Here is a 144,179-nt window from a genome sequence, read left to right as displayed (position 1 = left end):
GGACCTACGAAGTGTAAGAAGAGAACTGATTTCCACAAATTGCCCTTTGACCTATACAAGTTGCTGTGAATGTATGTCTACACACACACACACACACACACACACACACACACACACGTAAATAAATATAACAATTAAAAAAGAATAATGAACTCATTGGAAGAGAATAACTAAGCTCTGATTTCCACAGTTGTTACTGAAGGTGGGTCCCATGAAAAGGCCATTGTTTTTACAGGATTCCCTGCTACCACCCTAGAGGGCTTATTTATTTTATGGTAGGAAATGAATGATGTTCAGTGATTTCTTAACTCAGCTGTGAGGTTCCAGTGCAGTGCCTTGGGCACCCAGCCCACTATGTATACAGGAAGAGGCTCCCAAGTGGCTGACTCAGTTTTGGAACAATATATATCCTCCTGGAATACTTCCTGTCACAGAACTTCACTGAGCTCCTGAGGTAATTGAGTAAACAACTTTGGTTCAGGTGAGAAAAAAAGTCCAGATGAAGCAATGAGGGTGAGTATTTGGGCGGACAGGAAGGCTTTCTGGGGTCTTGTGTTAGGACTGGGATATCTGAACAAGAGACAAAAGGCAGCATTGGAGAGAAATTGAGAAAAAAAGAACCTGGGCAGGGATGCTTTGGGTCCATTTGAGGAACACAGGGGTGAGCAGTTTTCTTGAAGTAGATGATGCCTTTTGGAAGAAGCACTGCTGGTAAACAGTGCTAGAAATTTGGAGTACAAAAGGCAGGCAGAAAGATTCAGATTTTTAAATAGGAAGAAACAGCATGTTGGAACTAGAAATCTCAGCTCAAAAGGTGCCCCTGTGGCCACTGATTCCACCGTGTTGCCTTTGTAAATGGAGGGACCTTAACTGCTGGAGGGAGCTTCTTGGTACTGCCTTCAACTTTGTAGTCCCTACATCTTTTAAGTGTAAGCAATGGCAGTAGTAGGATTAAACAATTTGACTAGCTTCACTTCTTTGAAGTGAGTTCAAGGCTAGAATGGGCTACATAGTGAGTTCCAGGCCTGCCTGGATTATAGAATAAGACCCTACCTCAACTGAAAGAAAATAAAAGCTTATGTTTCCTCCATACCATTGCTCCAAGACTCCTATCAGTTGCCTGCTATTACACTTGAAGGTGCTAAGACTAATATGACACAAAATATGTTAGATACAAACCTCCTTATTCACAGTTACAAGCTATTTCTTTAAATCCATTTTGACTTTCTTACTTTGGCAAGCTGAGTTGGACAGTGAAGATACGTTATACTGTTGTTGTCCTTCCTTTTAGTCTTAAACTTGGACTCCTTTCCCCAGATCTTGCCATTGCACTGATTCATTCTCTTACGCGGACTTTGCTACTGACATAGAAGACACAGTAGAGAGCTGAGTAGGGAAAGGGAAAACATGGGCTCTGTTGGTGGTTCTTGTCTCCATTCAATTAGAAGTCTTGTGTTTCACATGTCCTAACCTTGATTTTTTTTATCAGAAAGCCTTTGTAAAGTCTATCTAGAATAGAGGGGTCATGCGAGGCTTTGTAGCCCCCCTTTCAACCTGCTATTTCTTCTCGTTAAAACCCTACTTTTAATAACAAACCATCTAAGCTGTGCAGGGATAGTGCATGCCTCTAATCCCAGCACTTGTGAAGCAGAGGCAGGTGGATCTCTGAGTTCCAGGCCAGCCTGGTCTACAGAGTGAGTTCCAGGACAGCCAGGGCTACACAGAGAAACCCTGTCTCAGAAAATAAAATAAGAGCAAGGCTTCTGGTGAAATGCAAGTACAGCTGTTCCCATGGAAGTAGATGAGCCTGCAGCTGGATCCCTCAGACCAGGAGGTGAGTGCACATTAGGAAAGTCCTGCCTGAACTTTGGTGTATATACTTCTCCAAATTTCCCCCAAAGCTTTAGCTAGAGCATCTAGGGCACATACAAGGTACACTTTAACACTCTCTGAGAGTGAGACTTCCATGATTATTGGAACCTTTGATGTAGCCAGGGAAGACATCAGGGCAACTTCCAAACTAAATTGACCTCAAACCCAGGTTACTCAAAAAGTCATAACAAAATATCCCCCAAAACTTGTTAACCTCAAGGACTGACCAGCTCCATTGCCTATTCATGCTTTTCTGAATAAACTTTCAATAAACTGAGTTCATGAAAGCAACAACAAAGGGCTGAATAAGCTCTGCCAAGGCAGCCCCAGGGTTTGTTCCAGCAAAAGCATAGTTCTCTCTACTCTCCTGTTTCAATAGGTCATTTGAGCAAACTGAAGTCCTTCCCTTCCTTCTCTTCCTTCCCAGCATGGCTGGCTGTGTTCAGTTCAGTCTAAACCAAAGGTATCTGAGGTCTAGCAGCTGCCAGCAGGACATATTCATGGAGGCCTCCAATGGGGCTACTGTTGAGAACTCTTGTTTCCCTTCTCAGTTCATCTGGAGTTTTAGACTTATGACTATTAGATGAAAGGGTTGAAAGGCTTAACAAACCATTAGCCACACCTAATACTCCAGCTAGCAATGACCAATAGATTCAAGAGTTTATCTCTTGTCCAGCATTTAAACATTTTCTTGACTCAACTAAGTCTACTAGCTTGAAATAGTAGCTGCCATTTGGCTGATTGCTCTTTGAATTTAAGTAATGTTTCCCATTACTCCTAAGATCTGTTGGCTTTCTTTATTTCTTTGATTGATTGGTGTGTGTGTGTGTGTGTGTGTGTGTGTGTGTGTGTGTGTGTGTGTACATGGAGATAGAGCAACTTGAGTAGGTTCAAGTCTGTGCCTGCACAAGAAGGCCAGATGTCAATAATGGTGTCTTCCTTTATCTCTTGATACTTTGTGTTTTGAGATAGGGTCTTTCAATGAATCCAGAGCTCGCCAAATTGGCTAGGATGGCTGGTGAGCAAGTTCTAGAGAACATCCTGTCTCCACCATCCCAGCTCCAGAATTATAGGCATCTTTCCTGCCAATCTTTTTATATGAGTGCTGGGGATCTGAACTCAGGTCCTCATGATTGTTTCTCAAGCCATTTACTGGTTGAACCACCTCCCCAGCCCCTACCCTTAAGAATCTCGTTAGCATAACCCAAATAAAAGTATCATATTCTTTTAATGTGTGCACTTCTATTTGTATGACTTTTTACATTTAAATTTTTTGTTTTACATACGAACCACAATTTGTATGACTTTTATAACACGTAATACATAGAGCTAACTCCTCCAAAAAATCTAGTGCTTTGTGCAAAAGTAGTACTTTATGATTTTGTTTGCAGGCATCTTGTATGCTAAAAGTGCTGTTCTGCTTCTCTATGAATTAGCCCACTCGCTCATCCACAAGTCTATGGGCCCTGAAGCTTAGGAGTGATAGTTGGCTTGCTCAGAGGAATGCTGGTAGAAAGTGGTAAAGCTGAGTTTTGGACCTAGGCATTGTACTGTGGAGTCTGCATACTTCACAATTGAAGTGGCTGGTACCAAAACAAAATACAATCATTAAAGCAGCATACACTCTAACATGCACATTTCTAGTCAAGGAAACAATGTCCTTAGAATGAAATCACACTTTACTATTGGGTTGTCTAGATTTGTAATACCATTTACCAACCATAAACTACACATCTTCCCCTAATACGTTAGAAGAAAGTGGATAGATGGGAAAAAAAGCTTTTTGTTGTTGTTTCCTTGTATTTTCTGCTAAACTTCAAATTTGGTTAGGAGAAAACTGACCATCAGGAGTGTAATTGTGATTACTATAGAATATCAGGAAATTTGCCACTTGTATAGTGAGCCTCTCTCCAAATAGCATTCAAAGCACATCTTTCTTCCATCCAAATGTAGATCTCTGTACAACTAAGGGCAAGGGCTCTTTAGTTCCCTTTCCCTTGTATTTTAAAAGCCTCCCCACTTTCCCATCCAGAGCGTTTGAAATGTGGCTTTATCCTCCTCTGCTTCCTGCCTGCCTGTCTCTGCCTCGGAAATACTGGTGTAGGCATCACTTCTAGCGAGGGTGGGAGCCTTGCTCCCTTCCTCTAAGAAGGGATCCTCACAATAACAAGCAGCTTGAGTAGGCAAATCCAAAACACTATGCTCCCAGTCGTCTCCATCATGATTCCCTTGGTATTTCTCTTCATTTGCCCAATTTTGATACAATTCCAGGGCGAGCACCTCACTGCCCTGGGGTTGCTCCCCTCTGGTATCAGGGCTCCTTTTTGCTTCTGTCTCAGATTGGCCAATTTTCATAGCAGGAGCCTCCTTCAGTGAGATCTGAAAGGGAGCTCTTACTGAGAAGGACCCCTCCTCTGTGCCCTCAGACCAGGGAGAAAAACTGTTTCGCTCTTTCTCACTCTCTAGTGGAGGCCAGCGTTCCCACTGTAGAGATATGTCCTCACTTGGCATCTGGACTGGGGCTGCTGCTGCTTGGAATGGTGCCCATGCTTGTAGCTCCAGAGGCCAGGTGTGGTCCAGGCCATTGTCCTGCTTTCCTTGCCACCCTTTATTTTTGTTCTTGTTCATCTTTCTCTTCGTGTTGCCCTCAGGGTCCTCCTCCTCCCATGAAGCCTGCCACAGAGGTGCAGGTGAGCCTAGGATGTCAGCCTGTGTGCCCTTAGACAAAATGAGAGCAGACACATTGCCCTTGATCCCATCATTGGCAGCAGGCAAAGAATCTTGGAACTTGGTTTGCCCCAGATCTGGGCTTACAAAAGAAGCCCATGCCTGAACTGTCACAGGCCATGGGCTAGACTCAATCTTTTGGTTCTTCTTTGCTTTCTTTTTACAATGAAGTCTCTTCTTTGCTTTTCTTTCCTTCCTGTCTGCCACAGAGATCGCTTCTAGAGAAGGCTGAACTGGACTTGTTTCAGGCAGCAAAGTGCCAGCTGGTTCCTGCCAGAACTGAGCACAAACCACTGCCTTCTCCTCCTGCCCTTTTCTTCCTTGCTCCTTGCTGGAAAAAGCCCCCATACCAGAAGCGTGACAAGGAAATGTGCTTGGAGAAGATGCTTGAGTCTCTAGTGTCACTGGCGAAGAAAGATACACCTTCTTACTTTTCTTTCTATTCCTCCTTTTGCCATAGATTTTTTCCTCTCCACTACCCCCACCATTTGTATCGGGTAGAACTTCAGGAGTTACATTTGTGCATGGGCCTGGGACCCCTGCACTCAGACAAGGGCTAAAACTGATTATTTCCCTTGTCTCCTCAGTCTTCTTTTGATGAGCAGTTTTCTGTTCCAGTTTTACCCCATGGCATGCAGTGGACAGAGCATCTTCAAGAGGGAGAGTCTGAATTGGAGGCGCCACCCCTACAGAGGCTGCAGCCACAGGATCTGGATCTATGTCACTTGCCTGGGTGGTTAGAGCCTCCATGAGAGTTAAAATATCTTCATCCATATTTCTCCTCAAAGCTTGCTGCAGCTCTCGATTCTGTGGTAAGTGAAGTGTTTACTTGGAGCAGAAAGGCCAGAAGGCAATCAAACAGGGAAAGGTAAATCCAGCTCAAGGTTGACAAAAAGTATCAAGCTCAAATTTGATGAGCAAACTGACGGTTAGGCTCCCCAAGGCTACCTGAAATGAGTTAGGGAAAGGCAGACTAGAGAGGTTGTAAACAGAGACACCAGCAGCCGGCTCTGAGGCAGCACTAGATGCTCCACGTAGTCTTCTTCAAAATGCTCTACTTCAACTGCACTGAGTCAACTGGAAACCTTAGATGCCTTTAGAATTGAGTGCCCTGAAGAGCAGCACGATTTCAGTTTTTATCAGCATTTAGTATCAGTGCTGTCTTCTTTGAAACAAGCTGGCAACTCTGAAACATAAGACCAACCACAAAAAAATTAGAAAATGATTCCACTTTCTATCAGGGATACATAACTCTATGGTTAGGAGAAATACTGGAGTACTGTTAGTACCTTTTGATGCTTCAAATGTCTGCCTCCAGAGACCAAATTGTAGATAGGAACACTATGGGTGAGTCTACACAAATCAGAGGAGAAAAAAATGTGTCATCACAATGAGCCTCAGGGGCCAGCAAGTTGGTTCAGTGACTAAGCCTAATGACCTGTTTGCTCCCTGGAACCCTCATTGTGGGAGGAGAGAACTGAATCCCTGAAGTTGTTCTTGACTCCAGCACACACACACACACACACACACACACTGAAAGCAATAAGCTTCAGCGAGTGTCCTTGGATTCCAATCTGAATGGTCTCTTACATATCCTAAAAATGCACTGTCTGTCTTCTCAAGTTCTCTCTGGTCACTGGTGTGTGTGCTGGTGACTTGGAGTCTTCATATAAATCTAAAACACATGAGCTCCGTCACTTGACAAGGCTTTGTTTAGTTTCTGTTAGCATGTAGGTGTCCTTTGCTGATGTCTGGTTCCTCTAAAGCTGAAATGCTTCAATTAGGTGAGGGGATCATTCATCATATGCTCTCATATGTAGACCTAGCAAAAACACTTCCTATGACCTCCTAATGCTCCCATTCTTACATATAATCAGTAGACTTTGAAATGGGCCATTTACATACATCTTTTCCTCCTGAGAACACAGTTTTAATGACCTTTGGGTCAAAAAAATGAGGAAAGAATGAATCAAGAAGTGATCAAACTCTCTTTATCTAGAAATGACTGACACATTGTTCAATGAGGCTACCATGTTTTCCCGGACCTTGCATTAACCAAGTTAGTGGAAAAAAGAAAAGTTGATGTGTCTTATTACATGAAACCTGTTGCTTAAAATAGATTTAAAATTTAGAGCAAGTGTTGTAGCCATATCTCTATGAATATGATAACCTCAGTGAACACAAGAAGGTTTTGTGCACCATTGTTTGACACCACAAATGGCCTACGGCAACTTTTGTGTAGATAAAATTGCGGCCATTCCTGTTTCAAGCGCTTCCAATGTAAGATTGTAAAAAGAAAACTTACATAGAGAAAATAACATGCACCAATTATTTAGCAAGTTTTATACTTTTCAAACATCTTCTCTGATGCCATGTCTGTCCTTTACCACGACTTTATGAGTATATTAAAGAAGACAAAGTGCTAAGCTTATGACGTGTCATAGACTCTCAAAGTCAGAGGTTATCACTGGATGAAAACCAGATTGCTAACTGCCAGAGGCCACAGACAGCCAAATTTACTTGGTTCAGTGCAGTACAGTCCAACTTCTTACCCTCATACTGAGAATTTGTTTATTTCTCAGTGATACATTTATGTCAACCAACTACACGAAAGCAAGCCTCAGTCCAGTTTTCTCTCTCTAGTGCCTTCCACATCTGCATTTGAAATCTTGTGTATATCTTCATGAGGCACTTTCCACCCTGCACTGCATGTGGAAGATGATTTTCTCCCCTGACTTCCCCTTTGTTTGGGCAGACTCATTCATTCGGCAAATGTTTACTGATGCTGCCGTATGCCAAGCATGAGGCTAGGTGCATGAGAGCATGTAATCAATTTTCAAGGCATGTAATTATAATCACATTCAATTTGGGGTTCTATGAAATGAGTACCTGGATCCAAATTTTCCAGGCTTTCAAATCTCTAGTTCTATCGGTACTCTCTTCTCTTGGTTGGCTGACAGGGATTTAACTAGAGTAGCTTTCAGGAACCAATCCAAGTTACCATTTCTCTTAATTATTGAGGCTTGCACCCTCTTTGCCACCCTATTCTGACAATCAACCTCTATGTACCACCCTCGGGCACTATGGCATCACACATTCTTTTCCAACTTTTTGGTAATAAGTAGAGTGTTTGATTCTCATTTGTGTGTTAGATGAAAGTTCAACTTGTACGTGCTGTCCTGTAGGATTTTTTTAATGTTCCCCCCTTTCACTGTCAGGAAACAGTGAGTGAATAGATGCAATGGACAGAGTTTTTTGAGGGGAAATGATTTAAAATCATGCCCTGAGCTAGATTGGGACTGACTCAGGTGAAACAGCCATACTAGTTGGGATTCTTTTATCGCAAGTAAGAAAGAAAAAACAAAAAACATCGAAAACAGCTTTAACAAAACCGAGACAGAAACATTTCATATGAGGCTAGAGTGCAAATTACTTCAACAGCAGTCATGACAGCTACTTCTGAGTTGGCTTTAATATTTGTGCTCTCACTAGTGATACTTGGCATTTTCAGTCTCACAATACCCAAGCAAACAGGGGAATTCACTTCTTTTGTGGAGGAACTGAATGTCCCTAAGTTAAGACTTGCTCTTACTAATTTGCCTGTTATGAGTCATGTGCTTATCACTGAACAATTTGTACAGTCCTGTGGCTGAATGGATGGAATAGATAACCCTGGGTCTCTTCAAACTCAAGAGGGAGTCTGGAAAACAAGTTTGAAAGTACATGATTAGAAATCTTTGAGAGGACTGGAAAGGTGAAGGAGGAAAAACATACAAAAGCCCCAGAGTGATCCCTGCATGAGAATGGAGGCACCGATGATGTTTTTAAAAATAATTATATGGAAATTCCATTTGCATAATGTAATGTTGACTCTGAAATGTGTGTGTTGTTGTTGTTGTTGTTTTTGTTTGTACTTTGAGATAGGATCTCATGGTGTATCCCAAACTGGCCTCAAACTTACAATGCTTCTGCCTGAAATACCCAAATCCTAGGGTTAGAGTCATTTACCCTCATTCCTGGCTTTATGGGATTTTTGCCTTTTTTTATAATCATAGTTGTAAATCAATCACCACTCCCAAATTCAAACATATTCTCATCATTCTAAAAGTAACACTATCTCTAAGCATTCACTCCCCTTTCTCTGCCCTCGGTTAACTACCAGTCTAATTTCTATTGACATAGACTTGCCCATTGCGATCATTTCATATTGGAGTCAAAGATGACATTTGGTATCTGGCTCCTTTGTCATATGCACTAGCTTCAAGACTCACTCCTGCTGTAGAATATAGCACTACTTCGTTCCCTTTAATAGCCATTAAGTACTGCAGTGAGTATGGATGGATATATCACATAGTATTTACCATTCAGCAGTCAATAGACATTTGAATTGCCCTACTTTTTGGTTATTGTAAATGATGATGCCACCCACATTTGTGGACAGGTTTTAAGACAGGTTATTTAATTCTCTTGGCTATAACACCTAAGGAAGGTATTGGATTACATTGTGCTAAACTGAGTACTACCTATAAAGTGTTCCTCAAGGCAGAACTATGCTATATTCCCATCAGCAGTGGACAGGGGCTCCAGTTCATTCATATTTTTGTCAGTACCCCTTACTATATCTTTGATTAATGCCATCTTAGTGGGTGTGAAGTGATGGCTATTGTAGTTCTTTTTGTTTATTTGGGGTGTGAGAAGTATTAAACCTAGGTCCTTGTGCATGATAGGTAGGTGATCTACTCCTGAGTTTGAGCCCAGGTCCTTTTTGTGTATAATTTTATTTTGAGACAGTCTCACTAAATTGTGCACATTGGTCCTCAGCTTTCTCTATACTTCATATGGCTTTGACTTTGCAAAACTCCCATCTCAGCCTTCTAAGTAACTAGGGTTATGGTCCTGCACTACCAGGCCTAACTTCTCATTATAGTTGTGACTGACATTTCCTTGGTGACTATTGACGTGGAATATCTTTCATGTGTTTATTAGCTACATCTGTTTGTTTTTAGGAAAATGTCTATCCAAATCCTTTTTTTTTTCAGTGCTGGGAATTAAATCTGTCCTATTTACATCTTAGGCTCTACCATGCTTTGATATCAAGTTTAAGAAATCTCTGCCAAGTTCTTAATCTCAATGATCTTCCACTATTTTTCTAAAATCCTTATAAATTTACATTTTAAATTTAAGCTTACTCATACTTAAATAAGACGTTGGACTTCAACTGGGACTTTTTTTCATTATCTAGTACCCTGACGTCATTTATTGAAAAAAATACAGTATTTTTCATTTATTGAATTACTTCTATTCCACAGGCAAACGTACGTTGGGCATATTTTGGGGGGTACGCTGCTCTGTTCTATCACTCTTTTTGTTCATTCCTTTACTAATACTATACAGTCTTTGTGAGCTTTTTGCTTCTTTTGTCATTTTTGTTGAGATAGTCTCTCACATTCAGCAAATAGACTGGCCTAGAAATCTCAACTGTCTTTCTTCAACCTCTCAAGCATTGGGATGATATATGAATGCCACTATATCTGGAAAATCTTATATATTAATTTTAACTATTTATTTTATGTATATGGGTGTTTTGACTGCATGTGCATCTGTGCCTAAAGCCGATAGAGGCCACAAAAGAATGTCACATCCTATGACAGTGGAGGTGCAGTTGCTTGTGACCCATCATGTGAGTGCTAGGAATCAAATTATGCTCTTCTGAGAGAGTAGCAAACGCTCTCAGCTGTTGAACATTAGCACCCAGTATTTATTCTATATATCAAGATTATACAACCAAATTCATAGCAACAGATATTCTGGAGTCTGTATTTCTGGCAGACTTTGCAAGGCAAGTTTTCTCCATTAGAAGTTAATTCTGGTGGGTTGATACTTAGAATATTAATTGCTACTTCTGTAATAAATGATAAAGGCTCTCAGCACTCCAGCACCAAATCCTACACATGCATGATTACTGTAGTATGGCAAGATGAAAAATGATGCCTCGTAGATGTTTACACCATTACCTGGGAGCGTGTTGCTTAACATGGTGAAGAAGACTTTGCAGATGTGAATAAGTTAAATACCTTGAGATGGAAAGATTGTCTTGGATTATCCAAGAGGAATGACAGTCAGTCAGAGAGAAGACATTTAGTGATGGAATAGGAGATGAGGGTGATGACACTGGAGGCACAAGCCGAGGAACACAGCTGTCTGAAAAAGACAAGGAACTGGATCCTTCCCAAGAGCCTCTCCAAAGGGAATATAGCTTTGCTAACACCTTTAGCTGAGTGACACTGGCTTAAGACTTCTGGCCTTCTGAACTGTGGTTGTTGTCTAAAATCATTAATTATGATCATTTGTCCCAGAAGTAATAAGAAGTCAATAATACATATAAGTATCCAATAAACTTTGCAATTAGATTCATTTTTTTCAAAATTATTTTACCTATTCCAAGTCTTCTTTTCATATAATTTTAGGCTAGCCATGTTTATATTACTTACACATGTATCTACAAAAAATGCCTTGTTTGGTAAACAAAAAATCACAAACAAACAAACAAAAAACTCAGGGTCTTACCTGTGCAAATACTTGTGTTAAGCTACCCCCTGTGCTCCTGATTCCTTGTTGATAAGGCCACAGTTTATGTCTTTTTCTTTACTTTTAGAAATGGAGTTCTTATCATCCAACTTAATTAGGTACAAATTGACTGAAGTTCAGGCTCATCACTTTTCATACATTAAGATGTAGTTAGTGGAAGAACAGGCTAGATAGTATTGTAAAATGTTATCATCTCTAAAATAACTGAACACATTATGTAAGTATTTGAAGTCCTAGCTTTAAGGAGATAGGACATAGAAGTGCATTTAAAACAATGTCTATCTTTCACTATATTGCATTGTTTATATTGCAGTACAATAATACTATAATTTACTTAATTGTGTGAAAAGGACAATTGCATATTGCTTTTTTTCTAGACAAGTAGCTTAAATAATAGACCATTTTTGTCTACATCAGAAACCTAGCAACCCTAGAACTACACTAGGGAGAGCCATGTCTACTGGAGCAGTGCAGGTTATCTGGGAAGTTTCCAGAACTTTCATTCAATAGGTATTTATGATCCAAGGACAGGACATTTTGACCAATGGGTAGCACATTCATAAAGAGTAACAATATGCAATAAATAAAGATTGGCATTAGAATTATCTCTATTGGGCCTATGAATGGGTTCCCCAGCAGGTTTGGCTAGTTCATTCACGGAAGTATTGAGCTATAGCCAAAACACTTGTAAGGGTATGTGTGTTAGATAGTGAATAAAACAGATTGAAATTTAAGCAGACATGAAATAGGAGGAGGGCAGGGATTATGGATAAACTCTACCAGTTCTACTGTAACAAGAAAGACTATCAAAACCATGGCAGTTGACTGTAGTTTTGAAACTCTATGAACTTTAGAGACAAAGGAAATTAATTTTGTCGTTTATAGGTTCCTTTTGATCTTGAGAGTGTTGTGATCATTCTGTAAATTTTAAGAAGTCAACAGATTATCAGTTGTAATTCTTTAATTCCTTTACGTAGTTGAAAATTTCATAAATATAAATGTCATACGTGCGAATGAGCTCATTTCTTTGATATAAAACACCACTGTTAAGTTCATATAGTGACAGATGTGAACTTGACATAGCCTCTCTACATGTTTTGCGGTTGAACTGAAATGGGAAAAGAAATATTTCCTACTTAGTACATAAAATACCTTCACCTTAAGATGGAAAAGTTTAAGGAGGACTGAGGAAAAGTTTGCCTGTGCAGAGGTTTTGACTTTTGAACCATTAATGCAGCGAAGGAAGCCCTGAATCACCTGCATCATAACCTGAAATGGACATTAGCAATCCCTCAAGCCAAAAAAGGTTTGCAGCGAAGAACTGACCAACAGTTTCACTAGCTCATACTGGTCCTGTGGTAATCAGGAAAAAAAACTTATTCTGCCAGCTAGTTTAGTTTTGTTTTATATCATTTAAATTAATATGGCCATGACTTGCCTGCTGTTCCAAGATTTTCTACAGAAACTCTCTCATACCCGAACACTAAGTTAGTCAGCTTTCTATTGTGATGATAATGTACCTGAGAAAATCAGAGGCATCAGTCCATTGTGGTTCAGTTGCTCTGGTTCTGTAAAGACAGAAGATCATGTAAAGAGTGTGCTATGACAATGCCGGTCGCCTCATGGTCACCAATGGGGATTGGGTGAGCAGGAATAAAATACCCCTCTCAGAGTAGGTCCTGAACGACCTACTTGTTCCAAGCTAGCCTATCTAATAAAGTTTCTACCATTTCCCAATACCCCTTTAAAGTCCAAATTCATTGATGATTAGACCCCTCATTATCCAGTATTCCCTGGAGACCCAACCCCTGAATTCCTTCGCTGGGAACCAAGCTTCTATGTGTGAGCTTTTGGACTATGTTTTCGAACCAAACTATAGCACTATCTTATTAATATTCTAGTGACTTAGATGAATTCTAAGAGATTCATTCTTCTGAAGTAAAGACACAAATCTAATGTTTTTCACTCTAGAGTATGCAGACGCAGAGGGACTGCCTCCCATAGACTATTTTGGAACCATGGGTGGCATCAGGGCAGGGGTCATCCAACAGAGTAGGACTCAGGAAAGGTGAGAAATCAGACACTAAAGTCAACACAGAGAATAGATCAGAAGTCTAAGGGGCAAGACAAAGTGAGAATCTCTTAAATGAAAAGATAGGAAAGGATCCCTCATCAAGAATGAGATAGGATTTGGAGAGCAGGGACCATGGGTTTCATTTTATCATCTGCAAATCAGTTGGATTGATCAGTTATGAGTTCAGCTGTTTCCTCCCAAAAATATGTTGAAGTCCCAGGACCTTGATCAGCACCTCAAAAGGTGACCTTATATTGGGGGAAAAACCTCACTGCAGATGTGATTAATAAAGATGAGATAGTAGTAGAGTGGAATAGCCCCAGAGATGAGCAAGAGCACTCTGTAAAAATGAAAACTGAGATTGGTTTCCTGCAGATACAAGCAAAGAAATGCCCGGGGCTACCTGAAGCTGGAAGATGAAAGAACTGACCATTCCTTTGAAGAAGAGTGTGGTGCTTTTGGATATTTAACCTCTAGAACTGTTCATGTAAGCCCTCTTGTCATGTGAACCTTCCTTTGCTATGGATGTCTTCAGAAATGAACAATCAAATCTATGCTCTCTGTCCACACTAACATTGCTGCTAGATATTGAGGTTTCAACAACATCAGACAGAGATGAAACAGTGAAATATAGATAAGTACTTCAGTGGAATGGGTGTTGATCTAAGTTGTCAACGCTTGCCTTGGAAAAAGCCACAGTTTGATTCATAATTGACACTTCATTTCTGATTCATGTGGAAAAATTAGTTCCTCTGGTCCAAGAAACTGTTCTGGCAGATAAGACACTGCTCCAGATTCCACTAAGTTAATGCCTTTCAAAGTGCACGTTTGATCCAAAGGGGCCTCAAAACTCCTATTTGCAGGAGATTTAAAAAAAAGAAACAACCCATATGTCTCAGGCCGAAGTAAAACAGGGAGCAAGCAGAGAGAAAACAGTGGCAGCTAGAAAGAGGAAACCAGGAGATGTAAGAGAATAGTCTTCTTGTTCTTAGAAACATTATGTAATTCCCCAAAAGAACAAATTCAGTGTCTGAAATAAGATACAACATAGAATGCATATGGATATAAATAGAAAAAATAGATGAAGACTTCTTTTATTCTGGTTCATAACACTAGTTAATAATTATAATTATTGAGTTATTGTGAGACACAACCTGTCAAGTTTTCTGAATACCTCTGCATACTTTTAATGTGTATACCAAGAATGCAAAGCCCTCTATCTGTAGCTGGACCTTTTCTCAGAGATTTGGTAGGAAGCATATAATCAGGGCTGGAGAGGTGGCTAGGTGGTTAATAGCACTTGTTGCTCTTGCAGAGGACTCAGGTTTGGCTCTGTCTGTCTTAGTTAGGGTTTAGATTGTTGAAACGAAACACTATGACCAAAAAGTGAGTTGGGAAAGGAAGTGTTTATTTGGCTTTCACTTCCACATTGCTGTTTATCACCAAAGGAAATCAGCATAAGGACTCAAACAGGGATGGAATCTGGAGGCAGGAGCTGATGCAGAGGCCCTGGAGGGGTGCTGCTTACTAGCTTGTTTCATATGGTTTACTCAGCCTGCTTCTTATAGAAGGCAGGACCATCAGCTCAGGGATGGCACTACACACAATGGACTGGACCCTCACCAACTGATCATTAATTTTAAAAAATGTCTTACAGCTCATGGGGGCATTTCCTCAACTGAATCTTATAGTGATATATTGTTTATGATTTATTAAAACCACTGGAGATCAAACTAGCAAAGCAGCCATGCTAGTTAGCTACAGAAGCGAGATGGTGGTGGTACACATCTTTAATCCCAGGATTTAACATTAAGAGGTAGACAGATCTCTGAGTCCAAGCAGTCTCAGTCAGCCTGAGGAGCAGTGAAGTAGGGAGCAGTTTAAGGATTTGGTCTGAGCTGAGGTAGAGTAAGAGCTAGTGTCTGGCTGCTTTGCTTTTCTGATCTTCAGCTTGAAGCTTGAATACCAAAATCTCTTTCTGTGTCTTTTATTTTTCATGTTATAGAACTCCTTCCTCTGATGACACTAGCTCGTGCCAAGTTGACACACAAATCCAGCTAGTACAACTGACCCCATTTCAACTTGACACATGACACACTCTTAAGTCACAACCCTTCCTTATTTATCCCCAAGAGCTTACATTAAAATCATAAATAATTTTAAAAGTTCCACAGTCTTTACAGTTGGATCTTACAGAGCCATTTTCACAATTGAGGCTCCTTCCTCACTGATGACTCTAGCTTGTGTCAAGTTGACATTAAAGCCAGCTAGTAGAGGCTGCTAGCACCCACGTGGCAGCACACAGCCATCCACAAACTTCAGCTCCAGGAACTCCAACACATACAATAATAATAAATAAATCTTTTTTTAAAATAATGTACCTTGAAACAGTAGGCATCATGTCTTTCTAGAAAAATAACTGGATTACACACTATCCACTGTGTAGGCTGTACATTTCCCAAGTTCTGTGTTCTTTGATCTGTTTCAAAATCATCAAATGTTCAATATCTAGTTGGGTTCCTGTGTATCATTTGTGTGGACTTGAGGGCAAGGAGAGCCAATGCAAAATGCTGAAGCTTTACTAATGACTGTGCTCAAAGTAAAATCCTTTACTCCTGAAACAGTAGCCTCATGTTTTCTGCTACCATCCATGATTTTGCAATGAGTTAGTGAGCTTTCATGTGCATAAAAATCCCAGATGCTGAAAATAAAAACTCATTGGTATCTATTCTGACAAACATAGAAACAGAGAATAATAATTTAAAATAAAAAACAATACTATTTATCAAGAACTTTTGATGTGCCAGGCATGGTTTTATGTACTTTTTACAGTTTATCTCACTCAATATCCACAAACTTTTCTTCCTTCCTTCCATCTGTCTTTCTTTGTTTTTCCTTTTTTGTTTTGTTTTGTTTTTGTTTGTGAGACAGGGTCCAACTGTGTCATTCTAGTTGGCTTGGAGCTCAATATGTAGACCAGGCTGGCCTTAAACTCCCAGAGATCCATGTGCCTCTGCTTCCTGAGTGCTGGGATTAAAGATGTGTACCATCATGCCCACATACTTTTACTAAGAAGCTAAATGGATTTCCAAAAGTCACATACTCTCAAGGTGACCATTATCATTACTCTTAGTCACTGTTGTCACTGTTCTATTGCTGAGAAGAGACACTATAACTATAGCAATTCTTATAAAGGAAAGCATTTAATTGCAGGCTTGCTTAAGCTTTCAGAGACTTAGTCCATTATCATCATGGCAGAGCATGTAGACACGGCAAACATAGTGTTAGAGAAGTAGTTAAGATCTACATCCTGGCCGGGCAGTGGTGGCGCACGCCTTTAATCCCAGCACTCGGGAGGCAGAGGCAGGCAGATCTCTGTGAGTTCGAGGCCGGGCTGGACCGACAGCCTCCAAAACAATACAGAGAAACCCTGTCTCGTAAAAAACCAAAAAAAAAAATCTACATCTTGATCTTCAGGCAAGGAGATGGGGAAGGAGGGAGGCATGGAGGGAGGGAGGACCTGGCATGGCCTTTTGAAACCTCAAAGCACACCCACAGTGAAACACTTCAAAAAGGTCACACCTCATAAATCTTCTAATGCTATCAAAGCATTCCACTCCCTGGTGACTAAGCATTCAAGTATATGAGCCTGTAGGGACCGTTCTTATTCAAACCAACACATCCCACTCCCATTCCCCATAGGCTTATAGACATATCAGAAAGCAAAAGTACATTCAGTCCAGCTTCAAAAGTCCCATAGGCTATGACAATCTCAGCATTGTTTAAAAGACCAAAATCTCTTCTGAGATATCTCTTAATTGTAAGCCCCTGTAAAATCAAAATCAAAAGGAAGGGCACATACTTCCAATGTACAATGGTACAGAATATACATTACCACTAAAAAAGGAAGGGAAGGGAACATATTGAGGAAATATGGATCAAAGCAAGACCAAAATACATCAGCACAAACTTCAAATTCTGTATCTTCATGTCTAGTGTCTAAGTGCTCTTCAGATCCACAACTCCTTCCAGATTTGTTGACTGCAACGCACTTCTTTCCCTTGAACTGGTTCCACATCCAGTCTGCAGCTTTCATGGGCAGATATCCCATGGCTCTGGCATGGCTCTGGCATCTCCACTATCTCTGGGTCACCCAGGCAACCTATCCTTCACAGCTTCACACAGGCCTCTCTGGCCTCTGCAGGACACCACTGATACACCTGGTCTCAGTTAGTTTTCTTAGCCATGGAGGGAGATTCCATAACCCCTTTCTTCTCTCCTTGACTCTAAAGCCAGAATCACATGACAGACTGAGACTGCCAAGTTCTGCTGCTTAGTGGGGCTAGAACTTGGCACTTTTGATCAAATACATTTTTACCAGTTTTCTGTTTTCCATGATTTCCTTTACTGCTTTAGCTTTTCTTTAATTCCTTTTCATAAGCTGGAAGCTTAACTGGGTGAAGGTCACCACTCTATTCCATTTAGCCTCAGGCTTTTCCTAAAACTTTAACTCCTTGAGTGCTTGAATTATCTTAATTCCTTTACTCCTCAAACTATACACTTTATATTTTTCCTTGCTCAATGTGGTCCTTTTCATTGTAGATATGCATAAGAGTGACCACTAGTAACTTCATCACCAAGTCAATACTAGGCTGTTTTGAAATCCCCCCCAACTCAGCCATTAATCCAAAACTCTTCAATATAGTCTTAGGCAGAATTTTTGGACACAAGAAGAAAGAAGTCACATTCTTTGCCAAAACATCATAAGAATGGTTCCTAGGCTACTTAATAATAATAATATTCTTCCCTCTGAAACTTCTTGAGGTGGGTCTCCAAAGTTTAAATCACCCTCAGTACTGTCTTCCATGCTTCTACTAGGATGGCCCATTAAGGTCTGGTTAAAGTGTCCAACCACTTTTGTAATCCAAAGTTCTAAATTCTTCCACATTCCTTCAACAAACAGCATGATCAGGCCTGCCACAATATTCTAGTCCCAACTTCTGTCTTAGTGTTCTATTGCTGTAAAGAGATACCATGGCCACCGAAACCCTTAGAAAGCATTTAATTGGGGGATTGCTTAACATTTCGGAGATTTAGGTCATTGTCATCATGGCAGAGAACATGGCATCAGGCTTGGCAGGCATAGTGCTAGAGAAGCATTTGAGAGCCACATCCTGTTCCACATGTATAAAGAGAGAGACTGGGCCTGGCACGGGCTTTTGAAACCCCAAAGCCTAACCCCAGTGATACACTTCCTTCAACAAGGCAACACCTCCTAAACCTTCTAATCCTATCAGAGTTCCACTCCCTGGTGACCAAACATTCAACTACATGTACCTATGGGGATCATCTTACTCAAACCAACGTAGTTACTATTCTTTCTTTCTTGAAAAATCCTCCATCATCCTTTGCTTATACCTTCTTATTGTCTTTCCTTATTCTTACTTTCAAAAAGACCACCATTTTTAAAATGTGAAATGAAGGAAATAAAAAGAAATGAAAAATGTAAAACCTACTGAATGCTCCAAACTATTTCACATCTCATTTTTCCTCCCAGCATAGGAGTTAATAATCTAAACGCTAGAGCCAGCCTCTACTCACTGGCTGGGTGACCTTAGAGAAAATGACTTAATCTCTCATTATCTCAAATTCTATTTTTGTAAAATCAGCTTTGATAATAACAGATTGTTATGAGGCTCAAGTGGGTTAATAAAATGTACAGAATTTACAACAGTGCTAAACATGCAGTAATCGTTCAATAAGTATTAGCTATTAATCTCATGTTTCTGAAAGCAGAATAACTCTAAAACTGGGCTTCCTGTCATATAATTTTGCATTTGATGGTGATTGTACCAATAATCTTCAGTCTCTTTATCATCATCTTCAGTTGAATGCATATCATTCAAAAAGTAGATGCTGGGCTTATAACAGAAGAATATGATTAATTTTTAATAGAAGAATCTACCCTATCAGGTACATACCATTGCTAGGTGTAACGAATAATCCAAAGAAAATTTAAGCACTGCCATGACCAGTAAAAGAATTACAGTATACCAGAGGAGATTAAATTAGTAAATAAAGCATTAATTTTTTATTCTTTATTTTTCAACCAACTATTAATAACCTCGAAAGGAGGAGAGCTTATGAGACCACATGCTGACCTAACCACAAAACAAGGTTATGTCATCTGACAACTCCAGCTAATACCAAACAAACTTAACTAGCAAAATTAGCTTATTGAGATCTCTTCCCATTTTTTCCACCATCCTGTGCCTCTGAGCAGACACTAACCTCCGCATGGTACAACATAAATAAAACGCACATCTTAACACAGCTACTTTTCTTGGCAACTAAAGTTTGGCAAAGCATAGCTCCTTTCAGTCTTCTATATCCTCTGTCATCACAGTTTCGCATTAACTCTGGGCTTGGGAAACCCGGTTTCTCTCTATTTAGTTTCCATATCATCAAGTGACCTGTTTATCCCCAACTCATGGACTGAGTGTAAAGAAATGCAGGTCTCTCTATAGATCACGAGTTAGTATCAGTGTATTGTTAGTTTCAGAGAAGGGTGAAAGTACTTTAAGTACTTAAGCACACAACTGAAGTTTTATATGGTAGAAGTAAGAGTCAGGTCTTACTGCACTGGCAACATTTTCTTAGGAAGAGGAGGAAAGGTTGAAAACTATATTTGCTCAACACTTTCTGCTTTGTACAATTCTTTTCCATAGACCCGTCCTGTTTTATGGCGAACCTTTGGGAGACTAACAAAGGAATTCTTATTGTATCCCATAAGTGGATCCTGATAGAGTGGCTTAGATCCAGTAAGCAGAAGTCATTAACCCTTCCATCTCCCCAAAAATCTCTCCCTGAAAGAGTTTACACGTGTTAATCATGGCTTTCATGCAAGCATATAAAGAATGAACAGGGTGTTAAAATTTATGTTTAGGGGCTAAGGATATATAGCTCACTGATAGAGACTCACCTGAGTGAGACTCTGAATTCAATGCCCAGCAATATAAATTGCAAGAGATTATATTTAATTCAGTGTTAAGGAGAGAACCAACAAGATGTCATAGCCAGTTCACAGGAGTAGTTTACAATGCTTATGTGTATATGGAGGATAGATAGGAAGGTTGAAATGAATTTGCAAATGGGAAGGAAAGTATCAGTATCTTTCTCCATGGTGAGGGAGAAGAAAGTCAGTTGAGATCCCAGAAGACTGTATTCTTCAACTTAGAGAGTTTGTAAAGTTGCTTAAATGAGATGAGAAACTGGAATTCGATAGCGTGGAAGTATCTACTCTGATCAGCTCCTGTTTATTCTTTCTCCCAGTCTCTTTCAACAAATTATGCTCTTTACCATATTATGATGCAACAAGAAGGCCTCCCCATGGTGGGCCCTTTGATCTTTGACTTCCCATCCTCCACAGCCATTTGTTTGTAGTTTACCCAGAATGCTTGTCTGTGGTATTTTCTTACAGCTTCACATAGAAATGAAGAGACTTAAGCACTGAGACACAGATATAGCCCCTGTACAAATGGTGAGATAGCAAATAGTACAAGACCATAGCTTTAAAGGTGGGAGTCAGAGAGAGCTGGAAACATCCCTTGGGTTCCCACACTATTCTGGAGCTCCTTGTGATCAGTTCTGTGTAATCAAGTCATTCAGCAAGGTCTGCTCTAAGCCAGGGTAATTTTGAGTTTAAGAAAGATCAAATATGAGGGTTTCAAAGTTGTTAAATATCAGATGGTGGCACGTACGTTCCAGCCGGAGCAATTTCATCAACCACAAACCCAGAAATTTAAATCCCTATTTGTTTACACTTATAACTAACACAGGTTTTAGAATAAAGCAGGAGTTGTGATGAATTTTTTTTAGATCAACGTGCATACATTTTTCCTTACTCACAGAAACTAGGGGTCCTGTGTGAGCAGACAAATCATTTTATTGAGGTCTTGATGGAGAGCTTACTCAGTCACACATTTATGAATGTCACATGTACATACAAATACAGGAATATGTGGCCTGTCCTTTAAACTATAATTACTTACATGATGTGATGCACATAGTAATTCCTAAAACATGCCTTCTTTGGATGCACCCACCTATGTGATGGGATCTGAGAGATGATCTAAAGCCTTCCTGCTTCCAGATGCCCCTGTCGTGTTCTCTTCTTTCTGATACCCGAACATTCATACTGCTGCTCTTGGGAAAGAACTCTAAAATGTTGTTAAAATGCAACAGACTCTTTGAAAGAGGACTAACGAGAGTGGGATAGAAGGTCTAGAATGCAGAGATAATAGGCTTGATGCCCTGTAGGAAGTTCAGGAAAGCCCTAGAAATGCCATGGGAGGGAAAGCCACTGAAAAGTAGGATCAGGACCAAGAAGGTCAGGAAAGGAAGCTTACAGGAAGAAAAAGTTGACTGTTGCACAAATTTGTGCTGGCCTTATGGCAATATGGAGCGATACAAACACATTAAGAATTACCCTGAGCAGAACTCTGTGGCACACATCTGTAGTCCATACTACTTGGAAGGTTGAGGCAGGAGGACAACTTGAGCCCAGAAGTTAAAGGCAAGTCAGGGCAAAAGAACAAGAGACTGTGTCAAAAAATACATACATACAGTGTAGAAGAACTGAGGCTCAAAGCACCAAGTCACCTATTGTATCTGCTTGAAGAGTACGGTTAAGCACTGACATTCTGGAACCAGCGCTCCAAATCAGGTGTTACCTGTGGCAAAACCGGTTTATCACCCAAGATTGAGAATGTAAATGCAAATAACCAAGAGAGCCATCTTTAATGCCATTTGAATGTTTATCATCTTCAGGATCAAAGTAGTCATTAAATTCCTCTTGGTGCACTGGGCTGGAGCAAATGAGCAGGCTTTGCCCACATGCCATTTATAATCTCATGATGGAAGTGGAGAAGGCAAAGGCAGGACTGAAAAAATGGATAACTTATGTTAATTTAGCAAGTTACATTTTTTCATTGAGTACAAACAAGAAGGAAAGTGCATTTACTAAAGAGTTGAGGGAAGAATCTAGAATGCGCAGTTGGTGCCCCTTTTTAGACCGTATCTGGTGGTAACAGATTAAAATAAAACTATTTAAGTAATGGGGAGGATTTGATAGACTCAACTTTTTTTTTTCAAGACAGGGTTTCTCTATTGTTTTGGAGGCTGTCCTGGAACTAGCTCTTGTAGACCAGGCTGGCCTCGAACTCACAGAGATCCGCCTGCCTCTGCCTCCCAAATGCTGGGATTAAAGGCGTGTGCCACCAACTCCCGGCGATAGACTCAACTTTTAGCAGAATATTCAGAGGTGGTATTTAAATGACTGGAAAAAGGATTCATTTTAGGCCAACCTTCATTCCATTTATACCACAGATACTCAGAAATTCTGATCATGTGTTAATTAAACATAATTAATGTATCTAGAATAACTTTTTTTAAAAACAGAAAGTCCTAATTAATTTTATGAGACCAACATGTATACGCATTTCTTATTGGCAGAAACTGGGGCCACTAGAAGAGCAGAGAAGACATTTTATTAAAGTCCTAATGAAGGGTTTGTACTGACATGCACTTACGAAAGTTCCATTTACATCCAAATGTGTCAATATGCGGCTCACCCTTTAAAATATAATTATATATGTATGGGAGGTAATATACAAGTAGTAATGCATAGACCTGGCTTGCCACATAAGCAGCCACCTACATGGTGTCCCCCAGATTTTGTGGAGAGAGCATATAGGAGAGATACACTATCTCTGTGTCCTTGTCCCTCTTTCATGCCCTAATCAGATAGAGAGACATCTGAGTAATGGGTTTGAGAGGAAGTAGAGCGCGCTGCTCTGCCCTGCCATTTGTAGATGTTTTTACTGTGGTCTGTTCTTTGCTTGTGGGACAGGCCTAAGCTTGTTCCCAAGGAGAGTGAGACTTCTTAATTTAAGGGTGAGGCAAGGTATCAAAAAGAGTTGAGGTCATACCTGTCAGCAGTGTCCTCCAGCCCTGATTTGTAACCGATTTTCACTGCCTTATGTCATTCTGGGATCCATGTCTCGCGTGCCTTCAAATTAGAAAGAGGAAAAGATGTGGTACTGAGTGTTCTCTTAAACTCAGCAGAGTAATGAGGAGAACCACCAGAAGTGGAGAGAGCTGATAAGAGGGACAGGCAGAAAATTGATACTGAAGAACCCCAACAGTTAGCCCCCAATAGTTGGAAAATTACTAAGCATGACATGAGCAGCTACACTTAAACATCTTCCCCTGGTGGTCCTCAAGGACTTGAAAATATTTCCCAGACCTCAGTCCTCAAGGACTTGGGAACATTCCCCAGACCTCAAGGTTCCAAGTCGGTCACAAAGTTCAGGCAGGGCACAGAAGTTGCCTAAGACAGATAACGAGCCAGCCAGCCAGACAACCACAAGCGTATGTGATTCATGAAGGTCTGGCACCAACTTCCAAACTCCCCTTGAACCCCCACCACCCCGTTTGCGGTTGTAGGCTTTAAAAACTTGCTGTAATTTCTTCTCAGGGTTCACTCCTTCCCAAGGCTGCTGAACCCCGGCACGCCGGCTTAATAAAAATCCTCTTGCATTTTGCAACGAACTTTTGCTCCCTGGTGGTCTTTGGGGTGAGGGTCCTGAGAGAAAGACTGAAGGGTCTTTCAATATCTATGGATAATATCATCCAATATTATCATATTAGTGTCTATCCATCCCTTTAGGATATATTTATTTTCTAAAATTGAACTATAATGTTCATTGCACATATATGTATATATATAGACAGATGTGTATATATATATCATATTATTAAGCCTTCTTGATGAAAATTTTTCCCCTTTACCAATAAGTAGAGAACTTCTTTTTTTCCTCTTGTGACTGATTTATTTTGGCTTGAAATCTGTTTTGTCATATGACTGTTTAGTTACTGCAGATTATTTTTGGATTTTGTTTGCATGGAATATTATTTTTCCATACTTTCACTTTCAGTCTGGGAATGACTCTGTGACAGAGGTGACATTTTTTTGTAGGCAGAAAAATTGTTGGTTTTTTTAATCCAATTATTCAGTCATCTTTTTTGACATTTTAAAAATATTTATTTAAGGATTCCAAATAAATGAAATGCCAAGTTTAGCAGTAGCAAAGTGTAAGTATAGCAGTGTTGTATGGAGCAAGGGATGTCTTTTCAGTGTTGCTTTCCCTAATTCCTCCCTCTATTTTTAGTTTCAAATAGCCTCAAATTGAGCCAGGTGGTGGTGGTGCACACCTTTAATCCCAGCACTCCAGAGGCAGCAGCAGATGAATCTCTGAGTTCAAGGCCAACATGGTCTACATAGCAAGTTGTAGGACATCCAGTGCTACACAGAGAAACCCTGCCTGGAAAAACAAAACAAAAACCATTCCAATCTAATAAGTAATTTGAATAAATCAGACTGCCGTATCTTGTATCTTTTAGTAATTGGAATAACTGGGTATTTGTGTTTTCTTTCAACCAAGGGCCTTGTAAACTTTGAACCTCGAGGTAACATTGAGTCATCCTTGAGAACCAGGTGCGACTCTCCCAGGTAAATTGTAGAGCCCACACAAGCTAAGTAGTCAAAGTCATTAATTAACGAGTAGGTCTCTGTGAACATCTGCAATGTTCCTCCTTAAGAGAAAGAGTCATAGAGCTCCTGCACGGTACTAGATTAACTTGGAATTGAGGAGGTGGAAGGAAATGGAGGATGGCCTGGAGCACAGAATGTACCTAAGACTGGGAAGTAAAGCGTGCCAAATGGTCTTGCAACAGGGTCAAGTAAAGATTTATAATTGTCAGAGAAATAGCTAACTGTTCCAGTCTCTAGCCCTCTTGATATTCTCTATTCTATAATGTTCTACTTCCAGCTAAATCCACGTCTTTTAATTATAAAAAGAAAAGGTCACATTAAAATGACTGAATGAATTTTGAAAGGCATAGAACTTTAATTATTTCCCAGAGTCTAGTAAACATGCATCTCAGTAAGGCCAAGTTAATAGAAATTTTACTCTCACTTTTCTGAGTGGTCCTGTCTTTAGGATCAAGATGGAGGCAGTTTGGAACACAGGAACTGTTTACATTTTGCCTCTGGCCTCACTGAGGCACCGGATTTCCTTTTTTGTGGTAAACTGAATTGGCCTTATTTTTTTTCTAGCTTAGTCTCTTAAACCTACAAGTTTCATGTTCCATATTTACTTGAAGATAGTCCCATGTCAGTGTCAGTTATAAAGGGAACACTATCTATTAATATAGGAGAACCAAAATTCCTCAGATATTAAGCTTTTTTCATTTCTTTAAAAAATTTCATTAATTTTTTTCAAATTAAAATATATCACTTCCGCCCTTCCCTTTGCTACCTCCAATCTGTCACATGTACCCCCTTGTTCTCTCTCAAATTCATGACCCCCATGTTGTAGTATTTTAGGGCTGATGACTGGTATTGGATAAACAACTAAGAGATTTCCTGGGGAAGACCATTTCGCCTGCTTTCAACACTCCTTCATTATGTTGTTGTTTCTTTGGGGGATATTTTGTTTTGTTTTGCTTTTTGTTTTTTGGTTTTTGTTTTTTTTTTTTTTGAGACAGGGTTTCTCTGTGGCTTTGGAGGCTGTCCTGGAACTCCCTTGGTAGTCCAGGCTGGTCTCGAACTCACAGAGATCCGCCTGCCTCTGCCTCCCGAGTGCTGGGATTAAAGGCGTGCGCCACCACTGCCCGGCTTGGGGGATATTTTTTAAAGACCGAGTCTCACTATGTAGACCAACAAACCACTGAGATTCTCCTGCCTCCGTCTCCCTGGTGCTGTGTTGAACAGCATGCCACCACACCACCTGGCTAAACTTAGTTTTTATGAGTGAGTATGCTCGATGACATTTAGGGGAGGAGGGTGTAAATTCAGGGTGTCAATAGGTAGTCTGTTTTGTTCACGTATAATTTTAATAATTATGATACACCATGACTGGTCACGGATAGTGGATGGATGAATGGGAGGGAAAAGGAAGGCATAAGAAGTAAGAATGAAGCCGGGCGTTGGTGGCGCACGCCTTTAATCCCAGCACTCGGGAGGCAGAGGCAGGCGGATTTCTGTGAGTTCGAGGCCAGCCTGATCTACAGAGCGAGATCCAGGACAGCCTCCAAAGCCACAGAGAAACCTTGTCTCGAAAAACCAAAAAAAAAGAAAAAAAAAAGAAGTAAGAATGAGGGGAGACTTGCTACATTGTGAAATAGAAAGCTAGGCTGGAGAGATGGCTCAGCTGTTAAAGACCAGGCTCACAACCAAAACAGAAAGCTGAGTGACAAATAAGTCATTTTCCTCCCAAACCAAGGCCATCTGGCAGACCCTTGGCAGAAGTGAGCATGAAGCAAAGATTATTAAGTATAAATTTCTCATTATGATTAAAGTGGTTTTTGTTCTTCAGTAATGAGTAAAAATCTAGATATTTGCCTAGTATAAGCTGACTGTCCTTGGTCATTCTGACATGTGTGGAGAGGAGTATTATTTTAATAATTGAAATAAAATGATTGTCTTGCTACTATCAGCCTCTTGCTATGTACTTTATTATGCATTTGCATTAAAATGACCCACTTCCTAGTGGGGGAGCCTCACCTGGGAACATCTGGCTCTGCCTAGCCACATATATAAATATAACTCCAGAGATGGGAAATGTTCGAATAGTCATTCAAGTGGGTCCTTTTGATAAGATGGTGGCAAACGGATTCTAACTGGAGGTTTCACATTGTCTTGTTGAGTTTCAAAGTTTAAAGCCTTGATTCTGCTTCAGAAGAGCCCTTCCACATCTTTGGCCATAGTGAGAGTATGCGGTTAAAATACCTTTGATACGTAGAGCCACCGTGAATATATTAGAAGCAGCTAATGATCCTGAGGCATTTATTCCCCACCTACACGCCTAATACCATATGCTAAAAATGAATCACTTGACTTTCTTTCTCTGTTATTTGAGGGAACTTTTGATTATGTGTGTATGTGTGAAGGGTTCGTTCCCATATGTTTTCTACCAGGTGGCATATACTAGTTACTCTTCCTGTCATTATGACCAAATACCTAACATAAACAGCTTAAAGGAGGAAGGTTGCTTTTGTGTCCAGGGTTTCAGAGTCTTCATTGTGTTGTGACAAGAAGTATGTGTAGAGTAGCAAGAAGCAGAGAAAAGGGAAGGGCCCAGTGCAACATTTAGCCCCAAAGGACTTTCCCTCAGTGACTTACTAATTGTAACTGTTTAGCACCTCCCAATAATGCCATCATATTTGGAAGCCATCAAGAGATTAATCCATGCATTAGTTCACAGCCTTCATGATCTATCAGTTCTGGAAACTCCTTCACAGACATATCCAGAGCTTTGTTTTTCTAATATCCCAGGCATTTCTCAAGCCAGCCTAATTATCCATCGCAGATCATTTGACTATGTGAGACCCCTTTTTGGTTAACATGTGGTAACTGCCTAAAGCCTTACTGGCTCTTTGTTTTCAGCTGATTGAGACTTGTAGTCCAGATAAGCTTGTGATTTAAAATCAATCAAATCAGTCTCTCTTCTCCCCACCCCTGTCTTTCTCTCTGTGCCTCTGTCTCTCTTTCTCTCTGTCTCTCTCTCTTTCAGCCTGGACATTCTGAGTTCTTCTAAGTCTACTTTCAGACGTCTAAACAGCTCCTTTGAATAATCACTACTTTCCTGGAGCCTCAAGATTCGTGAGGTAGTATAATTGAGTGGTGAAGCCTCTAGATAGGGAAGCCATGACAGAAAGGCTTCCTAAACTTCATTGGACTTCTAGAGAAAAGTCAAAGTCTCTCAAGTCATTCTCAGGTCCAAGGATTTGGGATGGGTGTATTTAATTGTAGACAGTAGAGACTAGCTAGTTTATTTGGCAGTAGGAAGAAAACATTGGTTATATTCAATACTTTATAACATATAATGACATGTTTTCCCATGTGTGGTGTAATGAGTTTTTCTATATCCCCACAGCCAACTTCTAAATAATGACACAGAGACTTATTATTAATTATGAAAGCTTGGCCTTAGCTTAGCCCCTAAAATAGCATTGTAATAAAAACAATTGCAATTTCTATCACCTAGTCAAGGACATTCTTAAGTGAAATGCATTTCACTTTATGCCAGTGTACGTGAATAGTAGTATATATTAGTGCCTTTTCCCAGGTCTATGCCACAGTACCCAATACTGTTCATCATTTGTACAAATGCCAGCATTCTAGAAAGAAAAAATATCATTTCAGTATCACTGTGGAAATTATTTTGACGTTTCTGCCTCCTTAAGAAGGTCATGGACAGCCGGGGTTGGTGGTGAACGTCTTTAATCCCAGAACTCGGGAGGCAGAGGCAGGCAGATCTCTGTGAGTTCGAGACCAGCCTGGTCTACCGAGTGATTTTCAGGACAGCCTCCAAAGCTACAGAGAAACAATGACTCAGAAAAAAACCCAAAAAAAGAAAAAAGAAGGTCATGGACATCTCTGTCTATGGGCTGCATGTTGAGAATCAAAACTTTTGTAGTAGTGATGATCAAGTAATTTATTGTTAAGCAAGACTACTAATAAATAATAGTAATCAGCCAAATTATATAAAAAACAAGTGATTCCATGATACTTTAATTTCCTTCTTTGATAGAAAAAAATGGACCAGAGAGTATAACAGTACTACTGCAATGAAATAATGTTGAAAAGGTGTGTGTGTATACAGATAAATGCGTCTGTATCTTGCTTTGAGTACATCCACCCTCCTTACCACCCTTTCTTAATCTCTCCTTCTCCACCTGGATCACTTTTCCTCTCCCCAATGCCTTTAGTCTTCCATAATGATCCATTATATGTTTCTAAATCAACATTGTTGTTGTTTTTAAAGTTTCCACATAAAAGAAAAAGAGGAAGAAAGAGAGAAAATTGCAATGTTTGTGTTTCCCAATTTGGGTTATTTGGCTCAACATGTCGACGTTCAGTTCTATTCAAATGATATAATTTTACTTTTTATCTTTTCATTCTCACTGAATAAGACTCCTTTGTGTGTGTGCATAGTATTTTATTTATTCATTTATTTGTTGGTTGTCATATAGGCCCGTTCTATATTTTGCCTATTGTGAATAAGGTCACATGGAAAATGGATATGCAAGTATCTCTGTGGTATGTTGACATAGATTTCTTTGGGTATATACCTAGGAATAAAATCAGCTGTGAGTTGAAATTCACATTTTTAGGAAAGTCACTTATAGACTTCCATAGGACCTTGCATTGGTATGGGCTTGCATTTTGTGTGATTATTTGACCAATGTTTGTTCCTATCCTCACCTGATGGGATTATAAATTACGAGAAGGGGACTATGATGGGGGAAGTCCTTCTGTATATATGTTGCCTTATTGGTTGATTAAATAAAGCACTGTTGGCCAATAGGGAAGCAAGATAAGTGGGCCTAGGAGTCGAGGAGGATTCTGGGAAACAGAGGCACAGTCAGTCTCGATGTAGGCCACCAGAGGAGTAAGAGGACCGGACCCATTCTCCCGTAAGAAAAGACCACTGGAAATACTCAATTAGCAGTTATGGGCTAATAATTAAGCCAGAGCTAGCCAATACAAAACCAAGCAAAAAGCCAACAGCTTCATAATTAATATAGTGTTTCCTGTGTTATTTGGGGGGCTAAAACAGCTGCAGGACCCAGGCGGCTGGCAGGAGGGCTACATGTTACAGGACTATATTTGTTTGTTTTCATTCAGCATTATATGTCAGAGCATAGACTCTGGCCATAAATATGTTGCTATTATGTGTCAAATGAAGGAGAGGATGCATAGCAGTCTTGTAATGTTTTCTCTTGTCATCACAGGCCTCTAATACCATTGCAGATAAGATAGGTGGAGAAATCCATTTATCTTTACATTTCTTAAATTCTTCTCACTCCCCATATCTCCTCTGCAATTCATTTATTCTCTGTGATAATTCATCTAGAGTGGCCGTTAGATCTCAGACAGGCTAGAATAGTTATTTAAACTCATGAGCCAGCTTCCAGTTTGTTCTACTGGAAAAGCTCTTCACAGAGAATGTTTACCAATCCCTGCTTTCCATAAATATATTTATTTGTCAGGCACAGCATCTCTTGTATCTCAGGCTTGTCTTGAACTCAGTGGGTAGCCAAGAATGACCTGGAATTATTGGTCCTCCTTCCTTTACCACTCAAGTGCTAGTTTTGTGAAAATGTTCTTACCAGAAATGCATTTTTAAAGCCCGGATCTGTGTTTAATTTCCTACATATCCCTGGACTTGTTAGTTATGTATATAAAATGATCACTGTGTATGAGAGTTTGACACAAAAGTGATGTTGGGCAACTGACAATCTTTCCATGCCATCTTCACACACAAAAACAACTCTTTTGATTTGTGGACAGACTTGTCCCATACACAGCTGAAATGTTTTACTCTCTTGCACAATAACAGCTAGCTAAATTTTCTTTTTATGATTTCTTCTTCCTTCCTTCTGTCTATCTGACTGTCTTATTTCTCCCCCTTTTCTCTTCTTTTCTTTTACTTCTTCTTCTTTACCTTCCCTTTCCTTTTTACAGTATTAGATGCAATCCTCCCTTTCCCACCTCATACATGATAGGCAAGCACTCTGCCACTGAGTATGGCACCTACTCAGCAGTGCTAATGTACACCAGGTTCAGTTCTTAGCACCTTGTACTGATTACCCCATTCATCCCTCACACCTCGTAGGGTACAGAACATTGTTATTTTTTGCTTAAACAGATTAAGCAATGACTATGCTACATACTATTGTCACATTGATTATGCAAGTACCTGAGACAAAGAATTTAACCTGAAAAAAAAAAAGAATTTAGCCTGAGAACTTGCTCAGGGCAAGCCTCCATGCTCTTAACCACTGTGTGTTCCAATCTGTGTTTTCTCTAAAAAAAGACATCTTATTTGTGATTTCTGAATAAAAAGACACTTTACCATGGTGTAGTTTTTAAACAGTACCACTCAGTTTGAGAGTAAGATATACAAGGGATTTTCATATCCAATGCTCTTTACATGTCACACTCATCCATTTCAATTGAGGAATATCTTTATTATTGTTGGAAGTTGAACAACAGTGAGGAGGAAGAAGGAGAAGACAAAAATCTTTACCAGGAATGCTGCTTCACCTCAGCCCATTGTCAGAGTAAAGAAGCTATTGTGGTTATTGGCCTTATAGTCTGGGATCTGATAACCTCTTACCAGTTAAGTAAAAGTATAAGTATCTCAAAACTTTGCTCCTTTAAAACCAAACAGAAGCAAGCAGTAATCAATTAATAAAACTATAACCAATAAAACTAAACCAATACACCATGTTCTATATGCTTAAAATCAGTGAAAACACATTCTTTTAATGAAATAGGACTGCAACATCTAACCTATTTTATTCAGTTTTCTAATAGTATTTAACAGATCCCTTCAAAAAAGTTCTGTCACAACTTCATCCAAAACCAATGCTTGGTTCTTCTTGGCTCCTTTTTACATTTTAATCACAGTGTTATGGGCTTGACTTAGTTCAATGGTATAGTCTCACAGACAATCCTTCTTCCCATAAACTATTCATATGATCTGAAGAAAAAAACCAACCTAATTATGCAAAGTATAACAAACTCAAGATCTCCTCTACTATCAGATAAGCCATATTGTTTTATGGTCACACGCAGTTCCCATTCTATTTTCTGTGATAATATGTTTACCATTTGGAGTCAGCACTGATAGCACTAAGTTCCCATGTTCTTTGTATTCCACTTTTTGTTGAGATGGATACACTTTGTTTTTACACTTGTAGTCTATTATGAAACTTGGTCATTGGAAAATCTATTCTAACTATGCTAGTGGCTATCCCCAAATACTTGATTTGATAAGGTTACTAGTTTAAGGAGCATGCAGATGATTTGCCCAATTCCCACCAATGGCCTCATATTGTTTTAATGGCAGAGAAACTTGTGAAGCTATAGGAATTTTCAACATGACTGGATTTACTCTAAAGTTCCATTGCTCATTTGCTGTGTGAAAGCATATAAAAACTCTGATGGTGAAACCATATAAAAACTCTGATGTTGCTCCCCACATTTTTTTCGGTTTTTCAAGACAGGGTTTCTCTGTGGCATTGGAGGCTGTCCTGGAACTAGCTCTTGTAGGCCTCAAACTCACAGAGATCCGCCTGTGCCTCTGCCTCCCGAGTGCTGGGATTAAAGGTGTGTACCACCACCACCCAGCTCGCTCCCACATTTTTGCAAATTATTACACACAGAGATATATCTTAGTGACCCATTCTATTACTTATTTATTTTGTGTGTGAGAGAGAGTCTCCTTCTACCATGTTGGTCCTGGATATCAAACTCAGGTCAGGCTGGCAGGATGATGGGGAGGGGATGCCCTTATGGACTGAGCTGTTTTGCCAGCCCCTTAATGACCTATTTGAATTCCTTTGGTTCCTGGTTGTTGGGTACTGTATAAAGTGGGACTTTTTTTCAGGCAAAGGAACAGTAGAAATATGATTAATTTGTTCATTTATTCATTCAACAACTATTTATTGTGTGCCCACTGTGTGCCAGCCTGTGGTCTAAATGCTAAGTATTTTGCAGTGGAACAATCTGGAGGGAGAAAATTCTGCTTTCAGAGAGAGAGATCTATATTTAGTATTGCAAAACAACAGTGACGTTCCATGAAGGATGGGGGGAACCTCATGATAGTGTATAGCATATAGCATTTGCTGAGATCTTAATGAAGTGGGAGACATCAGCGAACTGAGTTCAAAGTGAACAACATCAATGAAAACATTTGGGGTAAGAGGTTTTCAAGGAACAGCACAGAAACGGTAAGGGTTGAAACAGACTGAAGGAAGAGGGGACTGAAATGAAAGGCAAATCCAAATGACATCTGGCAACCAGAGACACTGTGTGGCCCTCCAGTGGGGTTAAATTTTTTGAGCTTATAGTACGATTAAAGTAGTCTGCTTTGGATCTCAGAAGCTAGTCTCCTGGGTTAGCCGATGTCTGCCCTGCTTTCCGGTTACTCACATTCTGTTTCTTGCTTTAAAAGACAAGACAAGACTGTTGGACCAGTATTACTATTCTGTGGAGTCATTTCTTATTAAAATTATAATGTGATTACCAAAATTGGAATATTTAAGGCCTAATACATGCAAAAGTTTCTTTAAAAAGTTAGTCTTGGTTTTACACTTTTTTTGTTTTAGAGTTTCCGTTTGTGAACTGGATGATTAATAGGGGTATTTTATTTCGGTATCTTGATATTTAATTGTGACTGTTGAAACAGCTTACATGTATCCGAATGAGCTCAGGCAGCTTCATTTTCACAGGAAACATGATTCAGAAATAAAATACGAACAGGAATTGATGCATGTATGCTGTGACTGTTACCATGCTCTCAGAAGATGGCTTGGGTTTTGGCATGATAACTGTCTGACATTTAAAAAATGCTTTCAAATCTGTGATCTCATCGCACTCTCATAACAACCAAGACATGGGGTAGACAGGTGGCATGCTGATGTGGAAATGGAGGGAGTTTATAGTTTAGCCCACAGTTATTCAGCACATGAGTCATTATACAAGGCTCAGGCTCCTGACTCTAAACATCCTCATTGCCCCCCACCAAAAAAATGGATCATTGAGTAACTTTTGACTCAGAGGCCACCATTCTGAATTGACCAAATTACTAACTTGTTTCTCTTACCTACCAAGTGCGTAAACATGTGAGCTAACAACAGAGGACGAGTCCCTGGGTTTTTTCCCCTCCTTTAAAAAAAATTTCCCCAGAGCAGAATCATGGACAGGATGACTGTATGTCACTTTAAAAGCATAGCTCTGTTCTCAAAGAAGAGCTGGGTGGGAGCTCTGTTCTCAAAGAAGAGCTGGGTGGGTAGGACAATGACCACCTTGAAGATCACCATAGCTGACTGCTGAATCTATTTACTACCCTAGCAGACACGACTCTGAAAGAGTCCTCTCTCTTAGAGTCCTAGTTTTGTTGTTGTTGTTTTTTTGTCTGTTTGTTTTGCTTGATGTTTTCCCGGGTTAAACGTATGTCACCTTATTCTCCACCTGTTGTATGTTAGCATTTTCCTAATGATAGTTGGTAAAAAGTGAAAGTAACCCTCCCCCATACTGGCACAGTCCTCTCCAACAAATGAAATGCTGACTTACACAGGAGAGTCATTTTCGGACACTGCCAAGAAATTGGATAACCAAGGAGAACAAAGAATTCCAGAATTCTGAATTCCAGATTTGGAGAAATAATCCATGAGTCAGTAAACTTCTTTTATGACAAAGCCAGATGCCCAATTCTCAGTTATTCCCAGTTTCATCTAAACTTTGTCCTCAGGCAAGCTTCAGATGAACTCTCTGGTCCTATGTTTTCAAATCAAACCTCCCAACTGACCTTCAGAATACTGTATCCAGTTGCACACTTGATGTCTTCTGTGGGATGTCACACAGCATGGCCAGACTTCAAATGGCTCATCCTAACATTCTGTACAGTTGTACTTAGGGATCCTTGAATATCTACCTGTTCCTCTTCCTATCCCCAAATCTGTGGTTTGTTAAAGCTTTTAACTTCCTAAAAGTATTCAGAATTCATAGACTCCACTGGACTGTCACCTAGACTGCTGCAGCCTCGCGCATCTATATTCACTGCCTTTCAAGCTGTTCGACTCTCGAAGGCAATTTTTCTGTGATGAGTGCTAGAGCAACCTCATGGTAAAACTACTATTGCTTCTCTTCCTATGCTCCGACCTTAGGCACACGGCTCTTTAATGTGGCCTACTGGGCCCTGAATGACCCGACACATGCTTGTTTTGCAGCCTCATCTTGAACTCCTTCAATCTCCATACAATTTTAAATAAAAATATAAAAACCAAACACAGTAAAAAGACCCCAAATTCAGAGTTGCTTTACATACCCCAAGCTAGCCTCAAACTTACAATATTCCTATCTCAATCTCCTAAAATGACAGGTATGGGTCACCACCGACACTTAATCTTTATGTTCTTAGTCATTTTGCCCCTTGTGGATGTAGACCTTTTGTGTATTTTGGTTTCTCTGTAAGAACTGAGTACTTATTTTCTGTATTTCTCAGCTCTCTCTTAATCATCTTCCAGATCCAAATTTAATCAATGTCCGTAGGATAGCTTTCCTTGGTTCTCTGACTAAGCCAATTCATCTGTTATATGGTATCCTAGCACCATGTGGTATGGCTACTTGACGACTTCTTTTAAAACTCAAAATAATTTTATAAAACAGTGGTGGTGGCGGCGGTGGCGACAGTGTTTGCCTTTAATCCCACCTCATAAGAAACACAGGAAGGTGAATCACTAAATTCAAGACCAGTCTAGGACATCCAGGGCTCCACAGAGAAACCCTGTCTCAGAAAAAAAAAGAGAAAACATAAACAAATGAAAAAGAATTTGTAGATACACATCAGGGAGTGGCAGTCAGGTGGAAAGACCTGTAGCCTTTAGCTTCCTTGTCAAAGGCCACATCAGGAACACTTTAGCAAAGACTTCTCCCTTCTCTTTCTTCCACTTTCCTCTGTCACCCTACATTTCGGCTCTTCTCTCCTTTCATTTACTTTCCCTGTTTTCTATTATGCCGTTGTAGTTTCTGAAACAGATCATGCTGTGTACTGCAGACTGGACTGGAATTTACTACATAGTCCAGGCTGGTCTTAACCTTGTGATCCTTCTGTCTTTACCTCTCAGGAGCTGAGATTATGTCATACCCTGGCCTCATCCATCCTTTCTATGAGACCTCATGGATCCTGTCTCCAAAATAGCCAAGTCACTTCTTTCTCTGCAAAGTCCTACAGTAAAGGGGTTTGTCTGTCTGAAAACAAGTTGCCTACCAGGTAGGGGCCCCATGTTTGGGCAGCCAGCCTTCCTTTAGGGGGCTACTTTTTCCAAGGATAGACCAAGGAGTAGATGACTTCACTGGCTGGTGTTGTGGGTCTTGATGTCTCCACTCACTAGATGAGAGTTCTTTGGGGACAAGATTTCACCATGGGGTACCGAGTGCTTACCACAAAGCATACAGCCATGCTCCTAACAAACATGTGTAATGAATGATGGAGTATGTTCCAGTAAATTGGGTCAGTCCTTTTTTCACAGAATACTAAGTAATGGAAATTTTAAGCTTTTCAATTCTTCCTTTAACTACTGACTGAATTGCATATCCATGCCCAAACTCAGATAGTTTCCTAGGTTTTATAATGGTATTTTCTGTGATTGAAACATAGTGCTCCTGCCAATTTAAATACCAGTGTAATGAGAGGAATAAACAGAGTTGTGCAACTGGAATTTCTAATGTAAATAATTGAAAATATTGTCATCTAATTGTGCCCCTGGAATAATTTGATCTCTTTTTAAATCGTGATTTCCCTTCTTATAAATAGATAATAGACTTTTAAAAAAACACAGATTTACTTTTGAAATAAAATTGAACAGAGAGTACTGAGTTCTCTATATGCGGCCTCACCCTGCATATGCATTAACTACTATGTACACCCACTACTAACTTCATGCTCCAAAGTGAGACTTTGCTACAATTGATGAATCTATACCGATGAGTCAGTATAACCCAAAGTCAACAGTTCACATTATGGCTCACTTATCATGTTGGATGGTTTCCTTTACTCAAAGTATGCTAGACGTTTTTATTGCAAAGGGAGTCAAAATTGCTTTTTCTGTACCTATTGATATGAATAACTAATTTTCTTTCTTTTTTGTTTTTAATTTGTTGTGGGACTACATTAATTGATTTTATTATATTGAACCAGACTTATAGATCTAATATAGACTCAATATATAATTCTATTTGTTACAACATGTTTGCTAATATTTTATTGAAGAGATTTATATCTATCTCCATACAAGAGTGGTCTGTAGTTTTATTTTCACTTAATATCAGTCTGATTTCGATATTAGGAAAATACTAGCCTGTGAAAGAGATTACAAAAACACTATTTTAATTTCCTGTTACAATCAGTCAGTGAACACATTTGGCCCTGCTGCTATCTTGGAAAGTTATTGAACACTGATTCAATTTTAGTAAGTTTAAAAAACTGTCCACTTTTATTTGATTGTGTATTTCTTCTACTGCATTTTGGCAAAAGATAGGAATCAGTTCATTCTTTCTAAGATATCTCACTTTTTGTAATATTCCATTGCTATCTTTTTGATGCCCACAGATTCTGAAGCGATGCCCTTGCTTTTATTTTTAATATGGCTCTTTATGTCATCTTTGTTCTTTAGGTAGTGTATCGAGAGACATAGCTAACTTATCCATTTTCCCAAAGACCTGCTTTTCTGTTTTGTTTATCTGTTTTCAAATCTCATTAATTGATGCTTATTATTTTATTTCTTCATATTACTTTGAATTTAATTCTGTTTTCTGATTGTAAGTTTCCCAAGGTTAAAGGTTAGATTATTGTTTTTAAATCTTTGCTCTTCTAAAATATACACATTCATTGTTAAAAATTCTCCTCTGAGGAACAAAGACAATTTTTTTCTTTGATTCCATCTCACAAATTTAATAGTTACATTTTCATCTACTTCAAAGTACTCATAAATTTCTCTCCAGGTTTCTTGTTTACCCTATGTATTATTAGAAATGTGTTGTTAAATCCCTGGATTTTTTTGGACTTTCTGACTTTCTTTTAGACTTTGATGCCTAGTTCAATTTTGTTGTGGTCTGAGTGCATGCATTTTGTTATTTCTATTCTTTTAGCTTGTTCAGATGTATTTAATGGCTCAGAATGTGGCCTCTGTTTTGTATATGTTCAAGCAGAGATTTAAAAAATGTTAAAAGTGTGTAATCTACTAACCCCACATCTGACAGAGGGCTGATCTCCAAAATTGACAAAGAACTCAAGAAGCAAGTCTCCAAAACACCAAAGGATCCAATTAAAAAGTGGGCTGCAGAACTAAATACAGAATTTTCAATACAGGAGTCTAAAATGGCTGCGAGGCACTTGAGAAAATGCTCAACATCCTTAGCCATCCGGGAAATGCAAATCAAAACAACTCTGAGATACCATCTCACTCCTGTCAGAATGGCTAAAATCAAAAACACCAACAATAATTTATGCTGGAGAGGATGTGGTAAAAGGGGAACACTCCTCCATTGCTGGTGGGCGTGCCAACTTGTTCAGCCACTTTGGAAATCACTATGGAGATTATTCAGAAAAATGGGAATAGACCTATCACAAGACCCAGCAACTCCACTCTTAGGCATATATCCAAAAGATGCCCATTCATACAACAAGGATGTCTGTTCCACTATGTTCATAGCAGCATTATTTGTAATAGCCAGAACTTGGAAGCAACCTAGATGCCCCTCAACCGAAGAGTAGATAGAGAAAATGTGGTACATTTATACAATGGAGTACTATTCAGCAGAAAAAAATGGAATCCTGAGATTTGCAGGCAAATGGATGGCACTAGAAGAAACCATCCTGAGCGAGGTAACCCAGTCACAAAGAGAGAAACATGGCATGTACTCTCTCATATATGGATTTTAGACATAGATCTGAGGAGTGCCAGCCTACAATCCCATGGCCAGAGAGTCTGGGAAACAGAACCTTCATTCAGTGGCTGATGGAAGAAGAGGCAGACTCCCAAGGCTAAGCACTGAGCTGAACTCAAGAAAGCCAGTAACAGAGAAGGAGGACTGATGACCAAAGGGATTAAGACTGGGCTGGTTTAACCCCCAGAAACAGCTGACCTGACAAGGGTTAGCTCTTGAATCCCAGGCTGATGCCTGGGAATCCAGCATGGGACTGATCAAGACCCCCTGAATGTGGGTGTCAGTGAGGAGGCCTAGGTAATCTATTGAGCCTTGGACAGTAGATCAGTATTTATCCTGATGGACTTTGGACTCCCATCCAACAATGTGAAATGCACTCTCACCCTGAACTCTTGGGGGGAGGGTCCAGGCCCTGCCCTGGATGAAATGACAGACTATGGACATCCCCATGGAGGGCCTCACCCTCCTTCTGGAAATGAGGGGATATTGGGGTGGTTGGGGGGGAGGGCACAGGAGGAGGGGAGGGAAAGGGAGAGGGACCTGGAACTGACTTGTGAAGCAACCTTGTTTCTAATTTAAACTTAAATTTAAAAATAAATAATAAAAATAAAAAAAATAATAAAAAAGTGTGTAATCTAGCCGGGCGTTGGTGGCACATGCAGAGGCAGGCGGATCTCTGTGAGTTCAAGGCCAGCCTGGTCTACAAGAGCTAGTTCCAAGACAGTCAGAGCTACACAGAGAAATTCTGTTTCAATACAAAAACAAAGCAAAACAAAACAAAACCCCAGAAAACAAAAGCAAAAACAAACAACAACAAAATAAAACAAAAAAACAACACCCAGAAGAGACAGCTGGAGTAGCTTGATTCAGAGATCAGGGAAACATGACTTCATCAAACCCAAGGCTCACAAACATCCAGCAGCTATTTTCTGGGGGAAGTTGATGCAGTCAGCTGGAGTTCCTCATTGAGATTCTTCTCCAAGGATAAGCTCCTGACCTTCCATTTCCACCATAGGTATGTTTATGCTGTGAGATAAACTCTGTTGGAAATGTTTTCTCCTCCTATTTGTTCGCAAAAGCATGAGTGTTTATTCTTGGGTCGCTTTGTTGTTTTTCCCTTCCTTGGTTACAGAATCATGAGGCCAGCATAACAGAAGACAGTGGGATGACATAAACATGCTCCAGTCTCAGATGTGAATAAACAGCACACAGCAATTCATTTACCAGTAGATGGTCTATTACAGGCACACACACACATGAAGGATTGATATATAATCACATAGAATTGACTCTTATTATTTTGTAATGACATTTTTAAAACATGGTAATTTTCATTTCTTTGATATCTATCCTCTCTGAAATTAGCATAGCTACATAGCTACTCAATATTTTTTAAAATTATTGTAAGCATGATATCTTTCTCCATACTTTCACTTTAAATTTGTGTCCTTACATTTACAGTAGGCTTCACTCACACACACACACACACACACACACACATATACACACACAAATACATATTGGTTTTTCAACACAGGTTTTCTCTATGTAGCCCCAACTGTCCTGGAACTTGCTCTGTTTAAAATTAGAATACACAGTAACAGATTTCATTATGGTAGCTTCATATATATGTATCATTATCATAGTAGGCTTCTTACAGACAAAATTCAGATTGCTTTCTTAGAATGACATACAGGCTGTGGTCCAGCTAATCCAACAAGAAATGTACAAGAATCCAGCAGTTGTTTAGTCCAGACTGGATGTCTCAACTAGTCTTCAGTATACACCAGGATCCTGTAGAAGTAGGTTCTAATGTCAATGGACTTGCCAGGAAAGCAAGAGAAAGCAGGCAAGCCTCCTTCGTCCATGTTCTTATATAAGTTTTCAACAGAAAGTGCGTCCCAGATTAAAGGTAGATCTTCCTATTTCAAAAGACCTGGATTAAAAGTGTGTCTTCCCATCTCAAAAATCCAGATTAGAAGTGGATCTTCCCACTTCAAATTAAGCAAAAATTCATCAGAGGTGTGCCCTTCATTTTTAAGTTTTAGTTAATTCCAGATGTAGTCAAGGTGACAGCCATGAATAGTCATCGCAGTCTTGTTAGTAGAATGGACACAGCTATGGCCAGGAAATGGCGGCATGCACCTTTGATGCTAGCACTCATAAGGCAGAGACAGGTGGGTCTCTGTGAATTGGACTCCAGCCTCGTCTACAAAGTGACTTCCAGGATAGCCAGAACCGTACACAGAGAAGCCTTATCTTGGAAAAAATTGTTATGCTTAAAGATATGCCAACAGACACATCTCAAACATAAAAGCAAAGTGAAAAAATGCCCTGCAGAAAACATAAAACACAATGTTCAGGAACTTTGAGTCAACCCTAAAGGATATAACATAGCAGAGTATGAAAGAGAAAGGAACAGAAAAATTTTCAATAGCAATGTCTAAGAAATGGTTAATGTCAAGCATGTTTTTTGTTGGTTTGTTTGTTTTAAACCAGTGACCCTAGTGCTTAGTATGCTGACATAGGAGGATCACAAGTTCAAGGACAAATATGAAGTTGTCTCAAACTGTCTTTGTTTTAAACCAAGATTATTCTGAGGCATCAAACTATACACTCAGAATGTTAAGAAAACCTCATGAGCCGGGCGTTGGTGGTGCACGACTTTAATGCTAGCACTCAGGAGGCAGAGGCAGGACGATCTCTGTGAATTCGAGGCCAGCCTGGTCTACAGAGTTCCAGGACAGCCTCCAAAACAAAAACAATACAGAGAAACCCTGTCTCGAAAAATTAAAAAAAAAGAAAGAAAAGAAAAGAAAACCTCGTGAAGGATTAATATCAAATAAACAATCAAAACCACTTCAGCTAGGCATAAGATATTACAGAAAATCAAAGGAAGGAAGAGCCGGGTGGTGGTGGTGCACGCCTTTAATCTCAGCACTCAGGAGGCAGAGGCAGGTGGATCTCTGTGAGTTCAAAACCAGCCTGGTCTACAGGACTAGTTCCAGGACAACCTCCAATGTCACAGAGAAACCCTGTCTCAAAAAACCAAAAAAAAAAAAAAAAAAAATGGGGGGGGAGGAAGAACTATCTGAAAGAATATAAGCACATTAAAAAGGAATAAATGAAACTAAATAAAAGCTTTTCATAATTTTAATTAATAGATAGCATACTTGTTCAAAAATAATAGTAACAATGTATTAGATTATATTGCATATAATATATATTTTATCTATGTATAATACATATGAATTACATTAAAAAACTTTTGGAGCCGGGCGTTGGTGGCGCACGCCTTTAATCCCAGCACTTGGGAGGCAGAGGCAGGCGGATCTCTGTGAGTCAAGTCCAGCCTGGTCTACAAAGTGAGTTCCAGGACAGCCTCCAAAGCCTCAGAGAAACCCTGTCTCAAAAAAACAAACAAAAAAAACAAAACAAAAACAAAAAAACTTTTCGTGGTTGCCTTAGAGTTTGCAACATAGTTTTATAAATAACTCATTCTTTTTCCTTTTTGTATGCTTATACACATAATTACTTTTATTTTTCTGTTGAGATTGCTTTTGCTATGTAACTCAGGTTCTTTGAACTCATGGTTCTGTCTTCATCAACCCAATTGCTGGCATTATAGGTATGCATCACCACCCGGGCTCAAGCCACTTTCAAATAATCCTCCACTGTTTTGTTAGTTTATATCTTTTTAATGATTACTGATATGCTGAGAGGAAATGTATATATTATATAAAACTCTTTTAAAACTTAAATGAATTTGATGGTGAAGTGGGATTGGGAGGAGAAGCACTCTCTAGTCTTACGACTAACTGTTGGTCTATTAGTGATTCTATGCCCCTAGGCTGTAAATCTCACATTTCTCCTTCCATATTGAGTGAGACAGACTGGCTAGAGTTAGAGTCATTCTGTATTTCTGTTTCCCATATCAGTTATACTGAAGTTACAGTCTAATAGGTTAACCTCTGGGAATAGTTTCTCTTGAGGACAGGCCTAGTAAGGAACAGAATACACAGGCCTTTTCCACAATGGTTACTCTTCCCTTCCCTTGATAGGAAGCCCAGGGTCCTCAACCCTCATCTTCATTGTGAGAACATAGAAATCCTGAAATAAATCTTATGGAATTCCTGGCAAATAGATTTGTCCACACTGAGTGTACAGAAATCCATGAATCACAATTTAGTTGTCTTTTTTTTCTGTCCTATATCAGTTCCTTTGGAGGTTTCTGAGTCTATGTATAGGTAAGCTGTAGTTCTCTTCATCTCCCTGTCTCTACAGTTTGGGGTTTGGGGTACAATGGCTATCCTTTTGACAATACATCTCTGACATCTAACAAGTATTGTTGATTTTCCCCAAGTTTGTTCAGTGTTTTATTTATTGGGATTAAGTAACAACTTCCACACCCTCTACATGCTGGGCAGGAAACCAGAAAATATCTTTTGGGCTTTGTGATAACATGAACACAGACATCTCTGCAACTCTTTGATAAAACTCAGGAAAATAGTAATCTATGTTGAAGACCAAGATATTGGCAAGCTAGGAAATGAGCTGTTTATTATGCATTAATTGTACAACTGAACAAACAGTTCTTATGTTTTCTTGGCCATGCTTAAATTTTCCACGAGAGAAGGATATCAAAATTGGGGTGAGGCAGCCATAATGTTTGCTTTCAGAATACAGAGGTTACATCCCAAGGCACATTTTATTTATTTATACTTAGTTCAATTTCTGCATCATCATTTCTTCTCCTTGTGTTATTAAAAGGCAACATTCTTGGTTGAGTCCTCCACATGTCAATGAGTGCCTGGAGAGTCCCTTAGTGAGGCAATATCCATGCTCAGATGTATAAGAATATCTACTGACCTTTTTTGGTTTTTTAAAGACAGGGTTTCTCTGTATTGTTTTGGAGTCTGTCCGGGAACTTGCTTGGTAGACCAGGCTGGCCTCGAACTCACAGAGATCCACCTGTCTCTGCCTCCTGAGTACTGGGATTAAAGGCATGCGCCACCACCGCCCGGCAACCTTTTTCCTCTAGTCTTTCATTGTTTAAATTTCCGAAGTTCTGTTTTAAGTTACAACCTGCAAACTCCCCAGATGACTTATCACTCTTATTCAGCATGAACATTTTGCTCCTGTAAGGCCAATTTTAGTTTCCTTCTCTACGTACTCCGTTCATTCCCAGTATCTGTCCTTGTTCATACTGTCTCTTCTACAAAATGATTGTCCAGTCAACCTCTCTGCAGTCCAGCTAAAATTCAGACTTTTCTATGAAGCTTTCCACCACTGTAGCCTTTGGGGATTTGTTCTGATGTGTCTAGTCTGCTCTCTTCATTTTGTGTGTGTGTGTGTGTGTGTGTGTGTGTGTGTTTGCGTACGCGTGCATACACGCACACATGTTTTAAATAACTTTGCTTTATTATTAAGTTATGAAAGAAATACATCATTTTATGTGTATCCCTTTCATATGCCCTACCTTAACTAGTGAAGAAGAAAATGTATAGCAGCAGCTTATGCATGGTCCTGACTTACCTAACTGTTGTCTGCCGTGCAGGAGTTTCTTGCTATGAATTGGAAAGCCTGCAGTCAGAGAATTCTTGAAGTTTTGTGTCACATTAGCTGTATAGTATTTTTCTAGGGAGAGGCTTCCTGCTAAATCACACAGCTTAGGCTTCATATACGGAAATTTCTAGAACATATGTCACATCAAGTATAAATTCAGTTCCCTTCATTTAAGGACTTCTTCTTAGGAAGCTCCTGGTTTGCCTTTTGATCTCATGAATTTCTTAGACGCAACAGCAATGTGGTTATTAAAGAAACCAAAAACTCAACTCTGGTGATGTTCGGATATGTCTTAGTCAGTGTTCTATTACTGTGGAGAGACACCATGACCAGGACAATTATTTTAAAAGAACACATTTAATTGTAGCTGGCTTACAGTTTCACATTGAGTCCATTGCATGATGGCAGGGAGCATGGTAGCATGCAGGCAGACTTAGTGCTGGAGAGGGAGCTGACACTGGATTGGCAGGAAGCAGGAAGAGTGAGTGACACCGGGCCTGACTTGAGCTTCCCAAACCTCAAGGCCTACCCCAATGATACACTTCCTCAAACAAAGCCACGCTTATTTTAATAAGGTCACACCTCCTAATCCTGGTCAAGTAGTGCCACTCCCTAATAACCAAACATACAAATATATGAGCCTATGGGGGGGTTCCTTTTCAAACCATAACAGGATTCATGTCACTTTAATACCATTTCCACTGTCCCGGCGTTGGTGGCACACGCCTTTAATCCCAGCACTCAGGAGGCAGAGGCAGGCGGATCTCTGTGAGTTCCAGGACAGCCTCCAAAACAATACAGAGAAACCCTGTCTTGAACAACCAAAAAAAATACCATTTCCACTTACTCAAATCTCCTGAAACATTTATTTTATAATTACAGTTTCCTGCTTTAACACAATCAGAATTGGTGCTTGTGTTCACTTGCCTATCTCTACAAATATCTTAGCATGACATATACTGATGATTCATCTCAGGATTATTCATATTTGTTTTCTTGATCCTTTTACATCATATAATGGCTATTTTCTGTGCCACAGATTCATACTAACAGAGCTTTGGATTTTATACAAATTATATGTTAGTTCAGAAATAAATTAGAAGCTAAGATCAAATTCTAAATTCCTTGTATTATCAACCCTGGCAGCCAATCTTCTTCTACCACCTACATGATAGAGGAAATGATAAGTCTATGGTTCCTGGCATTTCAATTGAGCAAATTAGTATGTATTGAATAGGTCTTAGTTAATTTTCTATTGCTGGAATAAAACACCATGACCAAGGCAACTTATGAAAGAAAAAAATTAATTTAGTTTATGGTTTCAAAGTGTTAGAATTCATGATGGTGAGTTCACATTTTTATTCACAGTCACAAGGTAGAGAGACAGAAAGAGTACTAGGAATCTCACATGACTTTGTAAACCTTAGAGCTCACCCACCCCTAGTGACACACTTTCTCCATTAAGGCTACATCTCATAAACTTTCCCCAAACAAATGGTGACCAAATATCCAAATACAGATGCTTATGGGGGTCATTCTCATTCAAATCAACAAATAGGTTTTATAGAAATCATTAAATTCTCAGGCAACTAGACATGGGACTAGAATCAAAGGACTCTATTCCTAAGCCTTTGTCAATGGATAACAGTTCCTATAATTCTTAGTGTTCACTAGATTTTTATTGGTATTTACCACATGCAACAAATATTAATATAAGCTGGATGTGCTGGTGTATGTTTTTAATCTCAACATTTGTGAGGCATACTGTGGTGTTTTTTTTTTAAAGAAAATGGTTTCCAAATGGAATGTCACTATTAGGAGGTATGGCTTTGTTGGAGTAATGCCTTGATGGAGGAAGTGTGTCACTGTGGGAGTGGGCTTTGATGTCTCATTGTGACACTCAGACCACTTCCTATTGCCTGAAAGATGTAGGACTCCCAGCTGCTTCTCCAGCACCATGTTTGCCTGCAGGCTACCATGTCCTCCCATGATAATGAACTGAGCCACCTCAATTAAACACTATGGGCATGTGTCTCTTCACAGAATAGAAACCCTAAGATACAGAGGCATGCAGACCTCTTCAAGTTTTAGACCAGCCTGGTCTACCGATGGTTCCAGGACAGCCATGACTACACAGAGTGACCCCATCTCATAATTAGTTAAATAAGCCAAAGAAAATGAGATGTAAAAACATTGCTATCTAAAAATGGAAAAACTCTGACTTCTCAGATATCAACTTTCACTAATGAAGTACTAGGATCGGAAAGATGCAAGGGACTTCCTGAATGATGTGCTTGTAGAAGGGTACTCAGAACTTATGAAGGGAGATAAAAGAAATGCAAGCTAGAGGACTTTTCTGAGAGCAGAGCATCCCTACTGATTTGAGAGACTATGTGGCAAATACCAATGAAGGGTTATTTACAAAGGATCATAGCAATAGTCAGTTACTATGCTGTTAGAAAGACAGGCTGAAGGGCTTTCAAGGGAAATCTCATAGTGAATGATGGCTCAGGAGACACACGACATTTTTTTCTTTTTCCTTTTTCCTTTCTTTTCTTATTTTTTGAAGTCAGTTCAGCTTGACAAACATTGCACTACACAAAATAAAAGATAGGGTGTTTATACTGGGGGAGAGGAAGAGCAAATCAAAGGAGGGAAACAGTAATATAAAAAAAAAGGAAGCCAGGCGTTAGTGGTGCACGCCTTTAATCCCAGCACTCGGGAGGCAGAGGCAGGCGGATCTCTGTGAGTTCGAGGCTAGCCTGGTCTACAGGACTAGTTCCAGGACAACCCTATCTCGAAAAAAACCAAAAAAGGAGACATCACTCCACAAAAAGCATCAAACCTTGAGTTAAGTTAACCCTTAACTACTAGTTAAGATTGCTTTCTCTGCACAAATTGCTATAGAAATGGACTGAAAATTGCTGGGTTTGGCAGACATCATCGATTTGAACAAATTCTATTTTCTACCTGTACTTGAAGTCTTCTCATCCATAAATGAATGAACTGTCTTTCTGTGACAAAGCAGCATTAACAGAAAGACAATATCACTCTTAAATTACACTTATTGCAAAGCCAATGAAATATAAGTTCTTTAAAGTCAGTCTTATCACTATGTGTTATATGATATTTTGTCTGTGTTCTGACAAATAAAGCTTGCTTGGAGTCAGAGGGCAGCTATAGCCACTAGTTTACCATAGACATTTGGAGGACTGTACAGAGAGGAGACGGGAAGTGATAAGGCAGGGTGGAAAGAGGATCTTTTGAATGAAGGAAGGAGACAGGTAGGAAGCAAGTGGTGGCTAATCCTGGCTCTCTGACCTTCCAGGTTTTTACCTCAATATCTGACTCATGGTTTTTATTGATAAAGATTATTAGATTCATGCCTCAACTATGCAGATTCCCAAATAGGAAAAAAGTTGAACTATTAATTCTTACCTTTAAGTAGACAAAATTTACAGACTTGCTTTATTAGATACTTCATTGGTTAGTTTTTGTCAAGTTGACACAAACTGGAGTCACATGGTAATAGGAACATACATTGAAGAATTATTTCCATCAGGCCGGTCTGTGCACCTGTCTGTGGGGCATTTTCTTGATTCCTGATTGATGTGGGAGTGCTCTGATCACTGAGCGTAGAACCATTCTTGGACAGGTTGGCTTGGGCTGTATAAGACTGGTAGCTGAGTAAGCCTGGAGAGCAAATACTCCCCAGTAAGCGACACTCCTCCATGGCCTCTGCCTGCCTGCAGAGCTTTTGGCTTCCTGATGATGGACTGTAACCTATAAGACCAATAAACCTTTTCCTCTTCAAATTGCTTTTGGTTGTGGTGTTTTTCACAGTAACAGAATGTAAACTAAGGCAAATAATATAATCCACGAGGGAAACGGCACTGAATCACTGGCTTCAATCATTGTGTAGGGCTGGATGAAATTGAAAAGCGAGCCAGGCATTGGTGGCGCACGCCTTTAATCCCGGCACTCAGGAGGCAGAGGCAGGCGGATCTCTGTGAGTTCGAGGCCAGCTTGTAGTTCCAGGACAGCCTCCAAAACAATACAGAGAACCCCTGTCTTGAAAAAATAAAAAGTGAAAAGTGAGAGCAGTCTTGAAGCTGTCAATGAAGGAGACACAGGAGTTTGGAAGAATAATTCTTTTGGGGGGGGGGTTGAGACAGGGATTCTCTGTATTGTTTTGGAGGCTGTCCTGGAACTTGCTCTGTAGACCAGGCTGGCCTCGAACTCACAGAGATCCGCCTGCCTCTGCCTCCCGAGTGCTGGGATTAAAGGCGTGCGCCACCAACGCCTGACTGGAAGAATAATTCTTGAACATCAAGAGTTTTTGACAACACGGAGAAGTTGAAGTTAGTAAAAATATTGTCAAGGTTACTATAATGAAAAGTAAAATGACATAGTACAGTGAGTCTAAACACACACATTTTTTTTACCCTCAGGGACATTTTACATTAATCAAAGTGTTTTTATTTTTATTTTTTAATTTATTTACTTTTAAATTACTGTTTTGGGGAACTTAAAATATTTTTTATTTCTTAATTTTATTACATATAACAATCATAGTTTCCCCTCCCGCCTCTCTTCTCGTTCCTACCCCCATCTCCTGTCTGTTTCTGCCCCATCCACTCTTCCTCCATTCAGAGAGGGGCAGGCCTCCCATGGGAATCAACGAATTAAGTCACATTAAGTTGAGACAGGACCAAGCTCCTCCTCCTGCATCAAGGCTGGGTGAGGCCCTGCGTGGGGAATAGGTTACAAAAAGCCAGCTCAAGTTCCATGGACAGGTCCTAATCCCACTGCTAGGGGCCCCACAAACAGATCAAGCTACACAACTGTCATCCACATGTAGAGGACCTAGGTCAGTCCCATGCAGGCCCCCTAGCTGCCAGTCCAGAGTCTGTGCACTCCCACAAGTTTAGGTCCACTGTCCCTGTGTGTTTTTTCATCATGACCTTGACACACACACACACACCCCTCGTACAGTCCCTCCTCCCTCTCTTCAACTGGACTCCTGGAGCTCTGCCCAGTGTTTGGATGGGGATCTCTGCATCTGTTTCCATTAGTTACTGGATGAAGGCTCTCTCTGCTGAAAACTGGTATACTCTCTAATCTAATGATTAGAGGGGAAGGCCAGTCCAGTCAACCTCTCCACTGCTAGGAGTCTTAGCTGGGGCCATCCTTGTGGATTCCTGGGAGTTTCCCTAGCACCAGGTTTCTTCCCAGCCCCCAAATGACTTCCTCTATCAAGATATCACTTTCATTTCTCTCCCCTCCTCCCCCCCCCCAAGTTGACCAACCGGATTCCTCAAGTTCCCATCCTACCATCACCTCCCCGGCCCCCCACCCCTACCCCAGTTTACCCAGGAAATCTCTATTTCTCCTTCCCAGGGACATCCATGAAGGAAATCTCTATTTCTCCTTCCCAGGGACATCCATGAGTCCTTCTTAGGGTCTTGTGTACCTAGCCTCTCTGGGGCTGTGCACTGTAGCCTGGAAACTTTGTTTTACATCTAATATCCACTTATGAGTGAGTACACACCATGATTGTCTTTCTGGGTCTGGGTTACCTCACTCAGGATAACTTTTTCTAGTTTCATCCATTTGACTGCAAATTTCATGATGTCTTATTTATTTATTTATTTGCTTGTTTGTTTAGTGTGTGTGTTTGTGTGTGTGTATGTGTGTGTGTGTGTGTGTGTGTGTGTGTGTGTGTGTGTGCGCGTGCGCGCTCTTCTGGCCTCTGAGGGTGCCCACAATCATGTGTGTACTCACACATGCAGACATAACACACACAAATATGAGCAAAGTAAACAAAAATGTAAATTATCAAGCTTGCGTTGTATGCCTTAAAGTCGCACATAGATATAAATGACAAACAAGCGAAGATAAATGAGCAGAACTTATCGACCACAATTTCATCTCAGGAAACTTAGTCTAAGTTTTATTTTCTGAGATATTATTATCAACAATGTCTTCTGGGATGCTTCAAGAACTATTTGTTTTTGAGGTGGAGTCTTAATTTGTTGCCATAACTGGCTTGGAACTTGCTATGTAACTGGACCGTCCTCAAGGTCCCAGCAATGCTTCTTCCTGAACCTCTAGTGTGCTAGGATTATATGCATGTGCAACCATACCCTGATTTTTGAGAGCTTTTGGAAAATAATAATTTTAAGTATTTAGTTTCTGGTGCAGATTCTTTTCATAACTCATAATTACGCAAGTGAAATTAAAATAATATAAAATCAAGTATTTTTGCAGTAAACAGTATCATGATATTTAGTCCACTCATCACAATGTAAGTCACCAACACTCTCATTCTAAAATCATCTCAATGGAGTTGGAAGGATGGCTCAGTGGTTAAGAGTACTGCTTTCCCAGAAGACCTGTGTTCAACTCTCAGCACCCACATAAGTTGTCTCACAACCAGCTCCAGGGGATGTCACACCTCTGGCCTCTGTGGGCATCTGCATTCATGTGAACATTCCCCCACACAGACAAATGCACATACACATAACTACAAATAAGAAAAACAAATTTTAAAAACCTTCCTAAAGACCAAAAGTAAAACTCCTAACTATTAGGCAGTGTCTTCCTTCATTTAGCCCCTAGCGTCTGCCATTTTGCATTGTGTCAATATGAATCTATTTTAGATGTTTCTATAAATGGAATCGTACTATGTGCCTGGCTTCTTCCACTTAGCATCCTACTTTCAAGACTCATTCATTTCATACCATAGGTCAGCATTTCATTTCTGTAAATGAGAATATTCCATTGAATGGATACAACAAATCTGCTTGTTCAGTTACCTGTTGACGGATATTTGAGTTGAAAAATATTTGACTTCGTTCCACATTTTTGCACTTGTAAATAGTGCTGCTTTGAACATATATGTACATTTGTTTTCATACCCATTTTCAGTTATTTTGGGTAAACATTAAGAAATAAGGTTGTTGGGTTATTCAATAACTCTAGGATTAACTTTTTAAGGAACCAATGAAGTACTTTCCCAAGTAGCTGCACCAGTTTGCTTTCCTAGCAACGATGTGGGATGATTCAGTTTTAAAATAGCCTTGACAATTCTTGGTATTTTTCAGGTGATATTTTTCTATCTTTTTAGCCATCCATGTGTATATGAAATGGTATCTTCCCCTGTGGTCCTTTTGATGTATATTTCTCTGATGATTAATGATGTTAAATATCCTTTTTACATGATTTCTTTTTTAACATTTTCAATGTAGATGACTTCCTATTTCAGAGTGTTTCTGAAATTTCATAAATTCTTTTATATAGTGCAGAAGATGAAAAGATGAGAAGCAAGCAAGAGTGAGAAAACCAGTGCTAGGAAATTATGTTCACAGAAGCTCAAAAGTCCTCCAGTCCCCTAACTTCCAGGAATGCCATGTTTTTTACTTTTGTTTTTGTTTTTCGAGACAGGGTTTCTCTGTGACTTTGGAGGCTGTCCTGGAACTCACTCTGTAGACCAGGCTGGCCTTGAACTCAAAGAGATCTGCCTGCCTTTGCCTCTCGAGTGCTGGGATTAAAGGCATGTGTCACCAAAGCCCCGTCCACCACGTGGTTTTTTAAGCATACAAGCGTAGACTATTTGCTGATACAGCTAAACTAAAGCCAAGAATAAAATGGCACGTATGAGATAAGAAAAGCAATAGCGACTGGAAGGACCTCACTGTGAGGCAGATAAATCCATTGCACACAAGGGGTTTTAAAATGCTGAATGAACCATGTTAGGCATATGCAAATAAAGCATGAATAAATTGGGAAATTTCAGAAGGATTCCTAAAATTCTACCAAAGAGAAGAAATCTTTTTTCCTTCAAAATTTGCATTTGCTTTCAGATGGGCATGGTGGCCCAACTCTTTAATCCTATCACAGTATAGGCAGAGGCAGGCAGATCTTTGAGTTCAAGGCCATAGACAGGACAACCCAGGCTATACAAAATAGAGAACCCATCTCAAAAAAAAACCTGTATTTTCTTCCTCTGACACATTCCACATGAATTGAAAAGATTTTATTTTATTTATTTATTCAGGATTTTTTTAATTCAACAAGCTTACTATAACAAATGTGCTTGTAGAAATTTTTCTTATGGTTAAATTGTGAAACCTCTGGGACACTAGTATGAGGTAGGCAATGTGGCCCAGTAGGATGAATGTTGAGCCTAGAGTGCAGAGATGAAGGTTTCCTCTTCTAGATCTCAAAGAAGAAGCCCTGCATCAATAAAGGACTTGGACTGTAGACAATCTTTAAAGCATGCTGCAGCCCTAAAATTCCATTTGACAAGTTTGCTGTTAGTTACTTCACATATCAAAGGCCAGTGCATATTTTTCTCGTTCATATTTGTAGTAAGTGAAAGGTTGCTTCCGTCAAACCTGTATCAACAAAGTACGAGCCTAGGAACACAGACTTTGAAGTACCAACACCTTCTTTTGTTTTGTGTACTAGCAGATAGACTTGACACAATTGTATTGGTGATGATCTGCCTTTTGCCCTGAAGTTCTTAATCCGTGTTTTGCAATATGTGTCATATTTGTTTGTTTATAAAACACAGTGTAACTGGTTCTGACAGGACAGAGAGTTTTCTAGTCAGTGGATATAATAATTGGCGTCTACTGAACTTTTCCAGTCTTAATTCCCTAACTTCTATGACCTAAAATGATGTCACTTTGACTGTCATATGATCTGATAGTGTGTTTTTGTTTTCTACAGGGAGTACTAGGTTTTGAAATGCCTTCCTCCTTGCTTGTAGGAAAAGACATAAAAATGCTAATGTGATTCTCCCCTGCCACCAATGAGGCCTCTCTGCCGACTTTGTGATGTAGGTCTTACAGATCAGGGTCAACTCATTACCATTGACTCTTTGTTCCAAGCAAGATTATAAACAGGCTTATGCTCTGCTGTACCTAAATGTAACATAATCCTGCCTAAATAGATTGCATCTTCTAGACTGTTAACAGAGGCTCCAATTGCAAATGGAAAAGACCATCTCAGTTGAGTGTAACGGACATGGTCATCACATTAGGTAGGATCTTGTCTCAGTCTGAGAAGTTTCCCCATCTTTGTTTTGTAATTAAATATAGTCTCCATGCAATATTTTTGTACAATATTCAAACAAAAATATTTTCATACAATATTTTGATCATGTTACTTCCTTTACCCCAACTCCCAACAAATCAGATAAAGGAGCTATTGAAAGTCACAGTCAGACTGTTACACAGAGAAACCCTGTTTCAAAAAAAACAACAAAAAAGTCAATCAGATAAATGTATGGGGGAATTGATCTCATCATTTGTAGACTGTATCAGTTCTCAATATTTTTCTTACCTCTTGGCTATTCTTCCTTGTTCATTTCCAGATTTACTTTCTACGAGTACTTTTCTTGTGTTTCTGCAGTCTTTCTTTTAGTCCGTGGTCAGTTTCTTCATGTTCCCAAGCAGAAGAAGCTTCTACAAGCTGTTGAAAAACAGGGTGGAGGAGAAAAAGGCAAGATTTAAGGTTAGTGATTTCTGCTTAATTAAACTTGCTCTCTTTTTGCTGTTTTCCCAGTATAATGTTAAAATACATTGTACCCCGGGACGGGGATGAGGAGCATGACAATGATGACCCAAATTCAAATCTTAAACAAAAGAAATGACTTCCCTTTGCTCTGACTCAAATACTATTTTTGGCTGATGGAATTTTTAAAGAACTGATATGTTCAATTTAAAATTACATATGATACTTTACAACAGAGTATAAATTCATTTTCTTATTGGTCATTTACCTGTCAACATGTTTGCAAATTATTATTCAGTTTCTTTCGAAAATTAGAGGAAGTGTGTTTTTGTTTGTTTTAATGAGACTGGGTTTCTCTGCACAACACTGGCTGTCCTGAAACTTCCTCTGTAGACCAGGCTGCCCATGAGTGAATTCAGAGATCCTCCGGCCTCTGCCTCCCAAGTGCTAGAATTAAAGGTGTGCATAACCACTGTTTTGATAATGTGTCAATTACCTTAAATTCTATTATCTCATTCAGTGAGTTTTAAATGTTCCAAAAGTAAATAGAAACACAAATTTATGAGCAAAGATATTCATAATTTATAATACTGGAATAATTTAGAAACCAATTAAAATTTCCCACAAAGTGGGTTGGGAGTGAGTAAATAAATTATGTGGGACATGCATATTAGAGAATTATGACATACTATTGTTATATATTAAGAAATTTTTAGTAATATTTAGAATGTCGCACTCCTGTTCAGTGTTAAGTAAATGAAAGCCCACAATTTCATAAAGAATATTTTAAGCTGGGTGTAGTGGTGCACACCTTTAAGCCCAGCACCCGGGAGGCAGAAGCAGGCATATCTCTAGAGTACAGCCTGGTCTACATAGTGAGTTCCAGGACAACCAGAGCTACACAGTGAAACCCTGTCTTGAAAAAACAAAACAAACAATGACAAATATTTGCCCTGCAATGGTGGCAAGTGCCTTTAGTTCCAGCGCTCAGGCGGCAGGGGAGGTGGATCTTGGAGTTTGAAGCCAACCTGGAGTACAGAATTCCAAGGCATCCAGGACTGCACAAAGAAATTCTGTCTCAAAAAAAATCAAAAACAGAAAAAAAATCCTTGTGACTCTGCCTCCAGACTTCTAGGATAGGCATGTGAAAGCAATTTAGACAACAAGAAACATATTTTTCTGTCTATCAGATGAGCAAGCCTTTCTGATTGATATCTTTTGATTTTGGAAAGGATTTGAAGAAACTGGCAAACACACTCTGGCTGAGGCCTTTACAAAAGACAGTTTGAGAAGATCTTTAAAAATGTAGAATGTACATCCTCTCTGACATCATTTCCACTTACAGAAGTCTCCTTACAAAGAGCTTTTGTTTTCTGATTTTGCAGTGGTGGGGATTACTAAATCTTGCGGTATTGTGCAGGCTGGACAAGCATTATGCCACCAAACTATATCCACAGCATATTTAAAAAAGCTTAGCCAGATACCAAAAGATACATGTGTAAGGATATTAATTGGAGCACTATTTCTAAGGGTGAAAACTAAGCAAAAATAATTTTATTAGATTTATTAATTTAATTTTGTATAAATGTTTTGCCTGAACATATGTATGTGTGTATACCAAATGCATACTTGGTTCCTGCGGGGTCAGAAGAGGGCATCAGATCCCCCAGAAGTGGAATTACAGATGGTTGTGAACCACCACTTGAATGTTGGGAATTAAACCCAGGTCCCCTGCAAGACCAACAAATTATTATAAATGACTGAGTCATGGTTTCAGGCCTCAGGCAAAAATTGGAAATGTTGATGTTGAAACAGGCTCTCAGAAGGCTGAGGTTATCCACAGATTCTGCAAGCTACCTACTTAATTAAGTAGCCTAGATTAGAAATGACACTCTTGCTGAGCATTGGTGGCATACACCTTTAATCCCAGAACTGGGGAGGCAGAGGCAGGAGGATCTCTGTGAGTTCGAGACCAGACTGGTCTACAAGAGCTAGTTCCAGGACAGCCTCCAAAGCCACAGAGAAACCCTGCCTCCAAAAAAAAAAAAAGAAAGAAAGAAAGAAAAGAAATGATACTCTTAAAATCTATAGGCTCACTTTCAACATATTTGTTTTAAATTTCTTCTCATGAAAGGGGTCTAATATAGAAGTAGGATGTTAGGGGCTAAAGAAATGACTTAGTGATTAAGATTTCTTCTGCTTGCAGGGTAGTAACAGTGCATGCCTTTAATCCCATCACTCCGGTGGTAGAGGCAGGTGCATCTCTGTCTGTTCGATACCAGCCTTGTTTACAGAGTGAGTTCCAGGACAGCCTATAACGCCACAGAGAAACCCTGTCTCAAAAAAACAAACAAACAAAATGATTGCCTCTGCTCCTGCAGAGAACCTAGTTTCAGTTCCTGGAAGTAGGCTGTTATGAAAAGAGGCCTTGCTTCTCTTTTAGGTGGGTGCATATGATAATAATCTAAAACATAGATGTTCATCCGCATTCATGCTTTCTTAAATTGATGAACATCCAGGATTTTTGCCCAATTTTCCACTGTTAGAAATAGGAGTATCCTAGTCTGCTTTCTGCTGCTGTGATGAAACATTTGTCAAACGCAGCTTAGGGGACTCACGGGTTCCTTTTAGCTCACAGACTACCAAGGGAAGCCAAGGCAGGGACCTGGAGGCAGAAACTGAAGCCCAAGTCACCGTGTACTGGCTTGCTCCTCATGGCCTGCTCAACCTGCTTTCTTATACCCAGGACCATCTGCCCAGGGGTGGTTCCATCCCCAGTGAGCTGGGCCCTCCCAAGCCAGTCATTAATCATGACAATGGTGAAACTGAGCTGAAGAGATAACTCTGTGGGTAAGGGCATTTGCTGCCAAGCCTGGCAATCTGAGTTCAAATCCCAGGCCCACATGATGGAAGGTTGTCCTCTGACCTCTACATCCACGCATAAAAAATAAATAAAAACAAACAAATAAATAAACACTACTCCACAGACTTGCCTACAAGTCAATCTGATGGAGACATTTTCTCAATTGAGGTCCCTTTTTCTCAGCTGTTCCTAGCTTGTGTCAAGTTTGCAACACCAATAACAAAAAAGCCATAAAAACAAACTAACCAAGGGCTGGAGAGATGGCTCAGTGGTTAAGAACACTGACTGCTCTTCCAGAGGACCCGGGTTCAATTCCCAGCACCTATATAGCAGCTCGCAGTTGTCTGTAACTCCAGTTCCAGGGCTTCTGACACCTCCCACAGACAGACGTGGAGGCAAAACACCACTGCACATTAAAAAATTAACAAAAACCAGTGCAGAGATCTGTTTATCTTCCACAAACACTTTTAAAAAACAAGCAAACAAACAAAAACTCTAACCAGTATAACAGTTTTTATCTTATACACCTGTGTGAGGATTAAAAGAAATAGTGTGGGCAATGTGTTTGGTTCAGTGACTGTCACATAGTAAATGCCTGATAGATGGCAGCTTTTATTATTTAGACGTACTGCTAAATGTTTTCTATTGAATAACAGACACTTTCTTATATCATGTGCCATATAGGAGACAAGTGAAGCAGACAGTTTTTATCATAATATTTTAGCTAGAAGGATTGCAGACTGATAATTTAGAGATAATTAGGGGGCTCTCTATTTCATAGAATTCATAAGCTAAGGGAATATTTGGACACTGTAGGACACAGGGGACAGCTTGCTTTATGGGCAGACAAAATTCTGTGAAGAAATTAGCTGAAGGATTTTAGATCTTACATTTAACTTTTTAAAAGCCACTTGGCAATTAAGACCCTGAAGAATTGCTGTTCACTGCTGTTCTTGTTCTAGCTTCTTCTCTTTATTTAGTTTAAAATTCTCCTGTGTAAAATGAGGAGGTTGCACCTCAGAAGAGTTTCAGACTTTTCCTCACTGTGAAACAGTACCTGACAAACAAGTTGAGAGGAAGGACATGTTTTGGTTCATGGTTTCCGTTCATAGTCCTACGCTTTGTTGATTCTATTTGGAAAGGCGGGACATCATGGAGGCAGGAGCCTATTCACCTCCCAGCAGCCAGAAATCAGAGAAAGCAAGCAAAGGACCGAGGAGCAGGTATGACCAATAGCAAGCCCCTGTGCGTGACCTACTTCCTCTTGCTAACTCCTGTGGCCTAAAGTTCCTATTGCTTCTCAAAATAGTGACGCCAGCAAAGAATATAGTTCGATCCAAAGGTACCCTGTGTGGTACATTTCATATTAAAACCATAATAGTAATTCATAGCCACCATTTCTACACAAATGTTATAAGCAGGTTTTTTAGGAGCACATTTTCAGTTAATCTGCCTCTCGGTGAGTCTTATGATTGAGATGTATTATTGCCTCCAATTTGCTGGCGAAGAGGCTGAGATTGAGAAAGAGGTTTCATGACTTGGTGTAGGATGGTAGACCCAAGTCCAAATCCCAGATGGTTTTCCCTCCTACCACTTTGCCTCTCATTGGGCTCCCAGCTGTTATAGTGGGTGATTCTGAGTAAGGCACATTTAAAGATGTTCTTTCACTGGCCTTTTAAGAATGTGACTTACTGGGATCTTCTTGTATGTTAGAGGGAAAGGATAAAGGATTTGAGTGAGTTACAAGATTGGTGATCTATCTTTTTATCTAACATGACTAGGCTAGAAGCACAAAGATAATTTTCTGATATTTGATGACTACCAGCCCATTTCATTCCCTCTTCCTCTCATTGCTTTATGAACAATAGGATTTTTCTTTCTTCTTGGGAAGCTTGCTAAAGCAATTTTCAAGGAACACTGCCAAAATTTATTTAGGGGACATAGGAGTTAGTTTTAAAAAGGACATCAAAGGAGTTTCTAAAGAGAAACTGAAATGAAGTTCCACTAAATTTCTCATGCCATCAGCTGTGGGTGCTTGTACAGACTTGCATATTTTCAAGCCAGTCGACCTAGCCTTGGGATTGGGTGGGGTGAGGTATTGACAGCTGATAGATTCTAGGGAAAAGAGAGCTAATTGTTTGTAAGGCTGTGGCTTCTAGTAAATTGACCAAACTCTAGTGGGCGGTCCCACCCCATGAGTACATGTATGGTACAAATTGGAATCAGTGTGTTATAAAACACAAAGAAGACATGGGAGAGGGGTAGGGAGTGGAGGGGTAGATCCAGGAGGAGTTATGGGGAAGAGTGGAGGGTGAATATGAACAAATTCATTGAATGAAACTCTCCAAAAATTAAGTACATATTATATTTTTAAAAATGTGTCTTCATAGAATAAGTTGGGAAGACCTGAGTTATCACACAAGTCAACAACATTAAAGTTCCTGTTTTAGGGCATTGGGTGACTTTCCATTTGTTTGGGTCTTTCAATGAGTCTAAAAACTGATGAAATGTATTTCATTAATATCAATGATTATTGGAAAAGATAAAGCAAGGCTGCTTCTGTGTGCCAGGCACCAGTGACCACATGGCTGCATTTGTGGTTGAGGCTCAGAATTTATCTGAGCTCTCTGGTCACTGGATTCTGGCTAGCATGAGTTTAGATGTCTTTTTTTGGTGTTGATATCATTAAATTTGTTTCATGCTGTTCTATTTTATTTGAAAACTGACTCTTGAATTCATTTATGGCTCTTCCCTCACTAAATCCAAGCATGTCCTGGGTCATCTGATGCGCTTGACACAGTGACAAGGAAAAGAAAGCAAAGCAGAACAGCCACAAACAAACAAACGGCTTAAGTGAACATTCTGTACCTCAATATTTATAAGTTTATTCTTGTTGGACATGGTTAAAAATCTATAAAATCTTTTTAAAAAGTTAAAACTAGTGACACTGGGAGTTGATAATTTAAAAAAACTATGCATGGGTAATTTTAAAGGAACCATGGGTATGATTCCCTTTTGAATTATCACCACATGGCTGGTTGTCATTTCTACTAGGATTGGAGAGGTCTGATATCATGTGACTTCACCATGTTTAGGCAGCCAGCATTGCTGACAGCCGTCTTTGCTAGGGGTAGAGAAGATGGATGCCATGTAATTTCACCACCATCTTGATTAAAGGTGACAACATGTAATGGGCCTACCAAGGAGGCAATAACAGGTCTCCAAGATATTTTGGATTAGAACAGATTTTTGTATGATAATTCCTGTCCTGTTCTGGAAACAAGGTTTATGAAAGATAGGATTTCAAACCAATATTTGTTTAATAAGGTATTGAAGCTGTACCTCCAGGCTTTTAAATGCAAGAATTTACCTTTCTCTTGCAGCTAAACTTTGTAATTTAAAAGTTCCCCAGGTGGTATTGGTTTTAAGGGTTCCTAAGGAGAGCCCAGTTGCAATGGTGGACCTTAGCAGTTTCGGAAATGCTAGTGCCATGTGATAATCACTAGAAGCATCACCAACAATGAAATGGATTAGACTGAGATCTGGAAGACAGGTTATGTATATTCTGCAGACGCTGGGGCCAAAAAGGTTATCCAAGACTCTCAAGAAAACCCCAAGGATTGTGAATGAATCCCGGATATTGACCTTTGAATTGTTTGCACTGTTGGAGTTTGGTTTTGTCAATGCATACTGTGATTGCGCCCTAGATCTTTCCTCTTGAAGTAAAAACAGGTACTTTATTTTTGATATAGTATGAGCACACAGTTGAGAGATTTTCAACTTTTGAAAGAGGAAAGTTATATTTAAATTTTTTATATTATTAACATTTGAAATAAAAATAAAAGACTAAAAATTAAGGCCACAACTATGAACACCAAATACTAAGTACCAGATACTGGGATGTTCCTACATCGTGATGCATCAAGACAATGACCTAAGCAGTCTGGCAAAAAAACTCAAAGCATCTTCTCAACTTATAAGTCTTGACCCTTTAGGGGTTGAAAGACCTTTTTACAAGGGAGCCTAGGAGCACCTCCCTGTTTTATGTTTGCATTGAGATTCGTAACAGTGGCAAAATTGTGGTGCACACCTTTAATCCCAGCATTTGGGAGGCAGAGGCAGGTGAATCTCTATGAGTTGGGGCCAGCCTGGTCTACAGAGCAAGTTCCAGGACAGGCTCCAAAGCTGCATAGACACCCTGTCTCAAAAAATACAAAACAATATAACAACAAAAACAATGGCAAAGTTGCAGTGGTGGTGGGGGCTGGGTCACCATGATATGGGGACTTGTATTGAAGGTTGAAGCATTGGGAAAATTGAGGAACACTAGCTTAGAGAATGTCTCCTTACCTAAACTAAGGTCTATTCATGCTGAAGAATACATGTCTAGTCTCCTTATCTTTTCTAACTTTGTTAAGCTTAGCTATTTTGATAAACTAAGTCATACAATAAACTGTTATATTCTATAATGGTATACTATAAAAGGATCAAGAAATTTCCCAGTCTCTGTGGATTATGTTTATGAGTTTAAAGTTTTATTTTGATACTAAAAAAGCTTCTAATCAGAAATTTTTTAGGACTCAAATTTAACAGAGATAAATTTATAAAGTCCTTTTGTCCTTTTCCCAAGGTTAGACATTTAGACAAAAGTCCCCATTTCCTCAGAGGTTTGAAGAAAGTTCCTGCTTGATAAAAAAGGGGAGACTTGCCGGGCGGTGGTGGCCCATGCCTTTAATCCCACCATTTGGTAGGCAGAGGCAGGTGGATCTCTGTGAGTTTGGAGGCTGGGCTGGTCCTACAGCCTCCAAAACAATACAGAGAAACCCTGTCTCATTAAAAAAAGGGGAGGGAGTCTTTCTTCTTATTTCTGTCTAACGAAGTTGTGGCACTTCCATTAACACAGGGCTATGGTGCCTATTAACTTGTCAAGGGCAATGCTAGACTCTATGCTTCCCCAGATCCTTCTCACAAACACTACCCCAGCAAGTCCTAGTTTTATGAAAGCTAATAAGTGATTGTAAACTGTTAAGTATAATTAAGAAATATCTGACTAGAGTCTTTAAAGAAAGAATAAAATAATATAAAAAATAAGCCACATAAGAATGGGTGCCTGGATATTGTATGTTGTTTTTTTTTACTTTGAATTTTTTAATGTTGATGAGTGAATGGCAGTTGCTAAGACATTGGATTGTGGAAAGAACTACTGAATTAAACAAGCCTATATACTTTAAGGATGTCTTGGCTTCAGAATGGAAGTTAGAAAATGTGTTGCATTTGGGAGAGAGATTGTGCTTTTCTTTCTACAAGAAATGAAAAGCTATGGATTCCCTCAAAATTAATAAAAACCAGATTTGACTGGGGAAGACCTCCTGAGGATCTTGGCTACAGACATGTGGGAAGAAGTCAGGAAAGATTACAGGACAGGTGACATGTATGCTGATTCGTCCACATGGGAATGGTTCTGAGACTAGATGAGACCTGACAAATCTTGTTGACTACAGAATCCTCATAACAGTTTAGTTATACAGTCCAAATGAATTTATAAGTTGACAGATGTTTTTTACCTGCTCAAACATAAAACAAATCATCTTTAGCTGACTTAATGCACACTGCACATTCCATATTTGTGTTAACAGATATGTATGTTACCTTTAGAAGTTTGTGTATTTTCAGAACAAAAGGACCGAACATGAATAAAGACATGACAACTAGCCCAAATGATCCAGCCTTTCAGAATGCCTCAGTTACAGTTTCCTCAAAAACCTACACCCAGAACAACGTCAAGGCTTCTAGCTTCACAGCCAAGACTTCAGGTAAACTCTATACTTTCCCATTACACAGAGACTAAACAAAAAAATAATACAACTAGCTCTCTCAGGACTTGACCATTATCACAATTTTTAAGGGACCCCTAGAGATGCCATCACCCCCAGACAACAGGAAGCAGTCTAGAGAACATGATGCCTACATTGCCAAGAGGTGAGGTGGATATTTTCTGGTCATGTGGTGGATGTTTGTCATAGTTTATGGGTATTGGTTGCAAGTTGTTATTGGTCATGGACAAGGAGGAAACTAAACAAAGGAGGTTAGATTGAGGGATCTTTATTGGTCATGGACAAGGAGGAAAACTAAACAAAGGAGGTTAGATTGAGGAATCTTTTTCCAAAGAAAACGGAGAGGGGATATTAGGAAAGGGTAGATTATTGAATCCACTTTAAAAATAATAATGATAGGATAAAAGGGTAGATTATCAAATGTAGTTTGTTTGTTTGTTTGGGTTTTTTTGGGACAGTGTTTCTCTGTATTGTTTTAGAGGCTGTCCTGGAACTCGCTCTGTAGAGCAGGCTGGACTCGAACACATAGAGATCCGCCTGCTTCTGCCTCCTGAGTGCTGGAATTAAAGGTGTGCACCACCAATGCCCGGCTGGAATCTAGTTTTTAAACTAAAAAAAACTACTAGTCTCAAATATTTCACTTTGGTAAGGATTTTTGTATATAGTGATATAAATTTAAGGTTATTTTTGTTATACTGTATATGTTTCTAGTCTTGTTTAGGACATTGTACCAATGCAGCTCATTTGAAAATGTAGCATATAATTAAGAAATATAAACTAATAGTTAGTCAGTATGGTGGGTGCCTATGGATATAACACTGAAAAGAGAACTGGAGAGAGTTGGCATGTAAGGGGCAGTGTTTTGGTGCTCAGTTTACCAGGCTGAATAGGACTGTGTCAATTCCCAGAACCCACGTGGCAGCTCACAACTGTCTGTAACTCCAGTTCCAGGTGATCTGACACCTTCACACCAATGCACATAGAATAAAATTAAACAAATTTTTAAAAAAGAAAGAGTGTTAAAGCCCATGCGAGTTTTGAGGGTTTAAGAAAATGTTCTAAGGTATATAAAGGTCTGAGGATGTGAAAGTTTAAATAAGTTCTGAGGGACTCAGAAAAATGATTTAAGATGTATAAATGCAAGTTGTAAAGATATAAATAAATGATTTAAGATATATGAGATTTCAAAAATTCAGAGTTTTAACATTTATCAATGGAGTTCTGATAAGCTGGTAGAGCAGTGACTATTTACTGTTTAGTCACAAGTTCAAATTATTTTTTTCGAGACAGGGTTTCTCTGTGGCATTGGAGGCTGTCCTGGAACTCACTCTGTAGGCCAGGCTGTCCTCAAATTCACAGAGATCCGCCTGTCTCTGCCTCCCAAGTGCTGGGATTAAAGGCGTGTGCCACCAACGCCTGGCTACAAGCTCAAATTTTAAAATTTCTTTGATTGTCTTGTAAATATTAATGGTGTTTCTCATTGGGCCAAAGACATCTCTGTCAAATCTATATCTATCTCTATGCACAGAGAAAAAGTTTTCATGAGTTTTAACCCAAATCTATACCTTTTGCTAGGACTCAAAAAAGAGAGTCTACTCCAGCTGTTTTGCAGACACCAGTTACCTGCTTTTTTTTTTTTACGATGTGAATTTTAGTAGAGATTGGTAATGCTAATAGTATCTAAAACTTCTATGTAATTTTGTAAACTAAAAATAAAATTCATGCAAACATCGGAGAATCTAGGGAGTCACAAGACTTGGATCCACCTTTCACAGGTTCAAAGGACTCCAGATAAGTGTAGCCTAAGCTTTCCAAACTATGGATGGAATCTCTTGTCTCTTTCCTGATCACAGGACTCATTCCTTTCACCAATTACTAGGACTATAGGCCTGAAAGTTCCAAATATAGTATATTCCTTTAAGTTCCTAAACTTTAACTTCTGTCACTAGTGTATATCTGTCTCAGCAGGTTTCCGTTTGGCTGAGAGATACCATCCAAGCATCAACTACTGACTACAACCTGCTCCGAATGACTACCAACCATGGGCATGCTGAAAGCTGATGTGGACCAGACTAGCCAATGTGATTGCTCCCTGTTTCTTCAGCTAGGTCAGAAAGCAAGATATGTCTGATAAATGCTCCATTGCTCTAATTCCCTCCTTGCCTTTGTCTAGCATTCCAGCCTTCCTGGGCCTAGTTTCAACAGGAAGTAGTTACAGAAGAAAGTTTATCACCCCTTGTCCCCTAAGAGGCTGGAATGTTAGATCAAAAGGAAATTCCCTAGCATAGGAGACAAAATAGTTACCTACAGTGCCTATGGGCATACCAAGAAAGGTACCTGTTAAGACCAAATAGGCCCAGATCTATCCACATGTAGATTCATTAGCTGAAATAGTGCTATAGCATGATAGGGCACTCAACCTGCTCCATGTAAAATGGATAGGTTATTATATAGCTTGAAGAGAAAATTGTTGCTTCTATATAAACCAGTCAGGAATCATTAGAAATAATCTGGCTGTACAAAAAAAATCATTGCTAGCTGGGCGGTGGTGGTGCATGCCTTTAATCCCAGCACTTGGGAGGCAGAGGCAGGTGGATCTCTGTGAGTTCGAGGTCAGCTTGGTCTACAAGAGCTAGTTCCAGGACAGCCTCCAAAGTCCCAGAGAAACCCTGTCTCAACGCCCCCACCCACAAAAAGTCATTGCAAAAAGGGGAACCTATTCTCATTTCCAGGTTCCTTCTAGATAGTAACTCTGATGTCAGCCATCACAGGGTCTTTGACCCTTCTGCTTCTGCTAATTGCTGTTGGCTCTTGCACCACTGATGCCTTAACAAATGATAATTCCTATCTGGGTAACATTAAGCTGATGTTTATTAGACCCCAATATAAACAGGTACCAATCACAGAGTCAAGGATTCGACTCAGGATACAACTCAAGGGGGGAGAGGGGAGAATGTGAGAGTCAAAGTTACATTTTAAAGTTTAAATTACTATGCCTAAGTGATCCATGAAACAAAAATGCCTCTGATCTGCAAGCCTCTTGCTCAAGGACAGATAGTTCCTGAAATGCTGGAGGCTATTGTTTACTGGAGATTACAAGCCACATGCTTTTCACTCCAGTAAACAAGTTTGTACCAGATGTGCTTGATCACATGTGGGCAGGAGGTTCACAGGCAGGAAATAAACTTGCCCCCGACTGTATGTAGGCTGGAGGTACCTCAGGGTGTATGCTTGCTCCTGATTGGACCAGATGGGTTTTCCCTCTTAAGCTGCTACCAACCCTGACTCAGGGCTACTTCCTGGGAATCTAGGTATGGACCTGATCAGAGGCTACCCACCTGGCCGGTATTTAATTAAAGCTTGCTTCAAATTTGGCTTTAGACTGTGGTAGTGGGCTTATTCTCGACCAGTGGGATTAACAGGCAAGAGCAGTATCGCTGAGTTGTACCTGCAGCTCTGTCTTTGACCAGTTTCGAAGTCACTTAGTTTATTATTTCATTCACAGTGAGATCATCTTCTGAGGTTTCTGATTTCACTGGTTGCTTCATACTTAGTACTAAAGAAAATATTTTGCCTGGTTATCAGGTCTGTAAAAATAAAGTTTGTCAATGGAAAGCTCTAACATAATTTGTGTATTCAAATATTATTACAAAGTCCTGCTGCTTGTATTTGGGCTCTAGGAGGAAATTATTCTAGTAACCCAAGAAGTAAGTTTAAGATGCAAAGACTTGGTCCATAGTCAGTGAAGAACAGTTGTTTTCTGTCCTTCCATAAATAACTAATGCCAAGAGCAGCCTGGCTATCTATTTCAGCTTCTTATTACACAAGAGCGAAGTTAGCAAGGCTGCTAACAGAACAGCCTTGTTCAATTCTATTTAGCTTCCAGATGCTTTATTTTCCTATTTAGTTATTAAAATAGCTTTCAAGTGAATTTTTAACATTAGCATACAAAGTAACGATTTTCATTATGACATTTTCATACATAGTTTGCTCTTATTTGTCCCTGTATCCTACTGTCCTCACTGCTACCTCTCTCTAGTGTCCTCCTCTACCCTGTAGTACCTTTTCTGTTTTTCTACCATGTATATCTCCCTTTTTATACTGTATTTTGAATCTTGACAATTGCATCTTATATTTCCCTTTGTTTCTAATTTGATTTTGGTGATATGTTACTGAGTGTGCTTTACAGTGAGCCCCTGGGAGTGTAGGAATTCCAAGCTCTTAATGACTAGTTTTGTGACTGGACTCATTGTTTCATATGCATCTGTTTCTGCACCTTTCAAAGATAATAATCTTCCATCTTCCTAAGGCATTAAAAACTGCAATGGCTCTAAAATGTCAGACAGCTGCTTGGGGGAGGGACAAATGTTTTGCTCCCAGGTCAGAGGTCTTAGAGATCTTTTCTTGCTTCCCTCCCTTCCTTCCCTCCTTTGCCCTCCCCCTCCCCCTCCTTCCTTCGTTCCTTCTTTCGTTCCTTCCTTCCTTCCATTGTTAATTGATATAGTGTGATCTTGAGACAGGCTTTCATTTTGTGGCTCAGTCTGGCCTCAAACTTGGTTCTGCCTAGGGCTCTAGAGTGCTGGGTCACAGGCCTGTGCCATTACCTCCTGGTTTTGCTCTGGAAACAATAAAAAAAGAAGTTCTTTGGAAATATTTGTTTCCAATTTGGGTGAATTTTTGTTTGGTTGGTGAAACAGTCTCATGTAACCTTGGCTGACCTAGAACTCACAGAGACCCACCTGTCTCTGCCTCCTGAATGCTGGGATTAAATGTGTACTCCACCACACCTGGTTGTTTTCTCTCTTGCACAAGTAGCTTTTCTTCTTTATCCTGAATGTTGTTGGTTAAGCATTCAGGAAAAGATCTGGTAGATAGTAAAGGTGACCAGACCTACTGTGGGCACTAATGAATAGTTTAATGACAAATAGTTTAAATGATATGTAGCTTTTCGCTTGATACACACATACATATGTATACACACACGCATATATGATATGTACACACATATGTATATACAAACAAAATCCAATTTTCCCCTCCTTTATTTACACCTTGTAAAGCTGGAGGGACTTCTGCACGTTCCTGAGGACTACTGAGTTCAGAAGACTTAATTAAAAATGTCTGGGCTACGTGACTGATGATGAAGGAAACTAGAAAAAGTATCATTGGTTACAAGTTCTTTTCCTGCTTAGTTTAACAGGTTGAGTTATGTGGAACACTGGGTCTGTGTGGTACCTGTGTTTTAATTCCATAACTAAACTTTAAGTTGTTGAACAAGTGAATGTTTGTCCCTCCAATTTCTTTTGTATTAACTTGAGGATAAATGACAGGTCTCTGTACACTGTAGGTCCCTAGTAGGATATATAGCCAGCTAATAATTATCTGTTTCTGGTATTACAACAAGATCTTATAAAAATAAAGATGACAATTAAATTTGTTGTTTGAAGTCCTGAACTTTCTAGGTCAATCTTGAGAAAGGAAAAGTACATGAGTGACTAAACAATATACAAGTTGGTGGGTCTGTTGGGAATAAAAGAAGCACTACAGCTTTAAAATAGCAACTCTCAAACAATTTGAAAATCTCTGCTCTCAGGCAAGCACACACTTTATCTCCTTTGGGTGCTTCTTTTTTTTTTTTTTTTTTTTTTTTTTTTGGTTTTTCGAGACAGGGTTTCTCTGTGGCTTTGGAGGCTGTCCTGGAACTCACTTTGTAGACCAGGCTGGCCTCGAACTCACAGAGATCCGCCTGCCTCTGCCTCCCGAGTGCTGGGATTAAAGGCGTGCGCCACCAACGCCCGGCTTGGGTGCTTCTTAAAATTCAAAAATTTCGCCGGGCGTTGGTGGTGCACACCTTTAATCCCAGCACTTGGGAGACAGAGGCAGGTGAATCTCTGTGAGTTTGAGGCCAGCCTGATCTACAGAGTGAGTTCCAGGACAGCCTCCAAAACAATACAGAGAAACCCTGCCTCGAAAAACTAAAAGAAAAAAAGATTCAAAAATTTCACCTACTTAAGATCCAGACTAAAACATCTGAGGATTATTTGTCTAGGTACTCACATTTGAGCAAACACCTGATGATTATGATACACATTGAAGCTAAGAACTACTGTAACCAGCTAAAATGAGCAATTCTGTGTGTATTTGTGTACACCACACAGTCATTCTATGAGGAAAATGAAAACTAGTAAGCAAAACACCCATAATAAGCAGGAAAAAAAGCAACCAGTTCACTCTTATGCATCAAAGAATTGGAAGAATAGTTGACATTTCTTTCTTTTGGCGATGTACTCTTGGCAGTTTGTTGTGGCTTATTCTCAGTTACAATGTCTTGCAGCCCTGAGATAGCCTTTGGGATTTTATTCGAAACAATTTCTCAACTCTTTGGGGGAGAAAAAAAGCCTTTATCAAGTATAGGCTTAGAAGCAATATGATCTCACGGTACTGCTCTGACTTTCTTATCAGTTGTGGGCTCTTTTGCCTTGACTGATTGACGTGCAAAAGCCTGCCTTCAAGAGACATTTCGTGAGCCTTGAGGGATCAAGGATCTTAACACAGCTCAAGGCAAGATAAAAGGATGGGAGGCTTTGGCTCAGACTTTCAGGAGTTAGAAGGCAGAAAACGGGGTTAAGATCTCTCCTATAGGAAGCACGAGGCAAATCCAAAGATAGGTATCTACTAAGGGCGGCTGGAAGATGACCTCGGGGGAACTTTCATCCTGGGTGGAGTCCTGGGAATCCCGCTAGGGCGTGGGCCTGTTCTGCAACTCTCCGCCATCGGGCGCCAAGCCCTCCCGGGCGGTTCTGCCCAGCATTGTGGCAATGGGCTCTGGGTAGCCTTTAGTGATCCGCGACCCCTCCGTAGCAGCCATCGTCCTTCGCAACCGCCACGAGCCCCACCGGGCTCCGCCTCTGTGGCGGTGACGTCCTTAGCGAGCGGGGGCGGGCGCGTGGGTGGGCCGAGCCGGCGGCCGCCTGCGATTCGGCGGGCTCAGCCACACCACCGCGCACCCCCGCTCCGCCCGCCCCTCCGGGCGCGTCTTTTCCGGGCTCGCGCCGCGCCCCGCCTCCTCTGGCCGTCCGGGTTGCGCGCGCGCCGCTGCGGCTTTTTTTTCCCCTGGCCTCCGCGGCGCGCCCCTCCTTGCGAGGCAGCTCCTGAGCTAGCGGGCACGTAGGCTCCTCTCCGTGAGCTTCCTTTCCTTTGAGGCCAGACCGAGTGGTGGAGACGTCGTGGGTGGACGAGGCAGAACCTTAGGTGAGTGATCCTAGGCTGGGGAGGCTGCGGTCGCTCGCTCGGTGCCCGGGAGGGCCCCCCCCATCCCTGGCGGGTTTCGCGTTGTTCACCTGAGCCGGCTGGAGGTCAGGGGGGCGCTCGGCTTCCCAGCAGCGGCCGCTGGCTCCGGAAATTCCCGGGATTCGGGGGAGATAATCGTTGTCACTCTCTTCTTGGATGCGCTCCGGGATCTTCTAGAACCCTGCCTGGCTCTTCCGCGTAGCTCCCCGAATCCGAGGACCATGAGAACTCTTCCTCCCGGGGGTACAGGGCTATGCCAAGTCTCAGTTGACACAAAGTGCCTGCTAGACCTCCAAACGACCTTTAGGGCGCCCCTAGACCTCAGCTCCATTTTGTCCCCTCCCAGTCACTCTAACAGGGTCGGGGCGCGAGCGGGGTGGGGGGTGGATGTCTCTCTGGTTCTAGAAACATCTGCCCCCTCCAGTTTGAGTAGGGGGGTGCCTTAGGTTTCGATAGATACCCTCTCAGCATCCATACCTTTAGGTATGTTAGCAAACAGCTGGATCCTAGCTGAAGCATGTATGGTGTGTTCTTCCCGTCTTCATCCCCGTGTTCAGTAGGTATATTTGATACTAGGTTTATTCACTTCCTCTTCCTCTCATTCGAGTACCGAAAAGAACTGTGGCTGATGTCTATAGACAGAAAAACCTAGGAGAATGTGATTCATTGCCTAACCGGTTACATATTTGAAATCAGACGTCATTTCTCCCCCCCGTTTTTTTTTTTTTGCTCCAGCATCTCCTTCGAAGACATTTTTCATTTTCTTGAAATTAATTTTCTCCTTTGTACTTTTCATCTTTAAAAAAAAACCCAAAAGTCAGTCCTCACTTAGAGAAACGACGGTAAGGATCGGAATAAGGGGAAATGAACCTTGCTGAAGAAGTAAGCCGTTTGCTTTACTGGTTAATGGTTTAATCAACCATTCAGTTTCCTCTTCTGTGAAAATATGCCCAGCTGTCAGGCAGTTGGATTCAAATTCAAGCATAACTGAGGTTCCTTCTTGCATTTTGTTTCTTAGACCTCTAAATTCATGCTTAGTCACACATTGCTATGGACATTTCCTGCTCTTACTTGTAACTTTAGTTTTTTTTCCTTTTTTCACTTCCAACAAGCAAGGCTTTCAAATGTTCTTGATATATAAGTCAGCCAGTGGCTATCAATTACAGAGCTGATACTGAGCATGTCAAGCCAAAATGTAAATGTAAGGCCTCCCTTAAATTGCAAACTAGCTTATCTTTTCAGCTGAATCTGCAAAAGGGCAAAATGTGCTAGACCGATGTCAAAGTTTGAGTGATTTCAGTTTTGTGGGTTCTTTCAAAAATATTCTTAAAACTAAATCAAGTAATAGATTTTTTTGTGACCGAGTTGGGTAGGGATGTGATGGGTGGAGAAAGAACAAAGAATCTTGCCCAATTAGACGGCTAGAGATCTGAATCCAGACTCTGGAGATGTTCAGATTCTAGCCTCAGCTGTATCCAGCTATACCAACCTTGAACAAGGCACTTTTTTAGATTTCACTTATAGAAATGAAAATGAATCTACGGTTGACAGAATGATACATAAATCCCTCATGTTAGATCCTGTATTTGGAGATTTTTATGAATGTATATGTAATTTAATACCCTTCACATTAAGGCTGTGGCTGAATCTTGTTACATCACTTTAGAACGTTTTCTCAAAGGTCTGTGTATCAAGTTATGCTTAGTTCTTAATTCATCCTGACTTAACGAGTGACTGCTACATGTACATAAATTCAGAAGCAGTTAGGTTAGCTTCACTTTCGAATGAGAAATACGGGTATCACACTGAGATGTAGACACTCAGGGCCATTAGAGACTTGTAAGAGGATGTGAACATACAGCCTTAAAATTGTAACTGACTAGTAACTTTAAAACCATATACAGAGGACCTGGAATGATGGCTCAGTGGTTAAGAGCAATGACTGCTGTTCCAGAGGAACCAGGTTCAATTCCTAGCATCCACATGGTGGCTCACTCCTGCCTTGTAACTCCTACTTTTTTCTTTTTCTTTCTTTTTTTTAAAAAGTTTTTCAAGACAGGGTTTCTCTGTGGCTTTCGAGCCTGTCCTGGAGCTCCCTCTATAGACCAGGATGGCCTTGAACTCACAGAGATCGCCTGCCTCTGCCTCTGAGTACTGGGACTTAAAGGCCTGGACTACCACTGCCCGGCTATAGCTCTTGTCTCTAGGGATCCAACACCCTCTCCTGGCCCCTGTGAGCACCAGGCATACATGTGGTACACATAAAGTAAAAGGATTCAGCTGGATGTTGTGACACACAGACAGTCCCAGCACTTGGGAGGCAGAGTCAGGCAGATCTCTGTGAGGCTAGCCTGGTCTACATAGAAAGTTCCAGGGCTACATAGAGAGACCCTATCTCAAACAACAACAAAAGTGTTTTAAAAATCATTTAAAAAGCATGTGCTATTTATAAATTCATTTTACTTTCTTGTTCTTAGTGGCTCATGTATTTTGTGGTAGACCTTCAGGATATGATGAGAGCAACACCTATTCTATGAAATTGTAGTCTGAGAGGATGGTGTGTGGTTTTAGTGAGACATGGACATGTAGTTTATTTTTATTAAAAATAGTCATATCTGCAGAGCCTTGGTGGTGCACACCATTAATCCCAGCACTCGGGAGGCAGAGGCAGGCAGATCTCTGTGAGTTCTGAGGCCATCCTGGTCTACAAAGCGAGTTCCAGGAGAGCCTCCAAAACAATACAGAGAAACCCTGTCTTGAAAAACCAAAAAAGTAAAAATAAATAAATAAATAAATAAATAAAAATAGTCATATCAAGCCGGGAGTTGGTGGTTTACGCCTTTAGTCCCAGCACTGGGAGGCAGAGGCAGTGGATCTCTGAGTTCAAGGCCAGCCTGGTCTGTACAGAGGGAGTTCCAGGACAGCCTCCAAAACAATACAGAGAACCCCTTGTCTTGAAGAACCAAAAAAAAAATCATCCAAGTCGGGATGAACAAAATCCCCTTGAAGTTAAGTCTCAATAAAGGAGGAGGAGATAAATATATTATTTTGTAAACTGTTGGTTCATTTTAGTTTTTTTGTGTTTTGAAACAGGGCTTATCTGTATAGCCTTGGCTGTCCTGGAACCAGCCTGGCCTTTAACTCAAAGGATCCACTTGCCTCTGCATCCTGAGTGCTGGGGTTAAAGACTGTGCCACCACAGGCAGGCTCTATAGTTCCCCTCTGTTCCTTGATTTCCTTAGGAGAAACACATGCTTTTGTTTTACAACTCTTGCTACTGGCTGATATTATATTTTTATACTTTTTTCTCTTGATTATGAATTGTGGTGTTGTAGGTTGTCATAAATTATACCCTATGTCTGATTTCACTGAGTGTTGGTCTCATAAATATTCTAGTACAATTAAAAAGGTGAACTAGTCTGTCCATCATTTTTACATTCCACTAGGTTTTCTTTTATTTCTAAAAATTTATTTTCATTTTAAATTTGTATGTATGTGTGCATGCCCACATAAGCCAGAAGAGGGCCTTGGAGCTGGAGCCATAGGAATTATGAGCTGCCTGACAGAGGTGCAGGGAACTAAACTCTCATTCTTAACTGCTAAGCCATTTTCCAGCCCCAGTATTCCACCACTTTTAACATACAGTTTGTCTGTGTTTAGTTCTGCAGTGTTACCATGTGTAACTTTCTGTGAGCCCTCCAGGCAAGTCACAGAGCAGTTTTATCCAACAAGGATTCCGTGTGTTGCCTTTTTATATTTACAGTCACTTTCTGTCTCTCAGTGATCTATTTCCCATGTCTCTTCTTGTCATTTCGAGAATGCTAAATAAATGAACACAGACTATAGCCATTTTAGGCTGCCTCCTACCACTAGCACAGTTCCTTGGAGATCCGTGAGATTTATAGAGAATATACTCTTAATCAATAATGTGTTTCTTTTCATTATTGAATAGTATGGTAGATGAAATTTTAATCATTCACCTATCAAAGAACCTCTGGTTCCATGTATGAGCATAGATTTTAACTTCTGGAATATAATTGCCGGGTAGTTGCATGTTTAGTTTTCAAAGTAACTTTTCCAAAAGGACTCCATTTTTAAATTCCCATTAGCAGTGTATGAATTTTTTGTGACTGCCAGCTTTTTTGCATTGTTGCTATTTTCCTTTATGATATTCTAGTTTCCCTTTAGCTATCAGTATGTAGTGATCTTTTTCTTTATCATTTTAATTTTAATACCTTGATGGCTCATGATCTGCACTTGCTACTAGCATTTTTATTTGTTTACTGTATTTGTGCATTATTTGAGATTTTTGAGGTTGTAATTTTTTATTTTATTTAGATAAGAAACATGGCTTGTTTCACATGTCAATCCCAGCTCCCTCGACCTCCCCTCTCCTGCCTCCTATTCCCCCAATACCCCTTCTGCTGAGGTAAGTTTTTGAGACAGGGTTATCTCTCTCTCTCTCTCTCTCTCTCTCTCTCTCTCTCTCTCTCTCTCTCTCTCTCTCTCTCTCTCTCTCTCTCTCTGTGTGTGTGTGTGTGTGTGTGTGTGTGTGTGTGTAGATAGAACTGGCCTGAACTCACAGATCTGCTTGCCTCTGCCTCCCAAGTATTGGGATTAAAGGCTGCACAATCATTGCCAGGCCTTGAGGTTAATATTTTAATCATAGTGTTTCTCCCTTCTTCCTCATTCCAAATTCTCCCTTATAACTATCCCTGTCTATTCTCCTTCAAATTAATGGCCTCTTTTTTACATTGTTGCTGCATGTATGTATGTGTTTGTGTATACTCTTTCACACACACCCTAAATAAAATTGAATTGGTATACTGTTACTTTGTGTTTATGTTTCCAGTCCCAGTGGATATATTAAAAAAAAAACACTCCCCTACCTAAGGCTCAGAGAATATTGCCAGAGGGGACAGAAAGATTGTATGAGCCAGAGAGAGGGTCAGGGAGTTTGCTAAGTGATTGTGTCTCCTAGTAACATCAGAAGCTATACCTGTAAAATCTCACCAGTGTGACCACTCAAATGTGAACTAAGCAAGGAGGACACCAACAAACATGCCAAAGTGGACAGGGACTAGGACTCAACCCTATATAGAACGACAGGCAACTGGGGAATGCTGGGAGCAGGAGAGGTGGCTCTCCCCAGGGAAGAACACGCCAAATGGTCAGCCCTGAAAACACACCACTAGGTCTTTTTTTTTTTTTTAATTTTGGTTTTTCGAGACAGGGTTTCTCTGTGGTTTTGGAGGCTGTCCTGGAACTCGCTTGGTCGTCCAGGCTGGTCTCGAACTCACAGAGATCCGCCTGCCTCTGCCTCCCGAGTGCTGGGATTAAAGGCGTGCGCCACCAACGCCCGGCACCACTAGGTCTTTTAAAATGTCTTGTTTGAGAATTTCATACATTTATACATTGACTACTGATCATAGCTGTGCCTCCTTCCCCTCTACCAACTCTTCCTGGATCTCCGCCCCTGACCCCCAACACACCATGGAGACTTTCCACTCATGGGTATGGTGCCATCGATGGGTGTATGGGCAGCCTACCAGACCACTGCTAGATCTTCAGTAAAAACGCTTGCCATCCTTTTGTCTAATTTCATGTTGGGTTATTTGAAGTTGTTGAACATCAGAAGTTCTCTGTATATTGTAAATATTGGTCTTTTGTTGTTCCATGGCTTGAAAATATATTCTTTCAGTTTGAGGCTTGTGTTTCCCACCTCTTCACAGGGAGTTTTGCACAACTTTAATTTGAACTGCTGAGACAGTAAATACATTGCAGAAAATTGACACATGGCCTGTGCTTCTGGTCTCAAGGGGTCTTATATACTTGCATTATTCAATTTTACTTCTTTGTGTTCAGCCTTCCATCCCGTTAATTTTTCCTGCAAGCAATGTATTTACTATTTCAATAGTTCCACAGCTCACATATGTTCTGTGGAAAGTGGCTTTGAACTTAGCGTGTGAATCTGGTTTATGCATAGTCGTGCCATACTAAAATGACTGCTATTCTTTAGTGCCTTAAAATCTACTGTCTGTTTTACCACTTGTTGAGTACAACATAGAATTAAACAGACACACAATGTGCCTAGAAGATTATGGGTTCCACTTTCTAAATTAAAAATATTTTGGCAAAACTAAATATTTTGGATTTTCAAGACAGGGTTTCTCTGTGGCTTTGGAGGCTGTCCTGAAACTAGCTCTTTTTGTTGTTGTTTTTTTCCGAGACAAGGTTTCTCTGTGGCTTTGGAGGCTGTCCTGGAACTCACTCTGTAGACCAGGCTGGCCTCGAACTCACAGAGATCCGCCTGACTGTGCTGGGATTAAAGGTGTGCGCCACCAACGCCCGGCTGAAACTAGCTCTTGTAGACCAGGCTGATCTCGAACTCACAGAGATCCGCCTGCCTCTGCCTGGCAAAAGTAATTATTAGGAAAAAAAATTTTAAGTCATCTAAAACACAAAGTTTTGCTTTTATTTAAACACAGTTTGAGAGTTTATTCCTGCATTTTGAGTAGTGAAGTTATGAATCTCAATTATATGCTTAGTTAGGTGTTTTCTACTTACTCTAATAGAATAAAACACTTAAGTTTGTCTTAATTGTTTTTCTTTTATTGCCAATACTTGTCAGTTGTTGTTGTTGTTTTTTTTTCTTTCTGTTTTTCGAGACAGGGTTTCTCTGGCTTTGGAGGCTGTCCTGGAACTAGCTGTTGTAGACGAGGCTGGTCTCAACTCACAGAGATCCGCCTGACTGCTGGGATTAAAGGCGTGCGCCACGGCCGCCCGGCTTATCAGTTGTTTTAACTGTTTATTTTGTGTGGTGTAAGGACAGAGGTCAGGACTTTGCTCTGCCACTGAGCTAACATCTCCAGCCCGTAACAGGTTTTTACAGTGACTATTACCTTTTGGTGATGTATATACTATCATATTTTAAAAATTATGTGTGCCTGTGCTATGGTAAGAACTTGCTAGACTAGTGATTAATTTTAAGAATATTCATTTCTGTGGTGATACTGCAGTAATCACGTGTCTTTCTGTGGACCTTATCTGTTCCAGTCAATATGCAGTTAGGGTATCAAATTCCTGCTAGAAAAAAAGAGCAAACTGGTGTAAGTCAGGGGACAGAAGAACACTCCCCATGGCCAAATCCTGTCCACCTGTTTCTGTAAATAAACTTTAGTTGGAACATAGTCATATGGCTGTATTCATAGAGACCGTGTTGCCTCTTATGTCGGTTTACTCTCTGGACCATTAGAGAAAAATTTTGATGAAGCCCCAGATGAGGAACTTTAACTAGGGCCCATTTCCTCTATTTTAGTAAGGAAATGTTTATAGCCTTTGCTTTTTTTCCGAAGATTACATTCATTTTCTTCACCAAGCCTAACAGAATTAAGTCCTATTTAGAGAACTAGGAAGCTTGACGTTTGTTGGTGAGATGTGGGTTATTTCAGAGTGGATATCAGTTTACTGTCTGGTAACTAGTACGAGTCTAATAGAGGCCTATGCCAGACTGCTATTGAGTGAGCTAGGCATGGCTGCAGTTTTGCACCAGAAACTGCTTTGTAATCTTTAAGTACATGTAGTATGAGGTTACCAAGTTGAACATCCACTGTGTTTTCTTTTGTTTGCACAACTTCCTTCTTTTGTTAACTTGGCACTTTAGTTCTTTTAAATGTCCTAAGTGTTGTGCCAAAAATGGAAACGGAGTTAGGACACTTGGCTGTACATTTGGAAGGAAGTGGGTCCAGTCATATGCAGAAGTATAGTAACTATATTTTTAAAATGTAAGTGCACATTTAAAAGTGTACGAAAAATGTAAAAATAGTGTAACGAAGTCCAAAAGTCAAGTGGCAGATTTTGAGGGGGGATAGCTTCTGAATATGCTATAGAAACTTTAATTGACTTGTCTTTACCTGATTCACTGTATTAAATGCTTATAGTCATTTATTTGGTGAAACTATACAGTTGCTGTTAGCTCAATGTGCTTGTATGCCTTATCTGCTTTACCACTGAACCTGTATAGTTGGTTGTACATATTAATGTGTATGCATGTGTTTTGCTGGGGATGTACTTCACTACTGAGCTACATCTTCATGTAGTGTTTTTAAAACATCTGATTTAATATTTTATAAACTAATAAACTATGAGTGGGTGGAATTGGCATTCTTCTGAAACAAGTGAAATGATACAGTGTGTGGGACTTGCTTTACATCATATGGCAGGTAGGGGATGGTGGTGGGGAGTGAATAGTGAAGAAATGTATGTAAATACAGAAATTTGAAAATTGTCTGCATGCTCATTGCTTTGCAAGTATCCTCAGTTTCTTGACATTTTTATCCCAAGAACTCAGTTTAAATTTTTTTGCAGTCAAGAGAAACATCTTGACTTCTTGGCTTGGCCTTAAATCAAAAGTTTGGTCAATGAGTGTACCTTTGCCACTGATAAAATGAAATGAAGATAACCTGAAAATGTTTGCTGTATGATGCATTAAGAAAAGTTCTAGTTCAAATTAGATAAAGGGATTTCTGTATAATAAGCATGATATGTAATGAGAAAGATGTGCAGATAATGATTTCTTTTTGAAGTATTGGTGTCAAATTAGAAAAAGCAGCAGAGGGTTGTGAATTGGTATCTTTCAGTAGATAAATAAAATCCCAGCTTTTAGAGGCCAAGGCAGGGAGATCTCTGGATTGTGTTGGATGTGAACTACATAGTGAGCTCTAGGTCAGTCGTGGCTGCATAGTGTCTCAGAAAACCAAAAAAGAATTTGTATGAATATATAGTGTCCTAGAACAAAGAAAGGAAAAATTCTTATCAGAGAGACCTAGATGAACTGACACAGGAGTTCTAGAATACAGTAAAGGAGTCACAGAATGTTGGAGACCATGATTCCACTAATCTAAAGGTAAACAGACCTTATCATGTGTATAGATAATAAAGGTATGATTGATAACATATTGCAGAGTAGTTAACCTTAGAGGAAAAGGGAGCGGTGTTAGAGGAAATCTGCTGCTATTCTGTATAAATCTGAAGTGTATTTAACATTTTTAATTGCTGTTTTATTGGTAGTTGTACAAGTTAATACGAAACATTTGCCCACCAGAGGATGCTTATCAGTATTATATAGCAAATGTAATGGCTTGTACTGAGTGAGCATTCAGGTGTTTTATAAAATGTAACTTTTACTCCCATGGAGAATCTTCTAAATTTTCTACCATGTTCAGATCCATTGTTAACTTTCTGATATAGATACTTATACATACATATTTGCATGCATAAGACACTTAGTATTCATAGATACAAACACATCTCTATACTGTGTGCGTACTGATTTATAACTTTCCTTTTTATAGTGTACTGTAGGCATCTTTGAGGATTGGTGACTAGAAATGAAATAGATACCTTATGAGAAGAAAACACATAGTACTGTGCAAATATAGTATTTTCATAAAATAACTGGTTACTTGGACAAACTGTAATCTTGAAGGAAAAGTTACAGTCAACAAAAGAAAATGACCACAGAAGTTTTTTTTGTTGTTTTGTTTTTTGTTTTTTCGAGACAGGGTTTCTCTGTAGCTTTGGAACCTATCCTGGAACTCGCTTTGTAGACCAGACTGGCCTTGAACTCACAGAGATCTGCCTATCTGCTGGGATTAAAGGTGTGCATCACTACCACCTGGCTGACGAACAAAGTTTTATGTTCTTAATATCAAGCCAGTTCAGATGGTTTTCCATTAAAGTATAATTAAGTTGCAGATGTGTATCACTTTATGATGGGACTATATTCTGATAAATGTATTGGTTGCTTTCATCATTGTGGACATCATAGGTTGCATTTATGCAAAGCTAGGCAGTAGAGCCCATTGTATCTGAGGTGTTTATAATTGCATTCTGTGGTTCAATTATGACTGGAGCACAATGGGTTTGCTTACAACAGTGACATCGCAAATGTGACTAATGGATTTTTCTACAACCTTATATGGCGATAGGTATTTGTAAACTTCATTATAGTTCCACAGGGCCACCACCATACATGCATTCTGTTGTCATATCTATACAGACTTTGCCTGTATTAAAATTGTAGTTATATGTCAGGGGTTAAAGGTGCATGCTATGCAAACATGAGGGCTGAATTCAAATCTCCTTGTAAAAAAGCTGAGCATGGTTAAAAGACTCCCTGTAACTGGGGTTACAGGGAGATGGCAACAGGAGGCTCACTGGCTCATACGCCTGGTCCCAGGTTCTGTGACAGACGCTGACTCAAGGAATAAAGTGAAGAGGAGTAGAGCAAGATACCTCATGTCTCCTGGCTTCTACATATACATCGGTGCTTGCTCCTGCATATACATACACATGTGCACATATACCTTACACACACACACATAGATTCCACACAAGCACAAAACTGTTGCTAAAGTGATGAGGTATAAGTGCGCTATGTGGAATGTCACTTAAGTTTTGGTATGTGAACTGGGATTCTAGTGAAAAAAATTTCAAATTGAACCTGTGTGCTTATTTTGCTTACAGTAGAAAACAGTAGGCATGTCTAGATTTTGGCTAAAGTTGTGTATGGTAAAGGATCTTATTTTGCAACTTAGGAAAGTAAAGGGAAATCTAGGTGTCTATAACAACATGAATCTTTATGATAGCTCTGTAGTATATAAAATTGAGAATTGGGAAAAAAGAAACATGTTAGAGGAACTTTGATTTGATTTGAGCATGTGTATCTGTATCCTGCTTTCTCATGAAGCATTAGTTAAACAAATCGAGCCATTATAATCTCCTGGGTTTATACTGTGGGGCCTAGGAGCAAAAATGTGTTATTTTGTTGCTCTTCTTTCTTAGCCAGGTTCTTTCTTAGCCAGGGTCTCACTATACAGCTCAAAACTCACTGTGTAGTCCAGGCTGGCCTCGAACTCATGGCAGGCCTTAGCCTCTCAAATGCTAGGATAATAGGAGGATGCCACCAAGGCTAGGTAAAATATATTTTTTATGATTTTTTTGTTCCTTTATTTCCCACAAAGTCAGTACATTTTATTTAACTGCTGAGAGGCTGGTGAGCATTACTTGTACTTAGAATGTGTTAGGCATCTCTGCTTCTTAAATAGAAAATTTCAAACAGCTCTCAGACAGGAAACAGGAACGTGGTGAGTGAGCTTAAAAGCCAGTCATAGGCCGGGCATCGGTGGCCCACGCCTTTAATCCCAGCACTCAGGAGGCAGAGGCAGGCAGGTCTCTGTGAGTTCCAGGCCAGCCTGGTCTACAGAGCTACTAGTTCCAGGACAGCTTCAAACAATACAGAGAAACCGTGTCTCAAAAAAACCAAAAAAAAAAAAAAAAAGCCAGTCATGGCTTTGAGAAGAGAAGATAGAAAGCACAGTGATATAGCATCAGGATGAGCCCAAGTAAAAGATGGTGTGCTTCACATGGCCACTGAAGCTCTGGAGTCAAGAAGTAAGCTAGACGAATAGTTGAAAATCCATAGCTTTACTGAAGGATGGAACTAAGTAGTAGTCTTAACCCTTGCCAGCCAAGTATGTTTCAGAAAAGTAGAGCAGAGCAAAGTAGGCCAGGCATAATGATATTCATAGGGTTGGCCAGAGACTTTTAAATTTTGTTAATTGCTAGCTTAGTCTAGCGTGGCTGTAAGATCTTTTGTGGAATATTTGGGGTGAAGAGAGCATCAAGTACCAAGACAAGAACAAAACGGTTTCAGAGAGTATTGGGATTCTCTGTGCCCAGATAATTTTTTTTTTTTACAAAATGTATTCATTGCTTTTCTGTTGCTGTGATAAAATACCATGAACAAAAGCAATTTAGGGAAAAAGTGTTTCTGGGCTTACAGTTCTAGACAGATAGGAGGCCATCGACAGGGAGGCATGGTGGAAAGGGGCAGACATGGCAGCAGGAACAGAAAGCTGAGAAATTACATCTTCAACCCTGAACAGGAAGCGGAGAGAGTGAACCGGAAGTGCTGCCTGTCAAAGCCCACCTGAGTGATAGACTTCCAGCTAGTTTGCCTCATTTCCCCAGACAGTGCCACCAACTAGGGACCAAGTGTTCACATACCTGACCCCAGGGGCGTGGATATTCTCCTTCAAACCGTCACAGAGATAAGTTAGAATTTCTTGGAGGCAAGTTGTTCCCATAATTGGAACCTAGAAAAGGCAAGGCTCAGGTGCACCTTTTGTGAGTTATGCAACTCTTAATTGGGAAGCCCATGTGGTGTTTATTTCCACAAATAGAAATGTTGGCATTAGCATCTTCATTCAAACACAATTATATATGCTATGTTTTTTTAAAGCAGAATGACTGATCTCCTAAGGATGTTACAGTTCAAAATAACCCCCAGAAATTTTTAGATTCATTTACTTAAGTTTTGTTTTTAGTGTCAAGTATATAGGCCAGAATTTTATATACAACTATGTTTTTAAAATTATATGTATGCACATACATTTACATTGATTTCTAAAATATTTTCCCGATTGTCAAGTGATTAAATATTAAGTTATTTATACAGAATATCTTTCTTTTCCAAAGAGTTCCTCTTATCCAGTTTCACTTTTAGTTTCAGTTACCCACAACCAGCTTGAAAATACTAAGTGGAAAATTCCTGAAATGAATAATTCATGAGTTTTAAATAAAATTTATAGAGCCTTGCTATAATCATTTTACTAGTCCCTAGTGCTGTGCATCTCTTTCTCTGCCCAAATTCTAAATTAAACTTGATTATAGAGATGTGCATACAGGGAGAGATTAGTACAGACTAGTATGGTACTATCCACAACTCCAGGCAGGAAAGGAATGCCTTCCATTTTCCTCTGTGGTAACAGAGGTGGGTACTGCATGTACTTCCGCACAGGTGGTAGCCCCTTAAAGTACGGGCTGTTTTAGGAGTGACAACTGTAAAACAAAACCTTTACAGTGATATTTTGAGATAGGGTCTCCATAAGTATGTGAAGTTATCCTGGAATGCCCTAATCAGTATCTGTGTGCATTGCCTTTGCCTACATGGAGGTGGCCCCGGAAACTGTAAAATAAGTATGTCAAAAGTTTTACTATTCTTTTAAAAAGTCCAGTCTGGAGAGTCTTGCAAAGAGCTCTTGCAAAGGATCCCATTCAGTTCCCAGAATCTACATGGCAGCTCCCAGTCCTCTGTATCTCCAGTTCTGGGAGATACAGTGCCCTCTTCTGACCTCCATGGATATCAACAGGCTTGCAAATGGTGTACAACCACACATTCAGCCAAACCACTCACTAGCATAAATATAAATCTAAAAAAATAAAAATAATCGTAACTGCAGGTCATTCACATAGCCAGCTGAGCTCAAGATGATGCATGGAATGCGTGGTAAGAGAGCATTTCACAACATCCTCTTCTGGTACTGACCTTGGTCTTGCTTTTGAAGAAGGGTAAGCAACAGATTGCTCCATATATATGAAAAGACAAGCTACCTTCTCTTACTGCTGTTGACATCAGTTATAGATGCTTCAAAGAGGATTGAATTACTGTCTACTTTAAAGATGATATATTTGTAACTGCAAAGGGTTGTCTTGAAGGCACTTTTCATTGTTGATCCAGCAGAAGCTAAAATGTATTAGGGATTTATGGGCAGTATTCACCAGGTGAGATACCAACACTTACTGTTCGATGTATGTGGATACACAGCTCACCTTACTTTTTTTTTTTCAAGACCGGGTTTCTCTTTCTTTGGAGGCTGTCCAAAGACCAGGCTGATCTCGAACTCACAGAGATCTGCCTGCCTTTGCCTCCCGAGTGCTGGGATTAAAGGCGTGCACCACCAACGCCCGGCTTAAATGAACATTTTTTAATCTTGAAAAATATTAAACTCATAGAAAATGTATTTGATAGTCCATGTATAATTGGTGCTCTCAGCAGTAGTACTGCCTTACTTAATATATGTGTACGTTAAGTTGGACCATTTAAATTTGTCGGTTCTAAACATTTTGTATGTAGTAAAGTCTGACTGTCATGTTCTTTTGTGGTTCACCCTGAAGTTTGCAAAGACTTTCCAGGTTTTTCTAATCTGCCTTTCTCCACTGAGAATCTCCACATTTAGAATAGTGAGCTGACAGGAATCTTTAGGACAAAGTGTTAACCAAACTTACCTTCCACAAGCCTCTGAAGGACAATGTCCTTAAATTTTATGACTAGAGAACTTGAATGTGTTGCCCATCACTATAATATAAATAGATTATGTAGCTTGCAGGTTATGCTTTGTAAACCGCCTGATAATTGTGTCCATGGTTCATTTCTCTATTGACTATCTAGTGATAGTGGCGCCACCTAGTGGCAGTTTATAGATATGCAGCTATTGTTTCACTATTTCCCACCATTTCAAATACTTTTTCTTCTGTGTTCATGGTTTGACCTTCTGTTTCTTTTCTCCAGTCATGACACTAATGCTCCAAGGTTTCAGCTGATATTCAAGGAGCTGAACGCTAGGTATAACATGTGGTTCTGATAGTCTAGTTAAATCAAGGTTTTGGAATATGAGACATGATATTAATAATAAGTGTAAACATACTGAACAGATTCTTGTTTTCTCTGCTTTATGAAGTTATGGTTCTCCTCATAAAAGGGCATATACTTTGTACTTAAGAATATGAAACTTCCTGTGTTGAATGAGAAGCCTTCCAGTATATGAGAAGAAGCATTCTCTAAAGCTGTGAAGAGACGCATACTTCAACCTAGCATAAAAGCTATAACTTAGAAATCCTTCCTTGAAGAATTGTAGTTTCATTCAATATTCATTTAAGGAATACTTACTAAGAATCTTCTTGGGATGGAGAGATGGCTCAGAGGTTAAGAGGACCTCGTTTCAATTTCCAGCAACCATACAATGACTCACAGACATCTGTAATGAGATCTGGTGCCTACTTGTGGCCTGTAGGCATGCATTGCATGCATGCAGAACACTGTGCATAATAAATAAATAAATCTGTTTTAAAAAGAATCTACTTGGAGCCAGCACTGCATCTGTATGGGGTCCGAGTGGTACAGTGATCAAGACCAGTATGACCTCCATCTTCAGTGGGAGAACCAAGGCAGAACAAAAACTTAGAGAAGTTTAAGTCCGTGCTCAAGGATGCTTTGGGGCCCAGTGCCCATTGTATATGACATAAATGGGCAGTCAGAAAAGGTTTCTATCAGTCCTGCTTAAATTAATACCTAAAGGAAGCCAGAAAGAGAGAACAGAGTATTCATGGAAGAGGAACAGTGTGTGTTAGGAAAGGAGGCGAAAGAGGAAAGTTAATGCTTAGGAGAACTTTGAAGTTCATAATGGCAAATGCTGTGTATATTAGCCATGTTCTTTCCATTTTATAGTTGGTGGCAACTGGGAGCTAAGAAGTCACCTCCCTCCCGTAAGTGGCACAGCCAAGGCTGTCTAGTGGTGGCATATTGACTCCTGCTTGCAGGCTGTCTCTCAGCTGGTGTGCAGTGTTGAATCAGAGCCTTAACCTTGGGCAGAGCACTCACTGTACCTGTGAGTCAGTGGGCTTTTCTCGCATTTCTTCATTTGCTGACTGGTAGGCTGCACTAGAGACCCAGGTTCTTAGCGTTCCAGCAACTCCATCTATAGGCGCTGCACTAGTGTACAGACATCCAGATGTGCTTTAGTCTTTTGTCGTTGGCTGGTTGTCAGACAAGCATTATTTGATAGGCATTTCTAAGGTCTCCAGAAAACTATAGATGGGAAATTTTAAGTGGTTATGTATTTTTACAAAACAGCACAAAGTGTGCATTACTTATAAAGGTGGAGAACCATTGTTTGATAAAGTTAACTTGGCAGTATTTTTCTGATTTTTAAAGTGAAATTGGAACTCATTTTCAAAAATAGCAGTATCGTCTTTTAAATCTGTTTGAATGTAAAAAAACAAAACAAACTATCGATGGAGCTATCCCTTCCAATGCATCTGATTTATCTATCTGTCTGTCTATCTATCTATCTATCTATCTATCATTATTCTAGATTTTAGCTGGATTACAAATATTCACTTTTACATAACTAAACTTGTAGTAGATTTTGGAAGTCTGTAGTGTGCACGCGCATGTCTACCCTTATGCATGCGTATGTGATAGAGACAAAGGGGGCTTCTTGACTATGAATTCAAAGAGGAGTGTTTACCTGGAAGTGTTTTGTACAGTGAAGACTAGCTTTGGCTACTGTGACTAAACATCCTTATTTACTGTATGTGGGAATTAAAGTAGGGGATAACTAGAGACACTTCTCCCGAAAGAGAAGGAGTTTGATTTTGCTCTTTGGGGACTCATGTGTAACTCAGTGACACTCTTTGGCAAGCCGGGAAATGGGATCAACCTAGTTTTAATCCATTCTTGATGGATCCTGGTTTTGGTTTCATGCACTTCCATATAAGCAGTGGAACAGTTTCCTTTAACGTGGGCATGCATTATGTAGTTTTGAGGAAATCTCTTGTTGCGTATTGCAATAAAATCACGTGCACGGCCCTTGTATTCCTTTCATAATTGCCAGGGCTGTGAACTTCCTGTAGCAAGGCCCTGCCGAGGTTATTGCAGGACAGTGTCATAGTCATGTTGGCCTTACAGGAAGTGAGATTACTTAATGATATTTTATTGTTGCCCCAAACATTTGGAAATGGAAACTTTGAGGGACAGAAAAAAAATCAGTGGTTTTTGAGCCCTGCTTTGCAAAGTCAGCCAGTACATATTTGCAAGGTCTCACAGTTGTATGGACATCTGAAGCAAGACTGTTAGGTAAGGTGATAGCCTCCAGAATTGAATATTTGTTCCCAGAGGCCAGGTGGTAAGCCAGGATTAGTAGAGTTTACTATTGAAATCCCGTCTCTTCAAATATCCTCTGCTTACCAGTGTAGAAAAACAAGAGTCTGTGTTTACTCCACACACAGACACAGGCACACAGGACCCCCCTCCCCCACACACATATTAAAAGAGTACTTATAGGCTTCATAGATAGGGGGTTGGGACTGGTCAATCAACTAGAAATGTTTTCATTGTGGAATGAGAATGTATGATGTGCCACCTGTCAAGTGTTATGCAGTTGTCTTCTATTATTTGTGTTCTTGTTTGTTTTCATAGAAAAGGTAAATGGAACTGTGGTGTCCACAGAAATGACCCACACTTTCAATTGTGTGTGGAACACTTCATGATTGTTGGCTTTTTGATACTATTAACTTAGTGGCAGTTAAAGTATTTCTGGGGGTGACTCCCGTAGAGCCAAAACAGTAGTGTGTTTTTCTTTTCTTTCTTTTTGGCTACTATTTACTTATGAATTTGTGCTGAGGGCTGCAACTAAGTGAACTGCAGCAATCCTGTGCCTTTGTTAGTCTCATTTTAGGGTAGGGAATGGCAAGGAGACCTAGGCTTAGCAAAAACTTAGCGTTATAGTTACAATAAGAAATATTGTTTATTTGACTTTAAATCTGGTTTAAAAATGGAAGTATCAACTGCATGGTAGTGGTCCACTCCTTTAGTCCCAGCACTCAGGAGCCAGAAGCAGGTGGACCTCTGAGTTCGAGGCCAGCCTGCTCTACAGAGTGAGTTCCAGGACAGCCACAACTACACAGAGAAACCCTGTCTCAAAAAACCAAATAAATAAACAAACAAATAATATAAAGGAAGGATCCAATCTACTTCCATTACTACATTTAAAGTAAAAAAAAAGCCTTTAGTCACAGTACTCAGGAAGCAGAGACAGGCAGATCTCTGTGAGTTCAAGGTCAGTCTTATCTAATAGGGACTTCCAGGACAGCCAGATCTACACAGAGAAACTGTCTCAAACAAACAGAAAAAAATCAACCAGGCTTTTTTTAACTATCACTTATTCCCATGAGTCGGGTCAAACACCTTTGGGGACATATTGTCACTTATCAGCACACACACGTAGCACACACTAGAAATAATTGAAAGACTGTTGCTAGGTTTCTACCTTATTAGTAGTAATGTAAGGCATACCTTCTCTGTGGAAGCTTTAGAGAGTGTGGGGAAATTGAGGGTTAAGATGTAAACAGCCACAATCTAGACACCTCCATTTTGGGGTATTGCTTCCATGAATTTCAGAGAGTGTTGTACCTGAAGTTTCATCTTAAACCAGTTTTATTTCACATGCCTCGGATATTTTCGCACATCCATAAACTCTTCTTTAACAATGGGTATTTAATGGTTGTATGGTATTTGATACCACAAGTATAGCATTATTTTACCAGTGTCCCTTTGTGGTCTTTCCTAGTTTTCTTGTATCTCTCCCACAGGATAGCTGTATTTCACTTTCTTTTTTATGTGTGTATGTGTGTATCTCCATTTCTCATTTTCTAAAGACATTCCTAGAAGCACAATCTTAACAGGTCATGAGATATGACTTAAGGCTTCTTGCTACACATTGCCAAATTCCTTTTTGTAAAGCATTGTTCCTCTGTGTAGCCCTGGCTGTCCTGGAACTCGCTATGTAGATCAGGCTGAGCTCGAACTCACAGAGATCTGCCTCCTTGAGTGCTGGGATTACCACCATACCTGGCCAATTTCTACTCTTTTCAACACTATATAAAGGTCCTTTTTGTCTGACTTACAGCACCAATTTCTTTTGGTTGACCCCACTTCTGCTGAAACTATAATACATCCTTACTGGAAGTAGATGTGCAGGACTGTAAGTACTAGAGGGTAAATCACTGGTACTCCCTGATGACACGTTCAGAACCACAGGAGCAGGCTGTGTTTTAGCTGAAAGACCTTGTTTCTATAGATTCTATTTTTTCTTCCTAAGTCATTTACAGAGGAAACTGTTTGTCATGTCTATGATCATGATCATGCCTATTAGGGTGTGTGTGTGTGTGTGTGTGTCTGTCTGTCTGTCTGTCTGTCTGTCTGTGACTTCTTATGACTTCTGAATAAAAAAAAGCTCACATTTTGTGGCAAGCCATGGTTGTAGTAGATTCTCTCTCAGCAAGCTCTATTAAGTAGCAAATACTTCGTTGGAGTACTTTCTTCAACTCTTTTAAATGAAACCTTGGGAAGTCCAGGCTTGTCCATGGGATCAGGACACTCCTGGAATCAACTTGCTAGGCAGATGCTGGGCAGTTAAGTGCCTGTTCTTCCTCAGTTTATTGTCTAACATACTTGAGCTGCTGTTGAGGTGATGGCAGTGTTCATGTCTTCAAAGCTTCTGTCACCTATTGGGTGCTTCTAAACAGTCAAGTTGGATCTGCCACTGACGGCAGAAGAAGAAAAGCTCCCTCACGTAAAACTGTCTTAAGGAATGTGAGCTACACAGACTTCCTTTTTATTTATTATTTTTTGTGAGCTATACATTTCCCCTACTTCCCTTTCCTTTCTGTGTAGACTTCTAAAGGAGAAATGGGTAGACTTGTTTGGCGTCTTCATTGCTACGCATGCTCATTCGGATTCACTGTGAGAGATCTGTTAATAGCTACACAACAATTGTTCTACAAATAGACAATAATTAGTATCCTATCTTTTAAGGGTTCTGAGGCATGGTTGGTATATAGAGTTGAATATATTTAACGTGTGCAGCTTGATAAGGTTACAGATAAGTGTACACTGTAAAATCATCACCACAGTCTATAAATAAACCAATTCAGCACCCCCCCAAAATTTTCCTCTCATCTTATTTGCATATGGCTGACAAAACTACTTCACAAAAGTTCTCCCTGCAAGATTTTTAAGTGTGCAAGACAGTATTGTTATCTGTAGTCACCATATTGCAGAATAGATCTCCAGGAATTATTTTGTGTAACTGAAACTTGGTGTCCTTTGACTACTACAACCTTATTTCTCCTCAGATCCTGGTAAACCACTGTTCTCTCCTGGTTCTACAAATTTGGCTGTTTTTGATTTTACACGTAAGTACTGGCTCATTTGGTACTTCTATCCCTGGCTTAGCATACTTCTATGCCTTAATATAATGTTCTTAATCTATGAGAAGAAGTCCCTTTTTAAAACTGAGTTCACTTCTTCCATTCTAATATTTTGTTCAGGTGCTACATGACCAGTAATAAGAGCACTCAGAAGACTTGGGCATTAGGATTCCCAAGTCTGAGGCCAGTCTGGGCTACATAGAAAGAGTATACCTAAAAAGAATAAAAAAAAACTGTTTTGTCTTCAAAGTCCTTAACATTGTTAGTAAGAAGTAGAATTTATCTTCCTGTCTCAGTTGAAGTCTGGAAGTTGCCTTGTAGTTTAGACAAATCTATATCTAGCTGTGTACTAATTAGCTGGGGGAGAAGTTATAGAAAATAATGGGTAGTAATAGAACTATTAGCTGAGATGAGTTTCTTTTGGAATTAAAACTAGACTGTCAGGGTGGGTGCACATCTTTAATCCCAACACTGAGAGAGGCAGAGACAGGTGGATCTCTGAGCTCAAGGCCAGCCTGGTCAACAGAGTGAGTTCCAGGACAGCCTCCAAAGCTGTAGAGAAACTCTGCCTCAAAAAACAAAACCAAAACCAAAAAACTAGACTGTCAGTAGAGCTTAGGTAGTATAGATATCTACCTAAGTAGTAGGTATAAGTAAATATAAGTAAGTAAATAAGTAAATAAGGCTTCAAAGTTGGTAAGTGTAAATTTTATTAGAATACTGTAGATTTAACCCTGCAAAGAAATATTGACATTGTCACGATATATATAAAATTTGTGAGTCAACACTAAAGATTTGTGTTTAGTTACAATGTCTCATTTTTCTCAAATAGAGCAGTAACCTTTTGTCTTAAGTGTGTTTTCAAAATGTCTGCTGAATAGAATGTTAAAAAACAAACCCTACCTGAAAATTAGTTTCAGACAAATGAAGATTGAGGTGAACTGTGAGGAAAAAAAGGCACACCAGGAGTTGGTTTCCATTACTTTTGTCCTATGAGACAGCCGCAAGATAGTGGGATGCAGAGGTAATAAGTCCTGGCTCGTGCTCTGTAGATCATAATCCGGGATGATACCATTCAATTTAAGGACTATTGGAGAAGACAGGCTTTAGGAGTTCAAAGTGGAACAGACATTTTACCTTGTGTCCATGAAGGTATTCCTACTAAAGGTAGTTACCTGTACAATTCTATGTAGAGAGATATAAAGTAGTCTCTAAAATAAGAGCACTATCCCAAAAGAGGGTGTTAAACAGTTTTTCTGGTTTCTTTGGGGCATGGTACAAGGCGATGCTTTTTGCTTACTAAAGTAACAAAGTATTACATCTATATTATTGTATTGTGTAGTATATATCAAGACTCCCTACCCACATTCTTGTTGTCACCCCCAAAAGATAGATACGTAGCTCAGTAATTTTTTTTTTGGTTTTTCGAGGCAGGGTTTCTATGTAGCTTTGGTGACTCCTGGAACTAAACTAACTCTGTAGACCAGGCTAGCTTTGAACTCACAAAGATCCATCTGCCTCTGCCTCCGGAGTGCTGGGATTAAAGGTATGCACCACCAAAGACTGGCTGGCTCAGTAATCTCGATTTAGCAAATACAGAGAAGAATTTTATAATCTTGAAATGAGAAGATGACCTGGGAATCACAAGGCAGATATCTTATTACATTTAAAAAAAAAAAAAAGCAACTTTGTCTAAAAAAGCACCCAAATTGAAAAGAAAAGCTAAAACTGATGGGAGCAGATGCAGAGACAGGAGCCAAACACTAGGTGGAGCCAGAGGAAGCATAAGCCAGAGAGGAAGGATTGTAGGAACCAGAGGGGTCAAGGACAGCATAACAATACAGCCCACAGAATCAACTAAGCAGTGCTCATAAGGGCTCACAGAGACTGAGGTGACACACACAGACCCTGTATGGGTCTGAGGTAGGTCCTTTGCACGTACCTTATGGTTGTGTAGCTTGCTTTTCTTGTGAGACTCCCAACGGTGGGAGAGCGTGCGTGCCTACAGGGTCTGTCTCTGACTCTTTTGTCTGCTTTTGGGACCCTTTTCCTCCTACTGGGTTGTCTTGTCCAGTCTTGATATGAGGGTTTGTGCCCAATCTTGTTATATATCTGGTTAGTCCATTTTTAGTGACTATTTGTGGGAGGCCTGCTCCCTTTTTTGAAGGGAAACAGGAGGAGTAATATCTGGGGGAGAGGAGTGGTAGGGGGAGAGACTGGGAGGAGTAGAGGGAGGGGAAACTGGTTAGGATGCAAAGTGTGAGAGAAAGAATAAGATGTCAAAAGAAAAGCTATGCTGAGAAAAACATTTTCAATATTTCAGACAAAAAGATTATGTGCTTAATATGAAAAGGACTCTTGAAGGATCAACAATGAATACCTAAGGACAAATAGAAAATTGGGTGAAGGACTTGAATGAAAACCTAATGTAAGAAAAGTATGAAGTGTTGAATGAAAATTGTTTTTGTACATACACAGTTTAGTGTCCGAGAGAGTATGGGGAAAGGAGTACAGTCAGATTATTTCTGGAAACATGAAGTGGCATATTTTTGAGAAACTGTTCATTTTCTGAGTTTTTAGGCATTGACAAAGAGGCACAAAAATAGTATGGGTCTTTCATCCAGTTTCACCTAATATTAACATTGTACACACAATAACATAATCATCAACACTTTTAATTTTGGTATACTCTACCAGTCAGATCATAAAACTTTTTTGCTGATCTCTTTTTAGTTTACAGTCTAGAATCATGTTGCCTTGTTCTGTCTCTTACTCTCCTGTTACTATGACAATGTCTTTTAAAAAATCCTCTATGTTAGCACTTGAACCTATCGTGTTATGCTTGGAAGGCAAGTGCTATACCATCGAGCCCGGACTTTATATACTTCAGCTTTTTTGTTGAATGTCCTCAATTTTGGACTTCTGGTTTTTCTTTTTTTTATCCATGACGTCTTGAAATTATTCAATTTGGCCATAATTGCCTTGGGAACACTGTGCTCTTTAAGATGCCTCATACCAGAGGACACATGATGATATGCCTCATTGCTGTCATGCCAAACTTCTTTACTTTGTTGAGGTTTTGCCCCTACAAGTTACTGTTTTTTTTCTTTCTCAGAACACTGTAGAAATGAAATTATGTATCAGGCCACAGCTTGTGGGATATGTCGATACTTCCTGTAACTAGTGAAGGTAGCTGTAAACAATTGAGGTAGTATCAACTGGAATTTTCCAGAGTAAGATTTTTATTGGTTTGTTTGAGACAGGGTCTCACTATGTAGCCCTGGCTGACCTGGAACTTTCCATGTCGACTGGGCTTGTCTTGAATTCACAGAGATCCACCTGCCTTAGCCTCCCTAAGGTGTATGCCACCATGTTTGGCTTTTGTTTTTATATTTATTATAAATATTAATGTATAATGCTTTATCAATATGTATTTGAATGGATACTTTGAGACTGGGCAGTATTGAATTTCAACTTCCAAATTTTTCCTGTTGGCGCTGGTATTCACCAATTTGTAGGTATGGGCAGTCAGTGCCTGTGGATTCCAGAAGAGGACATGGTCAGATCCCCTGCAACTGTAGTCACAGGCAGTTTTAAACCACCCAATGTGGGTGCTAGGAACTGAACTCAGATCATCTAGGAGAGCAGTAAGAACTTTTAACCACCACTAGACTGTCTCTCCAGCTCCCAAGTATACATTTATTTTATGGAAAATTTGGAAGGTACTACATTTGCATGAAAATACAAAAGGTTACAAATATTAAAACAGCTAGATTTAATATTTGGCATAAATGTGCATATGTAAAACTTAAACATGCGTTCCATAATGAGGCCATAATTGGTTTGGAGATCAATATTTTAAAGTTTTATGCTGTGTTCCAGTATAGGGTGATTTTTTTTTTTTACTCACAGGCAATTATCATTAGAGGGTTATCAATTTCCCTAATTGTGGTAACCCGTGTTTGTGGGCCTTTAGTCAGATTCAACCAACTTGCCAGGCTTGCCCCTGAGACGGGGAGTGTGGATTTAGAAAGGGCGGGGAAAGATGAAAAGAAGAGAGACACAGGATAGAATCTTCAGGAGGGAAACCCAGTGAATACTGAACGCCCCAAGTTTATTCTTCAACATTTTTTTTTGGTTTTTCGAGACAGGGTTTCTCTGTGGCTTTGGAGGCTGTCCTGGAACTCGCTCTGTAGACCAGGCTGGCTTCGAACTCACAGAGATCCGCCTGCCTCTGCCTCCCTCTTCAGCATTCTTAAGTACCCCAACTATCATGTATAAGGAGAAAACAGACTTTCTTCTCTTAATCTTCCAAGCATTTGGTAACCACACCTGTTATCCAGCCTTGAGGGTCAAGAATAAACACAACCGAGCCCATATCTGTTGTTACTTAGATAAGACATGGATACCAAGACCAAGACATCCTGCAGTAGTCACGCCTTAGACCTTTAGGTCTTTAGACTTAACTAAGGACAGTTTTGAACTCTCTAACCTTGAGGCAGGATGAAGAGGAGCCATCTTTATGGGCCCTGACAGAGGATAAAACACAATTATTACTAAGGAAATTGTTTGGAATTGGCCCAGCTTGAATTTACTTTGAGGTTTGAACACAATGTGCCAATTTCCCTTATTATTTTCCACTCATCTCTAAAACATCCTATTTTCAACTTAACATCGACGCTTGAGACATTAAGTACAGGAGAGAGAGCAGCTCATGCCTGGAGCATTTCCAACAGATGCTATCACAAGCTTAGTGTTTACTTGACTTTTCTTGACTTTCCAGAGAATGTTTTAAAATGATTGGTTAACGACTAATGTACTTACAGAGAGGAACCAAACCAAAACGTTCTAATGGTTAGTTTTTTGAAGTTTCTTCCCAAGTATGAAGTTATCTGAGGTTTAACAATACTTCCATGTGTTTGTAACATTTTTGGGATCTCCTTTGGAAAAATTCATTTTGTTAACTCAACTCTCATTATCTCTATGGATGTAGTTTTTATCCCTTGTATTTGCTGAATTAGAATTTCTCAGTTCTATTTCTTCCATAATTGTCACGGTATTTTTCTACACTACCAGCTTATTCTCTAGAAACAAACTATATTATGTACTTTCCATGTGTGAAAGTTTGCTGAGCCAATATATTTCAACTTCCTTATTGCCACTGTTGTTTTGTAAAAGTTTAGAAATTAGAAAAAAGAAATTAGAAAGAGGAAAGGCGCGAGAGATGGAACACAAGCCATAGAGAGTACTGAGCTATAGTTTATTATTACAGTGGCAGAGAGCGAGAGCGGAGGAGATAAACAAATGAAGAGGAGGGAAAAAAAGCCAGGCGTGGTGGGATCTCTGAGTTCGAGGCCAGCCTGGTCTACAAGAGCTAGTTCCAGGACAGGCTCCAAAGTCACAGAGAAACCCTGTCTCGAAAAACCAGGGCTATTTCCTCCCAGACAAAAGAATGGAATCTACCTCTGGCCAGGGTAGAGATGTGACATTCTTATCTGCTGCAAAGATTAGAACATTACATACCATTGTGTCTTTCCTCAAGAGTTAATCCAGCCGGGTGGCGGCGGCACACGCCTTTAATCCCAGCTCTCAGGAGGCAGAGGCAGGAGGATCTCTGTGAGTTGGAGACCAGCCTGATCCACAGGAGTGAGTTCCAGGGCAGCCTCCAAAGCCACAGAAACCCTGTCCAGCCAGGTATATTCTGTTTTTGCAAAACTAAAAGGTGATTGACATAGGCACACATTTTCAAGAATAGCAATCCCATTCAGAACATATTTACAGAAATAAGGTGATCTGCCTCCAAGCATTGAATTAGAAGAGCTCTCAGGGTCTGAAGTAACATCTGGCATCCCCAGACAAGATGGGTATCAACTCCCAAAAATTTTAGGGGAAGATATTTGAGGAAAAAAATGGAGTTTCCGGGAATGATCACATCATTCTCATGCATGATTGACAAAATGACACTGAAACTGCCATCAGTCATTATAAGAGAGAAGAGAGTGTGCCCCCTGCACAGTTCCAGCAGTATTCTGCACTGTCCCCAAAGTCCACTGGTTTTTACTGGGTGAGACTCTCCCCAAAGACTTTTGCCTCATCTGTAGACACATTGGACAAGCAGTCATATACTGGTCAGAAACTAGTCCACATGGCTCCCAACACCTTATATTGAAAACATTTGTATATTTATGAAGAAGAAAATCCTGAATAAGGTTTGCTTTATAATTTTAGCAAAAACATCCCTGTTTCTGATCACCTGTATATCAAACCTACTTATAGTAATCTGCTTAGGTTTTCCATATAACATCATTTCTCAATTTGTCTGACTAGAATGACCCAGAGGAGGGTGCTCTTTTGTAGAGGGAGGCTGGGAGAGTTGAATATTAGGTTTTCTTGTGTGGGATACTCGGTTTGGCTAGATGAGAAATTGTCATTTGGTTTCCTTTTATTTTCTGGGTAGCCATTACAGTCTTCATTTTCTTCTTTGGTGTGGCCACTCTAGTTGTTGGGATCCTAAACCTGGGAAAGCAGGGCCAAAAAAAAAAAAAAAAAACGATGTGGTCGAAAGTCTCATGCAATAGCCAACTTTAATCAGAGCATCAGGCAATTTATCCTCTGAGGGTTAAGAAGAGTCATGAGTAAGGTGTACAATCAGAAGGACAAGTCTACTACACCTGGCAGGAGCATGAGAACACATTCCAAGAAAAATTTTGAAGAAACTGAGGTCACAAGGCTCTTGTCTTGCTTTCATGGGGTGTCTCACAAGCACTCAGAATTCCCCTCACAGGACTCCATTTGGACCATGTTCTGATACTAGGGAATCAAACCCAATGCCACATATGCTAAGCACAGGCTCTACACTGAGCTACACACCTCTAGCTCCCTTATGATGAAAGAAATGCCTTTTATGGTTGTAGACTGTTAAGAAGCTGTATTTACTTTATGTGTATGAGTGTTTTGCCTGTATGTGTATTTGTGTACCACATGTATGCCTGGTGTCTTTGGAGGTCAGAAGAAGGTGTTGGATCCCCTGGGACTGGAGTTACAGATGTTTGAGCCACCACATGGGTTCTGGGAACTGAACCCAGGTCCTCTCCAAGAGCAACAAGGGCTTGTAACCCCAGAGCCATCTGTCCAGCCCCTTCTTTTGTGTTGAGTTGTTTTTGCATAGCTGGTTTTGTGGTGGAGATGAAGGTGAAAGCTGAGGTGCACTTCTGCCTAGGAGGGAGTTCTGATGCGTGACTGTGCTTCCCAGCTTCGCCCTGTATTATGTAGGCTTAAGTATTTGCAAATATTTGTTGATGGCATTTATTTTCTAAATTCAGCAAAGTAGTGGGTAGTTTTTAATGTATTCCTCCTCCTCTCTTTCCTTCTAAATTTTCCTGCCACCTACAAATCTCTAAATTGTTTTATGGTTGGGTTATTTTTATTATTATCATTATATTGTAGTTAGCAGAAATTTCTATGAGGGAATTATATTGTTTGTGTACAAAACTGAAATTTTTCTTTTACAATATTCACCTTGTGAACTCTTTGACCTTTATTTTAATATGCATATGCATTGCTGCTCCTGTGTTAATAACTGGAGAAAAATAAGAGAATCTCAAATAGCATGACTTTAATATAGGTAGACACTTGCCTCAGACCCAGAGGCTTCAGCACTACCTCCCCAGAAGTGTATCATAGATACTAAGTTTAACTTGGAAAAAATTCTATTAAACGTAGCAGAAGTGAGCACCTGTAGATTACATGCTCCCATAAAACATCTTTGCTTTACCTTAAGAATATCACAGCAGAAAACTAATGGTTCCAGCTAGCAGCAGCTAGTTCAATAAAGAAGGAATCAAAAGCGCAAACCAAGCCAGGCGTTAGTAGTGCACGCCTTTAATCCCAGCACTTGGGAGGCAGAGGCTGGCGGATCTCTGTGAGTTTGAGGCCAGCCTGGTCTACAGAGCGAGTTCCAGGACAGGCTTCAAAACAAAATAGAGAAACCCTGTCTCAAAAAACAAAACAACAACAACAAAAAAAGTGCAAACCACTAAGAACATGACCTCTGCCTCTTGTCATTATTTTCAGGGCTTTGGTTCCTGTCTCTTGAGTGAGTCCCACTCAATGAACTCATCTGAACTAAATCCTAAAGTCCCTTATCTTAGTAGTTTGTTAGTTTACCCTGACCTAAGGTGCAAAGAAAATGTGGGCTGTCACCTGGTTTTCTTTGGCAAGGATTCATGTCCTGTGTCACAGTACTCATAATTGTTGTCTCTCACTGCAGAATCAAATCACGGGAGATATACCTGTTCTTCTTAAAAGGGAAAGAAGAAACCTGTAAGTATGTGTCCTTCAGGACGTAACATATATAATTGCATCCTCGCTTTGAGGCTATTAAGGGAGAAACTTTACTAATATCTACTTGGAAAAAGTAAAATGGAAAAAAAAACATGTTTACTTTATGCACCTTCAACCATGTGTCACTCCATTCTAGAAGGGGAGGACTAGTTAGATCCTCTCTTTGAGTCACGCTCCAAAATGGATTTATAGATTAGAGTCCAGTTTTGAGGACAGAGGTGTCCAAGCTATTTTTGGTAGGCTGGATAGCAAGCACACCATCACTGATTCATTGTAGCAGTTAGGCATATCTCAGAAATTGAAGCTTATTATAGCTTAGTGTCTATTTCTCACGCTGATGTAAGTATCTATCTTATGTACATAAACTTAAATATCAACATTGTCTTTCACTGAGGTGTTTATTCTGGACCAAGATGTGTAGAGTCAAAAAACCGAACACAGCACTTGAAGTTATAATGTTTGAGACTTAGAACTTGAAAACTATCTGGTTCAGTGGTTCCCAAATGTGGATTTTTAGGCCAGTGCTGGCTAGTGGAGAAGTTCTTACTAGTACACTCTGAAGAGTGGCATAAAGGAACAGTAGGCATGCATTCTCTTTAATGCTAGCCATTTTCAATCTAAAGGATATACCTACAGTAGATTGTAAGGTTTTTTTTAAACAACTGTACCTGGTAACAAAATAGCTCTGTGTCATTACCCCTGTCCTTAAAACACCAAACTAGTCTTTGATGTGTTGAAATCAGAACCCAACTTTTGAATTTTACAGATGCGAAATGACAGGCTCGTTTGTTTCAGACTTGACGGCTCAGCAGCTCTGACGTTGCCTCTGGTCCTTTAAGAATTGATTTCATTGTACTGAGTTATGAACTTGAAACAGAAGATGGAGTAGTTCTTCCATGCTAATGACTGATTTCCCAGTGGGAAGAAATTCAAAAGACTTAATGTTCTTGCATGCCTTAATCGATGGCCACTCGTTAGCTTGCATTAGAAGAATCTTTAGCATGGCCACAGATGAGACCAGAATGAGTTATCTGTGAATTCAGTTTCTTTAGGCTCTATGCTATTTGCATGATTGACAAATGAGGTAGCATATTAGTAATTTTAGCTTTTCCTTTGTACAATAGACTGCTGAGGGTGAATATATCACGCCTCTGTAGTTATCTCTCCAGAGAGTACTTCCTTTCTCATGCATGTATACCTACACACACGTACACATTTATAGCAGCTTGCCTACAGCAATTGAAGTGTAGCCCATGTGGGTTGGACAGAAAAAATACTCTGAAGGCGAAGAGTAGAAATTGTCAGTGAGTTGGCAGAGCACCTGGCCGTTTATGCTCAGGAGTTTTCAGATAGTGCCCTATGGCACTTTGGAGGCTCCCCATTAGTTGTCATAACTTTGTTCCAGCTATCTCAAAATAGGTTTCAAAATAAAATAATTTCCTTATTGCCTTTGCCTCACACACCTTGGTGAAACATGAACCAGAAAAGCAATATCAGTGTAAGAAGAAAGAACAAAGTGACCTTAACATGGAAATGCTAACATTAAGAGTACCTTTCCACTTTTTTTAAAATATTTTTTTGAATGTTAAAGGCACTCATAATGAATTGTTAAGGTAAAAGTGGCATCTAGGGGTTTCTCCTATGTGCCCTTTTCTCTTTTACTCTGTCCTGGAACTCACTCTGTAGACCAGGCTGGTGTTAAACTCAAGCGATCCACCTGTCACTGCTTCTGGAGTGCTGGGAGCAAAGGTGTACACCACCACCGCCCAGCAAACTCTTTTAGTCTTACTCATAAGATATATGTAACATTAAAGATCAAAGTGTTCTTTTAAAAAAACAACATGATAGAAATATGCATCATAGTGGTTAGGCTGCTGAACTGAAGTGGCTTATATGACCTCTTTATAAGAAATAATTTAAGACTATGTTGCATAACTTTTAGCAGTATAAAGTACTGGGAATCAGCATTGGTTAAGAAACAGCCCATTAAACTGCCTCCACCTCTCTCAAATAGGGAGGGTATGTGGTGAAGTTTTTTGGTGTGTGTTTTGTTTTAAATACAGTTGCAAAATTCTACCTGTAACACAAAGGCATTCCGGTGGGAAATATTAACTACAGGGATTTTTTAACCTACACTCAATGGTTGACAACTATCCATCCATTATAAAACTTTATTAAAATAACTATGTAAGGTAACGAGATAGACACATAGCTTACAGACGGACTATGTGTATTTCTTAATAAAAACAGTCACTGTAACAGCATTAAAGTTCGGTTCTGTAACTGTTATTTTTGGTTAACATATGTTAAGATTAAAACTAACATGTTCCAAGTCTCAGTGAACCAAAGGCTTTCTGGACAGAAAGTTTACACAATAAGTTATTTCTCTTGGCAGCAACCTGTAGAAGTTACTCCTTAACTGCCATTGTAGAGCTTTGACATCATCTTTGTGCTGCCTGTTTCATTTTTACAGCCTTAATCCATTTCTAGTTCTTTCCAATACTTAACTCCTAGGATGTTTTTCTCTTTTAGCGATGTTTGGTGAACTTGGATTGTAATATCATGCTTTGCCAGTAGGTGGTGTCACCTTCTAATATATTTCTCTTCCAAGTTCCTCAGAACTTTGAATTAAATTACAGACAATTACCAACTGAAAAAAAAACTTATTTAAAAATCAATTGTGTCTCTTATCACTTAGGATGAGTGCTAGACATCTAGTCCTACACAGTATAGATGTGAAGTGTGTAGGCAGTAACATTGACTTCTAAATCTCCATATTTCAACATACAGAGATAGGATCCCAATTATACTAAACTGTGACCTAGATTATGATGCATGCTGGGGATCTTTCTAAAGCATTATGGGAGGGAGGGAGCTCCCACTAGAGCATGAACAAGTATCTTCACCATGGCTGCTGGGGTGCTCTCTTTGCTGGGAAAAGCCGGGAAAAGACTGGCGGGATGGAGACTTCAGGAGTTAATGCTTCTCCAGGTGATGAAATAAACAGGTTTGGCTAATCTTGTGAGAGACGCATGCAAAGATCAGTTGGAATCATGAAGTACTTTAAAGCAAAACAATAGCTACTTATGTATATGTTGGTGAAGGGGAGTGTGTGGATGTGTGTGTGCTTATGTATACATACAGATACATACATGTGCAAGCACCCTCCCCACCTAAGGTTTTTATTTTGGCCTAATAACTGAGTTTTGAGTATGATTGTACAAATCATTGTTTTCAGTCTAACAATTTTAGTTTGGTGAGATTGACCAGGGGAGCATAATATGTATATATTTCATGGAAAGATTTGGTGCTGCAGATTATCTTGTTAACCTATCTCAGCTCATTTATTGTCTTAAATTACTAACATTTTGTAAGTTGTTAAGGTAAGCTGTGATGCAAATTAAATTGTATTGCATCTCCTTAAAGTCTTGATTTTATTTGCCAAGCGTAGGTATTCATTTTGTAACTTAGAACGTAAGCAGTCTCATGTTTCAAATTCAGAATGTCTATAATAGTATGTGAAATATTTTTTAATAAAGCACTCCACCCTTTTATAAAAATCTCGGTGATGCACCATCTATTTAGAAATATGAACTTTTAAAGCATAGTAGGTATTCTTATCTGTTTAATCTGTTGAAATTTTATAATTTTAGGATTTAATTTTTGGTAGATACAACTGTGAGCAAAATATCGTTAGTTGATGTTTAATTTACTCGTAAATAATATGTGATTTGAAAATGTGACTAAAATGATATTTGTATAGTTGATTGCTGATTTTCAAATTGATTTATTAAAAATTTTTATAAAACCTTAGTGCAGTGGTTCTCAACTTTCCTAATGCTGTGATTGTTTAATATGTTTCCTCACGATGTGATGACCCACCACAAACAGAAAATTATTTTCATTGCTACTTCACAACTGTAATTTTGCTACTGTTATAAATTATAATGTAAATATCTGATATGCCACTACTGTGGGGGTCATGATCCATAAGTTGAGAACCACTGTCTTAGTATAAAAGAGAGATGCTAGTTTGTTTCTATGGTGGAAGATGCATTGATCTTTGCTTGGTTTTGTTCATTTCTGAAACTTTTGTATCTTGGCATTAATCATCTTAAATTGATATTGTATCATATGCTTCTGGTGGAAAAGTTTCTTTTAAATTCAGACTTTAATCAGTATGTAGTGTTTACTTTGGGCCTTAGCTGAATGTATCGCTAATGCTTTTTGCATTTAACCTGTCTCAGGATGTTTGAAGTAACTGGAATGAAATACCTACTAAATTTGACATCAGAAAAAAAGGAAATAAAATTGTACCTGATTCTTCACTAAACTTTCTTAGATTTTCTAGACATCTAAAGGGCTTTTCGCCTCATACAATGCTTTTGGAGGAAGGAAAAATCAGTGCTCAAAATCGTTGCTAGTATTTTTTTCCTGTGTAAGGTTTGTCACTCTTAGTGTGAGCATATGGTGGAGATACCAACTTGCAAATGAATAAAGTGAGACTAATCACCACTCACCTGTGCCAACTTTGGCAGATCCTGTACCATCTCTGTGAAATAACAATATCACCTTAAAGGGTTCATTGACTAACTAAATGAAAATATATCTAGAAGACTTTCCACTGGAAATGCTCAATAATTGTTTATGAAGATGATCCCCGCCTGGAACAGCAAAGGTTTGAAGGCACAATTAACTATTCCTGTGCTTCCTATCCAGAAGCAGAGGTCCGTCACCTGACTTCAAGGGATAACAACTCAGTTTGCACCCTAATAACATGGGGGTGCTGCCTACTTTTCATACAGAAAATGGGAGCATACCTTCATAAGGGGCATCAGTAAAAACAAAATCGCCAAGTACAAATTGTGGAACCTTCCCGCTTTTCTAGCGAGAACGCGCACGCACACACGCACGCACACACATGCGTGTGTGCCCTTTCAGTTTCTAATTCAGACCAGTTCTGTGTATGTTCTTATGCAGTACACTTATTGAAGAACTGACACATAGAGATACTCTTCTGGTTGGTGAGGTTTCAGCAGCAGACTGTCTCCTCATGAAACTTCTAGTAGAGACATAGACAATGAACTTGAGGACCCAATAGTATATTAGTGAAAGGTGGTAAGGAGAAAAATCGAGGGAGTATTGCAAGAGTAGTTTATAAATAGGGTAGCTAGAGAAGGTCTAGCCGGGAAGATGGTTTTACTTGATTAAATATAGAAAGTAGGCAAAAATAACACATGGGTATCTTTGGAGACTAATTCTGGCAGAAACAGCAATATGCGGGACAGCAGAGTCACAACATAGTGTAGCCACAAACAGTAATGAACATAGGGGACTAGAGCAGTGTGCTAGGGCAGGGAAGAGAAACTCGGAGCAGGGAATGTACTCAAAGAGACAAGGCTGGGTAAAATACAGTTGTAGAAGGATCAGTGGCTGTGCTTTGAGCATGCTAAAATTTAGGAACTTAATTGCTTCTACATACAACCATTGAGGAAACCATTGATTATACAAATTTGAGGTTTAAGGGCTTATTTAGGAACCATCACCATATGTGATATTTCAGTCCGTGAGACAAATGAGATTGGTACAGGTGTGAGGGTAGATAGAGAAGCAATTAGAGAATTGAACACTATAGTATTGAGGGATCAGGGAAGTGAGAAAGAAGGAAGACCGACAATGCCAGACATAGGAAGAAAATTGCAATCTGGTGTCTTGGGAGTGAAAAAAGGAAACAGCCGTATTAAAGACCGACTGGGAGAAGGAAGATGAATACAGAGTTTTGATTGACCTTTGGATCTAACAGTGTGGAGGTCGTTGGTGGCACTGACCAGAGCCCTTTAGATGTGTGGTAGGGGACAAAGACCTGAGTGTAGTGGGAATTGCGTGATAGAGTACCCAACTTTTTATAGGATGTCTAAAGAGAAGAAATGGGGTATAGCTGAGAGTTAGGTACAAAAGAAGGAATGGGTTTTAAGATGAAATAAATGCTGATGGTAACAATTAAGTAGAATGGCAAGAATGGGCAGAGCACTGTCACCATGGCCATGAGCAGACAAAGGCATGATGACCAGGTAAAGGGATAGGAACATCGACAGTTCATGCGGTCACAGAAGAGAGCTTATGGCCATAGACACATGGAAGTGAGTCCATAGCCAGGGGAATAAGGACAGCAACGGAGAATAAGACTATAGAGGAGTAAATGGTGGTATGAAGATTAGGCAGCTGACTTAGGAGAGTAACATAGTGGGTACACTAGTAGAGTTGGGTTTCTGTCTATCATCAAGCGAGACATTCTATGCAATAATGTGTCCCTGCAAATGAAGCTGCGTGGGTACAGGTGCAGAGGAGCATGTGATTTAGCTGAGTCAGTAAAGCAACAGGAGCGAGTGACAGGAGTACAGAGTGTAGGGTAGAGGCCAATTCTGATTCCTCACCAATTTAAGCAAGGAAGACAAAGGGTTCCTCCAAGAAAACTATGACATAGGTAATTCGGACAGTATTTCTATGTTACAGATGAAGCTGATGCCCACAGAGTTCAAGCTTTTACCAGCCCAAAGTCACACTTGATAGTAGAGATTGAGGCTAAAGCTGAGATCCAGCTCAATCAAGTATGCTCATTGTCTGGGATAGCAAAGGTTTGTAGACAACAGTTCATTTGCTCCTAGTACAAGAGCAGAGTATTTATCTGTGTCTCTGTACTAAGCACTAAAGGTTATGTAGGAGTTTCTCTTTTAGCAAGACTTAAAGCTAGTATGCACAAGACAGTATGTATGTGTTTGCTGTCCTAAGTTTGCCAGTTTCTTAGTTGAGAATGGGGGACATTGTATAAACTTGAAGACATCCTTTTTGGTCTTCAACTATTGTTAAGACCTGTTTTTTTTTAAATTATGCATGTTGGAAGCTTGTCTATGACTTCTTTAAAGCTTATCGAGGAGTAGCAGGACACCTTTGTTACAAGAAATGATGGAGCCAGGCTGGCAGCACATGCCTGTAGTTCCTGTGCTTGGAAGCCAGAGGCAGATGGATAGTTATGAGTTTAAAGCTAGCCTGGTCTATGTAGTAAGTTCTGGGCTAACTAGGAATACACAGTGAGACCCTGTCTTAAAAAAAGATGTTGGTTTAGATTTAACTGCGCTTTAAAGTTTTCTGCCCAGATGTGTGGACATGATGATGAAATCAAGTAGCAGAGTGATGATATTTTTAGTAATGTAGGAAAGTAGATGAAGGAAAGATTATTGAAGTCTTAGGCAGTTAAGAAACTTTGAATAGTAATCTTGTGTGTCAGAGGGCTGGGTGCTGCAATAGACACTTGACAGTTTACTTGAAGAGGTAAGTGACTAGATAGACCAGTCTAGTCAGAGAGACCAAGAAAGCAGTTTCTAGGTTTAATGTAAATCAGAATTTAAACTTGGAAAGTCCCAAATAATTCATGTAGGCCTAAAACCTTAAGGTAAAGGTTGATGTCTTCTATCTAGGTTCATGAAATGGTTTTAGGAATCTCTTGAAATCATATATATCTTCAGGAATCTGTGAGTAGAGTTCACTGGGGTTTCACAGGCTTAATTAAGTAAGGCCTACTTATTTAGTCTGATCACACAAAGATTGGTCAAGGTTACATAGTCAGGTAGTGGCAGAGGCACATACAGAAACCCAGTGACTACGTTTCTGGTTCATTTCACCATGCTGAGATCCAGCTTACACCTAACCATCACCAATCCCTTGCATACTCTTGGCCGTTTTGTATTTGCTCTGAAGTCTTCTTACATCTGTTGTTTGTGTTGCACACTGTAGTGTAGTTGAGTATTACATCAGTGTTTTTCATTGGAAGTGCCTTAGGAGTGAAATGAAGTTGCAGGGAGTTCTGAGATCATAGGACATTCAAAACCTCTGCTTCACCTAGAATAAATAACTCCAAGGTAGTATATGGGTGGTTCTCATGAGCTTAAAAGAAATTGTTTAGTTGTTAACCCTGCTCCCAAACCCCAACCCAATTTGAAAAATAACTACTAGACCTATCTTATATGCTGACAGCCCTGGGTATGTGAACTCATGATAGACCAGGGCTAGGACTTAACACTATTTCAGACCTCTGCTCCTCCCAGGGAACTGGTATGATTTTGAGCACAGCATGGTTCCTAAGAAAGAACTCTATAATTTTATTGTTGCTCTATAATTGTATTGTTCCCATTTGGGGAAGATAGTGATCAGCTTAGCTCAGTTTATCTTAATAAAGAAGTATGCATAATATCTCTTGGGTGTTCTTTGCATCCTCATGCATTGACGTGAGCATGAAATTACTGGTATTTGCCTGATTTAGAGAAGAATCCAGAGTACTCTTATAGCTCAACACAGAAAAAAACAGAAATCCAAAAGTTCTTGCACTAAAAAAATGTTTGTCAGTAATGACTAGACTTGAAAATGCCAGCATTTCATGCCAGTTCCTTCATCTTTTCATAGCAAATCAATTATTTAAACTAATAAGATCTGAATATTTAAATTAATTATGCTGTCAACTTGCTAATATTCTTTTGTTGTTTTTTTCCCCTATTCTCTGCCTGGTTCATTGTCTTTACCTACAGGTGTCCTTTATTGTCGGCTTCCAAAGATTACTAACTTTTATCTGTATCACTAAATTTGAACTACCTTGGCTATACTGCTACTCTTACTGCTGCTTCCATTATTGCCTTCTCCAGAAACCTAAGGCTTTAAAAGCCAAAGAATAACCACCAATAAGCGCCATATTAGAAGCCTTTCCACTATGAAACTTAAGCTAAATGTGCTCACCATTATATTGCTGCCTGTCCACTTGTTAATAACAATATACAGTGCCCTTATATTTATTCCATGGTATTTTCTTACCAATGCCAAGAAGAAAAACGCTATGGCAAAGAGAATAAAAGCTAAGCCCACTTCAGACAAACCTGGAAGTCCATACCGCTCTGTCACGCACTTCGACTCACTAGCTGTCATAGACATCCCTGGAGCCGATACTCTGGATAAATTATTTGACCATGCTGTAGCCAAGTTTGGAAAGAAGGACAGCCTTGGGACCAGGGAAATCCTAAGTGAGGAAAATGAAATGCAGCCCAACGGAAAGGTTTTTAAGAAGGTAAAGCACTTGTGTCTTTTTTCATTTGTTTGAATGACAGAGGATCAGTTTACTTTGTCATAAATCAAGTGTACTTTAAGAATGCTGGCACTGTATCATAGTGCTTGGTAATGAATTCTCAGAGGTCTCATAGTTTCTGAATATTCACATAATGGGATTTTTGGGAGTTCAGTGTATTGAATCGTATTTTAATTGCTTATTGTGATGGTGGAAAATGTCTCACTTTTAACAGTTAATTCTCGGCAACTATAAATGGATAAACTATCTTGAAGTGAACCGCAGAGTGAATAACTTTGGAAGTGGACTCACTGCATTGGGACTGAAACCAAAGAGCACCATTGCCATTTTCTGTGAGACCAGGGCTGAGTGGATGATTGCAGCACAGACTTGCTTCAAGTACAACTTTCCCCGTGAGTGCCTTGTGTTTTTACAGGGGAGAGGGAGAGCTTCGCTAACATGGGAAGTGTGTTCTGAGATGCTCCTGTTTTCAAAGTGGGCTGATAGCTTATAACTCATTAGTAAAACTTTTTTTTATTTTTGAGACCGGGTTTCTTTGCATTGCTTTGGAGCCTGTACTGGAACTCTTTGTAGACCAGGCTGCCTTCGAAGTCACAGAGATCCGCCCGCCTCTACCTCCCTAGTGCTGGGATTAAAGGTGTGGGCCACCAACACCCGGCTAGTAAAACATTTTTATAGCATACTTGAGATCATGGATTTGTTCCTCAGCACTGAATAAAATAGTTACACCACACACAACATGTGCACTATTATATGAAACTGAGGTGTTCCTTAGCTATTTTCCTATATGATTATGTCCATAAAACATGGCTAGGGGCCAAGAAGAAGGCTTGATGGATAACGCATGAGAACCTGAGTTCAAATCCCTAGAACACACATAAAGCAGTCTGTACTCTCAGCTTTCCTAAGGCAAGATGGGAAGTTGAGACAGAGTCCAGCTAGCCTGTATGCACAGTAGAACATTAAGAGACCAGGCCTCAAAGTGGAAAGTGAAGACCAAAACCCAATATTATTGTCCTTGGATTTCCACACAGGCAAATACACACACTGTATACATACAAAAATAATAAAATTAGAAATAATAATAATCCAGTGGCTCCTATTAAGGATAGCAAGTTCTATAAGTGTTAGTTTGGGAGCTGAGACCTATGTATAACTCAGAATTTTAATTTTTAATTAGAAATGAGTTATAGCCTAAAGTTTTCAAGGTTGAAGGTATGGTTTTGGAGACTGTACAACAAAAGTGATTGCTTACAAATTTTATTTCATTTTTGCGCTTTGAACTTTCTTGTCTGACCAATGGTATTAGACATTGAACCTACTGAAAAAGCTTTTTGGAAGGAGCAAGGACATTATTTGTGGCTTTGTCTGACTTGAGAACTTGAAAAATTTTTTTAAGAATGCCTTATCCATTCTTTTGGGCAATTAACAATGAAAGGGAACTTGTTACTGGGCTGTCCTCTGACCTGACCACTTCCCAGGACCTGTTGACTTTAAGTATCTCAGTTTGATTCCTGGGAATTTGTAAGTTTGAGGAACCCGGTAACTATGAAAACCTAATTAAAACATAAAGTGCTTGTGTCTGCACTGTTGCTATATGTAAGGCCTGGCTTAAATAACATATCATCCTCAAAAGTGTTAAGTGTCTAATTTTCATGTTTACTTTTTATTATATAGTTGTGACTTTATATGCCACACTTGGCAAAGAAGCTGTAGTTCATGGGTTAAATGAATCTGAGGCTTCCTATCTGATTACTAGTGTTGAGCTTCTGGAAAGCAAATTGAAGGTAAGTATGAAATTGTTTTAAATTTATACCTAAATTTTAACCAATACCTAAACGTGTGTGTGTGTGTTTCAACATATCTACACTGTGTAATGCTCAACTCAGCTTAAAACGTGTTTGAAACATTGAATATACTTTCTTTGTTTTTTGAAACACATGGTACATTATCAGCATAGCCATCATGCTATGTAGAAACACCATATCCTCTTGCTCCATATCCAGCTGTAACTTCGTGTCCATTAGTCAGTTTCTCCAGCCTACCTTTCCTGTTCTACCTCGTCTCTGCTAACTACAATTCTTCCATTTCACATAAATGAGGTTATATGCTGCTTAGTGTTCTGTGCCTGGCTTATTTCACTTACAGTAATGATCTTTAGCTGTAGCCAAGTTGTTGCAAATGCTGGGCTCGCATTCTTCTTATGGTTGAATAGTATTCCTATATATATATGTAATATGCTTTCTTTATCCATACATCAGTTGGTAGGCTATATCCATCCCTTGGCTATTGCAAACAGTAAGGTATTGAACATGAGAATATAAATGTCATTGACATACTGATTTCATTTCTTCAGGATTCCTGATAGTAAGATTGTTGTGGTCATAGAGTAATATATTTTTAAGTTTTGGACAACCGTTTGTACTTTTTTAAATAATGACTATATTGATGTAGATTTTCATCATCAGTGTGGTGCAAGAATTCCCCCCTTTCCACAGAATTACTAGGACCTTTTGCCTTTTTTATAATAGTCATTCTCTTGGAAGATAAGTGAAATTTCAAGTGCTTTTGACTGGTGATGCTGAGATTTTTTTCATGTATCTCTTGGTTATTTGTATGTCTTCTTTTGAGAACTGTTTATTTAGATCTTTCCTCTATTGTCATTTGGGTTCTTTGACTTGTTGCCAAGTTTCTGGATATACAACATGTATCAAATAGAGTGTTTGCAGTGTTTTATCTTGCCCTGTATGTTCTCCTTCTGATGATTGTTTCCTTTACTATTTAGAAACGTTTTAGTCTACTTTTGTTTCTGTTTTCTATGTATTTAGGGATTATTCAAAACTAAACAAAAACAGCAACAATGAAAAAAATCCTTTTGACTTCAGTGTCATGAAACATTTCCAAACTGGGCCATCTCCCCCAGCCTTGTTTAACTTATTGCAGAAGCAGTTCTTTTGTATTGAAATCTGCCTTCCTGTTAGCTCATATCTTTGTTTCTTTCTCTTTTTTTTTTTGTTTTCGAGTCAGGGTTTCTCTGTATTGTTTTGGAGGAACTTGCTCTGGCCTGGAACTCACAGAGATCCTCCTGCCTCCGCCTCCCGAGTGCTGGGATTAAATGCGTGTGCCACCAGTGCCCTGGCCAAAAGTACATTTTGTGACAAGCTACATTAATATGTTTAAGAGACAGACATAAGATAAGATTGATAGGAAACAAAAAGAGAAAATACACTAGTAAACATACACATGTATACTCCTTTCCTGCCCCATTTACATTTTTATTGTCTAGATTTACATGTTTTTGCATTGTCTGTCTTTTTGCATCTTAATGTAGTTGCTATTATTTTTAAATATTTTGGTCTTAGTGCTTTTCATTCTAAAGATATGGGTGGCTTATTTAATATGATTGCAGCATTAGAGCACTCTGAATTTGTCTATAATTACCACAGTGAAATTTATTTAGTAAACGTTTTCCAGTCCTGTCAGTTACTATTAATTTTGATAGTGTGCCAAATTGAATAGCAGGCTTTTATTTCCATTCAACAGGCGGCATTATTAGATATCAATTGTGTCAAGCATATCATTTATGTGGATAATAAGACTATCAATAAAGCAGAGTACCCTGAAGGGTTTGAGATTCACAGCATGCAATCAGTAGAAGAGTTGGGATCCAAGCCAGAAAACTGTAAGTGAATCAGTTAATTTCCTCATTTATTCATGTTTGCTAATGTAATAGATTAATAAAAGAAGTGACATTAGTAAAAATGCCGAAGCTGTTTAATCTTAAAAGTGATCGAGACTGCATATGACTGAAATTTCCTTTTCCTTTCTTTTGAAGAAGGCAATCTTGGCTGAGTTTCTTCATGACAACAAGCAGATTTTAGGTTAGAGTTGAGGTAGTTTTTTTTCTTCAAAACTATGGTCAGAATATGAATTTGTATCGTAGAAAAGAAGCCTGGGGGGCAAATAGTGTATTTTTTTACTGTTCTGGACAGGAAAAATGCCTGTTATTCACTCTAGAAGAGTGTACATCCTTTGAAAAGACAGCCCAACGCAAATCAGTTCCTGTACTGGCTTAACGCACATAAATGGCAGAGATCCATGGAGAGCTGTCTGTTGATACCAGGTTAATATTGCAAGGCTGGTGCATGCTTGACTGGGAAGCTGTGATCAGCAGGACGTTCTGCTGCCAGGTCTAATGATTCACCAGAGCATGACACAGAAGCATAGAAGATACTTTATCAGTTCTCATAATTTTGATTGAGAGTTGACATGAATCACAGGCATCCATTTGTCTCCACGATAGATAGGATTCATAATTTTTACATGAGTATAGTCATTATCATAATGTGTCATCATAATAGTATATGTAGAATTGTAATATATTGTAGTCTGGTTATTATAAGGACACATTTGCATGCGTTGGTGGCGCATGCCTTTAATCCCAGCACTTGGGAAGCAGAGGCAGGCGGATCTCTGTGAGTTCGAGGCCAACCTGTTCTACAGAGTAAGTTTCAGTACAGACTCCAAAACAATACAGAGAAACCCTGTCTCTAAAAACAAACAAACAAAATAGACAGAGGGGAAATGTCATGTTGTGTGCTGTCTTAGAACTCACTCTGTAAATCAGGCTGGCCTTAAATTCAAAGATTTGCCTGCTTCTGCCTCCCAAGTGCTGGGATTAAAGGTGTGCACCACCATGCTGGGCCCTGAACCATTATTTAGCGCTAAGGAATCTATACATGGTATTATTCTTTCAAAGCTTCAGAAATCCTTCCCAGTTCTGTATGTAACGCTGTGAAGAGACTTGATCAGTTGGGGCTTAGATTGGCCATCCTAAAATAGACCGAATGGAGTTTGAAATCTTTATTTCAATCAACCGGAATTTGATAAACATTCTTACTATTTATTAATACTGAGTAATTTTGAAATCTGCATCATTATGTAAAATGAAAATACCTTCTTGTCAAGTGTAATCCACTCTTTGAACTGAAGATAATATGCTTTTTCATTTATTTAGCAAGCATTCCTCCAAATAGACCAACACCTTCCGACATGGCCATTGTCATGTATACCAGTGGTTCTACTGGCCGACCCAAGGGAGTGATGATGCACCATAGCAACTTGATAGCTGGAATGACAGGCCAGTGTGAAAGAATACCTGGACTTGGGTAAGAGAGGATCACTCAGCTTTCTTAGGAATACAGAGTTCGTAGTTAAGTTATGAATTTCAAATGCCTGTTCAACGTGGTTAATCTGTTTCTCTTATTTTGGTTTAGACCAAAGGACACATATATTGGTTATTTACCTTTGGCTCATGTGCTGGAATTGACAGCAGAGATATCTTGCTTTACCTATGGCTGTAGGATTGGATATTCTTCTCCACTGACATTATCTGACCAGGTGACAAACTTTCTCTTTGCTCAAAGATCAAAGGCCCCCATGGCATCAAACATAGCTTTCCATGAATAACATGGTACTAGCATTGATTTAGACCCCATGTTTTAAAAATATCTTGAAATAATTCCATCTTTCTGTATTAGATTGTACTCTGGAGAATTTATACTGCTAAGTATATTCATGGAACAGTTAGCATACTGTTTAGGACTATTAACTAGTTCTTGGGAAGAGGTGTAGGTTTTAGACCTAGTTTTCTTCTGAACTTATTCTGAATCTGTGATACTAGTCCTATCTTTAAATAGAAATTGATTAAAATTAGAAATTTTCTGATTTCTTGTTTTACTTAGCCACATTTCAGGTTCCTGATACGTCTGTGACCAATTGATAACATATTCTATGGCACAGATGCAAATATTTGATCTTTGCAGAGAATTCTGTTGGATAGCATTGTAGTATCTGCAAGGCCAGCCCTCAGCTTTACACTGAACCAGGGTTCTCCTTTGTTTCTATTGTTCATAGCATGAAGCCCAACAATAGACAGCCCTAACTCATAGTTTAAGCACATTTGAAATTACAGACAGAGAAAATAGCTTTAAGAAGAGAACAACCTATGTGGTGGAATCTATATGGTATTTCTTATAGATTTTACTGCTTCTTGAGAGTTAGTTTTCTTTCCTGTACTAGCCTGGTTAATGTATAATTTGTCCAGATTTGTAAACCACTAGTTCACAATATAGGAGATTCTTATCTCCTTTTTTTCAATGAATGACTGTATTATTTATGCATGAAAGAAATTGTACATAGATGTATATATGTGCGTGTAGCCACATGACACTGACATGGTCCTTACTATGTTACCAACCAGAATATTATCAAATTATTATTTCTGTGTGACATTAATTGATGTCCATAGTGGTTAGTTTGAGATACATCCTTTACTATTGAGTAATCAAAGAAAGTTAAAAATGCCTTCAGTGTGCTGGATGTGGTGGCCCACGCTTTTAATCCAGCAATCAGGAAGCAGAGGCAGGCAGATCTCTCTGAGTTTAAGGCCAGCCTGCCTGGTCTTACAGAGTTCCAGGACAGCCTCCAAATAATACAGAGACACATTGCCTCGAAAAACAACAACAACAAAAAAAGCCTTCACATTCAATTCTGATTAGTGATGAATCTGCTTAAAATTAACATTTTCTTGAAAATGAAGTAATGAAGTGTTATATTTGATGGTACATTATTAATACAAATCGTTAGTTCACCAGAATGTCCAAGTCTATTGTTATCCTGGATCAATTTCTCTTCTGGGTAAGGCTGCAATGTGCTAGAAATCAAACCAACAGAATAAAATAAAAAAATCATGTAGTCTGTGAACTTGCAATAGATGATGCAATAAATGATTAAGTCCTTGTGTAGATTCTGCCTTTGTTATTAACACTTGTATTAGAACCCCACATTTTTTGCTAGCACCTGTCTGTTTTCCTGATTATATTTGTTTTTTTATTAATGTAGTCCAGCAAAATCAAGAAAGGAAGCAAGGGTGATTGCACTGTGCTGAAACCCACTCTTATGGCTGCTGTTCCGGTGAGTACAGAGTAGTCACAAATAGAAAAGAGTCACTTATAAAAGTTCTTGCTTATATTTTTAATTTTTAAGAAGAAATCCTCTTAGGTATATGTGTACACTTAAGGGATAATTTTACTTTTAAATGGTGGCATAGATGATCCTTAAAATCATAGAAACAACAAGGTTGAAATGTATACCTGTGAGTGAGTGCTGATAGCTAGAAATTCAAGATGAAAATGACCTCCTACAAAGTGCCTAGAGTTGAGGCATAGTCCTTCTATGTTAAGATAGAAATGTACTCTCCCGATCGTTTTGTTTAATCTTGTAACTAAAAATAATTAAGGAATCCTTTGTTATCCTAGAGAACTAAGGCAGCATCTCCAAGGTTGGTGACACAGCTGAGTGTAAGGGACAGTACTTCTCACTCACCTGTCATCTTCTTGAAGTACTTCTTAAAGAAATCTACCAATTTCCAAAAGCTTCCCAAGAAGTAAATATGTCCATTTTCCTCGATAGATCTCCACCTAAAAGTATCAATGTATCATCAAATCAAGACTATCTTTAGTGATGTTGTAATTGTTTTCAGATTATTGAGTATTTTGTTTATCTTGCAGGAAATCATGGATAGAATTTATAAGAATGTCATGAGCAAGGTTCAAGAGATGAATTATATTCAGAAAACTCTATTCAAAATAGGGTATGATTACAAATTAGAACAAATCAAAAAAGGATATGATGCACCTCTTTGTAATCTGTAAGTACATTTCAGAGGCCTTGTATTTTAAATATGTATCAAATTCTGTTTGGTATGGTATCCAAATTTTGATAGTTTCCAATCTAGCTTCGAACTTCTTGACATAAATGGACACCCCACAGGCTTTCCAAAATCTGCCACCATGACCATGTGTCAATACGCCTATAAATTTTTATGTTTTGAAATCTGAAAGATAACCAAATGACAAATTCATTTATTTTGAATATTACATCAAGATTAAAACTTCAATTTATTCTATATTCTGAGTCCTACAGTTTATACAAGAATAAGACTATGCACTGTGAATTTGATAATTCAACTAATTTTAATAGTGAGGTAATTATAAATGGATCTCTTGAAGAAAACCAGAATACAGTTTTGAATAAAAACATTGAAGTTTTAAAGTATATGTGTATAGGATAATATCACTGTATGTACCCACAAACAAAAGTAATTTTTAAGATGTATCCTACACATTATTTTCTCTTTTATTGTGTTCATAAAATTATAGTAAGTTGATAAATATAGCAGTTAGGAGGCTCATAAAATAGTTGACTGAGTGTTCCATAGAAAGCTAACAATTTTTCCTTGACGTAGTTTTCTTTTGTTTAGCATGAGTCAGAGCATGATCCCAATATTGCACATTTGGATCTGAGGGATGGGATGCTTTTCTGGCATATTTTGAAAGTGTTATTTGCCACCCGCCCATTACCATCATGATTTGCAAGTGTCTCTGTTCAGCCAGTTGTGAGAACTTTATCATAGCTTGTTAGCTGGTTACCAAGAGTAATGTGTGACAGTATGACTATTATTTCTTTCCCTTCTTATCAAGGTTACTCTTTAAAAAGGTGAAGGCTCTGCTGGGAGGGAATGTCCGAATGATGCTGTCTGGTGGGGCCCCACTGTCTCCTCAGACACACCGATTCATGAATGTCTGCTTCTGCTGCCCCATTGGTCAGGGTTATGGACTGACAGAAACATGTGGTGCTGGGACCGTTACTGAAGGTGAGCATTGGTCATGTATTAGCATCCCTTTTTGGCTTTTTGAGACAGGCTCTCCTTGAGGAGCCCTGACTATCCTGAAACTTGTTCTGTAGGCCGGACTGGCCTCAAGTTCACAGAGATATGCCAACCTCTGCCATCCAAGTGCTGGCATTAAAGGCATGTGCCACCATACCCCAGCTGAAAATTATCTTTAATTTTGAGATTATAATATAGTTATATCATTTCCCGTATCTCTTTGCATCCTCCAAACCCTCTCATATGCTTCTCCTTGCACTCTTTCAAATTCATGGCTTTTTAAAAATTAATTATTGTTAACATTAATATAGTTATATACATACATATTCCCAGCTTATCCTATATGTTACTACTATGCATGTTCCCAGGGCTGACCATTTGGTATGGGATATCCAGTTGATGTGCTTCACATGGGGAAAACTACCTCTCCTGGTCCCAGCCCTGTATGTGGTTCTCTCATATGTAGGGTCAAGACCTCGTGGTCTTTTCCCCTGTCCAACAGGTATGCCTGTTGTCCTTGTGCAGCTCATGCTTAGGCAGTCATGTTGGTGATGTTGTATAAATGTAGCTTCTGACATTACTAGGAGACATGATCTCACAGCAAATTCCTGATCCTCTGGCTCCTTCCACAATGTTCTCTGAATATTATGTACAGGAGTTGTTTTGTAAATGTACCCATTGTTACTGGGCTCAACACCGCGACATTTTGATTGGTTGTAGTTTTCTGTAATAGTCACTGGCTATTGGAAAGAGAAGTTTCCTTGATGAAGGGTGAGAACTATACTTACCTGTGGGTGTATTTAGAGTGTAGTTAGGGATTATGCTGGCTTGGTAAATTAATGGCTTTGGGTTGTCCTCCAAGATCCCTGACTTGACTCGCCCTGAGTAGTTGACTAAGTTTGTAGAACCAGGCATTCTTATATCCAATTAGAGCTGTTGCTTATCTGCAAGATAGGAATGTTACTGCTACACTCTTAGAGTTATCCTTCTGTGCTGGTCACTGTTGTGGTTCATAGGCATCATAGCTGGATAGGACTATTGCTTTCTTCCTTCGTTTGGAAGCTAGCATGGCAGCTTCTGGTATCATGAAAGCTAGTCCTCAGGGAGGGAGCATTCAGGTCAATTCCAGCTCAGAGGCCCCTGTGTCTGAAATGCAGTATCTTCAGCAATAGGAACTTACCTTATGATTCCTTTAAAGTCATTCAGGGCTTGTTATAAAACTGTCTAGCATTAGATTTTAAATGTGTATACTCTTTATTTTTAAGCCTCAAATTATGTCATGTTGGTTTAATTTCTTTAAGCACTTTTTAAAAATATTTTTTATTGTTTCAAAATTGCATACATTAATGCAACAGGTTTTGGTCATATCCATACCCACTATATCCCTCCAACTTCTCCTAGAGCTCTTCAGTCTGTTTCCCCCTATTTTTTACTATTTATAAGTGTAAGTCCAACGGGATGTAGGCAACCTACTGATGTCCATGATCCCAAAGGATAATGAATTTTCCTATCTCAATGGTTGTTACTTATCGATAGCTCCAAGGGTGGGGTCTTGGAGCCTTTGGAATTTTGATTGGCATAGTCTTGTGCAGGTCTTGTATAGGAAGCATCGCAGCTGTGAGTTGATAATGTACAACAGCCGTGTCATGTTCAGAAGTTATCATTTCATACACTGGTTCTTACATTCTTTCTACTCCCTGGTCTGAGATGTTCCCTATGCATTGGATGGAATGAAGTTGTTATAGCGCAGGGGTTTTCAACCTTCCTAATGCTGTGACCCTTTAATACAGTTCCTCATGTTGCTATTTCATAACTATAATTTTGCTTCTGTTATGGATCATAATGTAAATATTTTTGGAGATAGAAGATTCTTGAAAGGGCCATGACCCAGAGGTTGAGATTCACTCCTGTAGATGATTCCTCCATGATCGAATTCTCACAGCTATTTACACTAGGCACTTTAAGCAGTTCTGAGTCTCTTCATTAACCATTATCCACTGCAAAAAGAAGATTCTCTTAGCAAAATTGAGAGCAACACAAATCTATGGGTGCGCACACAATAGAAAGTTTCATGATAGCATGGTCTTAACAATCACTTTGCACAGTTGTGATCTTGGAATGAAGTGTCCCTCTTACATCCCTCTTTTTTGTTCTGTCTTCTATTGCCTTCAGTTCCCAAAGGCAGGATGTCTCAGCCTTGACCCCATTCACATTTTTGCAATGCACAATTCTTTGTTTTTGCATTCTCTCTCATCCACTGAAGGGTGTTAACAGTAACATTACTAGTAGTAACTTGTTCACCCATGCTGTCAAAATGAAACATATCCAAATATTGCCACATATCTTCTTAGCACACAAAAATCAAGCCCGGTTGAGAAACACTGGGGATGTAGGAATTTTTTTCTGGTTTGAACCTGTGTGAGTTTGTACATGATGTTCTAGTCTGAGTTCAACCCAATTGATACCACCTGGTAAAAGGAAAAGTTTTCTTCAGTAGATTATTACACTCAAGGACAGGCCTTATGCCCAGGAGTAGCTGACCAACACAAAATGGACTCATTTTATGTGTGTATGTGCGATTTTGGGGAGAGGGTGGTCTTAGTGGATTTTGTTTGTCTTCCACAATGTTCCCTGAATATTTTATTTTTTTGTTGTTGGTTTATGGAGTCAGGTGGATATCAAGATGAGGAGGAGTTGGGAGGGGAAAGAGTATCATCAAAATATATTGCCAAAGTTTCTGGAGGATCCTTGATTTTTGCACCTTGTGGGAAACCTGGCCCCTTAGCTTTTGATGCAGCAGGGACAACCTATACAGCCTCAAGCACATCTAACCACAAAGGAAATTATCACTACCAGGATACACAACGTCCAAGACAGCCGCAGTTTCCTTAGTTGTCTTGTATTTCTTGGTTATCTCATATCTAACTCCCTTTTGACTGACATCCTTTAAGCTCCTCAACTAATTTATGTCATACTTGTACAGGTAAATGAGGATTTAAGCATTCTCTATAGTGTTTCACATACATTTCTCTCTAAGTAGTTTGCTGGTAAAGTCTCTGAGGGCTGGGTTTGTTCATAAACCATCTGTTAAGATGGAATTATTGCTAAGAGTAGTCACAGATTGTCAAGGGCTAATGGGATCATGATGATGATGTTTGAGGACAAATAAAATTGTATTTGTGACGAGTGGTAGTAAACACATTTAATCTCCACAGTATGTACTTATATGAAGTCAGTGTATTTATAGGTAAAGAAATGAAGGCTAAAGATAGTTCATCTGAGGTATGTAGTGGGTAACAGCAGGAATTCTCATCACATTCTGTCTTAGCAGACTCCTACATAGATAATGGTGTACCTAGTCCTTCACTTGGAACAGACTTTTTAATGTAATTTTCGGAAACTCAGCCCTGAAAAGCAAGGATGCACTGAGGAAATGGAGTCCAAACACTGAAAAATGAGGAGTTGGCACCTCCCCTCCCCCCCCCCCCATGACCTCTTCCGTCATTTGTTTAGACTCAGTGTTTCTGGTGACTTGGAACTAATGTTGTTGTTGCCTTTCTCCCATAGTTACTGACTATACTACTGGAAGAGTTGGAGCTCCTCTTATTTGCTGTGAAATTAAGCTGAAAGACTGGCAGGAAGGTAAGAGTTTCACACAAGCTCTAGTGACCCTAGATGCCTTGGGAACCACTTGGAGCCTCAGGACTTCTGTTTCATTGAAATGAGAGGCTGTCAGTCATAACAAGTGATCCTTTGTTTTGCCTGTTCCCTATGACTTTTCTGTGCTCTGTGGGGAAAATGTCTAGATTGTAGCCGCTGTGGTTTTGAATTTAGGAAATACTTGATGGGCAAGGTGGGGAAAAGATTCTAATTGGAGCTTCTCCTGGGTTTGGAGAAGATGAGGCACCTCTTGAATCTCAGCTCTGCTAGTGATGATATTGGGGCTCAAAGAGAAACCCTGGATTTTCAGGTGGCAGAGAGACTAAGTACACACGTATATACCACAAAATCTTGACCCTAGAAGATTTCTACAGTCAAGACGCATCTATGTAGCTGTTTGTACAGTAAATGTTTACACAAATAGTTATAGAGGCAAGGCATTTAGAGGAAGCCAGAACCACACACATACTATTGATAATTCTTTTTATAATGAGCTGGAGAAAGAAGTAAACCAATTTTCCTATGATGGACATGATAAAGGATGCTAAATATACATACTTACTGTAGATTATTAAATAGACACATAATTATGCAGCCTTGCCATGCCACAAAGAATTGATAATAACTACCAGACAGTAATTGTCTGGCCACTGTTTAAATCCATACCATTTCCCATGGCCTCCACTTCTCCCTTGCTTAGTGCTATTGATTTCCTTAGGTACTTGTTGTCTGTTGTCTTTGACTGAAACTTCTGAGCATAAAGTCTGAGAAGTGTTGATAGCATCACATTGGTGATTTACTTGCAACAGCTTTAAGTATTGCTCTTCTTTGGGATGGTTTCAGCTTACAATTTGTCTGAACTCAGCTTTAATTATGTGTGTCATCAAAGGTTTGGGTAATTGTAATGAAGAATTTATAAAAGAAGATGAATTTTGTTTTAGGATAACAAGTGATTTTTTTAAAAAAATATTTCTAGGTGGTTATACAGTTCATGATAAGCCAAACCCCAGAGGTGAAATCGTGATTGGTGGGCAGAATATCTCCATGGGATATTTTAAAAATGAAGAGAAAACAGCAGAAGATTATTCTGTGGATGAAAATGGACAGAGGTGGTTTTGCACTGGTGATATTGGAGAATTCCACCCTGATGGTTGCTTACAGATTATAGGTCAGTGAATTCTTTTTTCTTTAGTTGCGTTCATTTTGTGACTTCAGTGCGCCTGAAAGGGAATGCAGGATAGGTCATCAGCAAGGTTGATGGATTGATTGGTTACAACTTTCTGCAAGTTACTTACGTACGCTCTTGTGCCTGAGCTCCATCTGTGAAACAGAGGTATCCCCAACCTCACAGGGTGAGTTCATAAATGTAAACTGTTCAGAGCAGTGCCTGCATATTCTTAAGTAGTAGAAGTGTTTGAGGTGGGGAAAATGAACAGTTGATTCAGTAATTGGAATACAAACTAATTTAGAAAAGAGTGAAGGTCTGCTTTGTTTGCCTAACTCTGCAGGAGTCTCTAACTATTTACTGTTAGACATAAATACACGGTTTAATGCCTTGCCTCCCACTTGTTTCTCAATGATCACCATACATCCATGATTTCCTGTTTCTATTGGCTCTTACTGTCCATGAGAGTTTTGAAAATGATCATTTCAATCTTCAGAATCAGTCTATTCTTTTGAAAATGTGTGTTTCTTTATGGTCTTATAGAAGTAAACATTTACATTAAAAAAACTCCAAAAGTGACTCCAAAGGAAATACTATGTTCACTTTAAACAGGAAAGGGTTTAAACACTATTTAGCTGTAAGTGCCACTCCACAGGGTCTGTCCTGTCTTCCAGTCCTGTATTCATCCAGTCATTTACTCTGCTACTGAGCGTCTCAGTATCTGAGCAGAATGTAATTAGAGATGTCCTGGGACGTTTTGTCTTCATCTCTGGTAAACTTTTTTATTGCTTGATACACCTTCATAGTTCTTATCCTCATCTATTGGGGAGCAAAGCTAGAGTCTCATATGATATTTCTAGAGGAGTACTAAAGTACTATATTATGAACCTACAGCCTAAGCTCTCCTTTATTCTCTACCAACACCAATTGTTTTTTTTATCCCTCAATATATGATTTTATTTAAATTAGAAACATGAATGCTTCACATGTCAATCCCAGCTCCCTCTCCCACCCCTCCTCCCTTGTCCCTCCCCCAGCTCCCCCAGCTCCCCACCCAATCCCCACATCATTCCCCAGGGAGGGTGTGGCCCTCCTTAGGGGGGGATCGCCAAAGTCTGTCATTTCATCCAGGGCAGGACCTAGGCTCTTCCCCATGTGTCCAGGTTGAGAGAGAATCCCTCTATTTGGAATGGGCTCCCAAAGATCATTTATACACCATGGTAAAAACTGATCTACTACCCAAGGCCCCAGTGATTTCTGTGGCCTCCTCACTGGCACTACATTCATGGAGTCTGGATCAGTCCCCTGTTGGCCTCTCAGCCATCAGTCTGGGATTCAAGAGCTCCCCCCTTATCTGGTCAGCTGTCTTTGTGGGTTTCACCATCATGGTCTTGACCCCTTTGCTCATCACTCCTCCATCTCTGTCACTAGGTTCCAGGAGTTCAGTTCAGTGTTTAGCTGAGGGTATCTGTCTCTGCTTCCATCAGTCACTGGATGAAGGTTCTAGGATTATTGAAGAAACTGTATTTATTAGCCTTTATAACACAAGAGAATCAATTTCTTTCCATTTTAATTATCATGAAAATGATACAAAAATTTAATTAATGGGGAAAATAAACTCAACCATGAATTCTCAACATCTCTAAAAGCAAACAAAATATTCATCAGATTGTGATGCTAGGAAATGAAACATTAAAAATTGAAGAAAAATCCTGCTACTTGGATACTTTCAAAATTATGATAGAATTATTAGATATATTTTACCAGGAAATGGAAATTTCCAATGAATAAATAAAAATGCATCCAAATCATTATAGAGGATGTTGACAAGGCTACCAACAATATAACAGTAAATTAAACAGTAGGTTCAGATGATTTCTTATACTTTATAAATCTGCATATACCTAGATTAACTTAAGCCCTTCTAATTAGAGAAAGCAGGTAAGAACATGTATGTGTACTACATGATATCACTGACAAAAGTCAAGAAAAAGTATGGTCAAATTTTTAAATATTGAGGCAAAACCACAAATTATAAGATAAAACATGGTTGCTCTTATTTTCTGTCTGTTGCTGTGAAATATACTTTTACCAAAAGTAACTTGGGCAGGGAACAGTTTACAGGTTATAGGGTATCAGTGAGAGAATGCAGGCCAGGAACTTGGAGCAGGAACCCTGGGGGTCTGCTACTTACTCACATTAACCCTGTTTCTGCTCAGCCTGCCCTCTTCTATAAGGCAGGACCACCTGCCCGGGGTGGCACCTCCTACAGTGGACTATACTCTTGTCAATCAATTAATAATAAAAAAATTGTCCATTGAGGTGTTCACAGGGCAGTCTGATGGAGGCAGTTCCTCAGCTGAGGTCTCTCTTTCCAGGCGTGTCAAGTTTACAACCAAGTTTAGCCATTATAAATATCCATATTAATACAATAAATGTAATAAACAAATGTTGCTGAGACAAGAGGCTCCCCATATATAAAAGATTCAAGTTGAAACTGTGCCTTACAGTAGATGTATCGTATATATAAACTTTACCTTACTATATATATATTATTTATAATTATTACCTTACAGAGTGTGTGTGTGTGTGTGTGTGTGTGTGTATAAACATGTACCACTCAGATAAAGAATTTTACCACTGATCTAAACACCCTGAATTCCATTCCTGACTCCCATACATTCCCATATAAGAGAAGTAGAGAACTGACTCTGGCAAGTTATTTTTTGACATCGACACGCATGCCATAGCTCACAAGTACATACACACATACACACGCATGCACGCACGCAACATCTCATAAATATAGAAAACAATAAGCAAAAGGCTGAGGGTGGGCCAATGGGTAAAGCACCTGCCATTCAAGCATGGAGACCAGAACTCAGATTCCAAACACCTCTCCGAAAGTCAAGTGGAGTGGCCGCATGCCTACAAACACCAATTGTTTTTTAAACATGTTATATTAGGTTGTGCAACCTGGTCTTGAAGTCACAGCCTCCTGCTTCAAACTCCTAAAAGAGTAGGAGTTGGAACCATGTGTCACCACTCTTGGCCTTTCTTCAATTTGTGTGTTTATGGTGTTTGTACTTGTTTATATGTATATGGACACATCGATGTGTAGTGTAGGTAAACAAGAAGGCCAGAAGTTGAGGTGTTGGGTGGCTTTTTGGATCACCTACTGCCTTCTTTTGAGACAGTGTCTCACTGATCCTGGAGGAACTCATCAATTTGTCTGGGCTCCCTGGCAGATGAGTTTCAGGAATCTACCTGTCTATATGCCTTTTCTTCCCACAGGACTAGGCATATACATACACTACATACACACCACTGCTCAGCTTTTATGCTTTCACGGCAGGCACTTCATAGACCAACCATGTCTGTCTGTCTCTCTCTCTCTGTCTCTCTCTCTGTCTCTCTCTCTGTCTCTCTCTCTCTCTGTCTCTCTCTGTGTTAGATAATTAATTTTGTTTGTTATGCTCATACCATGTATGCAACCTTATATTTGTATATTGTTGACAAAAAGTAAACAATTGTGATCCAAATAGATATCATTAACATGGAAATGCTTGTATACTGTGCATGTGTACAAGATTTTCACACTGTTGCTGCAGGTTTAAAATGCAAAAGGAAGCTGTTAGCTGTGGTAGAATGTCAGAATGGGTCTTTTGTAGAAAAGTACCTAGCATAGTCTTTTTTAGAAACCCAGTTTGCTTTATACATGAGCACAGTGCATTTTGCTCACAGCCCTCCTCCCTCATCCTCCCACTCTTCTGTCTTCCTACTATTGCTGTTGGTAGACAACACATCATTCACACAAAGGATTTCAAGTGACTATGATTGCAAGTTGAGCCATCCTATGACAGTACTTTCTTATAGCACTGTCACTTTGCAAAGAAAATGTCAAATAGGGAAATGTTTTATATGCAAGATACTATGACATGCTTCTGTGAGGTAGGCACCATTATCCGTAATCTAAATGAGGTGGAGAGAGGTTAACTGAAATGCCAAGCATTGCATAGCCTGTACCAGACAAGTTCCTATTCTAATCTAATGCTCCAAGCTCTGTGATCAGGAATATGAGAAGATCATTTTTATTTAACATTTTTATGCAATGTATTTTGATCATGTTTTTACCTCTCCCAAGTCCTCCCAAATCTTACCTACCTCCCTACCCACCCTACTGTGTGCTCTCACAGACTAGCACCCTTTCAAAAAGGGGGTTAGAGTAACAAAAATACTTTTTGAGTTGGCTAACTACTCCTAAGGATGGGGCCTCCCTGGTATGTTGTTGATATGCCCAGTGACACTCCATTGGAGACAATTGATTTGCAACAGACTCTTCCTAGAAACGTCAGACTGGATTTGAACCCACTGTGGAAACCACACTGGCCTGGAACTTACCTTGCTCTTGCCTTACACACCTGCTGTATCTTTAAGTATAATAATACTTGAGGTACTTTTAGTGATATGTATGGGAAAATAATATACATAGCAAGATTTTAGAAGAAATGTCTTTGTATATAAAGACTAAGGCAATACAATTGAAAGAAAGTCAGAATTGTATATGCCATAATGAAACCAACCATGGATCTGTACTTTTTTTTAACTGAAAATAGACTCCTCTTTTATACAATATATCTGGCCACACTTTCCCCTCCCTCCACTCTTCCCAGCTGCTCCTCCTCCCCTCTTCCCCAATGCACTTCCCCTTCATCTTCCTTCAGGAAAGAGCAGGCCTCCAAGAGAAAACAACCAATGTCTGACTTTAACTTGAGGATCCATATTTTTTTTTATTGACTACAGATCGTAAGAAAGATCTTGTGAAGTTACAAGCCGGCGAATATGTATCTCTTGGAAAAGTAGAAGCAGCACTGAAGAATTGTCCACTGATTGACAACATCTGTGCTTTTGCTAAAAGGTACTTCATTTTTGTTTGTTTTTTTTGAGACAGGACTTCTTTGTGTAGCCTTGGCTATCCTAATACTAGCTGTGTAGGCCAGGCTGGCCTCTGCCTCCCAGGTGTTGGGTTTAAAGGTGTGTGCTACCACTGCCAGGCTGGTAACTTATTTTTTTAAATATTATATTTGTTTGTTGAGGGGAGCTCATTTGAGACAACTTGTGTGAGTTTTCTCCTATTACCATGGGCATCCGGGAGAACAAACTTGGGTATCAGGCTTGATCACTATCTCACCAGTCAAAGAGTAGTTGTGTTTTGTGTTTCATATACTTAGAATAAAAGGAACATTATAAAATAAATTTGATTGTTTATAAGCATGTAGGTACCATCAAATTCCTCTTAGAACTTTGATTTGGGTTGGGAAAATAAACATGAAAGTTCTTGTGTAGGCTGAGTTTCTTTCCGCCTGGTCCCACCGCCGCTTTGCCCCAAATAAACACACAGATACTTGATTATAAATTGTTTGGCTGATGGCTTAGGCTTCTTACTGGCTAGCTCTTTCTTTATTATTAACCTATAATTATTAATCTATGTATTTCTACATGGCCTTCTCTTACCAGAGAATGTTCCAGCATTTTACTCCTTTGGCTGCTACATGGCATCTCTCAGCAGCTTCTCTCTGCCTCCTCTCCCCAGAATTCTCATCTGGTAGCCCCGCCTATACTTCCTGCCTGGCTACTGGCCAATCAGTGTTTTATTCATTAACCAAAAAGAGAAACATATACAGAAGAACATCCTCCATCATTCTTGAATTTATTTAGCAGCATGAAGATCATTTCAGTAACATTTATTGTAGTTTTTATTAGACGTCTACCATGTCTTGCTACAAGTCTATCTATGCCACAAGTTCTTTCATGTAGGATCCTTAACAACTGAGACTTAGCATGATTAATTTCCCCAAAAGTTTACATAGGTAGTAGATAATGGGGTAAGCTTTCAGTCCATGTTTTCTAAGTTAAAAGCCTGTGAAATTGAGCCATTTTCTTTTTTATTAATATATACTATGTATATTTTGAATGATGTCTGCTGTATTGTTACATTGAATATCTTGTGAGTCATTTTGCTCATTTTGATTTCCATCTAAAATTTCAGTGACCAGTCCTATGTGATCAGTTTTGTGGTTCCTAACCAGAAGAGGTTGACCCTTTTGGCACAACAGAAAGGGGTAGAGGGATCTTGGGTTGATATCTGCAATAACCCTGCCATGGAAGCTGAAATACTGAGAGAAATCCGAGAAGCTGCAAATGCTAGTAAGTAAGAAATTGTCAAGCCCTTGAAGTCCACAAAAGTCACCTAACAAATATTTTGTACATTACTCTAAAAACTTCATGTATGTATACAATGCATCTTGGTCATATCTACTCCATCTAACTTCCATTAGGCCTCCTTAAAATATTTCTCTCCCAACTCTCTAAAATCTCAGTTCAAGTATTATGTGTATATAAAATCAACGTATCAGTTAAGAAATGTGTAATTTTTTGTTTTTTGGCTTTTTTTTTGGTTTTTACGAGACAGGGTTTCTCTGTATTGTTTTGGAGGCTATCGGTCCAGCCCAGCCTCGAACTCACAGAGATCTGCCTGCCTCTGCCTCCCGAGTGCTGGGATTAAAGGCGTGCGCCACCACCGCCCGGCAATTTTTTGTTTTTTGAGAGTTGGGTATTACGGTCACCAATCACAGTTGTGCTGAGATGAATCTGACTTTCCATCCACTAGAATTTCATGAAATTGCTGCATCTGTTTTTTGACCATGCCTGTTTAGAGATGTCCTTTTGCTGGGGCGTTTGCTTCGTCAGTACGTAGCGACCTTCTTTATCTTTTCTCACTAGTTTGGGTTCAAAGTCTTTTCTTTTCAAAGAGAATAAGTGATTGTTCCTTTTGGAGCAAAACGTGAGTGGTCATGGTCCTGGATTAGACAGATTTAGGTTACCTCTGATATGTTCAAAAGAATTATTAAAGAATATCATGAATCAAAACACTTCACATATACTAGTGAATATATCAGGCAGGCAGGTTTACAGCAAAGTAGGCAAATGTCTGATATAGACCTGATGACATTCTTAGCCATTGGGTTGGTGAAGGCTAGGGATCTTTTTAGACATTCCAGAGGATTTACCTAAGTTTTCAGGATATTAAGTCACACAAAGAATTGGATAATGAATGGTCATTAGAACCATGGCATCTGCTAGTTTCTTCTGATGCTTCTGTGTTCATTACTATTTTAAAGACAGTTACTTGAAAATACTTTGGAAAGCCTCCTGGGCTTCTCTGAAAAATCACTCATAAGTTAGTCTTCTTTTTTCCTCCCTTTTGGACCACTCCATTTCTCTCACAAAGCCTCTAATCTGCTATGTAGATGGTCTTAATCTTACTGCCAATAATCTCATAGTAAAACTGCACCGAATCCTTCTTTTTTGGCAGCCTTATTCTCCAGCTCTGTTGGACCTCATGTACTTGAGTCTAAAAAAAAACAGCCTGGTTCAGGAAAGTCAGCACAGAGAGAGAGCACCTGAGTATCAAATGTCCTGCTGTTTGTGTCACCCTTCCTCCTTATCTTCAGAGGCATCCAGTGCTCAGGGCTTCCTGCTCTAGGCCTTCCATGGAAGACACATCCGTTCTAGTTGGCAGTTGTCTTAGCCCTCTCTGACTCAGTTACCAGTGATTCTTTTGTTTTTCTCTAAACATAATTGAACTTTCCCATCCAGTGCCTTTGTGCTTGCTTCATGTGCTTCACTGTAGTCACTAACTTTTTTCATCCAAAAATTATTATCAAGATAGCCTGGAACTTGGATTGATCCTCTTACCTCTGCTTCCTAAGTAAAGAAGTTATTTTAGGGTATTTATTTATCAGGCACAGTAGAGAGGAATGCTGTATTCCATATGTTGAACTGCAAGCTATTTACCTATTTTTGTCTGTTGTTTTATTTTAAAGATGAAAGTAACAATTATCCTAATTATCAGTTAGCTGTAATTGTGAAATAGTGGACAATATAGAAAATGATAAGGAAGTAAGTGAAGTCCCCTGACTCTATTTACCTGCCTTCTAGGGCCCCCACTGTCGGTAGCTATATAATGTCAGTATCCTATTTAATGCCTACAGTTTTTTCAGTAAATACATACGATTTGGATACTGAATGATAATCATGAGCCTGTAGCTCTAGCTCCGGGGAATCCAGTTCCTTCCACTGTCCTACATGGGTTACACACTTGTAATATACTCACTCACTCACTTTGTCTGTCTGTCTATTTGTTGGTCCTCCCCCCTCAAAACAAAGACCACTTATATGCTGCCACCTGCAGGTAATGCTTTAGAATGCTCAGGTTTATTCAGAGAAAATATGCATGTAAAATTATTTGTTCTTCATTCCTGTCCTCAATACAGAACAGTGATGGGGAATTCCCAGAATAAAACCCCTAAAGGCCTCCTTTTTTGTTATACTTTACATGGCATTTTAGCTAATAATGATGAAATATGGGAACATTTTAAAAATAGGCTTTCTTTGACTTGCATAAACTGAAATGGTATACCTACCAATTTTGTCAGTGTTTTAAGGAATTAGACCTTTGTGAGTAGGGAAAGTAAAAAGGGTTTTGGAGCCAAATATGTAGTTAATTTCCCTTGAGATCCAGCTGTGATCCAGGGAGCAAACATTTCAGGTACCCTTTGGTAACTGAGTCATAATATAAGATTAGAGCAGACATTGTTAATTCAGGCAAGTTTTTGTTCTTCTGCTGTCTGTCTAGGCATTACTTGGGGGTAACATGATGCTAAATAATATATGAGAGATTATTTTTCATATTCAGCATTACATCCTTTAAAGTGGTTTCTAATGTCATAAAGGCTGCTGGGTAGTAGCTTTGTAAAGATGCACAAGTGTTATTTTTAAGTCATTCCACAAAAAAAAATCAAGCTTGCATGCAGGGTAACATGTTTGACCTTCAGAATTTTAAGAATGAGCTTATGTTAATACATATACCTTGGGGGATTGTAAGAAATAGGCTAATATAATACTCTGTTCTTTTCTATTATTGATGTTTTCATTTTACAGAGTCTCATTGTATATTCTGAAACTCACAGAGATCTACCTGCTTCTGCCTCTTGAGTGACTGGGATTAGAGGTGTATGCCACAGGCAGTTATCTCTATGTTCTTGATTTCTTATATTTCCCCAAACATGTTGTATAGCTCTTACACAACATATACATGTACTGTGTCTGGTCTTACACCATATAAATACCATCATTATTCCAAATAAATACCATCTTGGTTCACATTTGATTATATAACACAACTATAAGAGATATTTTTTGAGAGATTTTACTTTTTATGGAATAATTTAATAGATTAGTATGGTTTTGTTTGATTTTTTGAGACAGGGTTTCTCTTATATTGCTTTGGGGGTTGTCTTGGCACTTGCTCTGTAGACCAGGCTGGCCTCAGACTCACAGAGATCCGCCTGCCTCTGACCCCCCCCAGTGCTGGGATTAAAGACGTGCGCCACCAATGCCCGGCTCATATGTATTTTTTGTTGAGGGCTCTTGATCTAATCTATGAGTTACAATCAATAAAACAAAGACCCTAATTTCATGGAGTTTGTGTTGTACTGGTTGAGACAAATATGTAATATCTTTGAAGGAAATACAGGCATTGAACAAAGTGTAGTCATACTATAAGAAAAATATATTGGGGACAAAAATATCTAGTCTTCCTTTTTGTTACAAGTAGTTAGGAGAATTCTGGATGTTAATAGATATCTGGATGGAAAGCCATCCCAGGCAGAGGAACAGCACTGTGAGGGCTGTGACGAGGAAGATGTTGTGTGTGTCTGTGTGAGCAAAAATGCTTCTGCAGATCTTGAGAAAGGTGGTCATATTGTTAGTAACTGTCCGACATACCAGTAAATATATTTTCTCTTTCATTGCATCATCTAGACTGTCACTTCTGAAAGATTTGTGTTTTGTTCATTGTTTTTCTCTTCTTTTCTCCCCTTCCTCCTTTCTATACTTTCCTTGACTCTCCTACCCTTCTCCTCCTTTTTTTTTTTTTAGTGAACTTGGAGCGATTTGAAATTCCAATCAAGGTTCGATTAAGCCCAGAGCCATGGACCCCTGAAACTGGTTTGGTAACAGATGCCTTCAAGCTGAAAAGGAAGGAATTGAAGAACCATTATCTCAAGGACATTGAGCGAATGTATGGGGGCAAATAAAAATGTCACTCTTACTTACATTTGGACAGGAGGTGGCCTGAAGGTTTTTCAGTTCTAGACTTTAAGCCTTTATTGACCTGCTAGATGCAAGGTATATCTTCTAAAGACATATGAAAACAAAACAAAAAACAACCAAAAGTGGTTAAAATACTTGCGTCTACTTTAACTTAGTTTTGCATAATTCTAGTGAAGCTGAAATTGAAAAGACATTTCCCTTTAGCTGTATTAATTTTAGAGCAGAAATTCTGTTTTTAAAAATTTGCCTTAGATACACTTGTTTTTATAAAGAAAAGATACTTCATGCTAAAGTAAGTGAACTGGGGTTGAAGTAGATGCAGTTGAGGAAATTTACAGCTTCCGGTGTCTATTGTTTTCCTAGTTCAGAAGTTTCAGTAGTAATCATGACAAAATTGTGTATTAACACTACTCAAAGCAGAAGAACCACAAGACTTTCAAATTCTCTTCCAACCATGCCTTGAAGGGAAAGCATCAGTTGTAATATAATCTGGAGTCAGTATCTTAGAAGGTATTACTTTAAGATCATAATTGTCATGTAGGTTAGACATAGAACATTGCAATATTGTCAATAATTACAGTGCCTGAAGTTAAGAATTAAACAACATACATACCAAAAATATCTAGTGAGATGTTTGAAGGGAAGCTCACCTGTTCCTTTGGGTGCCTGAGAACTAAAATCAGCAACTGTAATTATCTGAATGTCTTTAGAGGAAAGTACACTTTGTAAAAGTGACCTTTCTGTATGTGATCTAGTAAAAGACAGAGACTAAGAGAGAAATGACAGAGTCCATCAAAATTCAACAAGATACACTGTTTTTCTGTTAGAAAATCCATGGAATCATAAAGATTCAGGATTAGGACCCTGTATAGCACTGAACCTGGGGAGGAAAGAGAGATTTAGACTGAATTTCTCTTTGATAATGGGGCTTGATTTTAAAATGTGCTTGTATTAAATTACATTTGTAATTTATGGTCTGTTTGCTGTTGCCGATTGGATTATTGATCAGTGGTGTGCATTTCAGAGAGCCTTTCATTTGCTTTAATTTCAGCAAAGCGGGTTATGATAAATGGCTTCCTCAGAAACCTCATTCAAACCTACGGGTGATTAATTGTCTTGGATGAGCCTGGGGAAGTTGAAGGGAAGCAAACACTGTTACCACTTTCCTGTTTATGGAGGGTTAGAGACTGGAATTGCTAGATTTGGGAGAAGGGCAGGGTTACTTGATTAAGGACTGTCTGTGCAGTAACTTGGGGTGTGGGTTTCTTTTTAAATCTTTAGTTAAAGTCTGGGATTATATATTCTTGATAGATATTCGCACTTGAACCATAGTTACTGTAAAAAGTAAAAATTCTTAATACTGTTATTCTTTGCACTTTTTCGTAATCATTTTATACACACACGTGTATATATATGTATACATATATATATATATATATGTTGCTTACATTGTGTTGTACAGATGTGGGCCACCACTGCAACAAACTGAATTCTTTGCGCTCTAAAATATTTATAAAGAAATTATTTAATTGTTCTGTATATGGTGGTAATAAAGAGAAAAATCATCAGGTGTCATAAGCAACAGCGAAGGTTTTGTAAAAAGTTTCTTTTTAGTGTTCCACAAAATCAAGTTGGAGGCAAGTTTTCCCTGAAGTTATATGTGAGTATTCTCATGCTTCCCAACTTGCCTTCGAAGTGTGAAACGACATTATTATCAAGTAGACTACTGTTCAGCTTCTATTTACTCCTGCCCCCTGGCAGTCCTTTAAGGGTTGTTTTCTTAGGCTCTCCCAATATGTGTTTCCATTTGGAATGGTGATTTTTAAATGTGAGTGCATGCATACTATGTTACTTCAGATACTTGCACCCTACCCACCCCATCTCCCGAAAGCTGGAACACTGCCAACTAATCTGTTGACTAGGTCCTTAAGAATCACGTAATTAACACTTAAGGTTGGGTGCTGCTAATTAATTCTTCATGAAAATCCAAACATGTTAAGGGACCAGGGAGATGCCACTGCCCCCCTGACTTTTCATCAGAAATATACATGTTTATGTAAACAGAAGTATTTTCCATATTCATGGTGACTTTTTAAGTATTTGAGCCTACAGATTTTGATCTCCATTTTTATACCTATTTAAATTGTTCACAATTATTACATGTCAGCCATCAAGTAAAGCTGTACTTAATATTGCTTATAAGTGTATACATTTCTAAGTTGAACACTCATGATTTTTGCTTTAATTACATGAGAGGGTCTTATTTCCTTACTGTTTGTACTTTTTTATGTAGACTGAAGGTATGATTTTATGAAATACAGGGGAATGATTCATATAGTCTGAAGTGAGGGAGAGTCCTTTCTCTTTGTTCATAGAGACTGATTAGTAATCTTTGCCTATACTTTCCCGATTGCATATGACAAATGTTTCTACAGTAACAAGCTGAGAACAGGTTAAAGGTTGTATGACATTTGGGACCTGGAGAGTAATAATTTTAATTTTGAATGTAGTTACAAACTTTGTATTCATGTTTGTACTTTCTGTTAAAATGCATGATTGTAGGATTGTTGTTTAGATTTGTTGTGTTTACTCTTGAAAAGCTTTGTTCTTATTTTCAAGTTTGCACTTGAATCTTATGAAATAAATCCACCTGTGTTATCAAGCCTATTTGTTTTTACTTACAGTGGCGACATGCAAATCTGTACATTGGAGTGTTATGTAGGCTTTTAAATAGTATGTTTGAGTATTAAGTGCTTAACCTAGCATATTTAAACACTATCTATCTATTAGTTGGGTTTTTTTTGAACCCAGAGAGATTACTTTAATACAGTGAGTTGAATATGTTGTAAAACTTAAACTGTAGGACATAGCATAGTTAAGAGGTATGAATTGGTAAATTCTGTTAAGTAATCATTAACTTTAGGCTAATGTTTACATAGAAATATGAGTTAATATGAGGATACACAGACATAAATATTATGTTAATGGTCTCTGTTTTTTGTTTTTGAAACTCTGGTTTGGTCACTTTGGGCAAATTAACATTCCAGAGTGGCAATTTTCTCTCTGGAAAAATGGAGTGGATTGATAATGGGATCTACTCCATAGGGTTGTTAGGACAATTGGAAAGAAGTAATCCGTGTCCAGTGTTTAGAGCAATACCTTACACTGGCTCTCCTGACAATACTGTAAAACCTGACTATTCATTCATCTGTCAGGTGGTTTAAAACTATTAACCAGCACATCACGAGCCTTAACGAATTCCCTATTATTGAAGAGTTTGTGGAAAGATGTTTGGATTTAGAGTTCAGAGACTGTAACAACCCTGGCTGTCCCTGAACTCACTCTGTAGACCAGGCTGGCCTGGAACTCAGAGATCCACCTGCCTCTGCCCCCTAGTGCTTGGATTAAAGGGGTTCACCTCCTTGCCTGGAGCCTCTTAAGTTTATTATTTGGTGCTGACGTTGGAAAAACAGGGTCTTGGACATTCGTAGGCACGCAGCCTGCCACTGAGCCACTTCCCCTTTGGTGAGAGAGTTTCTGTGCAGCCCAGGTTTGACTCACATTTAGAATCCAGATTCAGCCTCCCTAGTGCTGAGATTACAGGTGTGCACCACCACTTACAGCTCGACATTTTTAAAGACAAGCCCAGCACAGTTCTGACCTGCCTTAAGAAAGCAAAAAAGCATTTCAGTTTTAAAGTCCTATCGAGTCTGGTCCTATTAGATTCCCTGTCTTAGTACATAACACTTAGGAAGTACGCCTGAGATTTGTCTACTGTCAGATGCTACAGAAGACAATATGTCTTGTGCTCTCATCACATGTAACATACTGAGTGTGTCTTAGAAGCATAACTGTGAGCCAAAGAGTCTGCTTCTGTAGGAACTTGGAAAAGACAGAGGCCCTTTTGTAGTTCAATATCTGGGAAGACTTCTTTGAAAGCCTCCAGTATAAAACTAAGGCAAAGGAGGCAAGAATGAACCTCACCAAACTTTGCCCGTAACAAGGAGTATGATTTTCCATGTAGCCTGCTTGCACAGATCAGTGTGCTCTTCTACACACACACACACACACACACACACACACACACACACACACACACACACACACACACCCCTACCGTAACAGCCCTGAAGACTAGGTGGAATGAAGTCCTACATCAGAAATCTCCAGGAGATTCCATGTATACCTGAGACACTGATGCTGTCTGTCAGCAGGGTGGCCCAAACCCCTGGCAGGTTGCACTCTGACCCACTTTTATCAGGGGATCAGTTTTTATTATCACGTGTATTGAGCAGTGAAACTAGTTGCAAAGCACTCTTAGATTCCTGTTCTTAGCATGATAACACCTTAACTGGTGTTTTCTTGTCTGTGCTCCACTATGCTACTTTCAAACACGGTTACTTCTTTGCTGGCTACAGAGTGGATTGAGGAAGAAATGGGCAATGGATGGATGCAATTTGGATACCCTGGTATATTAAGGGTTTGCAGGAGGAGGTGAACAATAGATCTGTTCATGCAGTGTCCCAGGCAGTTTGGAGAGCATCAGAGGTACCCAGGATTGTTCGTGCTTTGATGCAATGGGAGATTATCAGGCCCTGCCACATATTTAACATTGCTGGATAAATTACGAGCCACTGAAGCATTATGCCCAAGAACAAAGTCAAAACTGAGACAGATGGCACACAACTGCTTCAGCATTGAAAGCCCTGACTACTCACTGTGGGAACAATTTCTTTCATGGTCTGGGGCCTGATTTCACTATTCCCTAAATGTTCCTGTATCATTTTCCAACTCAGAAGCAGTCATGGAGATTCCTGCTACCCCCACATGCAGACCTTCCCTGCTGATGTACAAGTGAGGGGAAGTGAGCCCTGCTTCTTCCTTGGGTGTGTTAAGCATTTCATTCTGCAGGCACAAAGAGCAGAGAGTATTCCAAACTGTACCGGTGCTTTCAGCACCCTTGTGTTATAATGGTCTGGCTGGCATCAGCCACTCCTTTGTTCTTTTGGGAATTTTAGCTCCCCCTCAGCAAGAAAGAGTCCTCTTCTCTGGACCCCAGCCACTAGAAATATTCACTAGTTGCAAAAAATTCTGAAGAAATGTGGAAACTACAGCCTGCCACCAGATGGCGCTGTGGGAGTCCAAGTGCACCTCAGGCTTCCTCTTCCCACATCTTTCCCACTGAATGAATGCTCCCAAGCGTATCAGTACATTGTTTTCTTCTCTTCAGAGAAGACTGAGTGGGTAGGGGAGACATTTTCCAGATAATGTCTGGACAGGAATTGGTGCAAATCTAACCAACATTTCATAACCTGTACGTTGGCCCCAGAGGGAAAGTTAACCTTCCTTCATTCTTTTAGATGCATTCATTCTTTTATAATATCTCCAAATGCTTTGTAGAACCTTGGCACCACTAAAAAGCTAGAAATAAAATCAAGAATTGCTCAAAGCATGGAAAGAAATTGAGCAGTGGAATGGAAACATTTCTTGCCTCAAAAAAATGATATATTTGGATTCTGGTGACTTTCGTATTAGCTAAGTCTCTTCTATCTCTACATTTGTTTTCTCAGTGTATGTAAACTGTGGAAGCTGATGAGACAGCCCACTTAGAAACACTTTTCCCCTGCTGTCCTTTGAACACAGACAATAGCAGGATTATGAAGATTTGTTTCAAATCTCAGACTGGCCACCTATGTGATTTGGGACAAGTAACTTACCATCTGTTTCATTGTCCTTACCTGTATAACGGGAACATTGCTGTACCTACTGCACAGAGTAGTCATTAAGGACTGACCAAGATTCTTCATGGAAATTGCTTAACACAGTAATAGCACAGTGCACTTTCAATAAAAGTGATTATTCCACAGGGCTGGTGCTCACATTTTAGTTACTTCTGCGACTGCTCATTTAGTGGTCATCAAACGTGGGGGCAGCTAAGACCTAAAGCCAGACTTGCCCTTCTTAGAAGTACAGAGGCAAATCCATTTCATAGATGCAAGGCAAGGCTGAATAAAGTAGAGGACTGCAAAAGTAATCACATGTACTTGTGGGAGCATAAACCTTTTCAAAAGCAGTTTGGCAGTTGCTTATAAAGCTAGCCTGCATCTTCTCTACAACTGAGAATTCTACCCCCAGGTATTTACCTAAGGAAAAGGGATACATATATCCTGAAGATGATTTCTTTAATACCGCTCACAGCAGTGTGTCTCTAATAGTCAGAAAATAGAAACAGGCCATGTGTGCATCTGTAGGAAAATGAGTAAAAAAATACATCTTGGAGTCTAGCAATCAAGTACTGCTCAGCAATGCTAAGGAACAAACTGCAGATGCTTGCAAGAGCATTGATGGTTGTTGAAAACACTCAGCTGAATAGAAGTCTTATTTTTAAAGGGGAGTGCTATACATTGGTGGTGGGAATGCAGCTTAGTGCAGCCACTGTGGAAAATGAATTGGGGGCACCTGGGAAATAACCTAATTGTATAATGGCTATATGATCCAACTATCAAATTCCTGCATATGTAGCCAAAGGAAATGAAGCCAGGATGCAAAAGAGAGAGCCAGAGAGACTGGGTCTGGTCTGAGGTTTTGAAACCTCAAAGCCCATCAGCAGTGACACACCTCCTCCAGTAAGGCCATATCTACAAATCCTTCCTAAACAGTCCACCAGCTGGGTACCTACATTTCAAATATATGAGCCTATGGGGTCCATTCATTAAGCCACACACAGTATAGTACTACTCAACCATTCAGAAGGGTGAAATCAGGCCATTTAAGCAAAGTGGGTGGAACTGGAGGACTGCATATGAAACCAAAGAAGGCAGGCACAAGGACAGGTATTGCTTACCCTTAGCTCACGTAGAGCCTAAAAGTTGGCCTCAAAATAGAATGATGCTTACTGGGGCAGGGCAGTTGAGATAAGAATGAAAGAAAGGAGGAATGAATGTGATCAATGTACACTATGTGCTTACGACTGTACTGATATCAGATAATGGATGCATTGGTAGAGGGATGGGTAAGTGAAGAATGAGTACCAGAAATAAAGTGGCTGAGAAGCTGGGTGGTTTGTGGCAGGCCAGACCCTGAAAATGATACTGGCAGGAGCCTGCAAGTTAAGATGCAATAAAGCAGACAGCAAGCTGAGACCACCTGCAGGCTTCTTCAGACAAGGCTTTGCACACTATTGCTTAGAGCTTTGGTCCAGAAACATAATTCTTTCTGATCTAGAAGTCTGTTTGGTTTCCCTGTCCACTGCTCCTTCAGCTCTATGTCCTGGCACTCCCTGCTTATTTCCAATTCACAGAAAAAGTATCTGGGAGAGTTATAAAGTCACATCTATATGACTTGCTCAATGATATGTCTCTAGGACCCAACACGGTATTACACAGAGTAATGTGCAGTAAAGTGTTGGATAAAATGCACACTTGAAAGGAGGGATGTGTTTTTAGTCTATAGTCATACTTCATGAAGCCTTTCCTCTCCAGAATCATGGTTTTCCTAGCCTTGGGAATCCAGCAGTGTTTGCCATCTGTGCCTGTCCTTTGGCAACTAGCCAAACCCAATAAAGTTCCATTCAACCAACTTCCATGGAGCTGCTCTGTTGGCAAGAAGGACTCTGTCCCAAGGAATGGGGAAAGCGTTTCCTAGCCCATGGTGCCTCAATTGTGTTTTTAAGACAATCTGACTATGGATCAGAACCTTTTTAAAACAAGTTTTATGCTCAAATATATGATTATAAATAATTTCCCTTTGCCAACACATGTGATTACCATTCGAGAAATAAATGAGTCCCAAGTGATGGAAAAACAGAAGATCATTTAGCAGGCATGGGGCAGGCAGAGGGACTGTAAGGGCGGGGAAGATGAAGAAGGAATCCCTGTCTGATAGAATCCGTTTCACTGGTGTGGAAGGGAAGCAGAGTGGTACCTCAGCCATTCAGGGCTGTCCTGGGACTGGGATTTAAAGGGGTGCTCAGTAGTCCCTAGTGTATAAAGGAAGACAGACTCCTCCCTTCCCCTACACGATGTGCTCCTTCTGAAGATGGGCCTGTTAGACTTTCTTACTATTCATTTCTGTTTCCATCCTCATGCACATCCACCACATCCAATGGGACTGTACGTTAGTGATTTGCTTTTGTGTTGGTAATGCTTTTTTATGGAATTAGGCATATTCTTGTAGGTCTTCAATAAAGCACAACTTTCATGGATTTAAAAATTGTTATTATACTGAGCTGCATGTGGTCATTTTCATTCAAGTACATAACATACTTTGAGCATATTCCCCGATATGTGGCTGCTTCCTCTTTTCTCCCCTCTTCGCTCTCCGTTTAGTTCTTTTTGTTCACTGGTTCTCAACCTTCCTAATGCGGCAAACCTTTAAGACAGTTCCTCATGTTGTAGTGACCACAACCATAAAATTATTTTCATTGCTATTTCATAACTTTAATTTTGCTACTGCTATGAATCGTAATGTTAGTGTTTTCTGACAGTCTTAGGCAAGCCCTGGGAAAGGATCATTTGATTCTCAAAGGGGTCTCCACCACAGGTTGAGAACTGTTGCCCTAGACAGTTTCATTTCTGCTTTCATGTCATCTACACACACATCATGATATGAATCTATAAAGTCTAGGATCGATAGTGAACTTTTATGAATAACAAATATTACAATCATGACTCACTCAAATAAGTGATACGAGAACCACTGTTTGGAATGTTGTATAGCTAATGAAATTACATTTTTGGAAAAGAGAAAGTGACATGGAGAAATGCACAATATATTAAATGAGAACTATTGCTGTGACAGTGTGCATACATACATGGATATACACATGCAGGTAGGAGAACATGTACAGTTGATTTGGGGGTGCATTGTGTTGTAAAGGCTTTCTGCATTTAATGCTGCAATCTAAATTTGGACAGAATCAGGAAGCATGCACTGTAAAGAATTGGATAGTACAAACAGGAATATGGAACAAGACTCCCTTCAGTCAGCAGTATTCATTTTGTTTGCTTTTGACACCTGCTCTCCCTATGTAGCTCTGGCTGGCCTTGAACTTGGAGCACCCTAGATGCTAGTGTTATAGGTGTGTTCTACTGGACCTCACTCTCTCATTTTGAGCAAGGCAAAAATGCAGAAAGTGTTAGAGATAATCCCTAGGAATATGCTGTTTTTCCAGTTCAACAGAACAGAAGTTGTCTATTGGTGGTAAGAACTTAAGGCCCACCAAAGAACATTGGATCCCATTAAAGAAACCATGGGGAACAGCTCAGGCTTCAGAATCTAGAGTGCATTGAATGTAGTGTTGTTGGAGAATTATTCTAGCCAAAGCAGGGAGGCTTGGGTTGTAAGCAGGGAAATTTGCCAAGAGACTCTCAGTCTGCGAGTTTGACCTGGGTAATGAGAGCATGGATTAAGCTCATGGCAATAAAACCAGAAAGGAAGAAGCGGACGGATCTGAGAGATGCTATGCAGAGAGAATCAGAGCTGGAGAGTCAACTTTGACTAAATACTTGCCAGGTAGCAGATGAGACTATGTAAGGAGACACTTTCCAAGGAAATGGGTATTAAGAGAGAATAGCTGAGGACCGAGTGTTTGGGGATTCCAACAGTTAATTGGAGGAGTGAAGAAGACAAGCCAACAGAGAAATCAGATGATGGGCCAGGGAGAGATAAGAAGAGAAACTTGAGGATGCAATGCCAGGTGTGCCAAGGCGAAGACAGTGACAGGAAGGACTTGGTGGTTGCAGTGTCAAATTTACCTTTGAGGTCAAAGGGACAAACTAGGAGAGATTCTTGAATTTGACCAGGAGGTCCCAGGTGACCATATAAAAAGAGGTTTGGTAGAAAGTACTGGACAAAGGAGGGAGCGGCAAGGAAACAGATGTAGTTTATAGACCCTACCCATGTAGGGAGAGTAATTTAGTAGGGGTGAGATCAAATCTTATGATTTTGTTGTTGCTTTATTTATTTATTTATTTGGCATCAGGGTCTCACTACATAGTCCTGTCTGGCTTGGAATTCAGTGCATAGACAAGGCTTGCCCCAAACTCACAGGGATCTGCCTACTTCTGTCACCCAAGTTCAGGGATTAAAGGCATGTGCCATTAACACCCAGCCAAATCTTATAGTTTTAGCACTGCTACTTGACTTCCTTAATTGGTTTCTTTCTTGGAAAATGACAGTAATCTTATGAGTTCATGAAGCTGTTGAAAAGTCCAAGGTTGACTGGTTACTCTTTATGTTATGATGAGGAGCATTTTTGCCTTAAGTACTGCCCAAACCTTTGATATTTTTAGGCGTGCTTCAACAGACAGGAGGAGTCTTTTAGTTCAACAGTTTTATCTCTGGATAGTTACTGTTTTGGAAAAGTCACTAGTAGTGTCTTGTGGCATTCATCATCCAAGTCACTTTAACAGCCATTCCCAGTTCTGAGCCCTTCTGAGGTGAGAAGCCTGAGGGACCCACCCAAGTTTTGTGGAATGTCTCTGAGGCCTGTTACAAGCTGTAAAGCTAGGATAGGTAGGTACCAACCTCACCTAAGCACCTGTAAGGCTGGGGGCCCCTGAGGGGAGAATGGACTGAAGGGTAGTTGGGGCAAAGGTGCCAGCAAAACTCTTTGATACTCAATGGCAGGGCTAGAGAGATGGCGCAGCAGTTAAGAGTACTTGCTGCTCTTCCAGAGGACCCGGTTCAAATCTCAGCACACCCTCCAGCTTCCATGGCAGCTCACTATGATTTGCAACTCCGTTCCAGGGGATCTGATATCCACTTCAGGCCTCCGCAAGTGCCAGGCACATATGTTGTGCACAGAAACACATGTGGATAAAATACTCAAACACATAAAGTAAATATTAAGACCCCATGGCACATACAGCTTGTCCTCTGGATCAAATGGTATTTATTGATCAGGCAGTCTAGTCTGCCTAATGTCCATAGCCCATTTCCTGAAATTTTCTCATGTATATGTCTCTTTATAGCCAGACATGACCACAGTCACCTCCCTTTTTCTACTTCCCCTATCTCCAAATGAACCCTTTTGACTTTGTCAATCCTAGTCTATAGTCAATTTAACAACAGTCAAAAGTTTTGGCACTAGTCATGACACTGTCATATACAAATGTGCTGGACTGCAGTCAGAACTGTCTATCCCATAGAGCATGTGGTCCACAGGTCTCAGGTTAGACATGCCTGGAACTGATGCTTGTCTGAGTACCCTGTTTTCCCCTGCCAGGAGATATCCTCCCTGAGGAAACATGACTGCTCCAGAAACCATCAGACTACGAGAGCTATTATCAAGCCCTGGAGACTCACACAGCTGTGTGCTGGCTTGACCGAGAGTAACTAACTACGTTTTCTGGAAATGGCATTTTTCAGACCCCGGGATGTCTAAGGAGTATAGTCATAGACTTTTTGTTATCCCTGCTCCTCCTAATAGTAGAATTTGATTTCATTTCTGGAAAGATGGCTTACTCAAAGGAAACAAAGTCACATTGTGCGTAACACCCAGACATCTTAAGACACACGGGCGACTGTCAAGGCGTGATATCAGAGCAAGACAGTGTGTGTCATCAGCAAGCAATTTTGAACAACCTAGGAGCCTTCTGCTGTATTGGCTTTCCAAAGTAAGTACCTGATCCCTCAGGCACCACATTTTGCCTGGGTATCTTCTAAATAAGAAACGCTCTTCAGACCACCAGTGGGAGAGCATGAGAAAAAGTGTGAGGATTACAAACTAAATAGGCCCCAACTATGGGAGTAGCAGGCGTAGGATGTGAATGGGGTGGGTGGGGGGTTCCTAAGCTGCCGAAATCCAGCTAGAGCTGATGGAAGACATCTGAAGTCTTGTTTGGGCGCTCCAGGGCAGGTCCTGCCTTGGGGGAGGTAGGCGGCTGCTGTATCTGGGCCAAAGCCAGGCCTGCAGGGCTGGTGGCTAGAACTTGGAAGGAATTCTCTTCCGCAGCCCAGGGTCCAGGCTTGGCCCCAGCATGCTGCTTTGCCAACCTCTGCTGCCTGGGGCCTTGCACATTCCGAGTTCCCACCCGCTCCGCCCCTCCTCTGGGCTCGCCCCATCCCTTGTCCCCTTCTCCTCCCCCTACCAGCTGTCCCCTTTCCCCTAAGTGGCTAGACAGTCTGAGCCTGGAAAGAGGAGGCGGGGGCTGGAGGGGGCGTGGTGGGGAAGGGGAGGAGGAGCGGGGGTGAGGGGATAAGGAGGCCCCAGCTCGCACCCCCAGTCACTGCGCGCCCGCTGGGGAGCTGGGTGCCACCTCACTGTCGAGGTCTCTGCTCCCTGCCTGCTCTGCCTGTTCCCTTACTCGCTTGCTTCCCCTCGCCTTAGGGGACAGGTCAACGGCGTCCTGGAGCCTCCGTGTCACTCTCCAACAGCCATGAACTGCAGCGAGAGCCAACGGCTGCAAACCCTCTTGAACCGCCTGCTGCTGGAGCTGCACCATCGGGGCAATGCCAGCGGCCTGGGCGTCGGCCCCGGCCCGAGCATGGGCATGGGGGTCGTACCTGACCCTTTCGTGGGCCGCGAGGTGACCAGCGCCAAGGGCAACGATGCTTATCTCTACATCCTGCTCATCATGATCTTCTATGCCTGCCTAGCTGGAGGCCTCATCCTGGCCTACACCCGCTCCCGCAAGCTCGTCGAGGCCAAGGATGAGCCACCCCTGGCCTGTGTCGCTGAGCACGAATGGGTCCCTGCCGCTGGCGCATCCGCCGACCCGGAGAATGGCCAGGGCTTGCTGGCTGAGGGCGGCCACCAGCTCGCACCTGTGGCGCTGCCTGCGATAGCCCAGGGTGCTGAGCGGGTCTAGATCCACTGTCCTTCTTATTTTGCTTATCTCTGGTCCTGGCTCCCGCTCTTTCACTGCCCTTTCAGAGCTTGCTTTACCCGAGGCCCAGATGATGATGAGAGGTCAGAGCGCCTTCAAGGCAAGGCCCTAGGAGGAGATGCATCGCCTTACTCACACCTGACCACTTTCTCTCTCCCCCTCCCCTCCACGCCCGCACCCCTACCCGTACATGCAGCTGAATTAAATTGCCTCTGCTCTCTTGTCTTCAGCCAGCCCCAATACCATGCTCCAGCCTTCTGGGAACAGAATCCAGCACGTCCAACACTTGGCACTGAATCGAAGCAATGAAGTCTAGCAGAACTCTGGGCCGTCT

The 144,179-nt window shown here is 39.8% G+C and overlaps 2 protein-coding genes and 1 long non-coding RNA gene across 8 annotated transcripts in view; all 3 read left to right on the top strand.

Moving 5' to 3' along the window:
* The first annotated feature begins 57,938 nt into the window (after nucleotides 1-57,938).
* LOC121140023 lies at nucleotides 57,939-68,063 on the top strand. Its single transcript, XR_005876845.1, has 4 exons — nucleotides 57,939-58,019; nucleotides 62,470-62,609; nucleotides 62,702-62,775; nucleotides 64,599-68,063. It is a non-coding gene; the product is annotated as an uncharacterized LOC121140023 (long non-coding RNA).
* A 1,636-nt stretch (nucleotides 68,064-69,699) lies between these two features.
* On the top strand, nucleotides 69,700-133,677 carry Acsl4 (acyl-CoA synthetase long chain family member 4). 6 transcript variants are annotated; one of them, XM_040744483.1, is made up of 17 exons: nucleotides 69,700-69,881; nucleotides 89,739-89,798; nucleotides 98,083-98,135; nucleotides 106,736-107,265; nucleotides 107,498-107,675; nucleotides 108,961-109,070; nucleotides 110,827-110,965; nucleotides 112,301-112,451; nucleotides 112,560-112,683; nucleotides 114,187-114,258; nucleotides 114,855-114,994; nucleotides 115,827-115,999; nucleotides 119,582-119,656; nucleotides 120,651-120,842; nucleotides 125,643-125,757; nucleotides 126,889-127,046; nucleotides 130,842-133,677. In XM_040744483.1, exons 4-17 carry the CDS (start codon nucleotides 106,915-106,917, stop codon nucleotides 130,997-130,999), a joined length of 2,136 nt encoding a protein of 711 aa, XP_040600417.1. In that variant the 5' UTR covers nucleotides 69,700-69,881; nucleotides 89,739-89,798; nucleotides 98,083-98,135; nucleotides 106,736-106,914; the 3' UTR covers nucleotides 131,000-133,677. The 6 variants fall into 6 exon arrangements, with proteins under 6 accessions (XP_040600417.1, XP_040600418.1, XP_040600421.1 ...); XM_040744484.1 differs by having other exon boundaries at nucleotides 98,083-98,139; XM_040744487.1 differs by having other exon boundaries at nucleotides 69,701-69,881; nucleotides 107,029-107,265.
* Nucleotides 133,678-143,230: 9,553 nt separating this feature from the next.
* Kcne5 (potassium voltage-gated channel subfamily E regulatory subunit 5) overlaps nucleotides 143,231-144,179 on the top strand; it is a 1,447-nt gene continuing 498 nt past the window's right edge. Inside the window, exon 1 of the mRNA XM_005082469.4 lies at nucleotides 143,231-144,179. This exon is cut by the window's right edge and continues 498 nt beyond it. Within this exon, the coding sequence (XP_005082526.1) occupies nucleotides 143,396-143,827 (432 nt within the window). The 5' untranslated portion in view covers nucleotides 143,231-143,395 and the 3' untranslated portion in view covers nucleotides 143,828-144,179.

This window comes from Mesocricetus auratus, unplaced genomic scaffold, assembly GCF_017639785.1.
Source record: "Mesocricetus auratus isolate SY011 unplaced genomic scaffold, BCM_Maur_2.0 Super-Scaffold_100003, whole genome shotgun sequence".
In the NCBI taxonomy this organism is placed as follows: Eukaryota; Metazoa; Chordata; class Mammalia; order Rodentia; family Cricetidae; genus Mesocricetus; species Mesocricetus auratus.
This window is presented reverse-complemented; position numbering and strand designations above follow the sequence as displayed.

Bases quoted from the DNA above. Each gene is read 5' to 3' on its own strand.
- Acsl4 (XM_040744483.1), top strand. From the start codon at position 106,915: ATGAAACTTAAGCTAAATGTGCTCACCATTATATTGCTGCCTGTCCAC. The intron at 112,684-114,186 runs GTGACAAACTTT...TTATTAATGTAG, and splicing joins CACTGACATTATCTGACCAG to TCCAGCAAAATCAAGAAAGG. The intron at 120,843-125,642 runs GTCAGTGAATTC...TATTGACTACAG, and splicing joins TGGTTGCTTACAGATTATAG to ATCGTAAGAAAGATCTTGTG.